Source organism: Dasypus novemcinctus, chromosome 28 (assembly GCF_030445035.2).
Source record: "Dasypus novemcinctus isolate mDasNov1 chromosome 28, mDasNov1.1.hap2, whole genome shotgun sequence".
Lineage (NCBI taxonomy): Eukaryota > Metazoa > Chordata > Mammalia > Cingulata > Dasypodidae > Dasypus > Dasypus novemcinctus.
This window is the reverse complement of record NC_080700.1, coordinates 19,148,364-19,292,542: the sequence shown is the minus strand read 5'-3', so window position 1 is coordinate 19,292,542 and position 144,179 is coordinate 19,148,364. Positions and strand designations below refer to the sequence as shown.

The 144,179-nt window shown below is 38.5% G+C and overlaps 1 protein-coding gene across 14 annotated transcripts; it reads left to right on the top strand.

Annotated features, from left to right (window-relative positions):
• The first annotated feature begins 47,518 nt into the window (after positions 1-47,518).
• LOC111766688 (zinc finger protein 596-like) lies at positions 47,519-127,470 on the top strand. Of its 14 annotated transcripts, XR_011647706.1 has the most exons (12): positions 47,519-47,646; positions 48,427-48,603; positions 50,034-50,094; positions 60,331-60,362; positions 61,072-61,235; positions 81,085-81,170; positions 88,617-88,743; positions 89,380-89,427; positions 90,018-90,109; positions 90,561-92,172; positions 95,758-96,012; positions 99,777-103,541. XR_011647706.1 is itself a non-coding variant. In XM_071212520.1 (11 exons), the coding sequence occupies exons 6-11, from the start codon at positions 81,138-81,140 to the stop codon at positions 126,275-126,277; spliced, it is 1,923 nt and encodes a 640-aa protein (XP_071068621.1). In that variant the 5' UTR covers positions 47,519-47,646; positions 48,427-48,603; positions 50,034-50,094; positions 60,331-60,362; positions 61,072-61,235; positions 81,085-81,137; the 3' UTR covers positions 126,278-127,470. The 14 variants fall into 14 exon arrangements, 13 of the variants coding, with proteins under 13 accessions (XP_071068621.1, XP_058145578.1, XP_058145582.1 ...); XM_071212520.1 differs by lacking the exons at positions 95,758-96,012; positions 99,777-103,541 and adding an exon at positions 126,267-127,470; XM_071212521.1 differs by lacking the exon at positions 95,758-96,012 and having other exon boundaries at positions 47,520-47,646.
• Positions 127,471-144,179: the final 16,709 nt, after the last annotated feature.

The following is a 144,179-nucleotide window of genomic DNA, read 5'->3' as shown; positions in this document are numbered from 1 at the left end:
AGGAATAAATTTAACTAAAGATGTAAAAAACTTATACACAGAGAACTACACAAGACTGTTCAAGGAAATCAAAGAAGACCTAAATAAATGGAAGTTTATTCCCTGTTCATGGATAGGAAGACTAAATATTATTAAGATGTCTATTCTACCAAAACTGATCTACACATTCAATGCAATCCCAATAAAAATCAACACAACCTTCTTAAAGGAACTAGAAAAACTAGCTTTGAAATTTATTTGGAAAGGAAAGAGGCCCCAAATAGCCAAAGACATATTGAAAAAGAAAAATGAAATTGGAGGAATCACACTACTTGACTTCAAAACATACTACAAAGCTATACTAGTGAAAACAGCATGGTATTGGCACAAGGAGAGACACACAGACGAATGGAACTGAATTGAGAGTTCTGATATAGATCCTCATATATATAGTCATATAAAATTTGATAAAGCCACCAAACCCTCTCAACTGGGAGAGAATGGCCTATTCAACAAATGGTGACTGGAGAACTGGATATCCATACGTAAAGGAATGAAAGAGGATTACCAGCTCACACCTTATACAAAAATCAACTCAAGATGGATCAAAGACCTAAATATAAGAGCCAAGACCATAAAGACTTTGGAAAGCAGTGTAGGGAAGCATCTACAGGACCTTGTAACAGGAAATGGCTTCATGACCTTCACACCCAAAGCACGAGCAGCAAAAGAACAAATAGATAAATGGGACTTCCTCAAAATTAAAGCCTTCTGCACCTCAAAGGCATTTGTCAAGAAAGTGAAAAGAGAGCCTACACAATGGCAGAAAGTATTTGGTAACCATATATCAGATAGAAGACTTATAATCTGTATATATAAAGAACTCCTATATCTTGAAAATAAAAAGGTAAACAACCCATTTAAAAAATGGGGAAAAGATTAAAAAAAAAAAAACACTTCTCCAAATAAGAAATACAAATGGCTAAAAAGCACATGAAAAAATGCTCCAAATCTCTAGCTATCAGGGAAATGCAAATCAAAACTACAATGAGAGTCCATCTTACTCCCATAAGATTGGCAGCTATGAAAAAAACAGAAGACTACAAATGCTGGAGAGGATGTGGAGAAATGGGAATGCTCATCCACTGCTGGTGGGAATGCAGAAGGATCCAACCATTCTGAAGGACAGTTTGGCGGTTTCTCAAAAAACTAACCATAGATTTGCCATATGGCTCAGCAATTTCACTGCTTGGTATATACCCAATAGAACTAAAAACAAGGACACAAACAGATACATGCACACCAATGTTCACAGCAGCATTGTTCACTATTGCCAAAGGTTGGAATCAACCCAAATGCCCATCAACAGATGAATGGATAAATAAAATGTGGTATATACATACAATGGAATACTACTCGGCTTTAAGAAGAAATACACTACAAACACATGTGATAACATGGATGAATCTTGAGAACCTTAGGTTGAGTGAAGCAACCCAGGCATTGAAGGACAAATACTACAAGACCTCAATGATATGAAATAAGTAAACCAAGCTGCCTCAGAGAGCTAGAGAAAGAATGATAGGCTTACAGGAAATTTGGGGGTAGAGTAAGTATGTAAGCTGACACCTACATGGGTGAAATCTATGATAAGCTGGAGGTAAGTATTTGTACAAGGAAGGGATAAAATGGGGGCATAAGGTTACCTTTGGGTGGGGCTTTGTGGGCTTCAGGGGGGCTAAGAATGGGAGGATGGGTAATATTGCCCAAGTAATTGGGGGGAGGGTGGGGAAACATACAAACACAGGAGATTGTCAGGTATTTGGTTGAGGGTATAATGCTGAGAAAAACTTTTCAAAAATATAATAAGGAGAGTTACCTATTTAAGATGCTTAAAGGGGATAATCTGATGCAGGACACGCTCCTAGAGAATATGTGAATGCCCCTTTTGCCATAATGGGTTATATCATTGGATAGAGACCCATATAATGAGAGTGAAAGTATAGTCACATCCTGGGGAGGACTGATGCCCTCAAATAGAGGGAAGTGTGTCTATCGAGAGAAATGGTGGCTCCCAGTACATTAGGGCAGTTGAGCATGTCAAGCCCTCAACACTGTTGCCAGTATCTCTGAACATGTTCCTTCAAACAATGAAGATTGATGGTCACTGTGGGCCCTAAGGGGAGGGGAAAGAGGTATTGAATAGATGGAACCAATGTAATTGTGTGGGCAATAGAGTTTTCCAGAAGAGTATGCAAGAATGGATATAAGACACGTAAAATTACACCAAAAATATATAGGTGCCGATGACTAAAATGTAAATCATATAGTAAAATATAAGATAACTAAAAATTTAGAAAATTGTATCATCTAAAATATAAACCACAATGTAAACACAAATGTTACCTTGTTTGAAAGCTATTTTCTCAATATCTGTACATCAGTTTCAGTAAATATAGTATAAATATGTAAAAAGATTATTGCTGTGGAAGGGAAAAGGTTTTATGGTGGGTATGTGGGAGTCCTGTATATTGTATATACGAAGTACTGTGATCTAAAACTCTTGTGAAGATAAGCTTAAAAATTAGAAAAAAAGAAAAGAAAAAGATAGTGAGTAGACACTGAGGAAAAGATGGAAGTAGTTGCCTTGCCAATTTGCATACAGGACAACACTTATTGTAGTGATGGAAGGCAAAACATCAAAAACAAAGCTTTTGCATTTTTAAATTTTTGATACCCCAAATTATTTTTACTGTAATTCTTCCAAATTAATATGTATTCTATATCTAACCTTTAAACTCATTGCTATATTCCATTTTACTCTTAAGGGAAACTGGCAATGTATTGGGCTTCACTTTTCAGGAAGTTTTGGATCACAGAGAGGTTCAACAATGGCAGCGGAGGAACACTGGTGTGGGATGTTATTGACAGGGGACACATGGTTGGCAGGAAGCTCTCCAGGGCATATATCCAGGGCACATAAAAAAGTTTGGATATTTTCATAGTGGAAACAATTAAAAACAACAACTGAGGGAGTGCTGAGTCCCTAGCCAGGGGAGCTCTATCTCCATCCCTAAAGGAACAGTAAAAATCCCCCAAGTGCAACGGCAAAGACCAAAAAAGAAGGAAGGTCCAACAATGAGCCCTTGGTACTAATGACTATGCTCGTGAGCCTGTGCACCTGAAATAAGAACAAGGCCCAGAGCTGCAGTATGCCTAAGAGTTAAATCCTGAGAGCCTCCGTGTTGCTCAAATATGGCCAGTCTCAAAGTCAAAATCAGCATGTAAATGTGTTGCCTTCCCCCCAGCATGGGACATGTCTCCTAGGGATGAGCCTCCCTGGTGCCGAGGGATTACTACCAAGTACCATCCAATGATGTAACTAGAAAATGACCTTGAATAAATGGGTCAACTCGGACCAGCAGAATATCTCAGTCTACATATAATATCACTTGTTAAAAATGCTTTTTGACCTGAATCAAAGGGGAAATGGAAAGGACAAATGAGTTTATATGGCTATGAATCTCCAAACAGAGCTGGGAGGTTATCAGAGGGGTTGCCCTTATGCACACCTCAGCAGAGTCCCAGAGACAGATAAAGTAGCTACAACCCTGGGTATTGGTTCTTCTGAGTGCTACAGAGACCCACAGGTTCTATGGTCATGGCAGATGGAATTCAGTGCCATGTCATTTGGCCCTTCTTTGGAGTTTGTGTTTCTGTGTGATGGAGCTGGACTCAGATGTGATCTTTTTTCACAAGCCTCTCCTGTTACTTTTACCAAAACTGTAGTTGGTGCTGGGGTTTAATATATACCCAGGGGATCTGAATCTCTGGACTGACTGTATGATAGCCAGGCCCTGAGTCTCAACAGACTGCAGCTCCTATACTCTGGTTTATTGGACTTACCCCACTCAGCTAACATGGAGTTGAAGAAGGTCAACCACCACACCATGGAGCCAAGAGTGCCTACAACTGAAAGCAGGAGGATTGCATCCAGCATCCATGTGGAACCTAAGCCCCCTCTGGATATAGATGTGGAGTGGACACAACCATTCCAAGGTCCACAGGATGGAGGAATATAATACGGATTAGAGTGGACTTATTGATATTCTATACATGAACTGTTATGATTAGTTATCGAAGAAAATGTGGCATTGGTGTTGAGAAAGTGGTCATGGTGGCTGCTGGGTGTGGGGAATGGGAGGAAGAGATGAGATGTGGAAGCGTTTTCGGGACTTGGAGTTGTCCTGGGTGATGCTGCAGGGACAGTTACCAGACATTGTATATCCTCCCATGGCCCACTGGGTAGAACGTGGGAGAGTGTGGGCTATGATGTAGACCACTGACCATGAGGTGCAGCGGTGCTCAGAGATATATTCATAAATGCAGTGAATGTCTCATGATGATTAACGAGTTTGTTGCTATGGGGGGAGGAGTGGGGTGAGGGGGTGGGGTGTATATGGGGACTTCATAGTTTTTTAATGTAATATTAAAAAAATAAATACAGAAAAAAAAGACTGAAAAGAAAAAAAAAAAAACAAAGAAAACTTGTATCATCACAGTGCAGAAATCTGTTTGACACCACCTTAGCCAAGCAAACAAGATAGCATCACCACTGATAAGTCTTACTGACAGTAGGTGCCACATGATATGATGAGAAGGGCATATCACTTCTGTTGTACTCTTCCTCAGAATCCATAAACTCAGCCTAATAATGAGAAACAATTGGACAAACCCAAATATAGAAAAAAATAAATGGTCATGTTTAGTACTCTTCAATACTATCTAGGGCATGAAAGACAAAGCCTAAGAAACTGTCACAGTGTGATAATTGAAGAGATATGATTAATTGCAACATCACCTCCCAAATCACTTTGAAATCTCTTAGTCATAAAAACTCATTTATATTTATTACTTCCCCATAGGCCAGGTCTTTTTCCAAATGCATTGCTAGTTGGTGCTTGATAATAATCCCTTGGTGCCAGGGATGCTTATTCCTAGGAGTCATGCCCCATGCTGGGGGGAAAATAGTGCATTTATGTGCTGATTTTGTCTTAGAGAGAGACCTGTTTGAGCAACAAGGAGGCTTTCAGTAGGTAACTCTCAGGCAATATATAAAACTAGGCTAAGTTTCAATTTCACAAGAAAAGTTTCATAAGTACAACCCTCTATATGAAGGACCTGGTTTAATGGTCTGTCCTCCTGTGCTAGACTCTGCCCATGTACTTGTGGGATTCTTATTCTCTATTACAGAATGTAGCTGGAGTTCCCAAGATGGGAATTCAACATTCTTTCAGTTACTGTGTGGGTTTCCACCCACTAAGACAATGCCCCATGGCCCCTTGAACATATTCATATGTCATAGAGGTATGTTTTGGCTGCACCCCTCCCTGCACATCCCCATCACTGATACCCGGAACCAGTGATCCTCCCCTGCCACAGCTGTGACCCTACCGCAATTCAAAATTGTCCCCCAAACAAAGCCAAAAATATACAAATAAAAAAATAATACTCAAAATAAAATACAAAATTAAAAAATAAAAATATTTTTTCATAGTGTCTTCCATCATTGTAAGATCAATTATCTTTTATAAAAGTGAAAATTTCTTCCATATCCTCCCAGTGTCTTTTTTTTTTTCACTTTATCTTCAAAGAAGCCAGAGATTACAGAAAAGTCATATAAAATATATAGGGGATTCCCATATACCCAACACTCTCCCTGTCTCACTCTCCTATTAATAACATTTTACATGTGTATGGTACATTTGTTTCAATGGGTGCATAAATATTGAAGTATTGCTACTAATCATGGTCAGTAGTTTACATTACAGTTTACAAAATTAAAATGGCTTGTCCATTCCAAGATCATGCAGAACAATTCCAATGCTCTAAAAATGCCCTATGTTCCTTCTATTCTATTCTAGTCTAGTCTAGTCTATTTTATTCTATTCATCCCTCCCCTCACCTCAGAAAATATGGTAACCACTAACTTTCAGTGTTTGAAGAATAAGGTTCTTTCCAGAGGTTAAACTTATGCACATCTCAGAAGATCTCATTATAGCCACTATAAACAGTGCCTCAAACAGTGGGCCTTCTGAGGGCTCTAGAAACATCTAGATTCTATAGGTAAGTTGACAATCTCAGGAATTCAGCACCCTGTCAATGGGTCTAAATTTGAAATAAGTGCCCCTAAATGTCACAGAGTTAGACTCATTTATAAATTCTCTGCACATGACTCTTCTGCCATTTGTATTTGCCCATGTAATTATATGTCCCAGAGACTTAAACTTCCAGTCTGTTCATATGCTGCCTCAGCCCTTAATCTCAGCAAAGTTGCAACAGCTACGCTCCAGTTCATTGGGCACATCCAGGTCAAATAACAAAATGATGATGATGAATAATGCCCATCCCCCAAAACAGAGAATAGCTACAGTGGAAAGCAAGACAGTTCCATCCATCTGCCCCATGGGATTTCAGCACCCTCTCAGTCAGAAACAGAGTGAACATTAACATCCTGAAATCCTCAAGATTGAGGAATGAACAAATATAAGGACTATGGACTAAAGTAGACTTACTATTCTAGCAATGGAAGTACTAGTATTATTGATATGAAAGCAGTGACCACCAGAAATTTCTGAGGGGAGGAAGGGGGAAGAATAGGTGAAACATGGAGCATTTTGGGGACATTGGAATTGTCCTGCATTATATTGCAATGACAGATACAGGCCATTTTACATTATGTCAAAAGCTATAAAATTGTGCAGGGAAAGTTGAAAGTATAATGTAAACTATAGTCCAAGGACAGTAACAATGATTCAATATATGTTCGTCAATTTTAACAAATGTACCAGATGAATGAAAAATGTTGCTGATGTGGGAATATGTGGGGGGGGGGAGGAGGGGGAAGATTATATGGGAGTCCTTTATATTTCTGACGAAAACTTTATGTAATCTAAATCATCTTTAAAATAAAAATAAAAAAATAAATGCATCATCACATTCTCGATTGGATCATTAAACCACAAAAAGGGCATTATTGGAAAGTATTGATGAAAACTGAATAATTCTGTAGTTTATTACATAGTATTGTAATGAGGTAACAATGCTGATTATTCACTTTTGACAAATATATCATGGTTGTATGAAATGTTAATATTAGAGGATGTTTGTTGAAGAGAATGTGGGACGGCTGTATAATCTTCACAATGTGTACTATTTCTTCTGTAATCTCATAGCGTTTCAAAGTAGAAAGTTTTTCTTTAAGAAATGAGACAAACACATTCCAAGATTTTAAATACCCTAGGTAACCATTTTGCACAAGACTTCTCCTGCAAGAAATACAAGAGAAACTCTTAAAGGTGAAAAGAAATGGTACCAAATAGTAACATAAAGCACTGGACAGAGTTAATGAGCGGGTAAGTATAAAGATTGTTGCATTCATTCCCTTTACTTTTCTTAATTTTTAAAAATGCAGAAGGTACCACTATTCATAATAGAGTAATAATGGACTTGAACTTTGTATAAGAATAGGTCAATGTAAATTATTTCTTTAACAATTTTATGAATTTGCAATTTGCCACCACAGCAAATGGAGGAGTACGTATGTTCATCTAATCTTAGCTGTTTGTACAATTATTGGAACTGTTCTATTGATGTGGAAAATAGTTAGATTCTCTTCCTAACTCAAATAACTTAGTAAAATAATTCATCTATGTGATAAATAGAAAATAAAATTGCTTCTCTTAATATGAACATTTATTTTTCACTTATGTTAAAAAATTGGCAGATCTCTCCCTTCTTCACATTGACCTGTGAACTAATGCTCAAAAATTAGATGATACTCACACCATCTTTTCTTTGTCCATCTCTAAATGTGTGCTGTTACGAATTGGAATTTCTTTATAAGTACCCCTAACAGCAATTGCTATAGATCCTAAAATCCTGGGAGCTAGGACTTGTTTAGAATCATTCCCGACTCAAGTGGTGCAAAGTCAACGTATTTCCTAATGGCAGATGTGCCTGGGAATGTGCATAAGAGCTAACCAAAAGGGTGTGGTATTGTCTGTCAAGTCACGTGCATGAAACATGATTACAATCACCAGTTGCCACGAGGAGATGGGCATCAGATTCAGGTGAGACATCTGGAAAAGGTTTGAATTTCCTGATATTTTCCATTTCTGGGTCAGACATGTGCTGAATAAAGGTTTGGAAGCAGGGCAATAGCAAATCCAGCAGTTTCAGTTTGTCAACACATAAGAGACTAGTTCAGCTAGTGTATGTGTAGATTGGACATATGTGTAAATATCCAAGGGGCTGGGGTGATGGAATTGGATTTAATTTGAAATGAATCTTTTGACGGGAAAGAGGGGCAGGTATTGTTAGGTAAGGAGAGACTGAGGAAAGAATATGGAAAATGAATAATGACAATGGGGGGAAAGAGTGGAGGGGCATGATTGGTGGCAAAATAGGAAGTCAGGAGAATCCCCCTGTTTTACCAAGAAGAGCGCATGGCATGGATACTTTCTAAGGCCTCCCTTCAGGCAAGAGAGTTAATATTAGTAGGAATCTTAATTTTGGAGGCAAACTTTGTTTATTAGAATGAGTCCCACAGGTACCTAACATGGTAAAATTAGTGTTACAATCAGGGGGAGGCATACTTAAATTACAAATTTTACGGGTATCACCAAGCAAGTTTGGGTCACAGGGCAAGAGAACAGCACTGTCTGGAAAATCACTCAGTCTGCAGGTCTCAGTTTTTATTACAGGACTTGACAGTGTGATTATTCACTGAAAAATTTGGGTGTATGGGGTCTTTCATGGATGATGAGCCTGTCTCAGCTCAGGTGTAGTTGGGAATCCTGACCATTATTTAGGTTGCAGGGGTGAGTGATCTCCAACAGTGAACTCCTGTCCTGGGGAACTGCTTAGAGTGAGGTGATGTCATCTATAGCAGTGAGCTCCTGGGCTGGGATGATGTCATCTGGGATGTGGGGCAGGGTATCCTTCCCAGATGGAGACCCACTCGCATTGACGAGAGTCAGGTTTTTAGGTCTATGGCGTTAAAATGAGACGGAGCTGCTTGTAGAATATTTTCCTGTGGACGTATTATTCAGCACTCAGAATCTCCTTCACATTCATCATTCTTGAACAGCAAGACCATTCACTTTCCTGCTCATCCTACTTTTTTTGTCTTTATTTATTTTTTTAATATTACATTAAAAATATATGAGGTCCCCATATACCCCCCACCCCCCTCACCCCACTCCTTCCCTCATAACAACAACCTCCTCCATCATCATGAGACATTCATTGCACTTGGTGAATATTACTCTGAGCCCCGCTGTACCTCATGGTCAATGGTCCACACCATAGTCCACACTCTTCCACAGCCTACCCAGATTGTTCTGAAGAATGTATTGAATAGTTTTCACTCTCTGTTAGTACAGAATAATATCCTTTCCTTTAAAAAAAGTTAGACGTTTTTGGTTTTAAATTTGATTTTAATCAGAGAATAACAGTACGATATTGTACATATTTAAGTTCAAACTACAAAGGCCAAATCTGTCACATATCTGGTGGCTTCACTCACAGGCCATGGAACGTGGAGTGCTGAGCTCCCTTTGGCACAGTGCACACAGCCGCTCATGACTTCTTCACCACAATGCCCTTTCTGCTAGCAGACTTGCCAAGCAGCTCTACAATGGGCAGGACTTAAGGCTGCTCAAGTGGTTTTTCATATTATGTATGATAAATTGTGGCACAATAAACATAACATAACCACTGATCAGCAAAATTTAAAACAAACCAATGTATTTTACATCATTTGATTACCGTACAAAATAGGCACATCTATTTTTAACATAGTATTAATAGTACCTAATTTTTTAAAAACTGTAAATTAATGAAATGACTAATGACATTGAAATTACTTTGTGAGAGGAGAAAAATATAAACAAATGCTCAAACCAAAAAACAATAATGAATTAAAAACAATTCATAATAAAATAGCAGTTTAATGAAAAAGGGAGAAATGTTATACTTTCAGTGGCAGGATAAGCTGTTGTTCTTTAAGGGGATTGGGCTACTTTATAATCAAGGACTACAAAATGTTTAGTGACAATAATGTTATTTTAATTAATGGAAAATGGTGCTTACTTTATAGGCAACAAGTTGGTAGAAACATTGGGTTTATCAAGGTGAATTTCCTAAGACATTTTATAAAAACTCCTGTGTCTTTTAATACAGAGATATTATCCTATAATTTTTTAAAAAGATTTCATTTATTTATTTATTTATTTATTTATTTATTTATTTATTTATTTATTTATTTCTCTCCCCTTCCCTCCACCCCCCCACCCTGGTTTTCTGTTCTCTGTGTCTATTTGCTGCATCTTTTTTTGTCCACTTCTGTTGTTGTCAGCAGCACAGGAATCTGCGTTTCTTTTTGTTGCGTCATCTTGTTGTGCCAGCGCTCTGTGTGGGTGGCACCATTCCTGGGCAGGCTGCACTTTCTTTCATTCTGGGCGGCTCTCCTTATGGGGCACACTCCTTGTGCGTAGGGCTCCTCTACATGGGGACACCCCTGCGTGGGGCGGCACTCCTTGTGCACATCAGCACTGTGCATGGGCCAGCTGCACACAGGTCAAGGAGGCCCAGGGTTTGAACCGCAGACCTCCCATGTGGTAGACTGATGCCCTATCTGCTGGGCCAAGTCCATTTCCCCATATAATTTTTAAAAGGCAAATAATTGAAATAGCAACATCTCTTCTTTATATAAAAGGTAAAACATGGTGTTTTGCATAAAAACTTGTTTTAGAAAATGAAATAAGCTAACTGAACCCTTTACTATAAAAGTGTTTAAACTCTTAATAAAGATGGCAATATCAGAAACTCTACATTATAAAACCAAATTTGAAAACATCTATTACTTAAGCAGGGAGTGGGGTGGGGAAAGAATGGTGCCAAATGTCATTGCTGTAATAAGCTTAGGCCTTGCCCCCCCAACTCTGGCTAGAATCCCAGCGCACTTTGAAAACAAGGGGGTTACAGACTAAGATGACACCTTTGTCTACTTCTCAGTCTCCTCTTAATATTGCTGCAAAAGTCAGGAACAGGGTGGGGGGGAGATTCTCTAATTTTTTATTAAAATATGGGAGTATTCTGAGAGTGCATTTTTATTTCTCCTGTCCTCTAGCCTGATTCCTTAGTGGTAATAATCTTGTCTGAGAGAAGAGGAAATTCTTTGCAGGTGATCTGTCTTCTGGCATTCATTATTTCCAAGGAAAAGTGCCAAGGGTAGTTTACCAGAATGTAAATACTGACATATTTTCAGGCCAGCCCAAATGCCTGCCAACAAGTCCTGTATGTTCTGTATGTGGTCCCAGAGTAGCCAGCCATTTCAGCCAGAGGGGGAAATCCAAGGAGTCTCTAAGAATTACACCCATAGGCCCTTTGTCTTTGGTGACTTTCAGAAGAAGAGAAATATGGCTTTGGGGATCCCAAGATACTGGTATGAAGAGCCTCCTGTGCAAAGCCTGATTCCAATATGCAGTGGGGTTTTAACACCCTATTTTTAAAAACTGAAATATCACTCATTCTTACCATAATATTAACATCAAAAACACTTCTAAGTTTAATTATCTAGAGCAAATGCTTTAAAGGTAATAGTGCATATCATTTTAAAAGTAGGCCTATGAAGTAAAAGCAAACTCATGATTTGAAACAATGATCTAAAGTTCCAAACAAAGTGATCTTAAATAATGATGTAGACTTGGAACACTGAAACTGCATCAGTTGAAACCCATTATAGAGAACAGAATGTAACCAGAAAAAAACACACACATAAGAAAATCTATGCCTTTGGATGGGTTAGCAGTTATTTCTGGCCCACTGGATGGAACGTGGGAGAGTGTGGGCTATGATGTGGACCATTGACCATGAGGTGCAATGATGCTCAGAGATGTATTCACCAAATGCAATGAATGTCTCATGATGATGGAGGAGAATGTTGCTATGGTGGGAGGAGTGGGTTAAGGAGGGTGGGGGGTAATTGGGGACCTCATATTTTTTGAATGTAATATTTAAAAAATCAATAAAGACAAAAATAAACATTGGTATACAAGTTAAAAAAATAAAGATATCTATCCTACACAAACTGATCTACAGATTTAATGCAATCCCAATTAAAAAACAACACAGCATTTTAAAAATGAACTGGAAAAACTAACTCTGAAATATATTTGGAAGGGAAAAAAGCCTTGAATAGCCAAAGACATATTGAAAAAGAAAAATGAAATCAGAGGAATCACACTACCTGACCTTAAAACATACTACTAAGATACAGTGGTCAAAACAGCATGGTATTGGCATAAGGATAGACATACTGACCAATGGAAGCAAACTGACAGTTCTGATATAAATCTTCATGTATACACTCATCTAATATTTGACAAGGCCACCAAGCACACTCAGCTGGGAGAGAATGGACTCTTCAAGAAATGGTACTTGGAGAACTAGATAACCATATGGAAAAGAATGAGAGATAATTACCATCTCACACCTTGTAGAAAAATCAACTCAAAATGGATCAAAGATCTAAATATAAGAGCCAAGACCATAAAGACCTCCTTGGAAGACAACGTAGGGAAGCATCTACAGGACCTTGTAATAGGAAATGGCTTCATGAATTTCATACCTAAGGCACACACAAAGAAAGAAAAAATAGATAAATGGAACTCCTCAAATTTAAAGCCTTTTGCACCTCAAAGGAGTTTAGCAAGAAAGCAAAAAGACAGCTTACCCAACGGGAAAAAGTATTTGGTAACCCTATATCTGATAGGAGCCTTATATCCAACATATATAAAGAATTCCTGTATCTCAAAAATAAAAAGACAAACAACCCATTCAAAAAACGGCAAGAGATTTGAATAGACATTTCACCAAAGAAGAAATACAAATGGCTAGAAACACATGAAAAGACGCTCAACATCATTAGCTATTAGAGAAATGCAAATGAAAACTACAATGAGATACCATCTTACACCCATTAGACTGGTGGCTCTTAAAAACAGAGGACTACAAGTGTTGGAGAGGATGCAGAGGAATAGGAACACTCATCCACTACTGGTGGGAATGTAGAAGGATCCAGCCATTCTAGAGGACATTTTGGCAGTTCTACAAAAAACTGCCTATAGATTTGCCATATGCCATATTTGCCATGAAATTAGCTATAGATTTGTATATACCCCGAAGAACTTAAAACAAGGACATGAGCCAATATATGCACACCATTGTTCATAGCAGCATTATTCACTATTGCCAAAAGTTGGAATTCACCCAAATGTCCATCAACAGATGAAGGGATAAACAAAATATGGTATATACATACAATGGAATACTACTCAGCTGTAAGAAGGAATACAGTACTAACACATGGGATAACATGGATGAATCTTGAGGACCTTATGTTGAGTGAACAAGCAAGGCATTGAAGGACAAATACTGCATGATCTCTCCGATATGAATTAAACAAATCAAGTTGTGTCAGTGAGCTAGAGACTGGAAGATAGGCTTACAGGAAATAGGAGAGAGAAGAAGGTTGTGAGCTGATGCCTGCATGGGCAAAATCTATGATAAAAGGTGGTAAATAGTTCTGCAGTGAAGGGATAAGACAGGGGCATAGGGATACTATTGGGTGGGGCTTTGAAGGCTTGAGGGGTCTAGGGTTGGGAGGATGGTTCAGATCGTCCATGGAATTGGTGAGAGGGTTTGGGGGAGTATATGAACACAGGAGATTGTCAGGTATGTGGTTGAAACTATAATGTTGAGAAAAGTCTTTAGAAAATGTAATAAGGAAGGGTTACTGGTTTAAGGTGTTTGATGGGGGGTATCTGGCACATGATGCACCTGGGGCATGCTTCTAGGGAGTGTTTGAGTGCTCGTCTTATCATAGTGTGTTATGCCAGTGGATGGAGAGTCATATAATGAGTGGAAAAGTGTTGCAACACCATCCTGAGGAGGCCTAATGTTCTCAAACAGATGGGTGGGTGTCTCTCAGGAGCATGGGTGGCTCCCAATGGAGGAGGACAGACTAGTGTGTCAAACACTCAGCATTGTTGCAAGAATCTGTAAATCTTGTCCTTCAATCTGTGGAGCTTGGTTGTCACTGTGGGCCATGAGGGTAGGGGGAGAGAGGAATAGAATAAATGGAAGAGGTGGTAACTGGGGGGCAATTGAAGTGTTCCACAAGATTGTGCAAGGATGGATACAGGCCATGTTAAATTTCACCAAAAATTTATAAAAGTGTAGAGTATAAAATATAAACCATAATGCAAACCATAATGGAACCATGGTTAGTAGCTATGTTTCAATACCTGTACCTCAGCCACAGCAAATATAACATCCACATGTAAAAAGATCATTGCTGGGGAAGAGGGAAAATGGTTTGATATTGGATAAATACAAGTCATCTATATTGTATATATGACTTTACTGTGATCTAAAACTTTTTTTGAAGACATATTTAAAAAACAAAAAAAATATAGATGCTGAGAAAGGAATGGAAGAGGTTGCTTTGACACTGTACATACAAGACAACACCTATTACAGTGATGAAAGGCAAAGTGTCAAAAACAAAGTTTTATGGTATTTTTCATTTTTTAACACCCCAATTTATTTTTTACTTTATTTTAGCTTTTCTAAATTATTATGTGTTCTATTTCTAATCTTTAAACCTATCATTACAATTTCATTTTCTTACTAATTGAATTTGGCAATATATTGGCATCATTTTTGAAGACGTTTTGGGTCATAGAAGGGTTGAACTATGGCAGGGGAGGAGAACTGGTGTGGGGTGTCACTGATGGGGGAAGCATGGGTGGGAGGGAGTTCTCCATGGCATGCATATAGTGTATATAAATATGTTCAAATATCCATTGGATATTGTAGCAGTTTGATAAGGTTATGTGTTCCAAAAATAGATATTGGATCATGTTTGTAACTGATCTCTACCTGGGCATGTTTTAGTTATGATTAGGGCTTTGAGTTCCCACACCTTTGTGGGTGGGGACTCACAGATAAAAGGCATGGCAAAGAACAGAGTTGAAGAGTCCTTAATGTTGGAGTTTTGATGTTGGAGTTTGTTGCCTCAGTCTTAAGTTGGAGCCCCAGGGAGAGAGAGCAGTTCACCTGATAGTCTACAGCTGACCTTGTGGGGAGAGGCAAAGCCTAGAGAGCCTCATAGTCTACATCTGTCCTTGTGGAGAAAGCAGGAGCTGAGCCCAGAGGAATCCAGGAAGCCTGAACCCTCAAAGACGTCAGCAGCCATCTTGATCCAACCCATAAAAATAGAATTTGGTGAGGGAAGTAACTTATGCTTTATGGCCTAGTATCTATAAGCTCCTACCCCAAATAAATACCCTTAATAAAAACCAAGCAATTTCTGGTATTTTGCATCAGCACCCCTTTGGCTGACTAATACAGGTATTGTCATAGTAGGTAGAATTACACATGACAACTGAGCGAGTGCTGAGTTCCCATCTGGGGGAACTAGGTCACCTTCCCCAATGAAACAGCAACAATTCCCCAAGTGCAAGGGTAAAGACAAATAAAGAACTTTGGTCCAATGATGGGCCCTTGATACTGATGACTATACTTATGACCCTGTGTGCCTGAAATTTCAACTAGGTTTTTAGAGCTGCAGGGTGCCTGAGTTACCTCCAAAGAACCTCCATGTTGCTTAAATATGGCCACTCTTTAAGCCAAACTCAGCATACAAATGCGTTACCTTCTCCCCAGCTTGGGACATGACTCCCAGTGATGAGCCTCCCTGGCAATGAAGGATTATTACCAATCACCAGCTAGTAATGCAAGTAGCAAAAGCCCTTGAATAAAAGGGGGAAATGGTAAAGACAAATGAGTTTATAGGATTAAGACACTTCAAAATGGGTCAGGATGTCATCAGAGGAGTCAAGGTTATGCATATTTCAGCAGGAACTCAGAAACAGCCAAAGTAGATACAACCCAAGGAAGTGGTGCTCATGAAGGCTATGGAGACACCCAAGTCCTATGCTCATGGCAGATGGCTCTGGAGTTCAGTGCCTTACCAATGGGCTCTAGTTTGGAATTTGTGCTCCTGAGGGTGATGGAGTTGGATTCAGATGTGACCTCTCTACACAGGCCTCTTCTGTACCATTTATTGAATCTGTAGTTGGTGCTGGGGTTAGTGTATGTCAGGAGACTTGAATCTCTTGACTGTCCATTTGCCAGCTGGGCCCTGAGCCTCAGCAAAGTTACAACTCCTACCCTCTGGTTCATTGGATTTATGCAGGTCAGTTAACAGGAAGGTGAAGGTGGTCAACCACCACACCAGGGAACAGACAGTGCCTGCAACTGTAAGCAGGAGAATTGCATCAATCAGCCATGTGGGATCTAACTCCTTCTCAATTTAGAGATGGAATGGCCATAACCATCCCAGAGTCAGCAGGATGGAGGAATAAAATATAAATTAGGGTGGACCTACTGGTATTCTACTATAGAACTATTGTGACTCTAGCAGTGGAATAAATTTTATCAATGATGTGAAGACAGCAGCCACAGGAGTTGCTGAGGGCAGGAAGAGGGAAGAAGAGGTGGGATATGGGGCCATTTTCAGGCTTGGAGTTGTCCTAAATGATATTGTAAGGACAGATGCTGGACATTATATATTCTGCCATAACCTACAGAATGGGCTGGGGAAGAGTATAATGTATATTTTAAATTATAATCCATATGGTGTAACAGTGCTTCAAAATGTATTCTTCATATGCAATGAAAGTGCCATACTGATGAAATAGGTTGTTGGTGTGGGAGAAATGGGGGTTGGGTGGGGAGTGGGGTATATGGGAACCTCTCATGTTTTTAATGTAACATTTTGTGTGATCTATATATCTTTAATAAAAGTCCAATAAAAATTTTCATTTAAAAAACCTGTTCATTTTACTGCTGTCTGGGTTGCTGATCTGAGCAAGGATTAGGTAACTGTTAGTACATGGTAGGAAAAATGGATGCAAACAGAATAAATTCAGCAACAATATCTGATGATCCCCACTACAGTTATAAGAGGATACTGCCTATAAATCACCTAAAAATGAATTTACATTTACAATGGCAGATATACATAAAACCAAAATTTACACCTTTTTCCTTCACTTTTAAAAATATTTGAAGGAAGTAAGGCTCAAGAAGTTTTTTAATAGTGCAAACTTCAGGATTATTCTTACATATAGAATTACTAGATCTTCATATGCCTGAGTTAGCAGTTTGAATTCAGGTGGAAAAATTTTACAACTACTCTCCAAATCAGAATATATTACATTCTATAGGATAATAACAGTAATTTTACTCTAGTTCTAGTTCCAGTTCTGGTTCTAGTACAGGTTCTATTTCTATTTCATTCCTGAGGATTCTGCCTCTAATTGTGAGGAGGTTTAGATCCCATGGAGTAGATGGATGAGAGTATCTTGCTTGCAGTTGTAAGTTCTGTTCCTTGGGATTGTTGTTGTTCACAATCATTTCCTTTTTAGTTGTCTTTAGCTGTCTCAAAGAACTTGAGAGTAGTTTTTGCAACTCTCTTGACATTCAGGTTCCAGCTGGCACATAGAAAGACCAAAGAGTTAAGTCTCTTGGACCTAAACCTATCAACTCTAGTGCTAACTACAGGTTCAAATAGAAGGGGCAGAAAAGCCATGTGTAGGGAAATCACAACTGAGTCCAAGTCTGTCACACTGGGGAGCTTAAGTTCTAAAGTAGGGTCCAAATGGCAGAGCAGAAAACTGCTGAGCTGTCAGTCCTGCGTATAGTACCTAGATGTCTCCAGAGCCTTCAGGAGCCCTACTGTTTCAACAATTTTTATGGTGGCAGTCAATGAGATCCTGCTGAGAAATCCATATGCATAATCTCTGGAATGGCCTCCAGACTCACTTTGAAGTCTCTTAACCATATAAAATCATTGGTCTTTACTCTTTCCCCCTTTTGATCAAAGTCTTTTTCCACTTGCATTGATAGTTGGTGCTTGGTAGTAATTCCTTGGTGCCAGGCATGCTCACTCCTGGAGTCATGTCCCATTCTGGGGGGAAGGTAATGCGTTTATATGCTGAGTTTGGCTTAGAGAGAGGCCATATCTGAGAAAAAAGTAGGCCCTGAGGAGGCAATTCTTAGGTAACATATAACATTAGATTAATTTTCAATTTCAGAATAAAAGTTCCATAAATATAGTCATCAGTATCAAGGGCCTCTTAGAGGTCTATCCTCCTTCATTAGTCACTGCCCTGTACTCAGAGGATTCTTGCTGTTTCATTACAGAATGTGTCAGAACTTCCCAGGGTGGGAAGTTGATATTTTTTGCTATTGTATGGAACTCCATCCACCATGACAATATCCCATGAACACTTGAACTCATTCATGTAACTTACATGTATCTCCCATTTGAACCTCTTCCCATGCATACCCATTACTGACATCCCACACCAAAGATACTCCTCTGCCACAGATGTAACTGTTATGTGATCCAAAACTTCTTCAAAATGAAGTCAACAAAATAAAAAAATAAGAAAATGAAATAATAATTTAAAAAATGACAAGAGTAAGAAAGCTAAAAAGAATTTGATATAATAAATATAATTAAAAATAAAATTAAACAATTTGGTATGTCGTTCATCACTGTAAGACCTGTTATCTTGTGTGTACAGTGACATTTTCTTCTGTTTATTACTCCAATTTCTTATTTTTTTCATCTTGTCTTCCAGTAACCCTCCCCTGCCATAATTGCAAAAAAAAAAAAAAACCACACACACACAAAAAACACCAACCATTCTCATCATTGTAGTTTCAATCACAAACCTGCAAATATCCAGAATTCATCTTCTCCCTCCCCTGACCCTCCCCTCAGTTCCATGGACAGTGTAACAACCCCACTCTACCCTCTTCAAAGGCCAGTACTGTCCAAACCAATAGCTTCACTGCACCACTGTCATGCCCATCCACTGAACATCTTCACCCTTCCATTTTATCACAGATTTTGCCCATATGGGCATTGGCTCACAACCCTCTACTCCCTTTCTGTCTTCTGTAAACCTATCTTCCAGACTCTAGCTCTGTGAATCTGCTCAATTTGCTTAATTCATATCAGTGTGGTCATGTAATATTTGTCCTTCAGCACCTGGCTTGTCTCATTCAACATAAGGTCTTCAAGTTTCACCCATGTTATCCCATGTGTTAGTACTGCATTCCTTCTTATAGCTAAGTAATATTCCATTGTATGTATACACTAGAGTTTGCCCATCCTTTCTTCAGTTGATGGACATTACAGTTGTTTTCACCTTTTGGCAGTAGTGAATAATGTCACTATGAACATTGGTGTGCATATATCTGTTCATGTCCCTGCTTTCAATTCTTCTGGGAATATACCTGGTAGTGAGATTGCTGGATTACATGGCAGTTCTATAGTCAACTTTCTGAGGAACCACCAGAATGTCCTCCACAATAGTTGCACCATTCTGCATTCCCACCAGCAGTGGAGGCATTCTCATTCCTCTACATCCTCTCCAATACTTGCAGTCCTCTGTTTTATTAAATAGATACCAGTCTAATGGGTGTAAGTTATCTCATTGTAGTTTGATTTGCATTTCCTTAATAGCTAGTGATGTTGAGCATCTTCTCAGGTGCTTTTTCACCATCTGTATTTCCTTTTTTGGAGAAGTGTCTATTTAAGTTACTTGTCCTTCTTTTAAATGGTTGTCTTCTTATTTTGAGGAGCAGTATTTCTTTATATATGCTGGATATTATATCAGATATATGATTACCAATATTTTCTCCCATTAAATAGGCTGCCTTTTCACAGACTTGATAAACAGCTTTGGTGTGCAAAAGTTTTTAATTTTGAGGAGGTCCCATTTATCTACCTTTTATTTTATTGGTTGTGGTTTTGGTGTAAAGTTCATGAAACCATTTCCTAATACAAAACCTTGTATTAGGTACTTCCCTACATTATCTTCCAAGATCCTTAGGGTTCTTATATTTATATCTTTGATCTAGCTAGAGATAATTTTTGTATAAGGTGTGAGATGGTGTTCCCCTCTTAATATTTTGGATATAGATATCCAGTTCTCCAAGCAGCATTTGATGAAGAGGCCATTCTCTCCCTCTTCGATATACAGTTGACTGTATATTTGAGGATCTATATCAGAACTCTCAGTTCAGTTCCAGTGGCCAGTGTTTCTATCCTTGTGCCAATGCCAAGCAGTTTTAGCCACTGTAGTATTGTAGTTTGTTTTAATGTCAGGTAGTGTGTGTCTCTGATTTTTTTTTCAATATGTCTTTGGCTATTCATGGCTTCTTGCCATTCCAAATAATTTTCATAGTAAGCTTTTGCAATTAAGTGAAAAAATTCTGTGGTAGTTTTTATTGGAATTTCATTCAAACTGTAAATCATTTTGAGCAGGATAGACATCTTAAAGATGTTTATTATTCCTATCTATGAGCAGGGAATATTCTTCCATGTATTTAGGTCTTCTCTGATTTCCTCTAAGAGTGTTGAGTAGTTTTCTGCATATAAATCATTTATATCTTTAAATTTATTCCTTGGCATTTGATTAATTTTGTTGCTGTTTTAAGAGGGAATGTTTTCTTTACTGCTTCCTCAGATTGCTCATGGTTGGTGTAAAGAAAAGCTACTGATTTTTGCACATTGATCTCATAACCTGTCACTCTACTAAACTCATTTATAAGCCCTAGAAGCTTTGCTGTAGGTTTCTCAGAGCTTTCAAGGTATACAGTCATGTCATCTGCAAATAGTGAAATCTTTACTTCTACCTTTCTAATTTGGATGCCTTTTATATCTTTTTCTTGCCTAAATGCCCAAGCAAGCACTTTTATCACAATTTTAAAGAAGATCAGTGACAGTTGGCATCCTTGTCTTGTTCCAGATCTCAGAAAGAATGCTTTTATGATTTCACTATTGAATATGTTGTTAGCTGTGTGTATTCCAAATGTACCATTTATCATGTTGAGGAAGTTTCCTTTGATTCCTTTATTTTGAAGTGTTTTTAATCAGGAAAGTGTACTGTATTTGTCAAATGCTGTTTCTGAATCTATAGAGATAAACATGTAATTTCTTTCCTTCAAACTTTTTATGTGGTGTATTATTTTGGTTGATTTTCTTATGTTGAACCATCCTTGAATACCAGGGAAGAAACCCCCTGGGCATGGTGCTTAATTTGTTCGATGTGTTGTTGAATATAATTAACAAGTATTTTGTTGAGGACTTTAGCATCTAGGTTCATTAGAGAGATTGATCTATAGTTTTTCTTTCTTGTATCATCTTTGTTTGGCTTTAGAATTAGGGTAATGTTGGCATCATAGAATAAGTTATGCAATGTTGCCTCCACTTCAATATTTTGGAAGTGTTTTTGCAGGGTTGGTGTTAGTTCTTTAGGAGTATCTCATAGAATTCACTTGTGAAGTCATCTGGTCCTGGACTCTTATTTGGGAGGTTTTTGATGACTAATTCTATTTCATTACTTGTGATTGGTCTGTTTAGTTCATAAGTTTCTTCTTTCACCAAAGAAATCTGTTTGTGTGTTTCTAGGAATTTGTCTATTTCCTCTAAATTATCTATCTTGTTGGCATCACTTTTACAAAGTATCCTCTTATGATACTCTATTTCAGTGATCTCAGTGGGTGATAACCCCCTCCTCATTTATTATTTTAGGTATTTGCAAGTTCTCTTTTTTTCTTTGTTAGTCTAGCTAAGGGTTTGTCAGTTTTAGTAATCTTCTCAAGGAACCAGCTTTTGGTTTTGTTAAATTTTTCTCATGCTTTCTTAATTTCAATTTCACTTAGCTCTGCTCTAATCTTTCTTATTTCCATCTTTCTACTTCTGTTAGGTTTAGTTTGTTGTTCTTCTTCTAATTCCTCCAGGTGTACAGTTAGGTCTCTAATTTTATTTCTTTCTTCTTTTGTAATATAGACATTTATGACTGTGAATATCCCTCTCAGTACATCTATTGCTGCATCCCATGGATTTTGGTATGTTGTGTTGCCATTTTCATTCATTTCAAGTATTTCTTTTCCATTTCCTCCTTCATCCACTGATTGTCTTAGAGTATGTTGCTTAACTTTCATATATTTGTGCCTAATCTGCTTCTCTGCTCCTTATTGATTTCCTACTTCATTCCGTTGTGGAAAAGAAATTATTTTGTGTAATTTCAATCACTCTAAATCCATTGATAGTTGTTTAGCAGCCTGTTATGTGGTCTATCCTGGAGAATGACCCACGTGCACTTGAGAAGAATGTATATCCTCCCGTATTTGTGTGTAATGTTTTGTACATGTCTATTATGTCCAGGTCCTCTAATATGTTATTCAATGTCTCTGTTTCTATAGTTGGTTTTCTAAGTGTTCTGCCTAATCATTATAATTCTGTATTAAAGACCCTCACTATCGTTGTAGAGAAATCTACTTCTCTACTTAATTTTTCCAGTGGTTGCCTCATGTATTTTGAGGTGTCATGTTTAGGTGCCTTAATGTTGATGATTGTTCTTTCTTCTTGATAGATTGCCCCTTTTATTAATATATAGTGGCATTCTTTGTTTCTTAATATAGCTTTGCATTTAAAGTCTGTTTTGTCTGATATTTGTATATCTAATCCCATCCTTTGTTGGTTATTGTTTGCATGTAAAATTGTTTTACAACCATTTACTTTCAGCCTCCTTGTGTCTTCAGGTCTAAGGTGGGTTTATTACAGATAGCTTACAGATGGGTCATATTTCTGTATCCATTCTGCCAATCTCTGTCTCTCAGTTGGAGGGTTTAATCCATTAACATTCAATATTATTACTTTAAAGGAATTACATTAGCCATATTTTCTTTAGGTTTATGCATGCTATATGTTGTTTTTATTTCTCTTTTTATATTTTAGGTATTCTTACACCCTTACCCAGTTCTCTCTCTCTCCTGTGTTTTCCTTTCAACCTGTAGAACTTCCTTTAATATTTCTTGAAGTGTAGGTTTCTTTTTGACAAACTCTCTTAATTTCTGCTTTTATGTGAATACTTTGAACTCATACTCATTTTTGAATGCCAGCTTGACTGGTTAGAGAATTCTTGGATGGAAGTTTTTTCTTTTAGCATCTTAACTAAACCATGGTACCACCTTCTTGCCTCTACGGTTTTAGATGAGAAATCAGCACTTAATCTTATCAAGCTTCCCTTGTATATGATGGACATCTTTTCTCCAGCTGTTTTCAGTATTCTTTGTCTTGAGCATTGGACAACTTGACAAGTATATGTTGAGGTCATGCATTAAGCAAATAAGATTGAATTCCTTATAAGAAAAATGAAAACTAGAGGAGAAGCCAGAGAAGAAGAGGGAGATTTCCACGTGATGAATGCAGAGATGCCCCTATAAGTTTAAGAACTCCAAGGATTACTGGCCAGCTAATACCAGAACACTACAGGTTCTGATAGAAAGCATACCATATGGATACTATGATGCTGGGATTCTAGCCTTCCAAGCTGTATGACAATAAATTCCTGTTGTTTAAGCCCTCCACTATGTGTTATTTGTCATAGAAGCCCTGGTACACTAAGACTCTCAGTGAATGAAACAAGAACTAATTTTGGAAGTATATCTTTACAATTCCGAGGGTTAGATGGCCCAAGATGTTGCAGTGTAAAATCAAAAGTTCAGTGTTCTTATTGAGTTTATTATGTTTACAAGGAGATTATGTAAGGAGGGAGATTGGGAAGCATCTGTCACTTTCCTCCTTGTTAAGTAAAGAAAATTTCATCCTTTTACCCTAACACAACTGAGAAAAGGAATTTGAATGATATTTGTTAATAATTTGAGTACCCAAGATAGCTGTGTATGTGTTTATAAGTGTGTTTCATATTTTTAACAAATCCAGTTTATTGATACTTATTACTAAAGTATAAATTCACACAGTGTGCAATCATGGTATTTGATATAATCACACAGTTGTGCATTCATCAATTCAGTTTTATAGCATTTTCATTATTCCAGGAATAATAACAATACTAAAAATACCCAATGAAACAAACAAAACTCATCACCACTCAATCTCTCTATGCTTCCCCTGTTTTACACAACTGCTATTCTGTTTCCATTTGTCTAGTTTATTTATAATTATATTTTGTAAAAACAGTCGTATATATGCAATGTTACATTTCATAGGTTTCTTCCAGTAAAATAAATATCCTTAGGATTTCCCCTTTAGCCATTGTCAAACCCAGAAAATAGCTCTGCTACTCATAAACAGCATTATGTGCTCTCACAATTTCCATTCATTTTCAAAGCTTTACAAGCAAACTTTTTATCAATTCTGCACAGATATACTCTCTACCATCATTCTATCTTCTGGTGACTATATTCTAATTATTAATTCCATGAGTTTGCATAACATAATTTAGTTCATAATAGCACAATCATACAGCATTTGTCTTTTTTGTGTCTGGCTTGCTTCACTTAACATAATATCCTCAAAGTTCATCCATGTTGTCAATATGCTTCCATGATTTCATTTCTTCTTACCACAGCATAATATTCCATCATATATATATATATATATACACCACAATTTATTTATCCATTCATCAGTTTATGGACACGTGTGTTGTTTCCAACTTTTGGCAATGCGAATAGTGCAGTGTGAAGATATCTGTTCATGTCACTGTTCTCAGTCCTTCTGGATATACACCTAGCAGTGATCACATGAAAAAGTCAATATTTAAGTTCCTTATAACTTCCAAACCATCCTCGACAGTGAGTGTACAATTCTACATTTCCACCGAAGTGAATAAAGCATTCCTATCTCTCCACATCCTCTCCAACCTTTACAGTTTTCTAACTTTTTAATAGTGGCCAATCTAATAGGTGTGAAATGATTTGAATTCTCTAATTGCCAGTAATGTTACATATTTTTTCATGTTTTTCTTCACAATTTCTATTCTTTGGATGATTTTTTAAAAAAATTTTGGGTTCTATGATCACTTTTTTTTTTAATGTAACATTAAAAATAATATGAGGTTCCCATATACTCCCCACCCCCACTCACCACTCCTCCCACATCAACTTCTTTCATCATTGTGGCACATTCATTGCATTTGGTGAAAATATTTTGCAGCACTCCTGTACCACATGGATAATAGTTTGCATTGTCCTCCAGTACAGTCAGTGGGTTATGGCAGGATATATAATGTCCAGCACTTGTCCCTGCAATATCATTTAGGATAACTTCAAGTCCAAAAAAAGCCCCCATATCACACCTCTTCTTCCCTCTCCCTGCCCTCAGCAACTAGTGTGGCCACTTTCTCCACATCAATGATACAACTTCTTCCATTACTTGTCACAATAGTTCCATAGTAGAATATCAGTAAATCCACTCTAATCCATATTTTATTCCTCCAGCCTGTGGACTCTGGGGTGGTGATGTCCACTCCACCTCTATATTGAGAGGGGGCTTAGATTCCACATGGATGATGGATGTAATTCTCCTGCTTGCAGTCGTAGGCGCTCTCAGTTCCCTGGTGTGGTGGTTGACCATCTTCACCTCCCTGTTAGCTGACTGGGTAAGTCCAATGAACCAGAGGATAGGAGTTGCAATTCTTTTGAGGCTCAGTGCCCAAAAGGCACATGAACAGTCCAGAGATTTAAGTCTACTGAGTATACACCAAACCTCAGGCTTAGTAAAAGTGACAGAAGAGACATTTGCAGAACAGTCTCATCTGAGTCCAACTCCATCACACTCAGGAACACAAATTCCACAGAAGGGCCAATTGACATGGCACTGAATTCCAGAGACATCTGCCATGACCATAGAACCTGTGGGTCTCTGTAGCCCTCAAGACAACTAGTACCTGGGATTGTATCTACTTTCATTGTCTCTGGGGTCCTGCTGAGGCATGCATAAATGTGACCCCTCTGATGAGCTCCCAACTCTTTTTGAAGACTCAGCCATATAAAATCATTTGTCTTTGCCACTTTCCCCTTTTATTCAAGGTCAAAAAGCAGTTTTTAACACATGATCCTACATGTTGGCTAAGATTTTCTGCTGGTCTGAGTGGACCCTTTTATTCAAGGTATTTTTCTAGTTACATCACCAGCTGGTGCTTGGTAGTAATCCCTCAGTGCCATGGAGGCTCATCCCCAGGAGTCATGTCCCATCTTGTAGGGAAGGTAATGAATTTACATGCTGAGTTTGGGTTAGAGAGTGGCCACATTTGAGCAACATTGAGACTCTCAGGAGGTAACTCTTAGGCACCCTAGTTCATGTTTCAGGCACACAGGCTCCTAAGCCTAGTCATCAGTATCAAGGGCTCATTGTTGGACCATCCTTCTTTATTGGTCTTTGCCATTGCACTTGGGGGATTGTTGTTCCATTGGGGAATGTGATAGCTAGGAACTCAGTACTCCCTGGCTAGGAACTCAGTACCCCCTCAGTTGTCACTTTTAACTGTAACTACTATGAAAATATCCAAACATTTTTAGGTAACCTTTATACATGACAGGGAGAACTCCCTCCCAACCATGTGCCCCCTATCAATCCTATCAATAACACCCCTTACCAGTGTTCCTCCCCTGCCATAGTTGAACTTCTCTGTGATCCAAAACTTCTTCGGAAATAAAGCCTAAAATTTTGCTAAATTCAGTTAATAGGAAAATGAAATAGAGTGATGGGTTTAAAGATTAGAAATAGAATACATAATATTTTAGAACAGCTAAAATAAAGTAAAAATTAATTGGGGTATTAAAAAATGAAAAATATTATAAAGCTTTGTTTTAGATGTTTTTCTTTTCATCACTGCTACAGATGTTGCCCTGTATGTACAGTAGCAAGGCAATTTCCTTCATTTCTTCCTCAGTGTCTACATCCTTTCTTTCTTTTTCTTTGTAATTTTTAATTTTGCCTTCACAAAAGGTTTAGATCACACTAATTCACATATACAGTGTAGGGAACTTCCATATATTCAACATAAAACTCTTATCCCCCTTCTCCAGCAATGATATTTTTACATGTTCATGTTATATTTGCTGCAGCTGATGTACAGATATTGAAACATAGCTTTCAAACATGGTCTCATTTTGGTTTACAGTGTGGTTTATATTTAGACTGTACAATTTTCTAAATTTTTAGTTACCTTATGTTTTATATTATGGTTTACATTTTAGCCTATAGACTTTTATACATTTTTGGTGTATTTTAAAATGTCCTATATCCATCATTGCACAATCTTATGGAATACTTCCACTGTCCCCCAGGTACCGTCTATTCTATACCTCTCTCCCCTTCCCCTCAGGACACACAGAGACAATCAATCTTCATTACTTGAAGGACCGGATTCACAGATATTTCCAACAATGCTGAGGGCTTGACATACTACACTGCCCTAACCCATTGGGAGCCAACAATTCTCTTGAGAAACACAAATCCCTCTTGAGAACATCAGGCTTCCCCAGGGTGTGGGTACACCCTCCCACTCATTGTATTGGACTCCACCCAATGATAGAATACACTATGACAAAATAAGCACTCACACACTCTTTAAAAGCCACCCTTGTGCCTGATGACCCTCTTAAGCACATTAAACAGGTAATCCTTACATTTTTTAAAGAGTTTTCTTAACATTATAGTTTCAACCACATACCTGATAATCTACCATGTTCAAATATTCCCCCAGCCCTCCTCCCAATTCATTGGGTCATCTGACCCATCCTCCCAACCCTAGCAACCCTCAAGCCCGCAAAGAACCACCCAACGATTTCCCTATGCACCCATCTTATCCCTTCCCTGTACAAATATTTATCTCTTCTTTATCATAGACTTTACCCATGTAGGCATCAGCTTGCAAAGGTCCTCTCCCCGCCCCCCTACTTCCTTTAACCCTATCATCCAGTCTCTAGATCTCTGAGACAACTTGATTTACTTATTTCATATTTGTCCTTGTCCTTCAATGCCTGGCTTACCTCACTCAACATAATGTCTTCAAGATTCATCCATATTTTCCCACGTGTTTGTACTGTATTCCTTCTTATAACTGAGTAGTATTCGATTGTACATATATACCACATTTTGTTTATACATTCATCTGTTGATGGGCATTTGGATTGATTCCAACTTTTGGCAATAGTTAAAAATGTTATGAATATTGACGCGCATATATCGAGTTGTGTCCTTGTTTTCACTTGTTCTGGGTATATGTCCAGCAGTGGAATTGCTTGGTCATATGGCAAATCTATAGCTTGTTTTTTGAGAACTGCCATACTGTCCTCCAGAACGGATGGATCCTTCTGCATTCCCACCACAGTGGATGAGAGTTCCCATTCCTCCACATTCTCTCCAACACCTATCGTCTTCTGTTTTTTTGGTAGCTGCCAGTCTCAGTGGTGTAAGATTGTATCTCAATGTAGTATTGACTTGCATCTCCCTAATAGCTAGTGATTTTGAATATTTTTTTCATGTCCTTTACAGCCATTTGCATTTCTTCTTTGGAGAAAGTCTGTTCAAATCTCTTACACATTTTTTAAATGGGTTGTTTGTGTTTTTTATTTTCAAGATATAGGAGTTCTTTATATTTGCAGGATCTAAGTCTCCTATGAGATATATGGTTACCAAATACTTTCTTCCATTGGGTAGGCTGTCTCTTCACTTTCTTGACACACTCCTTTGAGGGGCAAAAAGCTTTACTTTTGAGGGAGTCTCATTTATCTATTTGTTCTTTTGCTGCTTGTGCTTTGAGTGTGAACTTCATGAAGCCATTTCCTATTCCATCGTCCTGTAGATGCTTCCCTACATTGTTTTCCAAGGTCTTTATGATGCTGGCTCTTATATTTAGGTATTTGATTCATGTTGAGTTGATTTTTGTATAAGGTGTGAGATGATAATCCTCTTTCATTCTTTGCATAAGGATATCCAGTTCTCCAAGCACCATTTGTTGAAGAGGCCATTCTTTCCCAGTTGAGTGGGTTTGGTAACCTTGTCAAATATCATATGACTGTATATATGAGGATGTATATCAGAATTCTCAATTGAGTTCCATTGGTCAGCGTGTTTATCCATGTGGCAATACCATGCCAATTTCACTACTGTAACTTTGCAGTATGTTTTGAATTCAGGTAGTGTGATTCCTCCAATTTCATTACTCATTTTCAGTACATCTTTGGGTATTTGGGGCCTCTTCCTTTCCAAATAAATTTCATAGTTAGTTTCTCTAGTTCATTAAAAAATGCTGTGTTGATTTTTATTGGGTTTTGCATTGAACATGTAGATCAGTTTTGGTAGGATAGACAGCTTAATAATGTTTAGTCTTCCTTTCCATGATCAGGGAATATTCTTCCATTTATTTAGGTCTTCTTTGATATCCTTAAACAGTGTTGCATAGTTTTCTGTGTATAAGTCTTTTACAACTTTACTTAAATTTATTCCTAGTTATTTGATATTTTTATTTACTACTGTAAATGGTATTTGTTTCTTGATTTCCCCCTCAGATTGCTTATTATTGGTGTACAGAATTGCTACTGATTTTTGTATATTAATCTTATAATCTGCGAGTTTACTGAACTCATTTGTAAGACCTAGAAGCTTTTTTGTAGACTTCTCAGGGCTTTCTATGTAAACGACCATGTCATTGCAAATAGTGAAATTTTGACTTCTTTCCTTCCAATCTAAATGCCTTTTATGTCTGATTCTTGCCTCAGTACTCAAGCAAGTACTTCTACCACAATGTTAAATAGAAGGGATGATAGTGGGCATCCTTTCCTTCTTCCTGATCTTAGAGGAAATATTTTAGTATTTCATCATTTTAAATGATGTTAGCTGTGGGTTTTTCATAAATACACTTAATCATCTTCACAACATTTCCGTCTATTCTGATCTTTTGCAGTTTTTTTAAATGAATAAAGGGTGCTGTATTTTGTCAAATGCTTTTTCTGCATCTCTAGATAGGATCATGTGATTTTTTTCCTTCAATCTGTTTATGTGGTGTATTACATTAATTGATTTCCTTATGTTAGACCATTCTTGAATACCAATAATGAATCCCACTTGGTCTTGATGTATAATTCATTTAATGTATTGTTGAATACCATTAGCATTTTGTTGAGGATTTTCACATCTAGGTTCATTAGAGAGCTTGGTCTATCATTTTCCTTTCTTATGGTGTCTTTGTTTGGCTTTGGTACTAGGGTGATATTGGCATCATAGAATGAGTTAGGCAATGTTCCTTCTTTTTCAAATTTTGGAAGAATTTAAGCAACATTGGCGTTAGTTCTTTCTGGAATGTTTGACAGAATTCCCCTGTGACACCATCTGACCAGGGTTCTTCTTAGTTTGGAGTTTTTTAATGACTGATTCTATTTCTTTACTTGTGACTGGTTTGTTGAGATTGTCAATTTCTTCTTTCATCAAAGTAGGCTGCTTATGTGTTTCTAGGAATTTGTCCATTTCCTCTAAATTGTCCTTCTTGTTGGAATATAGTTTTTCAAAGTATCATCTTATGATAGTCTTTAATTCTTTGGGGTCAGTGGTGATATCCCCTTTTTCATTCCTTATTTTATTTGCATCTTCTCTCTCTTTATTTTTGTTAGTCTAGCTAAAGGTTTTTTCATTTCTATAGATCTTCTCAAAGAACCAGTTCTTGGTTTTGTCTATTTTTCTAGTGCTTTCTTATTTTCTATTTCATTTAATTCTGCTCTGATCTTTCTCATTTCTTTCTTTCTTCTTCCTTTGGGTTTAGTTTTCTGTTTGTGTGTGTGTGTGTGTGTGTGTGTGTGTTTTGTGTTGTTTTTTTTACCAATTCCTCCAAGTGTGCAGTTAGTTCTTCAATTTTAACTCTTTTTTCTATTTTTATGTATGAATTTATGGCTATAAATTTCCCTCTTAGTATAGCTTTTGCTGCATGCCATAAGTTTTGATATGTTGTGTTAACATTTTCATTAGTTTCAAGGTAGTTATTAAGTTCTTTTGAGATTTCCTCTTTGACCCACTGTTTTTCTAACAGTGTGTTGTTTAACTTCCATATCTTGGTGCCAAATCTGGGTCTCTGGCCCTTGCAGATTTCCAGCTTCATTCCACTGTGGTCAGAGAAATTATTTTGTATGATTTTGATCTTTCTGAATTCATTGAGAATTTCCTTGTGGCCTAGCATGTGGTCTATCTTGGAGAACGATATATGTGCAATTGAGAACAATGTATATCCTGCTGTATTTGGGTGTAATGTTCTGTTTATGTCGATTAGGTACAGCTCCTCTAATATATTATTCAAAGTCTTTGCTTCTTTATTGGTTCTCTTTTGAGATATTCTGTCCAATGGTGATAGTGGTGTATTAAAGTTCCCCACTATAATTGTAGAGACATCTATTCCTTCACTTAGTTTTTCCATTGTTTGCCTCACATATTTGGATGTGCCCTTCTTAGGAGTATAAATGTTTATGATTGTTCTTTCTTCTTGAAAGATTATCCCTTTCACTAATTTCCATCTTTGTCTCTCAAAATTTTTTGCATTTAAAATCTATTTTTACCAATATTAATGTAGCTACTCCTGCCCTTTGTTGGTTATTTTTTGCCTGTAAGATTGTTTTACAGCCATTCACTTTCAATCTCCTTGAATCCCTTGGTCTAACATGTGTTTTTTTGTAGACAGCATATAGACCGGACATATTTCCTTGTCCAAGCTTCCACTCTATGTCTCTTACCTGGTGAGTATAACCATTGACATTCCATGTAATTACTTTCAAGGTATTACTTATATTAGCCATATTTTCTTTGGCTTTGTGTTTGTCATATTTCATTTGTTTTTTTCTCTGTCTTTTATTTGTTCTCCAAGTCTGTCTCTCCCGTTTTTTTTCTTTCCTCCTGCAGCACTTCCTTTAGTATTTCTCCAAGGGCAGGTTTCTAGTTGACATACTCTCTTAGTTTCTGTTTATTTGTGCATATTTTGAACTCTCCATCATTTTTCAATGCTACCTTTCCTGGATAGAGTATTCTCGGTTGGAAATTATTTTTCTTTTAGTACTTTGACCATGTTAAACCCCATCTTCTTGCCTCCATGGTTTCAGATGAGAAATCAGCTCTTAATCTTATGGATCCTCTTGTGTATGTGATGGTTCTCTTTTCTCATGCAGCTCTTAGTATTTTCTCTTTGTTTTTAGCATTGAATCATTTGACAAATATATGTCTTGGGGTAGGCCTGTTGGGATTTGTACTATTTGGGGTGCATTGTGCTTCTTGGACATACACATCTATCTCCCTCTATAGATTTGGGAAGTTTTCAGCCATTATTTCCTCCAACACATTTTCTATCCCCTTTCCCTTCTCTTCTCCTTCTTGGATGCTTATAATGCATATGTTTGTGCATCTTGCGTTGTCATTCAAGTCCCTATGTCCCTGCTGGATTTTTTCTATCTTTTTATTGACCAATTCTACCATCTGTTTGATTTCAGGTGTACTGTCTTCCACATCACTAATTCTTTCCTCTGCCTCTCCAAATCTGCTGTTATTTGCTGAGAGTTTATTTTTGATTTCTTGAATTGTGCTGTTCATCACCATCATATCCATTATCTTTTTGCATATGATTGCAATTTTTTCTGTATGCATTCCAAGTGTTTTCTTAATGTTCTTAATCTCTTCTTTTACTTGATTAAATTGGCCCATGATATATGTTTTGAGAACTTTGAATATTTGTTCAATGTTCTGCTCCTTTTCCTAGTTTTTAGTTTGTTCATTGGATTGGGCCATGTTTTCCTGATTATTGGTTTGATTTGAAGTTTTTGTTGCTGTCTGGTCATCATTTTATCTTGATGGGTTTATTCAGTTGATTAGTTTCTTCATCTACTCTTGGGGTTATTTAGTTGTTATTTTTGCATGCATGCTAAGTCTTCTCTTTGTCACTCTTTTCTTCTTATTCTATTTCCTTTTTGTTGGCTAAGTTCCCTTAATGGAAAATATTAGCTCCAGAGAAAGCAAAAGTGGTAAGCAAAGAAAAGTATAGCAGTAGTATTGAAAGTACATGTTACAGAAGAACCATGTGAGGTCTAGGAGAATGGATATTAAAATTATGTAAGCTGTATAGAATTGTAACAGTAAGAAAAGTGGAGTACCTATAATGAGATAGTAAACTGAATTTGGGGCGGAATATATTATGAATTAAAAGGCCAGTGTTGTCAAGAGAAAGGGAAAGAGAAAAGAAAGGACAATAATATAAAGAAGCAATAATAGATAGAAAACAGAATAGAGGTATTAGAAATAAAAAGTCAGAAAAATTGGGGGCTAAACAAAGAGAGGTGGAATGTAAGAGAAACTATAAACAATGGAGGATAGAAAATGTAAAGGAAAGGGGGTAGCATTGCTAGCCAAAATCAGTACACACAGAAAAGAGGGAATCGAGGATGAGGAAACAAGAAACACTACATGCAGCACCTTGATCCAGCCCTACTTTTGTCTCAGTCACTCCAGATCAACATCCAGACACCTCCTGCTTTGTAGGTTCTGAAACAGCCTACTCTGGCAAGATTCTGACCCCACTGAGCCAGTCCTTTTAAAGAGAGATTAAGAGGTTTTACTCATCTGGACACCATCTTGCCCCACCTCATGGATAATTGCTTTTTCAAGTCCTTTGCCCACTTATAACTGGATTGTTTTTCTTTTTATTGTTGAATTGTATGATTTCTTTATATAGCATGGGTATTAAACCCTTATCAGATATGTGATTGCCAAATATTTTCTCCCATTGAGTCAGTTGCCTTTTCACCCAGTTGACAAAGATCTTTGAAGTGCAAAAGTATTTAATTTTGAGGATGTCCCACTTATTTATTTTTTCTTTTGTTGCCCATGCTTTGGGTGTAAGTTTTTAGAAACTACCATCTACTACAATATTGTGACAATGTTTTCTTACAATTTCATCTAGGAGTTTTAAGGTTGTCACCTGCTCTATTTAGGTTCTTGATGTATTTTGAGTTAATTTTTCTCTAATTTGTGAGATCAGCAAAGACTTTATTTGGGATATGGATATCCCATTCTGCCAGGACCATTTGTTGAATACACTGTTCTGGCCAATTTTGTAGGTCTAACAATCTTCTCAAAAATCACTTGATTACAGATGTGAGGGTCTATTTTTGAGTGCTTGATTCAGTTGTATTTGTCAGTAGGTCTGCTTTATGCCAGTACCATGCTGTTTTTTCCACTAGTGGTAAGTAAAATTCTTTTTTTTAAAATTTAATAGAATTTTTTTTGACCCATGTTTCACTCCCAATTTCTCCTTATTGTAATGAAAATGGTTATCCTTTGTCCACTTGTGTATTGGAAACAGATAAATTGTTTTGTAAGCTTCAGAGTCTTTAGCAGACAGAACTTTGCCCCAAGACAAACTGAATTTCTTTAAATTCGTTGTGATATGATTTAGTACTTGCATTGTTACTGATTTAAGTTTATTTTTAAAGTATTGTAATGTCTTTTTGGAATTCAGAGGGTGGAGTATAGCAGTTTGATATGGTTATGAATTCCAAAAATAGTTATTTCATTATGTTTGTAATCTGCTCTGTACCTGGGCATGATTGAGTTATGATTAGGGCTTTGATTGGGCCCATTGGTGGGAAGGGACTCACAGATAAAAGGCATGGCAAAGGATAGAGTTGGGGTGTTTTAATGGGGAAGTAATTTATGCTTTATGGCCTGGTATCTGTAAGCTACTACCCTAAATAAATACTCTTTAAAATGGCCATCAAATTTCTGGTATTTTGCATCAGCACCCTTTTGGTTGACTAATAGTCATACTTTCCTTAAACTCTTTGAATTGACTTAGGAGATTTGTGTGTTATCATGCCTTGTCTGAAATCCCATATCTCTTTTGAATATTTGTCTTTTTCATTTGCCAGGGTCATCTCTTCCTTTTTCCAGATGTGGTCTGTAATTCTGTGCTAATGTCTAGGCATGAATATGTTGGTGAATTTATTCTGATGATCAGTTTCTTTCTCTGACCTATTGTTTCTTTTTTCACATAGCTTCTTTTATATTAGGTTCAACTTATTCTGTGGTTTTAAAAATGCCCAGCTTAAGTTATCAAAATTGGGCCTGGACTCATTAATAGTGTGTAGATTTTCTCCTAGGAGTTTGGATACAGAGATATCTCAAAGCGGGTTTTTCATGCAATTTCCATACATGCCTGTAGATGGCACTTGCAGTGCATCTTTCCACTGAGGTGTTTATTTCAGTATCTGTTTTCCTGTGTTTTGGTTTGGCCAAAGCTCAGATAGAAATCAGGCTCTGCTGGCTGAATTCATTGAAGAAAGTTCCCCCAATCCCTTTTCTTTTCCCTGTAACAGCTCACAGTTAGGAATATGTTCCCCTCTCAGTCAGCTGCGGTAAGGGTTTTACCCCAGTTTGATATCTTAGGGTTCAGGAATGGAGCCCTTCCAGAATGCCGCAAGGGTTTGGTAACTTACACTTGTTGTTTTACATTCATCTCTCTGTCCCTTACTCTCCTATGAATTGTGAAGCATTGTCCTGGTTTGCTGGCCCCAAAAGCAGGCCCCTTGGACAACTTTTGGCTCTCTCATTGTTTCTGTGAAAGAGTTGAGCACTCTCTGCCTCATATGATACCATCTTTCCATAATTCTGGTTTCAGTTGTAATATTAGGGAGTTTCTCCTTTGATGAAGTAATTGGTCACTGATGGATCCATTCTTGAAGGAAAACAGCAGTCCTATTATTGTGGAGCTGTAATTTATCTTTGCCCATTTAAAAGATTTCATAGAGCAATTCTGTGAATAAAACATGCTCTTCCCAATGTATAAGGGGTTACAGAAAATGGGGTGATGCTTTGCTGTACATTGAAAAGACCAGTCCCAGACCAATGTGAATTTTAAGCCCTTTTAATCACCTAATTGACTGTTTTCACAGACAACAAATTCTGTGGTTTGCTTCACCCACTGATGAGGACAGATGAATAGCACCATACCTAACAGGGAGATGTGGGTGCTATTGCACAGGACCAGTAAGAAAGCTTCAAAGAACTTGAACATGGCTGGATATTGTTCTAACAGTTGCCATGTGGCATCCAAGAATAGCAAAGATAAGGGAGATTCTTTTTTTGATCACTTTAAATGGTTGCATCTCTCCAGGAACTGATAGCCAGCCATAGAAATTATGAAGTAACTCAAATCTACTATTCTGCCTATTGTAGGATTACAGTGGCATGTTTGCTTTCCAGTATATACATAAGTTCTACTAAATTTTCAGGAATGCCATTACATATTATAACCACCTAGTACATTCCAATGAAGATAGACATTTCTGTTAAGTTTCTTCAAAAGGCACATTAACACATAGTTGGTTAAGTTTCACAAATACCTTTTGTATTTCTTGGATATTAGACAAGGTCTTATTCAAATCTAATTTGTAAACATCACTTCTCGATCGATGAGATATAGTTATTGCATTACTCTGATCAATTTTTCTCTGCTGCAGCACATCTTTTGTGGGGGCCTTTCACACCAAGAACTGCCATACAGGTGGCTCCAGCACAGGAGTGGCACCCTTCTTTCAACAAACAATGGGAAAACTACTTTGAGTCTTGATCTGCTAAATAGAACTTGGCAGTAAAAAGGATTCTGGAAGGCAAGTGGATATCATGTAACCCTAATGGAACAAACTCCCCACACAGAAACACCCATCCTATTGATTTCTCTGTCCCATTCTGAGTAACTTTCCAACCACCAGCTCTAATACCTCCTCCTCATCCATGTGAGGGTATCCATTTATTTTGTTGACTGAATTGTGGTATTTTTCTCAGCATATTCAAGTTTAAAAACAAGCTGCAAGTCTGTAGGCTGGGAATAGTGAGACATTGCAAGATTTACCTTTTGGCAGTTTTGGGACATGATTTATCACAGCAAAATCTGACATTTCTGGAATCTTTACAAAAAATAACTAACTCCGTTGGATTAAATTTCAGTGTTTGTTTGGGGCCTAGGACTATCTGCTTCTTTTTGTGGTCATTTACTGTGACAATTTGCTCAGTGCATTACAAAGGAACATCGTGTTCACCAAGAAGGTTTTATAATGAACTTTCTGTACTGACATGGATCATCTGGAATAAAAGAAGTTTTTTAAATTTTTTAAAAGTTGAAGTTTATCATTCATAAATGAAAATCCATAAACAGTAAATGTATAGAAAAGTTGTGAACTTACAAAACAAACATGCATATCAACATTCAGGGCTCCCATGTTTACCCCACCGCCATTACCTTGCATTATTGTCAAAAAATTGTCACTATGAAAGAGCATCATGAAAACATTGCTATTAACCTATAGCCAGTATCTTGCATTAGGTGTATTTTCCCCACAACCACTGGTTAGACACCCTGTATTAGTATTTTAAGTCTATTATTGTTCACAGGGGAATGTTGTCATATTTGTTCATTTAACCACAATCCATCTTCCACCAAATGATTCATTGTGTTATACAGTCCTGTGATTTGTAAAATCCATTCAAATTTTGCAGTAAGTGGCTCTCATATTCATTGTGGACTTGTACTGTCATCACCTCGATTTTCAATCATTTTACTTACTCAAAAAAGAAAAATCCCATAACCCCTTCTACCCCCCAGGAAATAGAATCTGGGTTGAGAAAGAGAGCTGATGCTTCATGTATGTAGACTTTTTAGTAATGTTTCCTGTAAATGTGTGGAAATGAGTAGATTTGATGATAATACATTAGAGTGAGTATAAGTAACACTGCTGATTTATAAATATGATTGTGACTGAAAGGGGTAGTCTGTAGATGTAATATTTTAATTGAAAGGAAGGTAGAGAGTAATGAGGGGCTGTATAATATAGTGATCTTGGTGATGTATGAAGATCGTGGTTAATAGTATAAGAATATTCTTTAATGTAGTGTTAATAAGGGAAACTTTAAAATTACTGGATATCAGCTTTCCCCACAAATCATATTGACTTGTGTCTGTTGGAATGCATTTTTGTACAAAATTTACTTCATTTATAATTCTCCTGGCAAAAGAACTAGCTTCAGTTTTTTAATATTTGGTTGCAGATTAAATCTATCATCAGTCCAGGTCAGCATTAGGGCATAGGATCTGAATGTGAGTCTAGGCAGCTTGAAGGAGAACATTTTGCCTCCATCTCTTCTCCCAGGATCTGCCACTACCAGTGGCAGCACTGAGGCCTCCCAACACCTCCAGACACCTCTGGGCATAGAGCTCCAGTTGCAGAGTTCTTGCCTGCCTGGAGCATGGCTGGGCAGACTGACAGTCCAGGACATGAAGGAGCAACTGCCCAAGTGGAGCAGGGACAGGAGAAGGTCTATGCTGGTGAAAGGGCCCATCATCCGAGGGGGCCTACCACCCCACTGAGACTACACACAAGGCTTGTGACCTGCATCTCAGGACCACTAACTGCTTGTATTTGAAGACAACATTGGGCCAAGTTTTTGACTTGCAAATATCTACTAAATCAAGGGGTTTTGTGAGTGCAGAGCTAGCAAAGTTGATGCTGTTGTAATTTGACCAAAGAGCCAGAAACCAATTAGTAGGATTAAAGCCCCCAATTAATGGGAGTTAAATATAAAAGCTCCCAGCAGTCCTAGGTTTTGCTCAGATAGGTGATGAGAAGGACTCTGTTGCAAAATGGTTTTAAATCATATGACCAAATTTGGGCACATGTCGTTAATAATGTGTCAGTTTGTTTGGTAATTAAAATATTTGTGAATGATACTTGAGCTCCTGCATTAGCCTGTAGTCAGCTCCTCCAATCTATCCAATTCCCCTGGGTGATTTGCACCAATTGTTTCCTCAAGTGGGGATAGTCAAGTCAGCAAGGTGTTTGTTCAGCAGAGCTTGTATTAGCCAAATTTGAAGGTATATTCATCTCAGCATTTGACATTTTTTTTTGTAAGAATGGCTAATTTGGAAGATTTGAGCCAGAGCCCCCGGATTACAAATCAATGAAAGCACCCAGAACAAGGAAAAAAAAAAAAAAACAACCAATGGAATGGTGTAGCTCTGCATTTCATAGGCTTTTTCTTGGTTTATTCTGTTTCCCTTCCTAGCATGAATAATTATCAATAATAAAATTACAATAAAAATATTGCTAATATTGCCTGGTTGTATCATGGTGGGAGACGGTTTTTGCCCCACATTATTTTCTAATGTGATTATAATTTATCAGGTGGAGTAGCTAATTTCCCTGGTGGCACATACCTTAATGTAAAAATCCTAGAGAACTAATTTAAATTTACTGAAGGATATTCATAGAGAAAGAGTAGTCTTCCATCTCATATATGCTGAAAAATGTGGAACATTTGTAGGTGGTGCAAATTTAGATTTAAATGTGTCTTATAACAAATAGTGCCTTAATACATCCTGGGACTATATGACAATCTGTTACTAATGGGCCCACGTGAGTATCTATCTCTATCTGTCCTCCAATCCTGATGGGTTGGAGGCAAAACAGAAAACCCATATTCATGAAGAAAGATAATATGGAACGGTCTCATGTATACAGAATCCTCATAAACATGAAGATAAGACATGACACTTTTAAATATAGAAAACAGCAATAGAAATGTTTATAAAAATTAGTAAGTGATATAAGTCTTACAAAAGGTATAGAATTAAATTAAATTTTGGGCAAAAGTGAAACCCAGGCAACAAAAATCAATGGTGAGAGTTCCAGGAAGATGGTACCAGTGTAGTTCAGACAGGACGCAGCTCTCATTAAAAAAAAATGAGAAAGCATAGATATCATCCCAGAGAGCTAGTTTGGGGACCTGCAGGAAAGAAGACTGCAACATTCATCACTGAAGAGAAATGGGGATGGAGATACTGTGGGCCCAAAAGGAAAACTTTGAGTTGCTGATCCCACACTTGGGAATGGCACCCATCCCCGACCGTCAAGGAGAACAAACTCCATAAAACCTGCAGTTCAGCAGCCAACAGAGGAAGAAAAGGACATATTCCTCCCAGGGAAAAGAGAGGGTGTGGCAGAGGCCTGACTGTGGTTTCTGTTAAGGGAGGTTAACCAATAAAGTTGGTTTTGCATCTATGACTCAGAAGTCAATGAAAATTGAAGGATTCATCACAGTGGAAAGATTTGACAGAGCACCATCTGATGGCCAGTCAGGAAAGTGAAGAAAGACAGGCTTTTTTGCCCTTGATTCTTTCCCAGTCACCTTTGATCTATTCTGTGCCCCATTAGTGGATCCCTGACCCTGCTTGGATAACTTAAACAGGGAAAACTTAAAGTTTTAGAAAAAACTGAACCAGAAATCAAAGAAGAGCTATGAAAAAAACCACTAGGCAAGAGAAACAAATTGATGAACAGCATAAGATCACCAAGATGACCTAGATTAAAACAAAAACAAAAACAAAACATGTAAAGAAAGGAATATATGGTGAAGCAAGAAAACAAACCAAGAATCCAGATGAGACAAAGGAGTAAATATAACTAATCAGTGATGCTCACACAAATCTCCTTAACCAACTCAAGAATTTGAAGGAAGATATGACTAATGAGATGAAGATATTAAGATGACATTGTATGAGCATAAAGAATAATTTGAAAGCCTGTAAAGAAAAGTACAGAACTTATAAAATGAAAGACACAATAGAATAGATTAAAAATACATTAAAGGCATATAATAGCAGATTTGATTTGATTGAGGAAAGATTAGTGAATTAGATGATAGAGCATCTGAACTTGAAAGGACAGATGAAAAGAATGGAAAATGTGAACAGGGTTTCTAGGATTTGTATGATAGCATGAAACACACAAACCAATGCATTATAGGATTCCAGGAAGTAGGAGAGAATGGAAAAGGGGCAGAAAGAATTTTTAAGGAAAGAATGACTGAAAATTTTCCAAATCTTATGAAAGACATGAATATTAATATTCTAGAATTACAACTATCCTAATCAGAATAAGTCTAAGTGCTGATGTCTCATCAGAAGCAATGGAGGTAAGGAAACAGTGGCATAATATATTTAAGGTAATGAAAGAAAAATCTTCCAGCCAAGAATTCTGTCTCCAGAAAAACTATCCTTAGGCAATGTTTGAAGTCTTCACAGACAAAGAAAAACTGAGAGTATGTCACCAAGAGACTGTTTCTACAAAAGATACTATATGGTACAGCCTGAAAGGAAACAACAAGGGTGAGAGTCTTGAAGAAGAGTTTAGTGATGAAGATAATAAATAAGGGTTACTGGAATAGTTAAAGGAGAGAAAATAGTAAGATATGACAAGAGAAAGCCAAGGGATAAAATGGACAAGATAAGTAATGTCTTTAGAGTAATAACATTGAATGTTAATGTATTGAATGCCTCAATCAAAAGACAGAATTGCAGAATGGATAAAAAAAATACATGAGACATCTGTTTGTTGACTGCAAGAGACTCACTTTATTTTTTAATTTTAGTTTTTTTTAGTTTATTTATTTTTAGTTATTTTTAGTTAATTTTTTTTTAGTCCTGGGGATTGAACCCAGAACCTCATTCATGGGAAGCAGGCACTCAACAACTGAGCTACACCCTCTCCCCAAAAGACTCACTTAGGTGCCAGAACACAATCAGGCTGGAAGTGAAAGTTTGGAAAGAGCTCTTCCATGCAAATAGTAATCAAAAAGGATCTGGATTGAGCCTGGGACCTCATACATGGGATGCAGTCACTCAATCACTTGAGCTATCTTTTCCCAAGAAGTATTCATCAAATGCAACGAATGAGCCACACCAATGAAACAGGTTGTTTAATAGGAGGAGTGGGGGTCTATGGGAACCTCATATTTTTTATGTAACTTTTTGTGTGATCTATGTATCTTTAAAAAAAGTTTTTAAAATCTGGAGTAATAATACTAATATCAGATTCTAAATGCAAAACTGTTATAATGGATGAAGTAGGTAACTATATATTAATAAATGGGAAAAGTAAATGAGAAGAAATAACAATAACAAATATTATGCACCTAACTTAGTGCCCCAATGAACATGAGGCAAACACTGGCAAAACTGTAAGGAGAAATTGGTGTGTCTACTTTCAGAATTGAATTGAACACCTGGACAGAGGATAAATAAGGAAAATGAAAGCTTGAATAATATGATAAATGAATAGATCTACACTTATAGAACATTATACCCCAAAACAACATGATACACATTCTTATTAAACTTTCTCCATGATAGAATTTTTGTTGGGATATGAGTCAGATCTCAATAGGTTTAAAAAGATTGTAAATAAAGGACTGTCTCTGATCATAATGGAATTAAGTTGCAAATTAATAACAAGTTGAAAAAATGGAAAATTCACAAATATATTTAGATTAAACAACACACTCTTAAATAATCAGTGATTAAAAGAAGAAATTGCAAGCAAAGTCAGTAAATATCTCAATATGAGTGAAACAAAGGCACAACATATAAAAACATGATTGGGAAGCAGATATGGCTCAGGAAACTGGGCTCCTGCCTACCACATGGTAATTTACTGTTTCAGATTCCCATGCCTCCTAAAGAAGACAGTGACCTGGCACACTGGGTAGGCATGGTAAGCTGACACAACAAGAAACACAGTATGGGCCATGATGTGGACCATTGACCATGAGGTGCAGAGGTGCCCAGAGATGTACTTACCAAATGCAATGGATGTGTCATGATGATGGGAATGAGTGTTGCTGGGGGGGGGGGGGGGTAGGGGCGGGGCAGGTGGGGTTGAATGGGTCCTCATATATTTTTTTAATGTAATATTTTTACAGAATCAATAATAAAAAAAATTAATTAAAAAAAAAAAAAAAGAAACACAAGAAGAAAAAGTATGGTGAGAGACACACAATAGCAGTGAGCATAGGTTCCTGGTGCCTCCTAAAGAAAAATCAAGGTTGATGAACATGCACAGAAGTGAAAAACAACAAGAGGGTGGAGAGAAATAAATAAATAAAATAAATCTCTACAAAAAACTTAAAACAGGAGGGCAGATGTAGACCAAGTGGTTAAGCATCTGCTTCCTATGTGTGAGGCCCTGGGTTCAATCTCCTGTACTTCCTAGAAAAATTATGGCAGTGCTCAGAATGGAATTTATAGCCTTCAATACTTACCTTATAAAAGAAGAAAGAGCTAAAATTAAAGTCATAACTGTACATGTGGAGGAACTAGAAATAGAGGTGCAAACCAACATAAAAGCAAACAGAAGAAAAGAAACAAAGATCAGGGCAAGAATAAATAAAATGGCTAATAAAAATAGACAAAAGAGAGAATTAGCAGAAATAAAAGATGGTTCTTGCTGAAGATTTAAAAAAATATAAAAATCCTTAGCTGATTTAAACAAAGGAAAAATAGAGACAATGCAAATAAAATAAAAAATGAGATGGGGGACTTTAATACTAAGTGAGCAGAATTTAAAATATCAAAAGAGGATACTATTAACAACTATATGCCAACAAAATTGTCAATGTTCATGAAATGCATGAATTCCTAGAAATCCATAAACAAACCTCCCTGGACCTAGAGGAAATCAAAGACCTCAGTAAGCCAATCACAAGTAAAAAAAAAAAAAATAATAGTCATCAGAAACCTCCCCCAAATCAAAGGCCCAAGACTAAATGATTTCACAGTGAATTCTACCAATCATTCAAAGATGACCTAATAATGATCTTTTTCAGCCTATTCCTAAATTTGAGCAGAAGGAACATTACCAATCTCTGTCTCTGAAGCCATCACCTTAATACTAAAGCCAAATAGAGATAATATGAAAAAAGAAAATTATACACAAATATCTCTAATCAATATAGATGGAAAACTCTTCAACAAAATACTTCTTAACCAAATTAAAAAGCACATTAAAATTATACATCATGATCATATGGGCTTTTTTTTTAACTTACCGGTTCCAGGGATTGGATGTAGGAACTTGTATGTGGAAAGCCAGGACTTATCCACTGAGGCACATTGGCCCTCCTGAGTTAATTTCTTTTTTCATTTGTTTGCTTGTTTGTTTTTGTTTTTAGGAAGCACTGGGAACTGAACATGTAGGAAGCAAGTGCTCAGCCATTTGACCAACATCCACTCCCAGATCATATGGGTTTTAGAACAGGTATGCAAGGATGAGTCAACCTAAGAAAATCCACACTAATAAATTGAAGATAAAACAATCACTTCATTATTGCAATTGATCCAGAAAAGGTTTTTCACAAAATACAACATGAGTTCTTGATAAAAACACCTGAAACATAGCAATAGAAGGAATCTTTCTCAATAGCATAAGGGGCATTTGTGAAATATCCAAGACAAACATGGTAGTGAAAGGTGAATGATCATTTTTCCCAATGAGACTGGGAAAAAAACAAGGATGTTCACTATTTCTACTGTTATTCAATATTGTGCTAGATGTTCTAACTAGAGCAATTATGCAAGTAAAACATGTAAAAGGCACCAAAATAGGAAAGGGAGAAGTAAAACATTCACCATTCCCCCTGATGTTATGAATATCCTGAAAAATCCAGAACAAAATTACTAGAACTAATAGACATTTTCAGAAAGTGGCAGAATAAAAAATTAATATGCAAAAAATCAATACAGTTTCTATAAACTACTTAAGAGTAAACTAAGGAGGAAGGTAGGAAAAAAATTCCATTTACAAGAGTGACTAAAAGAATGAAACATTTTAGAATAAGCAACCAAGGACATATAGGGTCTGTACTCAAAGAACTACAAAACATTTTAAAAAGAAACCAAGGAAGAGTTCAATAAATTGAAGAACTTTCCATGTTCAGGTGTTGGAAGACTAAATATCACTAAGATGTCAATTTTACCCAAAGAGAACAATAGATTTAGTAAATGCTGATATAAGTTCAAACTGCCTTTTTTAAAAATTGGAAATGTGAATTATCAAATTTATCTGGAAGAACATGGGCCCCTGAATAGCCAAAACAATCTTAAACTAGAAGAGTGAGGTTGAAGGACCCTCATTCCTGACTCTAAAGCATATTATTTACCTAAGGTGACAAAAAAAAACAACATGTACCGGGTATAAAGATAGATAGATTGATGGGATCAAATCAAGAGTTCCAAACCAGACTCTCCTATCTACGGTCAAGTGATTTTTGACAAGGCTGTGAAACAAACACAGTTGAATAAGAACAGCCTATTCAACAAACGGTGCTGGGAAAATTGGATATCCATATCTCAAAGAAAGAAAAGGATCCCTGTCTTACACCTTATACAAAAATTAACTCAAAGTATGTCAAGGACCTAAATGTAAAAATTACAACCATAAAACTCCTAGAAGAAAATGTAGGGAAATAACTTTTAGATATTGTGGTAAGTGGTGGTTTCTTGGCCCTTACACCCAAACACAAGCAATGAAAGTAAAAATAGATTAATAAGTCTTAAGAATTCCTCAAAAAATGTGGCATTGGTGTGGGAAGGGTGGCCATCTAGGCTGCTGGGTGCGGGGAATGGGAGATAGAGATGAGATGTGGAGGCACTTTCGGGACTTGGAGTTGTCCTGGGTGGTGCTTCACGGACAATTACGGGACATTGTAGATCCCCCCAGGGCCCACTAGCTGGAACGTGGGAGAGTGTGGGCTATGATGTGGACCATTGACTATGGGGTGCAGTGATGTTCAGAGATGTACTTACTGGGTGCAATGGATGTCTCACGATGATGGGAGAGAGTGTTGCTGTGGGGGGAGTGGGGGGTGGGGGCGGTGGGGTTGAATGGGACTTCATATTTTTTGAATGTAATATTTTTTAAAAAATGAATAAAAAAAGAATTCCTCAAAATTAAACTTTTTTTGTGCTTCAAACAATTTTTTAAGAGGGAGAAAAGGCATCATATTCAATGGGAGAAAAACCAACATGGGTTTTATATCCATATTTTATAAAGAGATCACATAACTCAATGACAAAAAGACAACCTAATTTAAAAATGAGCAAAAGAATTGAATAGACATTTTTCCAAAGAGGAAATACAAATGGCCAAAATAGCACATGAAACGTTGTTCAGGATCTGTAGCCACTGGAGAAAATGCTGATCAAAACTACAATGTGATAATATTTCATGCCATACGGAATGGCAATTATTTTTTTAAAAAAACAGAAAACTGTGGTTGTTTGAGAGGATGTGGAGGAAAAAACACTCTTTCACTGTTGGTGGGAATGTAAATGGTGTTGACTCTGTGGAAGATGATTTGGTGGTACCTCAGGAAGCTAAATATAGAACTGCTCTATGATCCAGCAATCCTACTATTAGGAATATATACAGAAGGAATGAAAGAAAAGGTGCTAGCAAATATTTGCAAATCAATGTTCATAGAGGCATTACTCAAAATTGCTAAAAGATGGAAACAACTTAAATGCCCATCAAACAATAATGGATAAACAAAATGTGGTATAAACTTACAAGGTAATACTATTCATATGTAAGAAGAAATGAAATGAGGATGCATGTCACAACAAAGATTAACCTTGAGGATATTATGTTGAGTGAAATAAGACAGAAAGAAAAGGATGAATATTGTATGTTCTCACTGATCTATACTAAATACTATTATTAAGCTTATGAAATTACACTTTAGACTATAGGTTAGTAGGAGATAGAATGCTGGCTAAGAAGGGGGACATGATATGGAATGTATATAAAATGTTTAATAAGGTAATTGTAAATATGTTGCAATGGATAGAGGTGAGAGTAGTACATTATAATGACTATTATACACACTGCTTACTTATAGCTTGGGATTGTAGTCGAAAGATGTACTCTAGGGAGCTTAATTTTAATTGAAAGACAGATATAGGACAGTCTATGGGCTGAATAACAGTGATTTTGGTGGTGGATGAGATTGTGCTTAATAATATAAATACAAGAATGTTCTTCAACTATAAGATGTTAAGAATTTGGTGATGAATAAGAAAAAGACAACTAATATAGACTATAGTTACCAATAATACCGTAATATTTTTGTAAGAAAGGCAAAGAAGGTACTATATCAATGCTAAAGGTAAAAAAACAGGTTTAGCTTTATGAGACATGAGTAAGGTTAAAATTTTTTTCTTTATTTTCTTCATTATGAAGGTAACGTGGGTCATATCATTTAACCAATCTCTGCTCATTTATTTATCTTTCTGAACACTGGAGAAATAATTGAGTTTGTTTTTAGGGTTAAATATGGTAAATGTGAATGGACAGAAATTTTTAGATTAATGCTTTCATAATTTGTTAAGCTGCCTTTTGTATATTATTTTATTTTTTGAAGTTGAGATAGAAAAATCAATGAGGGAGTGGCTGTAGCTCAAGTAGAGTAGTTGATTTCCTGCTTCCCATGTATGAGGTCCTGTGTTCAATCCCTGGGACCTTCTAAAAACAAATAAAAAAATGAAATGAACCAACTCTCATTGAAGAGTGGATCTACCTCAGTGGTTGAATGCTTCCTTCCCATGTAAGAGGTCTGAATTCAGTCTCCCGTACCTCTTTAAAAAAAAAAAAAATCCTTGGCTGGGGGTGACGTCACAGCCCAGCAACGGAAGTCAAACCCTGAAAAAACCTCCGCAGATACCCTGGAGGATGGTAGAGACTGGAGAAGGGCTCCACAAATGCTGAGTTGAAGAGAGAGAGAAATATCAGGTAGGAAACTTCCATCCGGGAGATACTGGTCCTCTTCGCCTCCCTCTCGGTGTGTCCTGTGCAAAAGCAGTGCTGAAAACAAAAGCCCCCATTTTGGGGGATTGGGGAGTAAAATCGCTGCAAAATGGCTGTGGCGAGTGGTGCACTTGCTACTTCTAATTTCTGTTGGTTGAATTCCCTAAATGCCGAATAGAATTTTCTGCAGTGACCCTCTCTGACTCTCTGAGGCAGGATAACCTAGCAGGGAAGAAACTTTAGGGAGAAAAGCCTCACAGAGAAAAATGAAGAGGGAGGGTTAAACTGAACTGCTGCTGGACTGGAGAGTTCCAGAAATGAAAAGTGTAAGGAAAAGGGGGCCCTGGGTGAGGAAGAGACTAAACAAATCATAGAAGCTGGGGACAAAATTCTACACAGAAACAAAGAGAACAGATCAAGATTCCTGGAGAAGGAAGCGAGGAAAGAAACTGGCAGGTTATGGCAGGTTGTTATGTTTCAGGTTCTGGGGAAAGGAGCACTTACAAGAGCTAGGAACTAAGTTGAGCTTCGGTTTGCTGATGTTGGACTTAGCATAAAGGTCTTCATCAAAGGTCTACTTAATTTATTTAGCAATTTATCCCAGTTTGATCTGGATCTCAGCCATTTAGAGTTGTGATAAAAAATTTAAGGTGTTGAACTCATTTTCATGTACTGCCTGAAGTCTGGATTAGTATTTCTGGTTGTTTTCATGTTGTGCTCATAGATGGCCGTGATGTCAGTTTTTCCATGATCATAATTTTTTAGGTCATCCCAGACATAAAGAAATCATTTGCTGGGTCACAAGTGGTTGCGGACACACATTCAAAACTCTTGAAAAAAAACCCAAAACACTCCACCAGAGAGATTATTGTAAGGAAATTCTCTGGGCCAGAGCCGGAAACAGGCTTTATTGGAGGAAAACCTGCCGGGTGGTACTCTCAGGTAAGGAGAGGAGCGCGCGCTTTCCAGGGATTCTTTATAAGGGCAGGTAGGCTTAGCTGGGTGGCTTGATAAGGTTCATATAAGCGGGCACATACAGAAGCAGAAGTTTTGGATCGGTGACTAGCTAGGCGGCTTCCTTTTATCTGGCTTGTGGGGGCTGGTGGTTGTGGGGGAGGAGGGAAGGGGGTAGGGTGAGAGTTATACAATTATAATGAGTACTGTGAGTGATAAAAGGTCCAAATGCCACCTCATTGGATATGCCTAAGCCCAGTTCCCATGATTTGACCCAAATGAAATCAAAGTGATCAAATCAGAATCTTGAAGAGGGCCTTAGCTGATTTAATCATGTAGTGCATGTAATTATTTCATGCAATTGTGCCTTAACTTCCACCAAAGTGTGTACTCAAATACAACAAGTGATGTTGGCAATGACAAAAATGCCTCCTTGTTCAGCTAATAAGTGGCACGTTTGGCTTAGAAATCTAGTGACTTGCTGTGCAGCTATTGCTCTACAATAAATTCAGTAATTTCTCCTACTGTGATTGATAGATATCTAATTCTGCTTTCATTTGTGTTAACCCCAAGCTAAGGTAGCAGCAATCTGCCCAAAGAACCAAACCCAGAATATTATTAACTCCCTGGGTAAATCCTCTTTCTCCTGAGACTGTACACTGAAGGGAGTAGTCCTGTGAGAAGTCTCAGATTTATCATAACTTCCTAAGGGACTGTGAGGTGACCAAATGCACCTTGCCCAGACATTTTGCCAACTATTAAGGTACTTTACAACCCAATCAAATATCTGAACACATTTCCAAAATAAAGATCCTGCCTGGGGAAATGGATGTGGCTCAAGTGATTGGGCTCCCATCTACCATATAGGAGGTCCAGGGCTTGATTCCAGGGCTGTCTGTTGAAAGGCAAGCTGACCATCATGGTGAGCTGGTGTGAGTGGAGTGCTGGTCCACACAGGGTGGTGGTCCATGCAGAGTGCTGCTCTGTGCAGGAGAGCTGGGCCTATGCAGAGAGCTGGCACAGCAAAATGATGCAACAGAAAGAGAGAGAGGAGAGACAATTAGAGAGGCAGCAGACTAGGGAGCTGAGGTTGCACAAGAGATTGAGCACCTCTCTTCCACTCTAGAAGGTCCCAGAATCAGCCTGGTACCACCTAAAGAGAAAACAAGCAGACATAGAAGAACACAGAGAGCAGACAGGAAGTGCAAAACAGTGGGGTTTAGGGAGAAATAAATAAAATAAATCTTAGAAAATTAAAAAAAATATATTGCCAGGCAGAACAATGTACATACAGTCAAAGTGATGTTCATGTATTTATAAGTAGACATACTACCATTTGTCCGTAGTATCCAAGGGTCTGTCTTATTGAGACTACAGATGAAAAGCTGTTGAAAATTTGTGTTGTGAATATTTTGCAGATCCAGTACTCTAAACCTGAAAGTGGACATGCATTGTTAAGGTAACTTGTAGTTGGTCCAGGTATGTGGCTTAATATAGTAACTTTTCCAATTGTTCTATGATATCTTTTAAATTCTCTCAATTAGTTGTGTTTGTTGTGTGGTGGACCTTGAGCAAAAACAGGTTCTTTCCTTCTAATACACTTTATTTTTCTGAAGATATTTTTATTGTCTTTTTTTAAAAGATGTATTATTTATATTTATTTCTTCTCCCCCCGCCACCTTGCAGCTTCTTTTGCTGTCTGCTCTCTGTGTCCATTCACTGTGTATTCTTCTGTGTCCACTTGTCTCCTTTTTTGTTGTGTCATCTTGCTGCACTGTGGGGCATGGGTTGTCAGTACTCCAGGCGGGGCACTGGTCAGTTTGCCTTCACAAGGAGACCCCGGGACATGAACTCAGGGCCTCCCATATGGTAGATGGGAGCCCAATTGATTGAGCCACAGCCACTTCAGTTGTCTTTTTTTAAAGATACACAGATCACACAAATGTTATATTAAAAAATAATGAGATCCTCATAACCCTACTCCCCACCACACCTAATCCTCCCACATCAATAACCCCTTTCATCAGTGTGGCATATTCACTGCATTTGATGAATACATTTTGGAGTAATGCTATAATGCATGGACTGTAGTTTACACTGTAGGTTATACTCACCTCCAGTCCATTTGGTGGGTTATGGCAGAATATATGCTGTCCTGCATCTGTCCCTGCAATATCATTCAGGACAACTCCAAGTCCTGAAAATGCTGTCACATCCCACCTCTTCTTCCCTCTCACTGCCCTCAGCAACTCTGATGGCCACTGACTCCACATCAATGATAAAATCACTTACATTGCTAGAGTCACAATAATTCTGTAGTAGAATATCAGTAAACCCACTCTAATCCATAGTTTATTCCTCCATCCTGAGGACCCTGGGATGGTGATGTTCATTCCATCTCTAAATCAAGAGGGAGCTTAGATCCCACATGGTTGATGGATAGGATTCTCCTGCTTGCAGTTCTAGACTCTCTTGGTTCCCTAGTATGGTGGTTAACCATTCTCACCTCCCTATAACCTGACCTGGGTAAGTCCAATGAATCAGAGAGTGTGTGTTGCAACCCTGCTGAGTCTCAGAGCACAGCTGTCACATGGACAGTCCAGAGATTCAAGTCTCCTGAGCATACACCAACCCAGGTTTGGTAAAAATGACAGAAAGGTATGTGTAGAGAGGTTACATCTGTAATGGAGTCCAACTCCATTACACTCAGGAGCACAAATTCCAAAGAAGGGCCACTGGTGAGGTACTGAACTCCAGAGCCATCTTCCATGACCACAGGACCTGTGTGTCTTTGTAGCCCTCAGGAGCACCACTACCTGGGGTTGTATCTACTTTGGCTATCTCTAGGATCCTGCTGAGATGTATATAATTCCCACTGCTCTGATGACCTGAATCATTTTGAAGCCACTTAACCACATAAACACATTTGTCTTTACCATTTCCCCCTTTTAATCAAGGTCTTTTTCTAGTTGCATCACCAGCTGGTGCTTGGTGGTAATAATCCCTTGGGGCCAGGGAGGCTCATCAATGAGTCATGTCCTATGCTTGGGGGAAGGTAATGCATTTTCACGCTGAGTTTTCCTTAGAGACTGGCCACATTTGAGCAATGTGGAGGCACTCAGGATGTAACTTTTAGGCACCCTGCAGCTCTAGGCCAAGTTGAAATTTCAAGCACACAGGCTCATGAACATAGTCATCAGCGTCAAGGACACATCATTGGACTAACCTTCTTCACTGGCCTTTGCTCTTGCACTTGGGGAATTGTTTCTGTTCCATTGGGGAATGTAACAGAGCTCACCAGGATGGGAACTCAGCACTCCCTCAGTTGTCACGTATAACTCTATCCACTGTCAATACCCAATGAACATATGGACATATCTGTATGCCCTATATGCATGCCCTGGAGCACTCCCACCCATGCATCCCCCATCAATGACACCCCACACCAGTGCTCCTCCCCTGCCACTTTAGAACCATTCTGTGATCCAAAACTTTCTCAAAAGTGAAGTGGAATATAGTGCCAAATTAAAATAGTAGGAAAATGAAATCATAACAATAGGCTTAAAGATTCATAATAGAATATGTAATAATTTAGAAAATTTAATTAAAGTAAAAAATAAATTGGAGTGCTAAAAATGAAAAGTACCATAAAACTTTTTTTGTGATGTTTTGCCTTTTATCACTTCAATAGGTTTTGCCCTGTTTGTACAGTGGCAAGGCAGTCTCTTCCGTTTCTTTCTCAGTGTCGACAGCCTTTTATTAAATTTTTTTATTATGTCTTCAGAAAAGTTTTAGGTCACAGTCAAGTCACATATAGAATATAGTGGCCTCCTATATACCCAGCATCAAACTGTTTTCCCCTTTCCTTAACAGTAATCTTTTACATGTGGATGTTATATTTGCTACAGGTGATGTACAGATACTGATACATAGCTACTAAACCTTTCTGGTTTACATTACGGTTTATATTGTAGACTGCACACTTTTATAAATTTTTGGTTACATTATGGTTTACATTATGATTCACATTTTAGACTATAGACTTTTATAAATTTTTGGTGAAATTTAAAATGGCCTGTATCCATCATTGCACAATCTTGTGGAACACTTCCATTGCCCCCCCAGTTAATCCCTCTTCCATCTATTCTATTCCTCTCTCCTCTTCCCTCGGGGCCCACGGTGACATCCAAGTTGAAAGACAAGATTCATAGATACTTTTAACAATGCTGAGGGATTGGCACACTAGTCTGTCCTCCCCCATTGGGAGCCACCCTTGTTCTTGAGAGACATATTCCCCTCTGTTTGAGAACACCAGGCCTCCCCAGGGTGGGGGTACAACACATTCCACTCATTGTAAGGGTCTCTACCCACTGATATAACACACAATGATAAGACGAGCACTCACACACTCCCTAGAAGCCTGCCCCAAATGTACCCTGTGCCAGATACCCCCACCAAACCAGTAACCTTAACCAGTTACCTTAAACCAGTAACCCTTATTATAAAAGAGTTTTCTCAACATTATAGTTTCAACCACATACCTGACAATATCCTGTGTTCACCTGCTCCCCCAACCTTCCCCCCAATTTATGGACCATCTGACCCTTCCTCCCAACCCTAGGCCCCCTCAAGCCTGCACAACACCATTCAGTATTATCCCTATGCCCCAGTCTTATCCTTTCACTGCACAACTACTTACCTCCACTTTATCATAGATTTAACCCATAGTTGTTGGCTCACAACCTTCTTCTTCCCCTATTTCCTCTAAGCCTATCTTCCACTCTCTAGGTCTATGAGACAGTGTGATTTGATTAATTCATATCAGAGAAGTCATGTAGTATTTGTCCTTCAATGCCTAACCTGCTTCACTCAACATAAGGTCCTCACATTTCATCCATGTTATCCTGTGTGTTAGTACTGTATTCCTTCTTTCAGCTGGGTAGTATTCCATTGTATGTATATACCACAAGTTGTTGATCCATTCATCTGTTGATGGGCATTTGGGTTGATTCCAACTTTTGGCAAGAGACAATAATGCCGCTATGAACATTTGTGTGCAAATATCAGTTCATGACCTTGTTTTCAGTTCTTCTGGGTATATACCCAGCAGTGGAATTGCTGGGTCATATGGCATATCTGTAACTAGATTTTGAGGAACTGTCAAAATGTCCTCCACAATGGCTGGATCCTTCTACATTCCCACTGGCAGTGAAAAAGGGTTCCCATTGCTCCACATCTTCTCTAACTCTTGTAGTCCTCTGTTTTTTAAATAGTGGCCAGTCTAATGGGTATAAGATCATATTTCATTATAGTTTTGATTTGCATTTCCCTAATATCTAATGATGGTGAGCATATCTTCATGTGCTTTTTAGCCATTTGTGTTTCTTCTTTGGAGAAGCATCTGCTCAAATCTCTTGCCCATTTTTTACATGGGTTGTTTGTCTCTTTATTTTGAAATATAGGATTTCTTCTTATATGCTAGATATTAGGCTCCTATTAGATATATGATTACAAAAGATTTTCTTCCATTATGTTGGTTATCTTTTCACTTTCTTGATAAACTCCTTCAAGGTGAAAACGGCTTTAATTTTGAGGAAGTCCCATTTGTCTATTTTTTCTTTCATACCTCATTTTTTGGGTGTAAAGTTCATGAAGCCTTTTCCTATTACAAGTTCCTGTAGATGCTTCCCTGTTTTTTTCCCAAGGTCTTTATGGTGTTGGCTCATATATTTAGATCTTTAATACATCTTGAGTTGATTTTTGTATAAGGTGTGAGATGGTATTCTTCTTTCATTTAGCATGTGATATCCTGTTCTCCAAGCACTGTTTGTTGAAGAGGCCATTCTTTTCCAAGAGAGTGGGCTTGGTAGCCTTGTTGAGTATCAGATGAAAGTATATGCAAGGATCAATATCAGAACTCAAAATTCAGTGAAGTGGTCAATATGTCTACCCTTATGCCAATACCATGCCGTTTTGACCACTATAGCTTTGTAGTATGTTTTAAAGTCAGGTAGTGTGATTCCTCCAATTTCATTTTACTTTTTAAATATATCTTAGGGTATTTGGGGCCTCTTTCCCTTCCAAATAAATTTGATAGTTTTTCCAGTTCAGTAAAAAATGTTGCATTGATTTTTATTGGGATTGCATTAAATCTGTAGATCAGTTTGGGTAAGATAGACATATTTAGTCTTCCTATCCATGAACTGCGATATTCTTCTATTTATTTAAATCTTCGTTGATTCCTTTAACAATTTTGTGCAGTTTTCAGTGTATGTCTTTTATATCTTTAGTTAAATTTATTCCTAGGTATTGGATTGTTTTATTTACTATTGTAAATGGTATTTCTTCTTGATTTGCCCCTCAGATTGCTCATTATTAGTGTATGGTAATGCTACTGATTTTGCGCATTGATCTTATAACCTGTTATTTACTGAACTCATTTATAAGTTCTAAAATATTTGTTATAGATTACTCAGGGCTTTCTATTGATAACATCATGTCATCCGCAAATAGCCAATTTGGATGTCTTTTAAAAATTTTTTATTGTATGTTTTTGAAGATACATAGATCACAAAAAAATGTTACATTAAAAAATAGAAGAGGTTCCCATATACCCCACCCCTAACCCCCATCCCCCACTCTTTCCAAATCAAAAACTTCTTTCATTATTGCGGCACATTTATTGCATTTGGTGAATACATTTTGGAGCACTGCTACACAGCATGGTTCCAGTTTACATTGTAGTTTACGCTCTCTTCCAGGCCATTCAGTGGGTTATGGCAGGATATGTAATGTCCAGCATCTGTCCCTGCAATATCATCTAGGACAATTCCACAAATCCAAAAAATACCCCCACATCACATCTCTTCTTCCCTCTCCCTGCCCTCAGCAACTACTGTGGCCACTTTCTCCACATCAGTGCTACAGTTTCTTCCATTACTAGTCACAATAGTTCTATAGTAGAATACCATTAAGTCCACTCTAATCCATAGTTTGTTCCGCTGTCCTATGGACCCTAGGATGGTGATATCCACTTTACCTCTCTATTGAGAGTGGGGTTAGATCCCACATGGTTGATGGATGCAATTTTCCTGCTTGGAATTATAAGCACTCTCGGTTTCCTGGTGTGGTGGTTGACCACTTTCACCTCCCTGTTAGCTGACCTGGGTAAGTTCAATGAATCAGAGAGCAGGAGTTGCAACTCTGCTGAGGGTCAGGGCCCAGCTTACACATGGCCAGTCCAGAGATTCAAGTCTCTTGAGTATACACCAACCCCAATGCCAACCACAGGTTCAATAAAAGTGACAGAAGAGGCATGGTTTGAAAGGTCACATCTGCGTGCAACTCCATCACACTCAGGAACACAAATTCCAAAGTAGAGCCCACTGACAAGGCACTGAACTCCAGAGCCATCTGCTGTGACCATAGAACCTGTGTGTCTCCATAGCCCTCAGAAGTACCAGTACCAGGGGTTTTATCTACTTCAGCTGTCTCTGGGATCCTGCTCAGGCATGCATAAGTGCAATCCCTCTGATGAGCTCCAGCTCTTTTTTGAAGACTCTAGCCATTTAAACTCATTTGTCTTTATGATTTCCCCCTTTTATTCAAGGCCTTTTTCTAGTTGTATCACCAGTTAGTGATTGTTAGTTATCCCTTGGCACCAGAGAGGCTCATCTCTGGGAGTCATGGCCCATGCTGGGGGAAAGGTAATGCATTTTCATGCTGAGTTTGGCTTAGAGAGCAGCCCCATTTGAGCAATATGGAGGCTCTCAGGCGGGAACTCTTAGGCACATTGCAGCTCTAGGCGTAGTACAAATTTTAGGCACAGAGGTTCATAAGCGTAGTCATCAGTATCAAGGGCTCATCATTGGACCATCCTTCTTCACTGGTCTTTGCCCTTGCACTTGGGGACTTGTTGCTGTTCCATTGGGGAATGTGACAGAACTCCCCTGGCGAGGAACTGAGCACTCCCTCAGTTTTTGTTTATATCTGTTTGTTTGCCTCAGTGCTCAAGCAAGTACTTCTAACAGTGTTAAATAGGAGGGGTGATTGGGCATCCTAGACTTTTTCCTGATCTTAACAAGGAAATGCTTTTTGCTTTCACCATTGTAAATGATGTTAGCTGTGGGTTTTTTTATATATCATGTTCAGAAAGTTTCTTATTATTGCTATATTTTGCAGTGCTTTTATCAGGAAAGGGAGCTGTATTTTGTCAAATGCTTTCTGCACCTATAGATATGATCATGTGATTTTTTTTCCCCTTTGATCTGTTTGTAGTTTGTATTACCTTAATTGATTTTCTTTTGTTGAGCCATCCTTGCATACCAGGGATGAAACCCACTTGGTCATGGTGTGTAATTCATTCGTTGTGTTGCTGAACAAGATTAGCAAGTATTTTGTTGAGGAATTTAGCATCTAGGCTCATTAAAGAGATTGGTCTGTAATTTTCCTTTCTTGTGTGTCTTTGTTTGACTTTTGTATTAGGGTACTGTTGGCATCATAGAATGAGTCAGGCAATGTTCCTTCTATTTTGATTTTTTGGAAGAGTTTAAGCAAGATTGGTGTTAGTCCTTTCTGGAGAGTTTGGTAGAATTTACCTATGAAGCTACCTGTCCCAAGGCTCTTCTAGTTGGGAGGTTTTTAATGACTGATTCTATCTCTTTACTTGTGATTGCTTTGTTGAGATCATCAGTTTATTATTTTTTCAATGTAGACTGCTTACGTGTTTCTAGGAATTTATCCATTTCCTCTGAATGTCCTCCTTTTTGGCATATAGGCTTTGAAAGTATCCTTTTATGATACTCTTTATTTTTGTGGGTTCAGTGGTGATATCCCCTTTTGCATTTCTTATTTTGTGTATTTGCATCTTTTTTTATTTATTTGTCTGGCTCAGGGCTTGTCAGTTTTATTGATCTTCTCAAAGATCCAGCTCTTTGTTTCATTTTTCCTAGTGATTTCTTATTTTCTATTTCATTTAGTTCTGCTCTGATCTTTGTTATTTCTGTCTTCCTTCTTTCTTTGGGGTAGTTTGTTGTGTTTTTTACTAATTCCTCCAAGTGTGCAGTTATGCCTTCAATTTTAGCTATTCCTTTTTTTTTTTTTTTTGATAAATGAATTGGTGACTATACATTTCTCAGTACTGATTTTGCTGCATCCCATAAGTTTTGATATGTCTTGTTGTCATTTTCATTGGTTTCAAAGTAGTTACTGATTTCTTTTGAGATTTCCTCCTTCATGACTCACTGTTGGTCTAAATGTGTTGTTTAACTTCACATCTTTGTGCCTATCTGGTTCTCTGGCCATTGCAGATTTCCAGCTTCATTCCATAGTGGTCAGAGAAATAGTTTTGTATGATTTTAATCTTTCTGAATCTATTAAGAGTTTCTTTGTGGCCCAGCATGTGGTCTATCTTAGAGAATGTTCCATGTACACTTGTGAAAAATGTATATCCTGCTGTATTTGGGTGTAGTGTACAGTATAATTTGTTTCTCTGATTTTCTGTTGAGATGTACTGTCTAATGGTGATAATGGTGTATTTAAGTTCCCCACTATAATTGTAGAGGCATGTATTCCTCCACTTATTTTTTCCACTGTTTGCTTCATGTATTTTGAGGTGCCCTGGTTAGATGCATAAATGTTTATGATTGTTCTTTCTTCTTGAAAGATTATCCCTTTTACTAATATGTAATGTTCATCCTTGTCTCTCACAACAGTTTTGCATTTAAAGTCTGTTTTGACCTATATTAGTATAGCTACCCCTGCCCTTTTTTGGTTATTGTTTGCTTGTAGGATTTTTTTTCCAGCCTTTCCCATTCAACCTCCCTTATCCCTTGGTCAGAGGTGGGTTGCTTGTAGACAGCATAAAGATGGGTCATGTTTCCTTATCCTTTCTGCCAGTCTATGTCTGTTGACTGGTGAGCTTGATCCCTTACCATTCAGTGTTATTACTCTCAAGGAGTTAGTTACAGTAGCCATATTTTCTTTGCATTTGTGTATGTCATATTTTGTTGTTACTTCTCTTTTATCTTTTTCAGTTGTTCTTACACTCTCCTCCAACTCTTTCTATCCTGTTTTTTTCTTTAACATGCAGAACTCTCTTTAGCATTTCTTGAAGGGCAGGTTTCTTATTGGCATACTCTCTTAGTTTCTGTTTATTTATAACTATTTTGAAATCTCCCATCATTTTTGAATACCAGCTTTGCTGGTAGAGTATTCTTGGATGGAAATTTTTTTCTTTTAGTATGTTGACTGTGTTGTAACCCTGCCTTCTTTTGTCCATCGTTTCAATTGAGAAATCAGCACTTAATCTTTTTAAAATTTTTTTACTTGTCTTTTTAAAAAAGATACATAAATCACACAAAAAATAAGAGAGTATCATATACTGCACAGCCTACTCCCCAACTCCTTCCACTTTAACAACTTCTTCCATCATTGTGCTAGGTACACTTTGGAGCACTGCTGCCCCACATGGATTATAGTTTACATTGTAGTATACACTCTCCCTAGTCCATTCAGTGGGTTATGGCAGGATATATAATGTCCAGCATCTTTCCTTGCAATATCATTTAGGACAAATCCAAGCCCCCAAAATTCCCCCACATCTCATCTCTTCTTCCCTCTTCCTGCCCTCAGCCACTACTGTGGCTAGTATCTCCACATCAATGATACAATTTCTTCCATTGATACAGTCACAATAGTTCTATAGTAGAATACCAGTAAGCCCACTCCAATCCATATTTTATTCCTTCACCTGTGGACCCTGGGATGGTGATGTCCACTCCACCTCTAAATCAACAGGGTACTTAAATCCCACATGGCTGATGCATATGATTCTCCTGCTTGCAGTTGTAGCACTTAATCTTATTGTGCTTCCCTTGTATGTGATTGTTCTCTTTATTTTGCTGCCTTTAGTATTTTTTCTTTGTATTGAGCATTGAATAATTTGACAAGTATATGTCTTGGAATAGACCAGTTGGGATTTCTACTGTTTGGGGTATGCTGCACTTCCTGGACTTGTACATCCATCTCCCTCAATAGGTTTGGGAAGTTTTCTGCCATTATTTCCTCCAACAATCCTTCTGTCCCCTTACATTTTTCTTCTCCTTCTGGGATGCCCATAATGCATATGATTGTGAATTTTGAATTGTCATTCAGATCCCTACATCTATGCTGGATTTTTTCTACCTTTTGATCTATCAAATCTATCTGTTTGATTTCAGATGTACTGTCTTCCACATCAATAATTCTTTCTTCAGCCTGTTCAAATCTGCTGTGATTTGCTGAGAGTGTATTTTTGATTTCTTGGATTGTGCCATTCATCACCATCCTATTCATTATCTTTTTACGTATATTTACAATTTTTTCAGTATGCTCTGCAAGTGTTTTCTTAATGTTTTTAATATCTTCCTTCATTTCATTAATTTGGTCCATAATATTTGTTTGGAGAGTTTTGATTAGTTGCTCAGTGGTCTGCTTCTCTTCCTGGTTTTTGGTTGTTCGTTGGACTGGGCCATGTCTTAGTGATTACTGGTATGGTTTGTAATTTTTTGTTGCTGTCTGGTCATCATTTTATCTTGATGGTTTGTTCAATTGATTAGCTTCTCCATCTAGTCTCAAGTTTTATTTAGGTGCTGTTTGGGTGTGTGTGTTAAGTTTTCTCTCTGACATTTGTTCTTCTTTTTCTATTTCCTTGTTGTTTTCTATGTTCCCTTGAAGGAAAAAGATTAACGCCATGGAAAGCAAAAGAGGTAAGAAAAGAAAAAGTATAATAGTGGTATTGATAATAAATTTTAGCAGAAGACCTATGTAAGACCAAGGAGAATGAATATTAAACTCACGATGCTGTGTGGAGTTATAGCAATAGAAGAGTGGAGTACTTACAATGAAATGGAAAACTGAATATAGAGAAGAATATAGAATGAATTAAAAGGCCAGTGTAATGAGGAAAGTGGGAAAGAGAAAAGAAGGGATGATAACAGAAAGAGTTAATAAAAGATAGAAAACAGAATAGAAGTGTTAGAAATAAAAAACCAGTAAAAGTGGGAGCCAAAAAAAGAAAGCTGGAATGTAAGAGCAACTATTGAAAGATGTATTGGAAGATAGAAAGATGTAGAAGGAAAAAAAATAGTGTTGGTAGCCAACATCAGTGCACATAGAAAAAAGTTAAATACACAACAAATGGGAAACAAGCTGGCATCCCCTCATTTTAAAAAAGTGGGGGTAAATAGCAAAGAAAGATAAGAAAACAAAAAACAGACAAATCCACAGACAAGGAGTCAACCAAACAAAGAAAAACCAGACTTCCTTCTTAAGCCCTGATGGAGCTTTTCAGGCTGCTGGTGTTTGTCAATTAATTACCCTGCAGCTTTTTTGTTGCAGCTTTTGAAGTGCGTTTTAGTAAGCAAACTAAGTTAAATTATGTAACAAAAGTAACCTTTTTTTTTTTTTTTCTTTTAGGAAAAATAAGAAACCCAAGGGAAGCTAATACAAGGATAATGTCTAGGTTTCCTTGTCCTAAAGTATCAGCTAGATGCTTACTATCCCTGTGGGTCACAACTCTCAGAGGAGATAGAGTTGCACTGGAGACCATGCACATTCTAGGCTGAAACTCCTCCACTTAGGTAAACTTTTTTTCTGGGTTGATTTGCTCTTCAAAAAGAGTCCCTTTCCCCTTGGCACAGTTGATTCCTTGCAATTGGACAAACTGCTAATTAGGAATCTATCCTCCCCCTGCCCCCATTTTTTAGTTGCTTTCTCTCTCTGGTGGCAGGAAGCAATATCTTGTGTGAGAGTTCTCACTGAAATTGAAATGAGACCCTGGTGAATTAACTCACCACAGAAAATAATGAGTCTCAGTCTCTTTGAAAGAGAGTACCCACACTTTGTAGGGAACACTGAATATGCTCTTGGAAGCTTATTAAGCACTTCCTGTTGTCCCCCTCCCTTAAGTGAGTTGCACAGGACTAGTTAATTGCCTGGCTTCACCTTCTCCCATACAAAATTTTCCTTTCCCAGGGAGGGTATTTAGGTAAATCAGGCTGCCTCAGCAGATTCACCTCCCCCCTTCCTGGTTTCCCCTCAAGCCAGCTGGTATGCTCCTCAAAGCTCAAAAAAGAGGGTCCAAACAATTGAACCCACACTCACGGTTTCCTTCTTCACCCTTCATCAGAACCCTCCCACTCTTGGAGTTTGTCTCCTCTGGCTGTGTGGCCATCAAGGTTCAGGGAATGCCCTGGTTCCTGACCTGAGGGAGGGGCTTAGCCATGCCACAGTTCCAGCCTCAAGAACCAGAAACTCATGGTTTTAACTTGGGCAATCACTATTTTTGTTGTACTCTCTCCAGATGGAGATCCCAAAGCTTCCTGCTTTGTGGTTCCCAAAACAGCTCACTCAGGCAAGATTTTGTCCCCACTCAGCTGTTTTTTTTTTTCAGGAGAGATGATGTGGGTGCACTTTCTCTGACACCATCTTGCCCCTCCTCTACCCAATACACTTTAAAGTCCAATTTCTGAGACACTGGGGTTCCAAGTGAGAAAGTTTAGTTGCTAGGCAAGCAAAGAGATCATTAGTCTAACAATGGCCCAAAAATCTGCCTCCTTGATTTTGAGGAGTTTTGGGTTTTTATGGTTTCAAACATGGGAGGGTAGAGTGGTTACAATCACAATAGTAAATATTCGCAAGCCTAGTTTTGAAATAACCATAAACAAAGGTAAGGTCAGACTGGAATAACAATCACAATAGTATGTAAACACAAAGGTGTGCCTCCTTTGAAATAATCATAAAGGGTGAGGTTGACCTAGCCAGTTTCTGTAATACCAGGTATTATCTTTGGGCTATTCTATAATGTAGTGGAAAAATTAGGGAAAAATCATCTGTATGAATCAGTAAATATAAACTTTTGCTAATTCTTAATTCTTGGTTATAGGGTTACAGGCCCAAGAAAGCTTAAAGTAGAGTAAATAAAACATTGGTTCTTGTGTTCATATTTGATATGAAATAAATGGTACAGTTGATCTGAAGAGACTGAAGCATTTGGGATTAAAAAGAAATTAGTTATGGGTAGAACTATGGGTTCCCTTGCAATGTGCATATATCAGGATTTATGTTGACAATTCAAATGGTCTATAAGGTTACATTTCCTTTGAAAAGTCCTTGGAGAAACAGACAATGATATTGTCTTTCCAGGCCAGTGCAAGGGCAAAGCATAAGGAAATATAAAGATTTTATGTGTTATGAGTATTATTAAGGTAGAGTCTGTGTGAGGACTTCTTTATGTTAGGATTTGATCTGTCACCTTGGGAATAAGTAGTCTACTTTGTGACATTGTCTTCTTCCCTTCCTGGCTAGTTGGATTTTTAACTCTCCATAATTAGTCCAGGAGTCAGATAGAACCTTTTTTAGTTGAGTAATGTGGACCCATGACTCAAGATGAAGTTAGGAGAACTTGGCAGAATTCCTTTTAATGAGGATCTAGGGCTATATTTTGTCTGCATCATTTCCGGTATACCCATTACCCTCGTGTCAGATTGTGATTAATGGAGTGTTTGTCATGTTGGACAGGAAAAGTGTCCTTGTTGAAGGTAATCTTTGGCATAATGAATTAAGGATTTACAGATTGGGTCATGTCATGGTATGACAATATTCTCAATTTATTCCCAGAGATAGGTCTGCTAGGAAAAATTTCATTTGAGGAGAATTTGAGTTTCCTAAAATAAATGCTATGAATAAACAGAGGGCCAAAGGTTAAATTTTGGACCTGGAAAGGCTAGGTTCTTCAGTTAATTTAGATAATATTCATATAAGTTTATCATTATACCTATTTTAGTAGTGGCTGTTTTTGAATGCAAGTATGCAAGTGCATTTTAAAAATACTCAGGCTCAGTCATTTTTGTGTAAGCCTTTATGTTAATGATAGCAACAGTAGATGGGAGTAAAATGGTAGGAAGGAGATAAGTTACTTGTCCACAATTTTCAGTTGACATACCAGATGAAGTGAGGAACTCTCTTTGCTTCCAGAGCTTGCTGAAATCACTATAGATCAGGGGTTCTAAACCAAGACTCTGTGGAGATTTCAGGGGAAAGATTTCAGGGGGTCAGTTAGCTTGAAAATTTTAATTTAAAGACATGCCAATGTTGAGTGTAGTGAAATTATCTGCTGCTGCATTCCATTCTGAGTAGGGGTCCATGGTGTTCACCTGACTGGAAAAGAGGTCTTTGGAACAAAAATGGTTAAGAATCTCTGTTATAACTGTTAACAGAATTTCCTTCTGATAGAAGCAGGGTTGGGTAAGAGTAGAGAGTTCATCCTTTTTGGTAGAAGAAAATTTTGGAGTGCTATCTTATTCAATCAGTATGTGGTTGATAGTAAAGGATATACACTCTAGAACAATGAAATTTTTCCTTGATTTTTTCAGCACAAATATTTCTACTTATATAGTCACATGGGTAGATTTCCATTTCTCTTAGATATACAGATTAGTAAGAATCTTTTTGCTCTAGGTGCTTTAGAGTACTTGCCCAGGACAACCAAAATCCATAAAAGTGTGACATATCTTTGAAACAGTAGGAAGGTTGGTTTTGAGAGTTTTAGAAGGAAGGAATGACACAAGGTGTGCCTTGAGTTGATTTCTCTTGACTAACATCTGTGTTAATCAAGGTGTGTATTTTGAGTTATAGAACTGATGATGTTATAACTACATTAAAAGAGTTTGCCATCAAAATGGTGGTTTTCCTAGAGAGAAAGAAGCTCTGAACTAAACTTGTGATGAAAGCAGCTTTATTAAGACTTGGATTCCTTGCATTCTCAGTTCATTTGGATTCTCATGAATAAGGGAGTGAATTTTAACAAGGTGGGGGAGTCCTCATTTATTTTTTAAATAATTTGCTTTTTCATCAGTATGATTTTTGACTGAAGGAATTGGATCAAGGCCATCTGAGGTCAGATTAACTTATTGTGGATATATAATTATTACTCATTTTATAATTATTTGCTCATTTTTAAAGGGAAACTCATTTAATATATTACCACTGAAGGAAGGGTTTTATGCAGTTAGACTGGGGGAGAGACCAAAATATGAACAAAAACCCAAAAAATTATGCTATGAAAAATTATATGAGTTACCTGAAGGAATAGTAGAATTTTAATATATGCTATACAAAGGGCAAAGGATACTTTTGGTTGGAGTTTAGTGAAGATTCTGAGGAAATGACAAACAAAGACTAAAAGAACATGAGTATGATATGGGAAGTTTTTTGAGGGGATTTCCACAGAAATGAAGGGTGGTTACAGTGTTCAGTGCTGCAATAGTAGCTAATATGAATGTATTTGTGTGTTTCTGAGTATTGAATTCTTATTCAATCCTTGGATGCCTGGAAGAGTCTTAACTTAAAATTACTTAATTTGAAGGGAAGTATTTTGTTAAAGTGGCATATCTTGATTATATTCCTCTTGATTTACATCTAGCTTAATCAAAGAGTTGGCTCTAGAAAAAGAGAATTTTTATTTCAAATTTCTGGGCTCATGGTGGTAGTAATGTCTCAAGTTATATTGGATTTTTTGCCTTTACCTATGAAAATAGAGATGTACAGTGTCATTTTTGTGTCAACAGTGGTGTAAAATGAAGCAGTTGAACATATGTGTGATTGTCATGATAGTGTAGAGAAGTGGGAGAGAAAGGGGCTACAATTCAGCCTCGAGATGTTCTAATAATACTGTTCGAGTACTGCCATGCAGAATACAAGAAGAAGGAATACACTTAGGGAACTGAGATATCAGAGATGTCTGGGAAAAAGAAATTTCCCAAAAGATCCAAATCTTTACTTCCAAGCTATAGACTGAAGCACACACACTGAATTTATTCATGGGGAGCTTATTGGAGAGGCTGGCATGACTTACTTAGGAGGAAGCCTGCCGTGTTAGTAAATCATCATTTAAGGTTGTGTGAGTAAATAGTGAAAGTGCTCATGTAGATTGTGAAAGAAGGAAAAGTAATATAGCCTGTGGATGGATTCAAAATTATCTAATTCTGTATCCAAGTGTGCCTAGTTTCTAAAATGCCAATTAAGTAATATAGGCCTAGGCTTTAAATATTCAGAAAGGCTGTAGACTGAATGTGTATTCACAGTTACATCCAGACAGAATGGGGGTGATATGTTAGTTTAAGCTTACCTGGAATGTGGGTGATACGTTAATTCAAGCTTGTCTGGAATATGGGCAATATGCTAATTCAAGCTTAGCTGGTTTTCCAACAAATGGCTAAACCTCCCCTGGGCCCCACCATGTATGTTTCTTGTATTAAAATAACCTAAAGCTCATACATGGGGCTTAGCTTTTTGGGGATGAGAGATATAGAATAGATGGAATCAGGGTAACTGGGGGACAATGGAAGTGTTCCACAAGATCTCATGCAATGATGGATATAGGACATGTTAAATTACACCAAAACATGTATAAAAGTCTACAGGCTAAAATGTAAACCATAATGTAAAACATAAGATATCTAAAAATAGAAAATTGTATAATCTAAAATATAAACCATAATGTAAAACCCAATGGAACCATGTTTGAAAGCTATTGTTTCAATATCTGTACATCAGCTGCAGCAAATATAATATGAACATGTAAAAAGATCATTGCTGGGGAAGGGACAAAGTGTTTGATATTGGATATGTGGGAATACCGTATATTATATGTGAATTACTGTGATCTAAAATTTTTATGAAGAAAACTTAATAATTAGAAAAAAGAAAGTATGTAGACCCTGAGGAAGAAATGGAAGAAATTGCCTTGCCACTGTACACTTATTGCACTGATGAAAGGCAAAACATCAAAAACAAAGCTTTTTCATTTTTTCATTTTTTGATACCCCAATTTATTTTTACATTAAGTTTTCTAAATTAGTCTGTATTCTATATCCAACCTTTAAACTCATCACTATGTTACATTTTACTATTAATGGAATGCGGCAATATATTAGGCTTCATTTTTGAAGAAGTTTTGGACCACAGAGAGGTTCAACTATGGCAGGGGAGGAACATGTGTGTGGGGTGTTATTGATAGGGGGCACATGATTGGGAGGGAGTTCTCCAGGGCATGTATACAGGGTACATAAGATGTTTGGATATTTTCGTAGTAGTTGCAGTTAAAAATGACAACTGAGGGAGTGCTGAGTTCCTAACGATGGGAGCTCTATTGCCTTCACCCATGAAACAGCAAAAATCCCCAAGTGCAATGGCAAAGACCAATAAAGAAGAATCGTCCAAAAATGAGCCCTTGATACTAATGACTATGCTTATGAGCCTGTGCACCTGAAATATGAACTAGGCCTAGAGCTGCAGGGAGCCTAAGAGTTATCTCCTGAGAGCCTCCATTTGGTCAAATGTGGCCACTCTTTAAGCCAAACTCAGCATGTAAATGCATTACCTGCCCCCAGTGTGGGGCATGACTCCCAGGGATGAAAGTCCCTGGCACCAGGGGATTACTACCAAGCAGCAGCTCATGATGCAACTAGAAAAAGACCTTGAATTAAAGGGTCAACTCAAAACTAGCAGAATATCTCAGCCTACATATATTATTAGGTGTTAAAAATTGCTTTTTGACTTTGAATAAAAGGGGATATGGAAAGGACAAATGAATTTATTTGCCTATGCATCTCCAAAAAAGAATCAGGAGGTCATAAGAGGGTCACACTTATGTATGCCTCACCAGGGTCCCAGATGCAGCCAAAGTAGGTACAAGCCCAGTCATTGGTTCTTCTGAGTGCTGCAGAGACCCACACGTTCTATGGTCATGGCAGATAAGTCTGGAGTTCCGTGCCATGTCAGTTGGCCCTACTTTGGAGTTTGTGCTCCTGAGTGTGATGGAGATGGACTCAGATGTGACCTTTCTACACATGGCCTCTTTTAGTTTTACTGGACCTGTGGTTGGTGCTGGGGTTGGTGTATACTCAGGAGACCTGAATCTCTGGACTGTCCTTATCATAGCCAGGCCCTGAGCCTCAGCAGACTTGCAACTCCTACCATTTGGTCTATTGGACTTAACCCCAGCCAACTAACAGGGAAGTGAAGAAGATCAACTACCACACCAGGGAGCCAAGTGTGCCTACAGCTGCAAGCAGAATTACATCCGTCATCCATGTGGAATCTAAGCCCCCTCTTGATATAGAGGTGGAGTGGACATAACCATCCCAGGGTCCACTGGATGGAAGAATAGAGTATGGATTAGAATGGATTTACTGATATTCTACTATGGAATTACTGTGATTAGTAATGGAAGAAATTGTAGTATTGATGTGGAGTAAGTGGCCTCAGTAGCTGCTGAGGGTAGGGAGAGGGAAGAAGAGATATGATGTGGGGGCATTTTCAGGATTTGGAGTTGTCCTGCATGGTACTGCAGGGACAGATGCTGGGCATTGTATATCCTGCCATGGCCTACTGGGTGGACTGGGGGAGAGTGTAAACTACACTGTAAACCACAATCCATGTGGTGCAGCAGTGCTCCAAAATGTATTCACCAAATGCAATTATGTCCCACAATGATGAAAGAGGTTGTTGATGTGGGAGGAGTTAGTGAGAGTGGTGGGGTTATGTGGGGACCTCATATTTTTTAATGTAACACTTAAAAAGAGAAAATAAATTATTAAAAAAATAAAAACCTTGCCATTTTTCATCTTCTTTAGCTTAACTGAAAAGAAAAATGCCTCTTTTCATTCCTCTCTATCATAAAAACTTATATTAATATTTTATATCTAATCCTGTAGTCTACTGCAATTTCTCTCTCAAGTTAAGCAACAACATAAAATAACTTAAAAAAAAATACTGATTCTCACCAACTTTAGGAAAATGCCACATTTGCAGGCACCTGACCTTTTCTACTTCTGTGGTCCAGTGTCCTCTTAGTGGGACCATATATTCTCAAAATTCTAATTATTTATTTCTTTCAGAATCAACATCTTGTTAGTCCTATAAAAACTTCATCCAGCTTCATACAGCATGCCAGATCCATCTTCTTCCAATCAAAATAGAATAACAGGCTTTTTACACCTTGTCAGGTAGGGCCTTCAGCCCCAAACCAGCAGGAAGTAGCTACAGAAGAAAGATCATCTCCCTTCAGCACCCCTTAAGATTAAAGATGTAAACTTTCTGAGGGGGTAATAAAGCAGGCTAGTAAGATAGGAAATTAATAGATGGATCTGGAACCTTCCAGAGAGTCCACGTGGACATCAGTAACCCCCCAGATGGCTGGTGGAAGACCCCCACCCCCAGGATTCTGTTATCCAGAACAAAGACTTCTAATAGCAAGGAAAAATCCCAGATATTCCCCAAGGACTTTATCATTGGGCCCTCACTGGGGGATTGATAAGTGGGATAATCAAATCAGCAAACAGGTGCAACTCCTCCCATGCTCTTGTTACTGGATTTTTTTTTTTTTGGGGGGTTCTTTGATTATGAAATGGAGAAATGAATTTCAAGGGCACATTGATCCTGGAAGAAAAGCTTGATTAGAATTTTGAGAATATATGGTCTCAGTAAGAGGACACAGGACCACAGGAGTAGAAAAGGTCAGGTGTCTTCAAAGGCTGCATTTTCCCAAAGTCTTCAGTAGAATAGGAAGAGGCATTGCCCTTTTTAGTTAAGCTAAAGGAGATGAAAAGAGTTAAGTTAAAGGGATGTCTGGTTTGCTCTCCCCCTAGCAATAGGCATTTGGGCTAGACTTAGAGGGAACAGCTGAATTTAACACAGACATTACTTAGCTTTTTCTCTTGAAAAGGTATTTCAGGCCTCCAATGACTGGCATTCATACACCCCATTAGGTGCCTCAGGTGAGCTGGCACTTTTTTGGGCAGCTGGCTTCACTCAGGTTTAGTGTACCAAGCTGGAAATTTCTTTAATTTTAATAAGGACTAGGCGGGAGATCTGGGCTAAGCACATTCATTTCTTACTTAGAAAATGAAATTTACCAGGACTTTTAACATTTTTAATGTTTTTCTGCACATGATCTAGAATAGAAAAGATAACACTATAATCATCGGGCTTATATCTAGAACAGGATAAATGTACAGTACTTAATCACTAATTAATGTACTAAATGCATAAGTTTTTCTTTGAATTGTAATTAATAGATTTAAGTTTCAGGTTTGCATTACCTTACATGTTATCCCTCCATGGGAGCAGGCCATAATACCAGTTTGTATTTAAGTTCTACCTACAGTACACTGGTAATATGGCTCCAATTGGTATGTCCTTCACACAATGAGCAAACCGCAACACCATTGATCCTAGAGAGAAGCTGAGAAGGTAGTTTTCAGTATTCCACCAGCCTGGTGCATAGCGCTCTTTGGCCCTATGAAACAGTACCAGTCAGGAGGCGATATCTATTGTACATTTGGCTATATTGAGCTACTGTTGGCTGTTTCAGGAGTTTGATACTGCAACATAGTTTCTATTGACTTAAGGAGCACAACCAGAAATGTAGTAGATAACTTTATTGTTTTAGTGGTCAGTGACCAACCTAGCCAATAACTCATGGAGAGGCAAACTGCAATGTATTCAAGGCCTGGTTTGAATGCATGAGAGTTTGACAATACTGAAGTCTATTTCTTGGTTTTTATATACCTTTTAAACATTTCCAATGCGTGTGTTATGTATCAAGTAAACTTAACTCTTTAGTACTTTGCTTACTTCTACACTTTTACCATGAAGACATTGGCAGGTATTTTACTTAAGCAGTAGAGGAAAAACTATTTTTCCATTTTTAAAATGAAAACTGAAGATTCCCAATGAAATCAAGGTAACTTTTCATGTTGAGTGAAGCAACCCGGGCATTGAAGGACAAATACTACATGACCTCAATGATATGAAATAAGCAACCTGCCTCAGAGAGCTAGAGACTGGAAAATAGGCTTACAGGAAATAGGGGGGTGGAGGAAGAATGTGAGCCGACGTCTGCAGGGGTGGAATCTATGATGAACTGGCCGAAAGTATGAGCACAAACGAGATAAAATGGGGGCAAGGGGTTGCCTTTGGGTGGGGCTTTGTGGGTTTGAGGGGGGCTGGGGATGGGCGGATGGGTAATTGCCCACAAATTTGGGGGGAGGGAGGCGCAACATACGAACATAGGAGAGTGTCAGGTGCTGGTTGAGAGTAAAATGCTGAGAAAATCGTATCAAAATATAATTAGGAGGTTACCTGTTTAGGATGCTCAGAGGGGATGATCTGATGCGGAATGGACTCCTGGGGAATGTCTGAAGGCTCATTTTGCCAGAGTGGGTTGTACCATTGGGTAGAGACCCAAGAAGTGAGAGTTGGGGTGGACCCACATCCTGGGGAGGACTAATGCCATCAAATAGAGAGAACTGTATCTCTCGAGAGAAAGGGTGGCTCCCAGGGCATTAGGGCAGTTGAGCAAGTCAGGCCCTGAACACTGTTGCAAGTATCTCTGGACATGGCTCCTCGGGAAATGGAGATTGGCTGTCACTGTGGGGCCCAAGGGGAGGGGAAAACGGATGTTGAATGGATGGAACCAAGGTAAATGTGGGGGCAAGAGAGGAGTTTCACGAGAGTACACGAGGATGAATATAAAATATGTAATATTACACCAAAACATATAGGGGACGACAGACTAATAATGTAGACCATAATGTAAAACATAGGATAACTAAAAAATTTAGAAAACTGTATATCCTAATGTATGGACCACATTGTAAGCACAGATGTCACCTTGTTTGAAAGCTATTGTTTCGGAGTCTGTACATCAGTCTCAGTAAATATAATATGAATAAGTTAAAAGATTATTACTGTGGAAGGGAAAAGGTTTTATGGTGGATGTATGGGAGTACTATATATTGTGTATATGAATTACTGTGATCTAAGGCTCTTGTGAAGAGAAGCTCAATAATTAGAAAAAAATAAAAGAAAAAGATAGGATGTAGACATTTTTCCAAATCAATATGTACTCTAGATCTAACCTTTAAACTCATCACTATATTCCGTTGTACTAGTAAGGGAACCTGACATTATATTGGGATTCACTTTTCGGGAAGTTTTGAATCACAGAGTGGTTCAACAATGGCGGCGGAGGAATACTGGTATGGGATGTTATTGACAGGCTATATATGGTTGACAGGGAGTTATACAGGGCATATGTCCAGGGTGCATGGTAATGTTTAGATATACTCATAGTGGAAACAAATAAAAACAACAGCTGGGGGTGTACTGGGTTCCTGGCTGGGGGGGGGTGCTCTGTTGTGGTCCCTAGGGGAGCAGTGGCAGTCCCCCAGGTGCAACGGTAAGAACCAGGAAGGAATGAGGGTCCAATAGTGGGCTCCTGATACTAATGACTATGCTTGTGAGCCTATACGCCTGCAATAAGTACAAGGCCTAGAGCAGCATTGTGCCTGAGAGTTTCCTCCTGACAGCCTTCATGTTACTCAAATGTGGCCAGTCTCGAAGCCAAACTCAGCATGTAGATGCAGTGCATTCCCCCCAGGGTGGGACATGACACCCAGGGATGAGCCTCCCTGGCACCGAGGGATCACTACCAAATACCAGCTGAAGATGCAACTAGAAAATGACCTTGAATTGAAGGTTCAATGCGGATCAGCAGAATATCCCTGTCTACATATAATAACATGACTTTAAAATGCTGTTTGACCTAATGTAAGGGGGAAATGGAAAGGAGAAACGAGTTTATATGGCTACGAGTCTCTAAAAAAGAGTCTGGAGGTTGTCAGAAGGATTGCCCTTATGCACAACTTAGCAGAGTCTCAGAGACAGATAAAGTAGATACAACCCCAGGTATTGGTTCTTTTGAGGGCTAAAGAGACCCACAGGTTCTATGGTCATGGCAGATGGGGTTCACTGCCATGTCAGATGGCCCTTCTTTGGAGCTGGTGTTTCTGCGTAATGGAGCTGGACTCAGATGGGATCTCTTTTCACAAGACATTCATGCTACTTTACTGGAATTGTAGTTGGTGTTGGGGTTTAAGATATATTTAGGGGATTTGAATCTCTGGACTGACAATATGATAGCCACGTGCTGGGCCTCAACAGACTTTAGCTCCTACACTCTGATTTATTAGACTTACCCCACTCGGCTAACATGGAGTTGAAGAAGGTCAACCACCACACCATGGAGCCTAGAGTGCCTACAACTGAAAGCAGGAGGATTGCATCCAGTATCCATGTGGAATCTAAGCCCCCACTTGACATAGATGTGCAATGGACACAACCAATCCAATGTCCACAGAGAAAATGTGGCATTGGTTTGGGAAGGGTGGCCATGGTGGCTGCTGGATGCGGGGAATGGGAGGAAGAGATGAGATGGGGAGGCTTTTACAGGACTTGGAGTTGTCCTGGGTGGTGCTTCATGGACAACTACGGGACATTTTAGATCCCTCTAGGGCCCACTGGATGTAACGTGGGAGAGTGTGGGCTATGATGTGGACCATTGACTATGGGGTGCAGCAATGTCCAGAGATGTACTTACCAGGTGCAATGGATGTGTCATGATGATGGGAGAGAGTGTTGCTGTGGGGGGAGTGGGGGGTTGTGGCAGTGGGGTTGAATGGGACCTCATATTTTTGAATGTAATATTTTTTTAAAAAAATAAATTAAATAAAAAATAAATAAAATTCAAAAAAAAAAAGTAACTTTTTATTACCACCACTTGAATATGCACATTGAGGTGAATTTCAGACATGTTATATTGGTATAAAGTTACTTTTGCCCAATTATTATCAGTCTAGGTTTCTAGTTAATAATGGCTTCTTAGAAATGGAGCCATTTAAATGCTTCAGTTTGGAAGATGCTTTTAGAAACTTCTTGTAATTGACCACAACCATAGACTGGCTGATTTACCTCAGATTACAGTCGACAACTAATGGAATTTACTTTATGCATTTAAGAGAGGGCAGCTCCACATTGCTTTAACTTAGTTTTATAAAATATGAACTTGAGTTGTCATTTGTTAATTTGATATTATCATCTTGATGTATGAAGTTATGCACTGAGCAAATAGGGAGACAAGAATAGTTTGACATGGAAACACAACTTAGTTACTTAAAATTTTCATTCTTTTACAAAATAAGTTTAACTGTAAAATAACATTTGAAAGATCTTCTGGAAGGCTGTTTCTTTAATTTGCACTATGACCATGCAGTTTTGTACAAGAATTTTGTTTCTTAACTAATGGCATATAACCAAAATGTCCCCAATGCTTTAATATGATTTTCCTTTGTTTCAGAACTTTATATTTCACTTTGACTTTAGCAGACTTTGGATGAGCAAGACTAATTCTATGTATATTCACCGAGGCTATTGAAGCCTCAGGGAAACTGGTGTCTCTCATGATTTGCCATCTTAGGAACCCTGACAGTCAAGGCAGAGGCCTCCTTCACTTCCCAGGTCTCAGGGATAAAACGTCTCCAGCAGCTGCTGGACTGGGAGAATGGACGTTCAATCCTGAGGGTCAAGAATTCCACCAGGCAGCAGTTTAGTCCACAGTTGGAGTCATGAGAGAAAGCAGGGTCACTAATACCAGTAGGACAGGAGACAGGATGTCTCACATTTGCTTTACCCTGAGCCATAAGGGCAGAAGCTGTTATGAAATAACCATAAGCAAAGGCAAGGGGTGGGGTATAGGCTTGAAGTGACCATAAATGAAGGTAAAGTTAGTTTAGAATTTACACTTACAATAATAGGTTCAGTCTAAATTCACCCAGTTATAATTTTAGTTATTATTCTTCTGCTATTTTATAATATAAATGCATCTACAAATGATCTTTTAGTTTACAATTTCTAGTAAGATTTTACCTTAAGGTGAACTGAGTACCTTTATTAACTAACTCTAGGATTTTATTATTAAAAACTTTGTGAAGTTTTTCTGCTTTTCTAGTAACTGAATTACTTTTACTCGTGATTTATGCATTAAATCCACTAGCAAGATGTTATTAACCTTTAAAGACTCATTTTCATGTTACCTTTCACCATTTTTCAGTTTGTAGCAGGTGAACCCCAAATCTCATTTCCTAGGTGCAAGCAAATTGACAAAGTTAAACAGATTTTAAAGTCCAACACAAGGTTATGCACACATTAAAAGAGAAGAGAGAACTTTATACCTTTAGCATTTCAAGGAACTCTTTGACCCTAATTGATGGATTGTGAAAAGTTTTAAAATTTTGATCACTACTCACACCTTTTATAGGCACAATTGAGTTTAAACTGAGAAGTTTGAAGTTTATTTCCTCATTTCTTTAAGAAGACATGACATGAGGTTTCTGGGCCTCAGATTTATCTGTTCTCTTTTCTTAGACTGGTTTAGCTTGAATTTAGGTTCTGTGCAGAGGCTGCTCTTGCCTATAGTGTGGCCACGTGGACCAGCAGTAGGTAGAATTTCCTGATTCCTAAGTGACTCCTAAGGGGAGTTTGCTGGTTGGCTAGAGACTTACACCCATTATTCTAGGAAGAATGAGAAATCACCCTTTTAGTTGATGGTTTTAGTTGAAGGTTCTGGTCTGACTGGTTCCTAGTCTGACTAAAAACATTTACAGCCTGGGGGATATCTGATGCTTCCTCTGGTAATCAGATCAGTGCACCCAAGCTGAATTGGTGGGAGGCTTGCACAGTGGCCCCAAATCAAAGCACCTGAGAAGTCTGTCTCAGGACATATTTGACTGCTCTCTGAATGGATGCGCCCAAGGAATGGGAGCCATTCAGTTTCCTGCTCTTGTTCTCAGCATCCCTACTTTTCAGGGTCCAAGACTGCCTGACCCAAACAGACGTTCCTGAGTTCAATCTCTGGAAATGTTTGGCTGCTCTCTCATTCCCACCACCCCACAGAATCATAGAGCCCCTGATGTTGGGCATTCCTGGGGCAGTCCTGGACTTGGGAGTCAGGCTGAATAGATTTCAACCTGAAGCTGCCAAGCTGAATTGTGCTTCTTCCTCCTATCCTTCCAGAAGTTTTAGATACAATCTTAGTTCTATGATTTTACTGTCTGATAGTTTCCCAGTTAAACCAGCCATCAAAAGGCCATTAAGTGATTAGAGGTGAATTGCTCAAGCTAATAGGCTTTGGGGTCCTGAGGCAATAGCTTCCTTGCTAGACAAAGGCACTTTTCATTTTCACAGTTTTTAAAAAAGACCAAAGCATTCTAACACAAAGCTGTAAAGAGAAATTCAGTAGGAAGAAGTAGGGAAGGTAAAACATGGGTAAACATTAGAAATTCCAAGGGTGTCCTGGCCTGTGACATCCCTGGGGAAGGGAACTCCCATGGCATCCATCTTGGCTCTGCCCACCACTTTCCTCCTTCATCCCCCCAGGTAGCTGGGTGTGATTAGATAGGAAAGCTGCTTGCAAAAGCATGGGCCTGGTGGGAGGGGTAAGCCCCCAGGGCTTTCTGCTATTGCCATGCTGCCTCTGAGGGGAGAGGGCTGGAGAAGGCATTGGCAGTAAGGACTGAGGACAAAGCCCCCAGCTGCTAAAATGGCTTGAAGAAGCTTTGCAGGGCCCTGGGCTCTCCCAGGGGACCTCTCTCCTGGCAGGGCCGTGATTTAAGCCACTGCCCTATGACGCAGCCATCCTGGCTGGGGTCCGAGTTCATAAGTGGGTGTGTGGTGCAGAAATGGAGAATTCCCGAGCTCCAGTCCCCTTCCCTCCATGGATTATGACCTTTGGGCACTCCTAGGTCAGCCTGTTTAAAATAGAGAACCAAAGAAAATCATTAAGCAGTAGGCCATAGTTTTACTCACCAATAAACTCCTCGACTGCCTAGCCAAATATGTTACTGGATTTCATTTAGGTTCTTTGACTATGCTGGAGAAATGAATTTGAAGAGCACGTTGGGTGAGTTAGGCCAGTAATTTATTCAGGTAGGGAGGTTAGAGAACTGGGAGAAAATAACAGAGCAGGGGTCACAGGTAGAGAGGATGGGGCTAAAAAGTGATAAACAGGGCTGATTTATAGGCTACAATTCTCCATTATAGGTTATAAATGCCCAGGTTTTACTTGCATGGTTATCCAAGCAGGGGAGAAGCAGCTGGAGCCCGGGTCCAGAGGTAAGAGTGCACGAGAGACAGAACTTGGGCCAGTGCCATTCTTTAAACTCCTAATTATTCCACCCCTTTGCTAATGGCATGGGAGAAGTTCCAACTGTTCACCACTTTGATTGCTTATTTCCCCAATCAATCTCCAAAGAGGGTCCAGTGATAAAGTCCTTGGGGAAATATCTGGGGCTTCTCCTGGTTCCAGAGGAAGCCTTCTTCTGAGTGGCAGAATCTTGGGGGAGGGTCTTCCAGCAGGCGTCTTGGGGTTACTAATGTCCACATGGACTCTCTGCCAGGTTCTAGATCTGTCTATTCCCTATCTTACTAGCCTACTTCACTCTTATCATACTTCCCTGCTTTCTCCCCTTAATCATAACTAGAGTACATGCTTTAATAAATAATACAGTAAAAACACAAACAGTGGCTCGCCTCATAACTCTGGAAATAATGGTGCCAAAGCTTAATAAACTTAAGCAAGGCCTCAAAGGGAGGGATATAATATAGCCTGCACATGAATTCAGAATTATCTAATTCTGTATCCAAGTGGGCCTAGTTTCTAGAGCCAATTAAGTAATACAGGCCCTATAGGCTTTAAGTATTCAGAAAGGATGTAGATTGAATATGTATTCAGGTTTACATCCAGATGGATTGTGGGCAATATGTTAATTCAAGCTTACCTGTAGGGTGGGCAATATGTTAATTCAGGCTTAATTGGAATGTGGGTGATATGTTAATTCAAGCTTACCTGGAATGTGGGCAATGTGGTAATTCAAGCTTAGCTGGTATTCAAGCAAATGGCTAAACCTCTCCTGGCCCCCAGCACATATATCTCTTATGTAAAAATAATCTAAAGCTCATACTCAGGGCTTGGCTTTTTGGAAAGGAGTCTACTGGGCCCGACCATTTAAAATAAATCTTCCTTCTCAGAATATTCCTGAGTCCTAACCTTCTATACATGGTCATTGAATCCTATCTGCTACAACAAAAGGAGATCAGGCACAGGAGATGAAATAGGCACAGGGGGCATTTAGGTTCATAATAGAAGAGAAGCAGTAAGGTTAAATGATGAGGTGATTGTGATAAGAGAGAGCAGTTGCTGGTACTCATTTCCAAAAGAAACAGGAAAGCCAGGACTTCAGTTGGAGACATTCAAATCTAACAAGTGACAAATCCCTTCAATGAGAGAGGAGTAACTAATCAGTATGAATGCAGGGATATCTGTAGACATTGTTGTGCTAAGTTTAGGTAAATTTAAAAAATTACATCATTAACCTGGTTATTTCAATATTAATCTCATCTGGTGAAAGTAATGTAAAATGTGAGAACAGGTGGTATTCAAACCATAGGACTTGAAGTGATTATGGAAGATGGAAGAATGCCTTAATTATCAAAATATAGTCTTTTTCCCAGATGTATTTGAAAGCACTATGAGTTGTGATTGTGTGCTTAGTCATAAAATAAGAGCTTAGTAATGTGCTGTGTGACATGCAGTAATAAACATGACACAAAATTAGAGTCTCCTATATGGACAGATATGGAAAATAGATATCTATTGACACATAGGGTAAATACAGTGGCATCAGAAATGTTGCTCTTGGAAAAAGACCTTTACAAAAAGGGGGAAAAGGTAAAGACAAATGAGTTTATATGGCCAAGAGACTTCAAAGCATGTTGGCACATGCTTCCAGAGATAATGATTATGCCCATCTCAGCAGGATCTCATAGACTGCCAAAAGTGGATACTATCCCAAGAAGCAGGGCTCCTGAGATGTTGAAGACATCCAGACACTATAGTTAGGTCAGATAGCTCAGGAGTTTGGTGCCTTGCCTGTATGCTCCACTTTGGGATTTATGTTCCCCAGGAAGATAGAGTTGGTCTAAGTTTTGGTTTCCCTACACATGGCTCTTCTGTCCTTCTATTTAAACCTATAATTAGTATTAGAGTTGGTAGGTGTACATCACAGAGACCTAAATCTTTGGGCTCTCCATGTGACAGCTGGGCTCTGAATCTCAAAGGAATTGCAACACGTAACTATTTCATTGGTCACACCCAGGACAACTGACAAGGAGATGACAATGGACAATTTCCATACCAAGGGACTGAGAAAGTCTGCAACTGCAAGCAAGAGTGTTCCATCCATTAGCCCTAATGGATCAGAGCCCCCTCATAATTAGAAGTGGAGCAGACATCACCATCCTAGAATCCTCAGGATTGGGGAATGAACTATGGACTAAAATAGACATACTGGTATTCTACTATAGACTTACTGTGATTCTAGCAATGAAAGAAATTTTATCATTGCTGTGGATGCAGTGGCCACCAGAGGTTCTGAGGGATGGGAGATGGAAAGACAGGTATTTTTGAGAATTGTCCTGAATGACACTGCCATGACAGATACAGTCCTTTGTATATCTTGCCATAACCTACAGAATTGCATAGGACAGAGTGTAAATAAACTGTAAAGTAAACTTTAATCCAAAGTTATTGTCAGTGCTCCAAAATGTGTTCATCAATTGCAACAAATGTGTCATGCTAATGAAGGATGTTGTTAATGTGGGAAAATATGGGAGCTGTTGTGAGTGGGACATATGGGAATCTCCTACATTTTATGTAACATTTATATAATCTAAGTATCTATTAAAAATAAAAACTAAGTAAAATTTTCAAAAAACGTTCTCATGAGACATATGCTGAAATATGCATACTTGCTTGGAATACATCTAGCAGTAATATTATATGAGGTGGAAGGTAATGTTTGGGAAATAGGTTTGAAGCAGGCTACTTAGGGAATCAATAAATCTGGAACCTGGCTGAAAAACCACTACCATTAAACATGTAGGTATTGATACCACCAAGATGGCTGCTGGAAAAAGCTGCAAGAATCGATTCAGAATGAGATTTCCTCTGGAAGCCAGGAGAAGCCCTGAATCTTCTTCAGGGGCCTCATCATTGATCCCTCCTGGGGGATTGATAGGTGGGGTAATCAGAACTGCAAACAGCTGGGACTCCTGTCATTAGCAAAGAGGTGTAATAATTAATGGTTCAAAAGCAAGTGCAAAGTCCAAACTGGCTCTCTCTTGTCTTTTGACCCCTGTTCTGACCTTCTTCACCCCTCACCTAGATTAATACACAAGTAAACCTGGGGATTTATAATCTATAATGGAAATTGTCAGTCAACCCTCTTTATCACTCTTCAACCCTTTGTTCTTTACTTGGGCCCCATGATCTGTTATTTTCTCCCATTTCTCTTCTCATCATTCTTTAATAAGTTCCTGGCCTAACTAATCCAGCTTGCTCTTGAAATTCATTTCTTGTAGCTTAGAGAAGAACATAGAGAAAATCTGGTAACAAGTTCAATGCAAAGGTTTCTTGAACAGGTTTGCTGTTCATGGTTGTGAGTATAACACACTGTATTAAGAGGAAGTTTTGACAACAGAGTGAGGACCTGAATACTGAAATGAGAGGGGACATTCCATGTAATACCTAGGGGCAGTATGTAACCCTTAAGATATTTGAAGTTGGGAAACAGAATGAAAAAATTCATACTCTAGCTGTATCTTTCAGCGGCCCTATAAATTTGTCATTTTACTTCAGCTCTCAGAACCTCCATTTAGGACATTTGTTAACTGAGTAAATTAACCTATATCAGTTGGGTAACTGAGAAGATTAAATTTTTAAAAATATGTAATTCTCCAAACATATTGAATACAATCATTTTCTTCCTGGACTTGAGGTACAAATGGCTTTGTTAATCTTGAGTCTGATACACCTCATAATAACATATATTCCTTTTTTCTTTTTCCTTTTATTTTAATAATGTATATTAAGTTTCTTAGTTGATTTCCAAATATATTTGGGTGGAATATAAAACTCAGTGTTGAGTAGTCTGCCTTGTACATATGGAAGAATAAAGATGTTTTAGGACAAGTGTATCCAGAAGGTCAGATTCATGGTAGAGCAGGAAGGGAGTGAGAATCCAGAAATCAGAAATGTATCAGTAATGAGAGAATGAATGCTATTGCAAAAACCAGTAATAATTATAACTGAGATATTCTAGTCTGCTTCCTTTTGTAGTGAGAACCCAATTCCAGCTTTGATTTTGGTCAGGGATTCCTATGTTTTGGAATCAGCAATGAATTAAAAGTCTCCAAACATCATGGGCTAATTAATAAATACAATTCATGGATTTTCATGTTCTTATCTATAATATGAAGATAATCCTATCTTTATTAGCCAGAGAAAAAACGACCTCCAACATCTTGACCCTGGGAGAGGAGAGTCCTCTCTTACTTCTCTCATGCATACCTCATGTTCCTTTTGTTGTTTGGGCAGGGAATACTCCTAGGTGAAAAGTTGGGCATTCATGACAGGGGGATCTGAAAATTGTGGTCAAGACTTGAATCTTAAAACTTCTTTCTCATTCTCAGCTTTGCTCTCCTTCTGCTTGCCTGATTGAGAGTGAAAATCCAGAGGAAGATAGATGCCGGCTAAGGTCTTGGCAATGCAAACACCTGTGAGTATGTAATTATTTTTCAACTGAAATTGCACCTCAGTTGCTGGCAGATGGGAAGATTTCTCTTCTTGGTATAAATATTTCAAGTGTACTCAAGAGTTATTCAAGGATCTTAGCTTAAGTTTATATAGGACTCTTTAATAATTATGTAAGTTAGGTCCTCATCAATGAGTAATCTTCCAAGGTAATTGCAAGAGTTAGCTAAAACTACCATAAAGACTGTATTCTCTGAGGAGATGGCAGAAGTTTTCTTTTTCTCACCCATCCCATGAGCTCTTTGTATAAATAATGAATCCATGAATCATGTTAGTGCCTGAGATTGGCCTGGGCATATGATGAATAGTGATGACAGAGATGAGTAAGAAGAGATGTTTATAGTCAGAAGGGAGGCTGAGTCTTCAGCTATGTATTCAGTCAATCCAACATTATGGGTAATGGAGTATAGGGAATAGGTATATTTATCAGAAGCACATGAGAGGTTTTGTAAATTAAAGGAAATGAGGAATGATATATTTATTTTCCCCAATTTTAGTTTTCTTCAAGTTTTGATGGAATATATTTGTACATTTTGAAATACTTTTTGAAAAGATTTTAAAAGTGTATGTATTAACTCCCCCTCATTGTTTGCACTCACCGTGTACTCCCTGTGTCTTTTCATTGTGTACTCATCTTCTGTTTAAGAGGAACCAAGGAACCAGGAACTGAACCCAGGACCACCCATTTGGGACGGAGATACCCAATGGCTTGAACCATCTCTTCTCCTGCTTCTTGTCTCACATTATATTTCCTCTTTGTATCTCTTCATTGCATCATCTTTTTGCATCGGCTTGCCATGCCTGGCCATTGCATCATTTTCTCTTCATTGCATCATCCTGTTGTTTCAGGTTGCTATTCCAACTCATCATTACAGCTTGCTGTCTTGCTCATCTCCTTTAGGGGGCACCAGGAAACAAACCCAGGGCTTTCCATGTTGTAAGCAGGAACTCAACTCCTTGTTCCATATATATTCCCCTTGAAGTAATGTTTTGAAAACTTCAGTTCCCCTTAACATCTTGTTCAAATTTCCCAACTTCAATTCTCTAAATCAAATTTATTTAAAATTTATAAATGGATGTCATGTGTAGGAATGATTTTTTTCCCTTCATTGTGGCTGTGGTTTCAGAAGCTAATAGTTGGAATAAAATTTATGTCTCTGTGAAAATTTTTTAAGATTTGTGGAGGCCAGAAGTATTGAACAGGATTATTCTAATCTTTCACAGACAGATGAAATGAAGATAAAAGTGAGGCAATGAAAAAAATTAGGATTGGGAGACCTCCTACCATGGGAATGGTCAATCTAAGGCCATCTATCAGTACAGCTGTCTCAGGAGTCCCTGGCTTGTGACCTGGAACCATCTGTATACATTACAAGGAATACCTGAGTTTTGTAGCACTGAGGAAAGCAGGATTATTGATTTGAAAATTATTCAGTGTTGTAAAATTCTGGACATGTCTTCAAGATTCCCTGTCATTATTTTAAAAGTAATATACATTTGAATTGAATTTAGATAGAAAGCAATTCACACCTTAATTGACATTTGTCAAAATGCATTCCATATTCTTAAATGATTTTATTTTATTTTTTAACTTTTTTATTATCATTTTTAAAGATACATAGATCACACAAATTGTTATATTACAAAATAAAAGAGGTTCCCATATACGCCACTCCTCATACCACCTACTCCTCCAAAATTGGCAAATTCTTTCATTACCATGGTACATTCATTGCACTTGATGAGGACATTTGGGAACATTGCTACAAAGCATGGATCATAGTTTATGTTAAAGTTACACTCTCTCCAAGTCAGTGGGTTATGGCAGGATATATCATGTCCTGCATCTGTCCCTGCAGTATCATTGAGGACAATCCCCAGTCCCAAAAATGTCCCAATATCACCTCTTTTTCCCCCTCCCTGCCTTCAGCAACTCCTGTGGCTAATGTTCCCACATCAGTGATATACTTTCTTCCTTTGCTAGAGTCACAATAATTCTATAGTAGAATACCCATAAACCCACTCTAATCCATATTTTATACCTTCATCCTCTAAATTGAGAGGGGGCCTTAGATGCCATGTGGTTGATGGATGGAGTTCTCTTGCTTGCAGCTGTAGACTGTCTTGGTTCCCTTGTGTGGTAACAGGTGTGTCATCTCCCTGTTAGCTGACCTGGGTAAGTCCAATGAACCAGAGAGTAGGTGTTGCAACACTGCTGAGGCTCAGGGCCCAGCTGGCACATGGACAGTCCAGAGATTCAAGTCTCCTGAGCATATACCAAACCCAGTGTGAAGCAGAGGTTCAAAAAAGTGACAGAAGAAGCATGTGTAGAGAGATCACATATGATTCCAACCCCATCACACTCAGGAGTGAAAATTCCAAAGTAGGGCCCCCTGGATAAGCATTGAACTCCAGATTCATCTGTCATTACCATAGGACATAGGTGCCTCTATAGCCCTCCGAAGAACTGTTACCTGGGGTTATGCTTACTTTGACTGTCTCTGAGATCCTGCTGAGATTTGCATAAGGAAGACCCCTTGGATGACCTCCTGACTCATTTTGAAGTCTCTGAGCCATACAAACTCATTTGTCTACCATTTCCCCCTTTTATTCAAGGTATTTTTCTAGTTACATCATCAACTGATGTTTGGTGGTAATCCCTCAGTATCAGTGAGCCTCATTCCCCAGTGTCATGGACCATGCTGGGGGAAGGTAATGTATTTACATGGTGAGTTTGGCTTAGAGTGTGACCACATTTGATCAACATGGAGGTTCTCAAGAGGTAACCCTTAGGCATCAGGCAGCTGTAGACCTAGTTCAAATTTCAGTCACACAGGCTTATAAGCATAGTAATTTGTATCAAGGGCACGTCATTGGACCATCCTTCTTCACTGGTTTTTGCCCTTGTATTTGGGGAATTGTTGCTGTTCCATTGGGGAGTGTAACAGTTTCCCAGAATGGGAACCCAGCACTTCCTCGGTTGTCATATGAAACCCTACCCCCTATGTCAATACCAACAAACACACAACCATATCTATATACCCTATATGCATGCCCTGGAGAACTCCCTCCCACCCATGCATTCCCCATCAATGATACACCACATCAGTGCTCCTCCCCTGCCATAGTTGAACCCCTCTGTGATCCAAAACTTCTTCAAAAATGAAGTCTAATATAGTGTCAAATATAATTAATAGGAAAATGATATATTGGTAGGTTTAAAGATTAGAAATAGAATACATAATAATTTAGAAAAACTAAATTAAGTAAAAAATTAATTAGGGTATTAAAAAATGAAAATATAATAAATTTTTGTGATGTTTTGCCTCTCATTGCAGTAATAGGTGTTGCCCTGTATCTGCAATGGCAAGGTAATCTCTTCCATTTCTTCCTCAGTATCTACTTTCTTTTTTTAATATGTCTTCAAAAATGTTTTATGTCACAATAAAGCCACATATAGAATATAGGGGACACCCATATACCCAACATGAAACACTTTTCCCCCTTCCCAATGATGATCTTTTTACATGTGAAGGTTACATTTCCTGTCACTCATGTACAGATATTGAAACAAAGCTACAAACCATGGTTCCATTAGGGTTTACATTTTAGACTTTACACTTTTATATATTTTTGGTTACAGTATGGTTTACATTATGGTTTACATTTTAGACTATACACCTTTAGAAATTTTTGGTGATATTTTAACTTGTCCTGTATTCATCATTGCAAGATGATGCCATTGCCCCCCAGCTACCCCCTCTTACAACTATTCTATTCCTCTCTCCCCTACCCTTGGGGCCCCCAATGACAACCAAGCTTCACTGCTTGAAGGACAAGATTCATAGATACTTGCAACAATACTGAGGGCTGACACACTAGGCTGTCCTCCCCCATAGGGAGCCACCCATGCTCTTGAGAGACACCCTCCACTCTGAGAACATCAGGCCTCCCCATTATGGGGGCATAACACCTCCCCACTCATTGTATGGGCCTCCACATGCTTATGTAACACATTATGACATGATGAGCACCCACACCCTCCCTAAAAGTCTGCCCCAAGTGCACCCTGTGCCAGATGTCCCCCATCAAACACCTTAAACCAGTAACTCTTCCTTCTTACTGTTTCTAAAGAGTTTTCTCAGCATTATAGTTGACCCAGAAGAAGGGTATGGCTCAGTCAAGGAGTTTCAGCCTTGAAAGTGCAAAGTCTTGGTTCAGTTCCTGGCTCTTCTTAGAGTAGTGACCCACTGGGATATTAAATATCTGGCAGACACTTTGAGACAGGGAAAACATAGACATTATCCTTGTATTAGCTTCCCTTCAGTCTCTTATTTTTCCTAAAAGAAAAGAGAGATTACATTTGTTACAAAATTTGACTTGGGTTTACTCACTACAACACACTTCAAGGTCTGCAGTGAGAAAGCTGCAGGGTGATTGATTGGTGAACACTAGCCACCAGACAGGCTCTCCAGGAGTGTGGGAGGGAAGCTGATTTTTCTTAATGTTTGTTTGACTCCTTGCTTGTGGGCTTGTCTGAGTTTTGCTTTTTGTTTGTTTTCTTGTCTTTCCTTCCTCTTTATCCCCCCACACTTTCTTTCTTTCTTTTTTTTTTTAAGTTAGGTGCTCCTTGTTTTTTGCTGTGCTTCCTCATCCTTGATTTCCTCTTTTCTGTATATACTGATTTTGGCTACCAATGCTATCTCTCTCTTTTCCTTCTTGCATCTTTCTATATTCTACCTTCTGCCATTGCTCTTATATTCCACTTCTTGTTTAGCCATCAATTTTTTTCTGGCTTTTTATTTCTAACACTTCTATTTTGTTTTCTATCTTTTATTAACTCTTTCTATTATTGTCCTTTCTTTTCTCTTTCCCTCTCTCCCCATCATACTGGCCTTTTAATTCATACTATATTCTTCTCAATATTCAGTTTCCCATTTCATTGTAGGCACTCCACTTTTTTATTCCTTTAACTACACTGCTAATGTGAGTTTAATATTCATTCTTCTAGGTCTTACATGGTTCTTCTGCTGATATTTAGTATCAATAATTGTGTTATACTTTTTCTTTTCTTACCTCTTTTGCTTTCCCTGACCTTTAATCTTTTTCCTTCATGGGAACTTATAGAACATCAAGGAAATAGATTAAGAAGAACAAAGTGTCAAGGAGAAGACTTAACACACACACAGAAACAGCACTTAAATAAACCCTGAAACTAGACAGAGAAGATAATTAACTGAAGAAACCCATCCAGATAAAATGATGACCAGAAAGCAACAAAAAATTATAAAACTTACTAATAATCAGGAAGACATGGCCCAATCCAATGAACAAACTAAAAGCCAGGAAGAGGAGCACAACATCAAACAACTAAACAAAGCTCTCCAAACAAATATCATGGACCAACTTAATGAAGTGAAGGAAGTTATTAAGGATATTAAGAAAACACTTGGAGAGCATACTGAAGAAATAGTAAATATACACAAAAAGATAATGGGTATGATGATGATGAATGGCACAATCCAAGAAATCAAAAATACACTCAGCAAATAACAGCAGACTTGAACAGGCAGAGCAAAGAATTATTGTTGTGGAAGACAGTACATCTGAAATCACACAGTAGAGTTGATAGGTTAAAAGGTAGAAAAAATCAAGCAGGTGTTTAAGGATTTGAATGACAATGCAAAATTCACAAACTTATGCATTATAGGCATCCCAGTAGGGGAAGAGAAAGGAAACTGGGCAGAAGATGCGTTGGAACAAATAATGGCTGAAAACTTCCCAAACTTATTGAAGAAGATGGGTGTATATGTCCAGGAAGGGCAATAACCCCCAAACACTATAAATTCCAACAGGCCTAGCCCAATATATATACTTGTCAAATTATCCAGTGCTCACGGCAGAGAGAAAATAGTGAAGGCAGCAAGAGAAAAGAGAACCATCACATAAAAGGGAAGCTCACTAAGATTAAGTGCTGATTTATCATCTGAAACCATGGAGGCAAGAAAGCAGTGGTATGACATAGTCAAAATACTAAAAGAAAAAATTTCCAGCAAAGAATATTCTATCCAGCAAAGCTGGCATTCAAAAATGATGGAGTGTTCAAAATATTCATGAATAAACAAATTAAGAGAGTATGCCAATAAGAAATCCACCATTCAAGAAGTACTAAAGGGAGTTGTACAGGAAGAAAGGAAAAAAAACCAGGAGAGACAGGAATTGAGAAGAGTGTAAGAACAACTAAAAAGATGAAAAGAAATAAAAGCAACATATGACATACAGAAATGCAAAGAAAATATGGCTACTGTAAGTAATTCCTTGGGAGTAATAACACTGACTGTCAATGGATTATACTCACCTGTCAAGAGACACAGATTGGCAGAATTGATAAGGAAATATTACCCATGTATATGCTGTAAAGTAAATAACCATAAAAGGGCAGGAGTAGCTATGCTAATATCAGAAAAAAATGTACTTTAAATGAAAAACTATTATGAGACACAAAGATGGACACCACACATTAGAAAAAGGGGCCATCTTTCAAGAAGAAAGAACAATCATAAACATTTCTGCACCTAACCAGGGCACCTCAAAATACATGAGTAAAACACCCGAAAATGTAAGTGGAAAAATAGATGCCTCTACAATTATAGTGGGGGACTTTAATACACTATTATCACAGTTAGACAACATCTCCACATAGAATCAATAAAGAAACAAAGACTTTGAACAATATATTGGAGTATCTGGACCTAATAGACATACACAGAACAATAAACCCAAATACAGCAGGATATACATTCTTCTGAAGCACATATGGATCATTATCCAAGAGAAACCAAATGCTATACCACAGAGAAAGTCCCAATGAATTCAGAAAGTTTGAAATCATACAAAATAATTTCTCTGAACACAGTGGAATGAAGCTGGAAATCGGCAAGGGCCAAATGATTTTATAAATAAGAAAAGTGAGCTCATCTATATAGGAGAGTAATCTAACCATACTCATTTTTTAAAATGATATATATCAAGGATATTGTTTGCCTTATAGTAAGTCTGCACATTTACTTAAAATTGTTGAGCAAGATTGATTTAGTTAAGAATGCTCAAATGAAAGCTTTATAATGAGCAGCAAGAAGGCATAATTACAAGTTTATTGGGATATTTCCAGGTTATATCACACCCTATGTCATGTGATTTTCTTTTACAGTGAGTTCAGAGTGTGTGTTTGTGAGTGCATCTGACAGACAGGTGGCAGTTCAGCATTGATAATGATATTACTGTTACCACATACACGTTTTAAGTTTTATATACACATTTTATGCCTCTTTAGTGCTATTATTTTGTACATCCCACTCAAGACATTGGTAAGGATAACCCTGTGTGAACAGAAATTTCTGTGATGTTCTAGGAGTTAGTGACCTTCAAGGATGTGGTTGTAGACATCACCCAGGAAGAATGGGACCTGCTAGACACATCCCAGAGAAAGCTGTTCAGAGAAGTGATGCTGGAGAATATCAATAACCTGGTCTCAGTAGGTGAGACTCTCAAAATGTATCTACATCTATCTTTTATCTATCATCTGTCTAATTTATCTACCTATATATTTATCATAATCTTCCATTTTTAATTGAGATATCCAAATAAGATTTTCCAAATTTTATCATCTTTCTCTTAACATTATATTTTTATATAATTTTAATGAATTTATATTGTGCTAAAAAAAATCCCAAAATGAATTTGTTTCCTCATTTTTTATTTACATCTAGTTCACCCAATAGAATTTAACCTTCATGATCTCAATTTAATGTGTTTCTTGATCTCAATTTCCAGCACTCAGGGCTGTGCAGAAATTATGTATTCTCCTTAAGATAATATTCATTCACTTTGGAAACATATTTCTCTCTATTTAGAAATAGACAATTATGTAGTCTCTTTTTACAGTGCCTGAGTAACAACAACCAGTGGTCCTTATTGAAATAAACGAAAGGTCAAGAGATAGTTTTTGTTGAAATATTGTCTATAATCTAAGTTCATTTTTATTGCATTGTGACCTTCAGTGCTTATTTTATTTTGTTTTTGTTTTTTTTTTTGATAACTTGTGATATGCATCATGATCATGCCATGTTACTTTCATAACTCAAAACCCAGGTAACTTTTTTTCATACAAACAGGATATCAAGTCTGCAAAACAGATGTGCTTTCTGAGTTGGAACAGGAAGGTATGTGGAGAGAAAGAATAGCTTTTCCTCAATACCAGTATCCACATGAGCTCTAAAGACCTGTGCATTAGAAGAGGGGTCTCATGAATGCTTGAGTATTTTTTAACTTCAGGATTCCTTAAATGAGTAATGATTTCTTCAGTGTTCCTGATATGAGTTTTTATTTCTAAAATGTAGATGAGGATATTGGGGAAATTTTAGTCATATATGTTTGTTCCATACACTTCTCAAGCTTTATTGAATGTCATTGGCATTAGGAAAGGGATATTCATTTGTTATTGCAATTACTCTTTCACATAATAATCCTTTTTCTGGTCCTATTCTTGGAAGATTTTTCCCTCTTTTTTTACCCCCCAGACATCCCAATTTTTTTCTTATATTCCATGCCTCAAAATCTTTTCTAACTGTAATGTCCTACAATTATCTTACTTATGAATACTTATCCCTAAAATATTCATTTCTTTGATGTTATTTCCCAGCTGATTGTGAATGTGGGAAACATACTGAAAGGGATACTTGGAACTTTCTAAACTTCTCTTCCCCTAGTACTATTCTAGCAACTTATTCTGCTTTTTTCCCAATTACTACAGGGAGGAAATGTGCCTTTAAAACATGGGAAATCATAGAAATGTTACTCAATCAACCTACCTGTAGGAAAGACACTTCTAAGATTATGTCATTGGTAAGCTCAATTTTGTGAAACTCAGTATTCCAAATAGATACCTAGGGATAGAATAAATTAGGAATTCAGTAAAATAATGAATTTATAATTAATGTTTAGATTAAGTTCTAATCCAGCAAAAAGCTGTGATAGTTTGAATTTTAGGTAAAAATTAACTTAAATACAAACTCTAACCTTAGGTCACATGAAAAACAAATTGTACAAACAGATTTCATGAATGTAATCTTGAAACATCATGAAGCTCAAAAGCGATCTGGTACCCCTGCAATTAGATTGTTATATTAGAGAAAACCTGTGTATGGAGTAGAATAATTTTTATATGAAACCCACATGGCAAATATTTTAATTGGAGACTACCACTAGTGGATTAGTCTTAAGTTTCATATGTAGGGAAGAAGGAATTCATGTAAATGGATAAAAGTTTTACAGTCTCTCATCTAATTCCCCACAGCACTGCTCTCACACCCAAAAGAATTCCTTCAAGTGTAATTCTTTCCAAGAAGATTCCTCTCACACTTCCACAGTGAGCCAATATGCCATGATTCACAAAACAAAGAAATCCAATTTCAGGAAACCATCTGCAAGAGTCCTCAGTGGCTATTCATATTTTAAAGAACATAAGCATCGTCACCAAACAAGTAAATCATATGAATGCTACCAAAGTGCTAAACATTTTATCCAACACTCTGACCTTAGAGAAGACAATGTGACTTCCATTGGAAAGAAAACCCATGAATGCCATGTGTGTGAGAAAACCTTCACCACAACCTCTTCCCTTAAACAACATGAGAGATGTCACACTGGAGAAAACATGCAAGAATGTCATTTTTCTGGGAAAACTTTCATTCAGTCATCTTCCCTAAAACAATGTGAAAGTACTCACACTGGAGAGAAACCCCATGAAAATCTTCTATGCCAGAAAGTTTTCAGTCCACATTCTCATCTTCAACAACATCAGAGAACTCACACTGGAGTGAAACCACATGAATGCCATCTCTGTGGGAAAGCCTTCACTAAATTCTCTTCCCTTAAACAACATGAGAGATGTCACACTCGAGAAAAACCACATGAATGCCATCTCTGTGGGAAAGCCTTCACTACATCCTCTTACCTTAAACTACATGAGAGTTGGCACACTGGAGAAAAACGACATGTATGCCATCTCTGTGGAAAAGCCTTCACTACATCCTCTTACCTTAAACTACATGAGAGATGTCACACTGGAGAAAAACCACATGAATGCCATCTGTGTGGGAAAGCCTTTAGTTATTATACTTCCCTTAAATATCATGAGAGTACTCACACTGGAGAGAAACCCTATGAATGTCATCTTTGTGGGAAAGCCTTCATTCAGCTATATAAACTAAAACAACATGAGAAAATGCACACTGGAGAGAAACCCCATCAATGTAATCTCTGTGGGAAAGCCTTCACTACATTCCCTTCCCTTAAACAACATGAGAAGTGTCACACTGGAGAAAAACCACATGTATGCCATTTGTGTGGGAAAGCCTTCACTAGATCCTCTTCCCTTAAACAACATGAGAGATGTCACACTGGAGAAAAATGGCAGGAATGTCGTTTTTGTGGGAAAGCCTTCATTCGATCATTTTCCCTAAAACGACATGAAAGTACTCACACTGGAGTGAAACCACATGAATGCCATCTCTGTGGGAAAACTTTCACTGAATTATCTTCCCTTAAACATCATGAGAGAAATCACGCTGGAGTGAAACCACATGTATGCCATCTCTGTGGGAAAGCCTTCACTACATCCTCTTCCCTTAAAAAACATGAGAGAGGTCACAGTGGAGAAAAACCACATGTATGCCATCTCTGTGGAAAAGCCTTCACTACATCCTCTTACCTTAAACAACATGAGAGATGGCACACTGGAGAAAAACCACATGAATGCCATCTCTGTGGGAAAGTCTTCACTATATCCACTAACCTTAAACAACATGAGAGATGGCACACTGGAGAAAAACCACATGAATGCCATCTCTGTGGGAAAGCCTTCACTACATCCTCTTACCTTAAACTACATGAGAGAACTCACACTGGTGAGAAATCCTATGAATGTTGTGTATGTGGGAAAGCTTTCACTTTTAGTTCTGGCCTCAGGAATCATGAGAGAATTCATGCTGGACAGGAACGATAATATATGTATGGGAGAACATTTATTTTTCTAGCCTTAAACAACAGGAGATTACTCAACTAGAGAGAATCCCTGTGAATGCCAAAAATTGGACAAATCCATTAGTCAATATTCTTACTTTAAATGTAAAAACTAACAGTATAATAGTTTTAGATATGAAAGAGACTTCAGCCATAGATTTAACCTTTAAACATAGAAAAGCACTCACACAGTAAATAAACAATTTTTAATCTGTTTAGTAGCTCCTGTAGTCATCCCTATTACTTCAGATAATCTAATAACTTTCCTACTGGTGGGGAATCCATATACATGTCATCTAAATAGTAAAGCCCTACGTAGATAAATGATATACTATGTGAGAGAATGCATAATATAAATATAATGGAGTTGGAGAAGACTTTTCTACCACTCTGATAAGCTCACCAGAGAAATCACGTCAGGAAGTCTACACCTGTACTCAATGTGGGATTGCCTTAATTCCTAATTTATCCTCTAAATTAATTGAGTGAACTCCACAATAGTGAAACAATGTCTGTAATCACTGCAGTACCATTCAGTCGAAGCTAGGTCTTAATGTGCTAAAGGAAACACAGTTTAAGAATAACCACAAATCATTAAATAAGAGTGAAAAGTCTCTATTAGGAGGATGACATCCCTTCAGAGATTTCCAAAAAATTCATGATGGAGAATGCAGTCATAAAAAATCATGGGAAATCATTTATTCAGAGATTGGGGAGGATGTGTGCATCAGTAATTGTGTTACTCTGAGGGATATTGTTTGAGGTGCCTGCTGATTTTATGAATATCAACTGTGGAAAATGTTACAGGTTTGGGTATAGAAGAATGTGTGAAGTCTGTGATTTTGAAGTCTTTCCCACATAGATGACTATATTTAGTTGCCTTTTCTGGGTCAGTGAATAAATAACTGAAGGGGAGGAGCACATTTTGCCTCTTTGTTCCCAATCTTAAAGGAAACAATACTTCAACTCAGTGACTAGGATCTTTACCAGTGGGCATGAGAACCATGTACTCAGTCATTCTCTGTAACGGGCAGAGACCCAGATCATTCATACTTCCCATGGCTAGTTTCCCTGTAGGAAGTATCCAGGTAAAATGCACTGCAATAATCATCTTATTAATATTAAAATACCTGATAGAATCCAGAACCTTCAATACCCATAGTCAATGCAATTCTGATGGTCGATATTTGGAAATTCTGTCCTTGGTATCCAGAGTGTGCAAACATGGAAATCTTACAGTTAAGTTTTAGAACAAATCAATTTTTTTAATACATATTAGAGAAGAATACATTCCATCCAAAGTGTACTGTCAATGGTTTTCGACATAATCACATAATTGTATATTCATCATTTCAGTCATTATTAGAGCATTTTTATTATTTCAATAATGATAAAAAGACAAAAAATGGAAATTTATCACATCTCAATCTCTCTGTGCTTCCCCTGCTGTATATAGCTGCTCTTTCTGGGTATTCGTCCATATTTATTTTAAAGCAGATTTATTGAGATATATTTACATACCATACAATCTACCCTAAGTATATACTCAATGGGTTTTAGTATAATCAGAATGTTATGCCTTCATCAAAAAAGTTTTAGAACAATTTCATTACTCAAAAAAGGAAAACTCCACACCCCTTTGAAGTGACTTCACAATCCCTCTATCCTTCCACAGCCCTACATAATTTCTAATCTAACTTCATCTTTATAAGTTGGTTTATATTTACATATTAAATGGAATCATACAATTTTGAGTTTATTTTTGTATATGGTGTGAAATAAAGGTCTATTTTTCACTCACGGTGGTTCAGTTTTCCCAGCACCATTTGTTTAAGAGGCAATTCTTTACAGATTGAGAGTCTTTTCCACCTTGCCAATAATTGGTTGGCCAGAAATGTGAGGATTGAATTCTGAGATCTCAATTTGATGTCATTATTCTATATATCTGTCATTGTGACATTACCATCGGCTTTTGATTATCATGCCTTTGTTATAACTTTTAAGATTGGGAAATGTGAGTCCTTCAACTTTAGTTTTCTTTTTAAAGATGGCTTTAGCTACTCAGGGCCCATTATCCATCCTTTTAATTTTGTGATTTTCTTTTCCATTTCTGAAAATAAACTTGTTTGTATTTTAATTGGAAATGCTTTGAATCTGCAAATTACCTTGGGCAGTATTGACAACAGGTTGATATCCAATCCATGAACATGGGAATAGACATCCATTTATTTAGATCTTTTAAAATTTCCTTTAGCAATATTTTATTGTATTCTGTTTAGATGTCCTTTTTATACTTGGTTTATATAATCTTTTACATTTGATTTTTTAATCTGTTACTTTGAATGGGTTTTTTTCTTCCAATTGTTCATTGTATGTAGAAGCACTAGTGATTTTTGCCTCTTGATCTACCCTGACATTCTGCTGAATTCATTTATTAGTTCTAGGAATTTTGTTGTAGATTTTTCAGGATTAACTGGATGTACAATGATATCAAGTGCAAATAGGAAATGATTTACTTTGTTTTTTTTTTTCAATTTGTAAGTCCTTGTTTCTTTTTCTTGCCTCATTGCTCTGGCAAAACTTTAGTGCAGTATTGAACAACAGTGGATAAACTGCACATCCTTGTCTTGTTCCTGATCTTAGATGGAGAGCATTCAGTTTTTCACCACTAAATAGCATGCTAGCTGTGGGCTTTTCATATGTGCCCTTTTCATGTGGAGGAAGTTTCCTCCTATTCCTAGTGTTCTAAGTGTTTTTATGTACAAAGGGTGCTGTATTTTTCAAATGCTTTTTCTGCTTTGATTGAGATGATCATGTGGGCATTTTCTTTATTTCTGGTAGTGTGCTGGATAAAATTAATTGACTTTCTCATGTTGAGCCAAACTTGCATATCAGGGATGATTACCACTTCATCATTCATCATGTATAATTTTTAAAATATGCTGCTGGATTCAGTTTGGTGATATTTGGTTGGGAATTTTTACTTTTAAGTTAATGAGATTTTTTTCTGTGGTTTTTCTTTTATGTATTATCTTTATCTGGATTAACTGTTAAGGTAATGCTGGCCTCATAGAATGAGTTAGGTAGTTTTCCCTCTTCAGGTTTTTGGAAGAGTTTGAGCAGATTTAAAGATGTCTTTAAATATTTTTCAAAATTTTCCTGTGAACCCATGTGGTCCTGGACTATTCTTTTTTGGGGACATTTTGATTATGGATACAATCTCTTTGTCATTGATTTGTTAGATCTTCTATTCCTTCTTCAGACAATGTAGGTAGTTTATGTTTCTAAGAATTTGTCTTTTTCATCTACATTATTTATTGTATTGTCTTACATCTTGTGACAGTTTGAAGTTCCTTTATGCACCCCAGAAAGGAAAAGATTAAGTTTGTGAACTATTCCCTTCCTGTGTCAAGCCCTTTTGATTGGAGTACATCACTGAAATGTGACACAGTTTGGAATTCTGTCCTTAGGCAAAGCCTTATGTAAATATGACAGAGAAAAAGACAACTGTCATTTTTGTTCCTGCCATGTGAGAGATAGGTTGAGGATCACTAGCATTCACAATTTAAATCCAACACTCCCAAGAGGATGGGCCCACAGAACAGCTCATAGTCAAAGAGATCAGACATATGCATTATAACAGATGAAGTTTGGAAGAAAGCAAAGCAGCCAAGACTGAAGAGGAGGACTTGAAAGAGAGAATCCCTGTGACTGCTTGTCCACAGGTGAGCTCCATGTGATGGTAGGTTCTGTAAGTGAATGTAGGGAGCTGGAGAGAGAATGGTGACCATTTTGCTTCGCTGTGTGGGAAAACCTCAATGTCACCAGTAGCTAATATTGGTGAAAAATGCATCTCTGTGGATAACTTGATCTGGACATTTCATAGCCTCAGAACTGTAAATTTTTGCCTTAAATAAAATTCTTATTATAAAACCCAACCATTTGTGATATTTTGCATCAGCAGCCTGTGGCAAACTGAGACACATCTGTCCATAGAAGCCACTTATGGCCCTTTTATGTTTCACTAAGGATGGTAGTAATATCTCCCTTTTCATTTCTGATTTTATTGTATCCTCTCTCTTTTCTTCTTTGTCAGTCTAACTAAATATTTGTTGATTTTATTCATCTTTACAAAGAATGAACTTACAGTTCTTTAATGCTCTATTGTTTTCTATTTCATTTGTCTCTGTCCTTTATTATTTCCCTCCTGCTTGCTGTTGGTTTAGTTTGTTCTTCTTCACAACCTACCAGTTTTGTGGTTATGTGTCTGATTTGAAGTCTTTTTTCCATTTTAATGTAAGCATCTGGAGCTATAAATTCCCCTCTCAGTACTGACTTTGCTGCATCCCAAAAGTTTTGGTACATAGTATTTTCATTTTCATTCACCTTAAGATATTTCCTAATTATGCTTCTGATTTTCTCTATCTCATTGGGTATTTTAGATTATATTGTTTAATTTCCACATATTTCTGTATTTCCCCTTTCTCTCTGTTATTTATTTCTAGCTTCATTCTGTTGTGATCAGAGAACATGCATTGTATGATTTCAAAATTTTTAACTCATTGAGACTTGTGCCCCAATATATAGTCTAGCCTGCAAAATGAGCCATGAGCACTTGAGAAGAATATGTACTTGTTTTTGCCAGATGCAGAGTTCTACATATGTCTGTTAATTCAAGTTGGTTTCATGTATCTTATTCAAATCCTGTAATACCTTAATGTTCTTATTAGATGGTCTATCCCTTATTGAGAATGGTGTGTCAAATTCTTCTATTAATGTGGAACTTTTAATTTTTCTCTTCAAATCTGTCAGTACTTGCTCCATATATTTTTGGTTTCTGCTGTTAGGTGCATGTATATTCACAATTGTTATACCTTCATGTTGAATTGTTCCCTTTATCAGTATGTAATGACCATCTTTGACCCTTATATATGTTTTTGATTTAAAGACTATTTTGTCCTATATTATTATAGCCACCTCAGTCTTTTTTGGGGGCAAATTATATGATATTTTTTCCATCTTTTCACCCTCAACATATTTGTATTTTGAATGTAACATAAGTGTCTTGCAGACAGCATATAGTTGGTTCATGCTTTTTAATGCATTTTAGCAATCTCTTCCTTTTGAGAGGAGAGTATATTTCATTTACATTTAAGGAAACTATTGGTTATTTTTCTATTTTTCTATTTACCTTTGTAAGTCTTACACTATTTTTGTCTCTCATTGTAGCATATATGGGTTTAAATTTTTCCCACAACCGTTTCATTTCTTTCCCCTTTCTAGTCACAGAAACATTTCATTTCTTAATAGTTACACAGCAATTATTGAGAAATAACGAGCTCATGACTGATAAAGAAAATGTGTGCTTTGACTTCTCTCCCAGAACCCCTATGAATAATGTGATCTGTGAATTGCTTGACCACCTTTGTATCAATAGATTCCTTAGGAATTATTTTAGAGTTGTAACTTCAGCCCTGCTGACCAACATGGTAAATGCTTATTTTACACAGTTCCTGTGAATGTGTAAATTCTGCCCTGCTGGAAAATACTATGAATCACTGGGCATTGATTATCTCTCTTGAGCACTGCACTTTTAATCATACTCCCTCCTCATATGCCCTCTCCATCTGCACATAGACATGTGGTATCAAAGATTCCTCTTGCTTTGTGGCAAGTGTGTCGCAAGCTTCAGAAATGCCATGCTCTCTCTTCCTACTGCCACAGATCAGGATTTAGGCCATGACCAGTTTCAGATTCTGTAAGAGAGAGGATCTCCCCTCTGGACCATCAAGTTTGAGCCCCCACATAAGTCCCCTATAAAATGTTCTTTGTCCACTAAGCTTGACTTGTCTGAGCCTTTCTTTGGTCTGATGTATCCCTCTCAGTTTGGTGGGAAGCTGTCACTTTACATGGTGCCCTGCTTGGAACACTCAGTTCTATTTAACAATAATTTGCTTTCTTGTGTTGTACCATATTGAGTGCCTCCCCAATTATATCTGGATATGTTTTTCATTTGTTTTTAACGCATGAGTTTAAAATTTAACCTCCTAAATATCTAACAATTATCTTCAGCTTGATAATTACTTAACTTCAATAGCTTGCATGTATATTATAGGCCTCTGAACCCCCACAATTTTTTACTTGTTACCACTTATATGTTTGTGCATTATAGTACAAAAGGCCTTATTAATGCCTTTTTACATTTTCATTTAGGCACTTGTAGGAAACAAGATGTGGAGATACATACCAAACAATGCAATACAATAATGCCGGCATTTACAATTACCCAAATGGTTACCTGTATTGCAGAACATTGTTTCTTTAGGTCGTTTTGAAGTACTTTCTACTGTACTTTCATTTCAGTCTAAAAACTCCCATTAGCTTTGCTTGCGACACAGGTCTAGTGGTGATGAATTCCCTCAGCTTTTGTTTAACAGAGAACATCTTAATTTCTTCCTCTTTTTTCCTCCCTGCCACCTGCTCTTTCTGCCGTGTCCATTCACTGCATGATTTTCCATGTCTATTTCTCTCTTTTCTTGTCTTCTCTTGTTTTCTCCTCCAGGATTCACCAGGATTTTATCCTGGGGACCTCCAACATGAAAAGAGTTTCCCTGTCATTTATGCCACCTCAGTTCCTGATTTCTGTTGTGTCTCACCTTGACTCTCTTTTTTTTGTTGTGTCATCATCTTGTCTGGCTCACTATGTGGACACTGCCTCACAGCATGGGCACTGGATCACTGCACAGGCACTTTTTCACTGTGAGAGTTGCTGTAAAGTCATTGGTTCACCATGCATGCATTGGCTTGCCATAGAGGTCATCATGCAGGCACTGGCTTACTACTTGGGCACTGGCTTATGACATGGGTTGCCATGTGGGCACTGGCTCCCTACATGGGTGCTGGCTTACTGTGCAGGCCTGGCTTACTGCATTGGCCTGGTTTGCTGTGTGGGCATGCCTTTATCAGGAGGCCCTGGGGATTGAACCTGGGTTCTCCCTTTTGGTAAATGGAAGCCCAATCTCTTGAGCCACATCTGCTTCCCTCTCCTTCATTTTTGAAAGAATTCACTGTATATAAATTTTTGACTGGCAGTTGTTTTCCTTCAGCACTTTAAGTATTTCAACCCTCTGCCCTCTTGTCTCCATTGAGTTCTGATGAGAAATTAATCACTCAATCTAATTGGGACTTCCTTGTATGTAAAATGTTACCTTTCTCTTGCAGCTCTCAAAACTCTCTCCTCTTCCTTCGAATTAGATAGTGTAATGTATGGTGGGGAATATTTTTACATGGTCATCCCATTTGGTGATCACTGAGCTTCTTGGATTTGCATATTCACACCTTCTTAAAAGTTGTGAATTTCTCTATTTTTTGAATACCCCCTCTGGCCCTTTTATCTTCTCCATCTGGCAGACCCTTATATATTGGTATGCAGTAGATGTTTTAGGCTATTTTCACTTTTAACACTTTTTTTTCTCTTTGTCTTCCTCAGCCTGACTCATTTCAAACATCTTTATTCAAGATCACTGTCAGCTCCAGTCTACACTTGAAACCCTCCTGATAAATTTTCATACCAGTAATTGTGGTCTTCAACTCAAGGACTATTGTTTTGTTACTTTTACATTTCTCTCTTTAAACTTTTATATTGCTCATTTATTGTTTTTCTGATTTACTTCAGTTCTTTATCTGGACTTTCATTCACCCTCTAGAATTTTTAAGACCTCTTTTTAAAATACTTTGTTAATTGTGTCCACATTCTCATCTCCTTCATTGGAGTTTTCTGTATTTTTATCTGCTTCCTTTGGATGGACCACCATTTCCTGTTCCTCTGTTTGTATTTTGTTTTTTCCTTGCACAATCTATGTGTTAATATGTAAAATGTTAATTTTTGGATTTGTGCATGGAATGTATCTTTTCATTTTGTAAACAGCTGATGAGAAAAACATTTTTTGGGCTTCAGCCCTCCTATCAGGAAGGTTTGTCCAGAGAAATGGAGTGTACAGGGTTTTCCTTGTCTTTCTGGGCCTCTATCTTGTTCTGTGGCTTTGCTTGTTGTTTTGCATTTTCACTGTTGACAGGAGATTGGTTTTCTGCTCTTTTCATAGTATATAGACTATCCTCTCCTGAGTATTAGAAGCTGCAGGCTTTTACTCACACAGTCCACTTCCATAGTTTTTTACACTCCTTTCATTGTCTTATACTACTTTTGTGTACAGGAAAATTCTGGTAGGATGGTCACCCCAGGGAAGAATTTCCCAAGTTGGTTTTTCCCAGCCGTAACAAAGCCAGAGACTATTGAAAGGTACAGACTTTCTCTAATGTGTCCTATGGAGAAGGACAGGAAGGGCAACAGAAGTTTTTTGAATGGCTTCCTAAAGCTGAGCTTTTCTAGCCTGGCAAGCAAATGCAGTACTTCAGCTTACTGTCCCCCAGAGCCCTAGGCAACTACTGCTTCTTTAAATCACCACTGTTTCTGCCTATGTCCAGGAAAGACTGAAATATTGGCTCCAGCCACCTTAGTGCAGAACAGGTTGTATCAATAACTTCTGTCAGAGCCATTACCCAGTGATCTGAACACTCCCAATGGGTTAGGGCAGTTGAATATGTCAAGCCTTTGACATTGTTGCAAGTATCTCTCAATATGGCCCTTCAAGTAATGAAAATTGATTGTCACTGTGGGCCCTGAGGGGAGGTGGAAAGAGGTATTGAAGAGAAGGAATTAGTGTAACTGTGGAGCAATGGGAGTGTTCCACAAGATCATGCAATGATGGATAAAGAACATGTAAAATTACACCAAAAATGTATAACAGTCTATAGGCTAAAATGTAAACCATAATGTAAAACATAAAGTATTTAAAAATTTAGAAAATTGTATAGGCTAAAATATAAACCATAATGTAAACCCAAATGGAACCATGTTTGAAAGCTATTGTTTTAATATCTGTACATCAACTGCAGCAAATATAATATGAACATGTGAAAAGATCATTTTTGGGGAAAGGACAAATTGTTTGATGTTGGCTGTGTAGGAGTACTGTGTATTGTATATGTGAATTACTGTGATCTTAAATTTTTGTGAAGACAATAAGTAGGAAAAAAATGGATGTAGACACTGAGGAAGAAATGGAAGAAATTGCCTCGCCACTGTACACTTATTGCACTGATGAAAGGCAAAACATCAAAAACAAAGCTTTTTCATTTTTTGATACCCCAATTTATTTTTACTTTATTTAATTTTTCTAAATTAGTCTGTATTCTATATCCCACCTTTAAACTCACCACTATGTTCCATTTTACTATTTACTATTAATGGAACCTGGCAATATATCACACTTCATTTTTGAGCAAGTTTTGGACCACTGAGAGGTTCAACTATGGCAGGGGAGGAACACAGTTGTGGGGTGTTATTGATAGGGGGCACATGGTTGGGAGGGAGTTCTCCAGGGCATGTATACAGGGTACATAAAAATGTTTGGATATGTTCATAGTAGTTGCAGTTACAAATGACAACTGAGGGAGTGCTGAGTTCCTAGTGATGGGAGCTCTATTACCTTCACCAATGGAACAGCAAAAATCCAAGTGCAATGGCAAAGACCAATAAAGAAGAATGATCCAAAAATGAGCCCTTGATACTGATGACTATGCTTATGAGCCTATGCACCTGAAATATGAACTAGGCCTAGAGCTGCAGGGAGCCTAAGAGTTGCCTCCCGAGAGCCTCCATGTTGCTCAAAGGTGGCCACTCTTTAAGCCAAACTCAGCATGTAAATGCATTACCTTCCCCACCCCTCAACCCCCAGCTTGGGGTATGTCTCCCATGAATGAGACTCCCTGGTGCCAAGGGATTGCTATCAAGCACCTGCTGATGATGTAACTAGAAAAAGACCTTGAATAAAAGGGTCAACTAAGACCAACAGAATATCTTAGTCTACATGTAATATCAGGTGTTAAAAACTGCTTTATGACTTGGATAAAAGGGAGAAATGGAAAGGACAAATGAGTTTATATGACTATGAGTCTCCAAAAAAGAGTCAGGAGGTCATCAGAGGGGTAATGCTTACACATGCCTCAGCAGGGTCCTAGAGACAGCCAAAGTAGATAGAAGCCCAGGTACCCTGAGGGCTACAGAGACCCACAGGTTCTATGGTCATGACAGATGGCTGTGGAGTTCAGTGCCATGTTAGTTGGTTCTACTTTGGAGTTTGTGTACCTGAGTGTGATGGAGATGTACTCAGATGTGACCTTTCTACACATGCCTCTTCTGTTACTTTTATTGGACCTGTGGTTGGTGCTGAGGTTGGTGTATACTCAGGAGACCTGAATCTCTGGACTGTCCATGTGACAGCCAGGCCCTGAGTTTCAGCAGATTTACAACTCCTATCATCTGGTTTATTGGACTTACCCTGGCCAGCTAACAGGAAGGTGAAGAAGGTCAACCACCACACCAGTGAGCCAAGAGTGCCTACAAATGCTAGCAAGAGAATTGCATCCATCATCCATGTGGACTATAAGCCCCCTCTCAATTTAGAGGTGGAGTGGACATAACCATCCCAGGGCCCACAAGATGGAGGAATAAAGTATCAATTAGAATGGACCTACTCATATTCTACTATGGAACTATTGTGATTAGTAATGGAAGAAATTATAGCATTGATGTAGAGAAAGTGGCCTCAGTAGCTGCTGAGGGTAGGGAGAGGGAAGAAGAGATATGATGGGGCATTTTCAAGACTTGGAGTTGTGCTAGGTGGCACTGCAGGGACAGATGCTGGACATTGTATGTCCTGCCATGGCCCACTGGGTGGACTAGGGAGAGTGTAAACTACACTGTAAACCACTATGCATGTCGTAGAGCAGTGCTCCAAAATGTATTCACCAAATGCAGTAACGTGCTATGATGATGAAAGAGGCTGTTGATGTGGGATGAGGGGCGTGGGGGGTATATGGGGAGCTAATATTTTTTGAATGTAACATTTGAAAAATAAGGGGAAAAAAAGCTGTGATCAGTGATCAACTGTGCCTCCCATGTTCTTGGGGAATAGGATTTTTAAATACCTTTCTGACAATAGCAACTATCCAGGGACTGTACTCCATGGGGCTGGTCTGTTGTGATATTGTATGATGGACACAAGTCGCTGCCACTCAGAGATGGTAATTAGAGTTTGTTACTATAGTTTCTTTTCCTCCTCCTGCTCTTCCATGGATGTTGTTCAGTGTTCTCCTGTACTGTGGACATTTCAAATAGATGTTTCAGATGTTCCCTGCCTGTTTTATAATTGTTGTAGTAGATGGATTGAGTACTGGAACTCCCTACTCTGTCATCTTCCTAATGTCTCATAATTTTGATTTCACCTCCAGGTCACCATATGCAGTTCTCATAATCTGAACAATCACTGGCCTCACACTCACCACAATATTATTCTTACAGGCATGATTTTAATCCTGGTTCTAGAATGAATAGAGATAAAGAAAACCATGGGCCAGGCACTGGTACCCTCAACCTCATTGATCTCAGGATTAAACCAGCTAGACAATTCCCTGGTATTCATGGGGGATTCTTAAAAGCCATTTATTTATACCCTTCCTCAAGAGGATGTAGACATCATGCCATAGGTACCCCAACTGTGGGGCTTTACTCTGGATTGTAGACAAGTTTGAAACATTGGCTGTAACCACCTATGTACAGTCCAGGTACAATAACTTTCCCCAGAGCCATTACCCAGTGATCTGAATTCAATAATCAAAAGCTGTGATCGTTGGTCAGCTACAGTTTACTCCACAAATATACCATTCCTGCTTTGCTTGCGACACCACTGAACAAAAGGTATGAAAGAAAGATGAAAATGATTGCCAAAATTCATCCCATTCCGTAATTTTCAAGATACTCAGCTTGCAGCCCACAAAATCAGTGGAACAAGTTGTTCTTTAGTGCATCTTGGGAACACAGGTTCAGACACAAAACCTCTTCTAGTAAATGAACAGTTTATTACTTAGCACAAATGGCTGAAAGAGGATGGGAAAAGATTCAATCATGGCCATTTTCCCAGTCTGGCCAACTACCCAGGCCAGAGTTAGTAGATGGCTGCTTTTTATGCTTCACTAGGAGAGAATTGACTGTATTGTTTCAGTATTGAGTATTTATACACTAAGGGGCAAGAGGACAATAAATCTTGACATATTTGATCTTATTCATTTCACAATTTGGAATGCTTTGCACTTACATGCACTGAAAATCTGGCATTATGGTAAATCACTGTCACCTTGATGGTGCTTTATTGCCAGCAATCCTAATTAAATGCCAGAAAAGATGTGTGGAGGTGTTTTCAGGACTTGGAGTTGTCCTGGGTGATGCTGTAGGGACAGTTACTGGACATTGTATGTCCTCCCATGGCCCACTGGGTGGAACGTGATAGAGTGTGGGCTATGATGCAGACCATTGACCATGAGGTGCAGGGGTGCTCAGAGATGTATTCACCAAATGCCATGAATGTCTCATGATGATGGAGGAGATTGTTGTTATGGGGGGAGGAGAGGGGTGAGGGGAATGGGGGTATATGGGGATGTCATTTTTTAAAATGTAATATTAAAAAAATAAAGACAAAAAAATAGCAATGCTTCAACATTGGTTCATCGATTTTAACAAATGGACCACACTAATCTATTATGTCAATAATAGTAACCATATATGGGTGCCAGGATGTTGTATGGGAATTCACTATATTTTATTGTAATTTTTCTGTAAACATGAATCTAAACATCTCTAAATATAAAGTTAAAACATAATCACACCAAAGAATAAAAGAATAAATAAAGACTACTATGATCACTAAGAAAGTATAGGTGACTACAGAGATATCCTTTCATGTGAGGAGATGAAGTGGCCTTCAGGCTTAGTTATGAAGAATTTGAAGGAGGCAGCCACTCAAAGTGCTAAGAAAAGAGCTTTCCTGCTAGCAGTTATAGGAAGGGCAAATGTTTTAAATGGGGAAAGAAGTTCCCCAGTTCAAGGAACAGAAAAGAAAGTGGGGAAAATTGGTTGGGAATGCAGTTGGAGAGCTGAGAAGACGGCAGATCACATGGGACTTTGGAATCTATGGAGAGTGGTGGGAGCAGTGTATAAGTGACTGGAGGAACATGGCATGTTTCTTGGTAAGTTAACCCTTCTTTGTTCTAACCTACTATGGTAAGGAAGAGTCAAATGGGTAAAAAGATGTTTCTGCCTAATTTACTTAATCTATCCTAAGTATTGGGTTTTAGAAAAATATGCCAATTGGTGAACAAGATACTTGAATAAGAAAATATTAATAGGCCTAGTTCAGTTGGCCTTGACTATGTTACTTCTCATCTTGGCACAACTACCTTGCTCAGTCCCTTCAGATGTCTCCCCTCTCTCTCTCTGGCTTTCCCTTGACACATCAACATGCTTTTCCTCTTTTTGTCTCATCCAGAACTGAGATAACAGCTTCACTGAAGGCCTCCACCACTGTAAGTGCTGCTCCCTCAATCTCCTCTCAGAGCTAAGGTTCTTAGATATCTGAGTCTGGGGTCATGACCTGGCACCATTTATACTCATTTCAAGTTCAACTAGCTGTGATCTTGTCGCACTTCAGCCAGCTACTCCACTGAAACTGCTCTCTTAAGGCTACATTCAAGTTTTCTACTGTAATGGACACATTCCTTTCTTTATCTTCTTGATGTTTACTTCCTGATTTCTCATTATTTTTATAGGTTTGATTATATCTTTCCCTACCCCCACCTTGGCTTACCCATATCATCCTTTCCAACGTCCTTCCTACTTCTCTGTTTCTTCCTTCTCAGTGTAGTCTTTCATTATGTATTCCTTTCCTGTTGATGCCCAAAGTTTCAATCTCCTGCCCATATACACCTCACTCTAATACATTTTTGGAGTGGTCACTTCCAAACTTTGGATTCATCTGAATCAAAATACAAGTGAACCGAACTCTTCATATCTAATGAGAACTGTCTCCTCAGCCCCACATCTGAATTGCAGTTGGACTCTCATGGATACCTCAAACTCAAGCTCTTCATACAATGTGCTTCCCCCCTTTCCTGTCAGGGTGCATATCACCACCGATACTCTAAGCCAGAAGATGGAAGATCTCCTTGACATGTCCTACTCTTTCATTCATTAGTGCATTTAGTGATAATGTGTCTACTCCCTAAAAATATTTTCTTAATTTCCTTCCTCTTCTCTGTTTTTCCTGCCATAGACTTAGCCCAAGTCTTCATTACTTGTAGCCAGACTATCACAAAATTCCTACTAGTTCCTCTGCCTCTTGCCAGGGCTTTCTCCAATTCATCCTCTGTACTGATGCTACTTAAAAATACAAAAACCTTGTCAAAAACCTTTCCTTTGTTTCTGTAGTCTGCACAATAAAGTCCAAATTCTTCAGCATTTCATACCAAAAATCGCATGGTCTGTCCACAGTTCATGTCTCCAGGCTCACTCTTACCATCTCTTCACAGTTATGTTTCACTAGAGGTCAGGATATTCTAAAAAGGATTCTGGGGAGAAACTCTCAAGTTATTAATACAATTCTGAACAAATAATTTCATTTGTGAAAGTGGGGAAATTGGTTTAAACACAGTAGTGGGCATAAAGAATATCCATGAAAAGAACAGAATGCAAATTTTGAATACTGAACTCCTGTTTTTCATTGAAAACCCATTAACATCACTAGGAATTCAGTTTAGAAAAGTGCTACTGAAGGCATTTGAAACAACTTATAACAGTTTCTAGAATATGCTATGCTCCCTTGCTTCTCCATCTCTGTGTGGGCTACCGTCCATTCATTCATTTACTCCTCTTTTTTTTATGCAAAAGTATTCATTGTATATCAGCTGTACATACTAATACTAGTATAGGTTGGACATTCAGAGGGAGAACATGATCTACATGAGCTAAATTAGTAAACATATGCTTGAAACAATCAGTCTAAATGCTATGAAGTTGGCAGCATCAAGTAGGAGGAACTGATTTGGGGAAAATCATGTGACAGTAACCTTGTCTCCTCCTTCACAGGGCTATTAAGGTAGGTGTCAGGGGTTTATTTTAGGTATTTTGAGGCTTAGATATTAAATATGCATTTATTTAAAATTATAGTTTATTCCTGTATTGATTCTTTTCTTATGAAATATCCATCATTTTCTCTAGTAATATTTCTTGGAAAGTCTATTTTGTCTGATACTAATGTAATTACTCCAATTTTCTAATGGTTTCTGTTTGAATGATACATCTTTACTCATCATTTTATTTTTACTCATTTGTGTTTTTAATCTGAGGTGGGTCACTTGTAAAAAATACATACTTAGAGCCTGTAAATTCATCCAGTCTGATGATCTCTAACTTTGAGTAAGCTGTTCAGGCAATTCACATTCAATGGGTTTGTTGGCATTTCTGGATTTATATATCCCATATTAGCTATTTTCTATATGTCCTCTCTTGTTCTTCTGTATTGTGTAAGTTATTATTTAGTGTACCATTTATATTGATTTGTTTACTTTTAATATGTCCTTTAGTTATTCCTTTGAGACTCTAATTGAAAAATTAAAATACAGCTTATTTTATGACAGTCTACTTCAGATCAACCCAGAAATATAGAAACTTTGCTCCATTGTACCTCCATTTCTTTCCCCCCCTTTTTTTATGTTGTTATGATATATATTTTTATATGTTACAAATGCTTCATGTAATATTATAATTTCTGATTTATACAATTTTACATCTCTTAAGTTAAAACAAGAAATAAAAGTTATACCTATAGAAGCTTTTATATTAACCCACATGTTTATCATTTCTTATGCTCTTCATTGCTTTCCAGTGGAGTAATATCTTTTCAGTCTGACAAACTTCCTTCAATTTTCTTGTAAGGGATGCATGGAAGTTGAAATTATTTGTCCCCAGAAATGCCAAATTCTTAATCACTATTAATTTGCATATGAACATATTGGTAAATAGAACCTGATACTGGATCCTTTTTAAAATTTAATTTAATTTTTATTGTCTTTTTAAAAAGTTACATAGACCACAAAAATGTTACATTAAAAATTTTAAGAGGTTCCCATATACCCCACAGCCCACATCCTCATTCCTCCCACATCAACCTCTTTCGTCATTGTGGCACATTCATTGCATTTGGTGAATACACTTTGGAACACTGCTACACTGCATGGATTACAGTTTACATTGCACTGGATCATTTATAAGCAGAATTATTTTGGCAAGCATCAAAAGGACAAAGTCAGAAGCATAGATATAAGACATCATCATGTGATAAAGCACTGCTATCACCAGAATGACTGACTGGAAAAGAAAGTATAGCCTTGCTGACATCTTCATTTAAGATGGCTAGTTTCTGAGATTGTGAGTGAATAATTCTTATTTAAGCCAACCACCTAAATATTTGGTATTCATCTATCTTGGATTGTCTTTATTTTACTTTCATTTTGCTGGATACAGAATTCATGTTGACAATGTTTTTCCAGCAGTACTTTGACCATGTCATTCCACAGCTTTGTGGCCACCATCCATTAATTTTTTTTTAAAGATTTATTCATTTATTTATTTTTCTCCCCTTCCCCCCCCCCCACCCTCGTTGTCTGTTCTCTGTATCTGTTTGCTGCATCATCTTTGTCCCCTTCTGATGTCAGCAGCTCGGGAATCTGTGTTTCTTTTTGTTGCATCATCTTGTTGTGTCAGCTGTCCGTGTGTGTGGCACCATTTCTGGGCAGGCTGCACTTTCTTTCATGCTGGGTGGATCTCCTTATGGGGTGCACTCCTTGCACATGGGGCTCCCCTACACGGGGACACCCATGCATGGCAGGGCACTCCTTGCGCGTATCAGCACTGTGCATGGGCCAGCTGCACATGGGTCAAGCTGGCCTGGAGTTTGATCCGTGGTCCTCCCATGTGGCAGATGGATGCCCTAACAAGTGGGCCAAGTTCACCGCCCACCATCCATGAATTTTATTTCTACTTCACTTTACTTAATGCATCATTTTTCTCTGGTTGCTTTGAAAATTTTCTCATTGTATTTGATTTTAATATTCTTTTTCTGTCTGAATTAAACTTTGAGTAAGTGTGTCACATATTAAAGGAATGCATAAGACAGAATAATTCTACCAAGTAACCAATCTTTAAATGATCTACCTACTAAAGTAATTACCATTCTGCAGGAATGATTAGACATACTGGATTATTAAAAAATATAACATATGGGAACAGTAGCAGAGGAGTCTTCTGATGCGGCAGAATCAGCTTTGAGATTGATTTTCTGCTGGGCCCTCACATGGCAGTGGTATGTAGAAAACTGGCCTAGCTTCTCTGACTATCGCATGAACCCACAATTTGGTTTTTTGACTGAAGGACTTTTCACATGTGATACACTTGAAGGGCTTCTCCAGTTTGTGAATCTTCTGGTGCACATTGAGGTCTGATATCTGGAAGAAACCTTTCTGACACATGGTAAAAAAAAAAAAATGGCCTCACATTCCTGTGTCTTCTCTGGTGTGTGTCTCACTGAGCTGGTACCTAATGATCCTGGGACAGTTCTCACACTTGTATGATGTTGGGGATCTGTGGACAATTTCTTGGTTTCTTTTTTACATCTGGATATTTCACCATTGCTTTGGTTGGTAGAAATAGGCTTAGGGCTACTTGATCTATCCTGGGAAGAAACTGGTTCCACCTACATAGGGACGTCTTGAGAAGAGGGTCCTCCTAGGGATCCTTCCTGGGATATGGAGGAGCCAAGATTTGCTCTTCTGGAGTTAGGCAGGTTCTCCCAAGATCCATACCCCTCTTCCAGCTTAGGGCTATAATCTTCCTGAATAATAACCAGGGAAGGTACTTGATAGCCTCGATTAGTAATATATTCATTTACTTGATTGGAATATCACAGAATGTTGATATTCATCTGCTTGTCCTGTTTGAAGGGGAATATTTTGGGAACCATGGAGGGGTGTCCTCATGCTCACTCCTCTTGAGGTTCCTGCTGGCATTTTTTTACATGAGATGAATGACTTCCCTTAAGATCATATTCTCTGAGAAGTGGGCTTCCTCTGCCTACTTGTGGACATGGACAAAATCAGGTGACTTCATGCAATCATTGGTCAGATCTTCCATGAGTTTCCCTAGGATTCTTCCACTTGAATCCCAGTTCCTTCTCAAACTGGATCTGTTTCGACAGTATCTTTTCATCATAAACAGTTCCAGAACCAACTAAGAAATAATTTCTTGTTGTTTTTCTGGCTGAAGCCACACAATTCCCCCTTTCTGAATAAGCAATTGTTGATTTGATATAAGCCGAACTGAGGTCCCTGAAACTTAGAGTTCCCATCTTTCTTCTAGACATTGTTTCCTTTTATGGGTATTTGTATTTGGTTTTCATAGTTTGTCTGTGATGTGCAGATCTCTTTATATACATCTTAGCATTTTTTTTAACTTCCTGGACATGAATATTGTTTATCATTAAATCTAGGTAATTTTTGGTCTGTATTTCTTGAAATATTTTTCTTCCCCTTTCTCTTCACTCCTTTTAGGAGTTCTGTTACATGGAAGTTGGTATATTTGATGTTTCTCACAGGTAACTGAGGTTCTATTAATTGTTATATTTGTTAGTTGGATTATATTTGTTATGGATTATATTTGTTAGTTAAAGATTCATTCTTTTGCCATCTTAAATCATCTGTTGCATTCCTCTATAGAATTTTTCATGAATTTTTGTTTCACCAACACTAAAATGTCCTTTTGTCAAAAATAATTTTTATCTTCCTCTATAGAAATTCCTTTTGTTGCTTCATTGTAGTCCTAATTTTTTCTCATTCATTAAACATGAACTTTCGTTCTTGGACATATTTATAATAGCTGTTTGATGTCTTCATTTGAAAGACTTCTGAAGATAGTTATGGAACATTCCTATTCACTACATTTCCCCCTGTGCATGAATCACCTTCATTTTCTGAAAAAATGATCATTCTGGATGACTTAATATATTTTAGCATATTTGGAGTCTTAGCTTTAATTGTTATGGTGCTTACTGTTGCTGCTGTTAATTTTTCTCATTCATATTTTTATTTTGGTCTTGGCTTGGCCTAAATCTATGACTTCTCTCTCCCCTATACTATACAACAATATATGTCTGTTCTTGATATATGTGTGTGCATGTATATGCATAAACACAAATATGTAACATGTTTTATATAGATATATTACACAGTTTTTTCTGGCTTCCTATAGGCTGTACCCATTTCTGTGTAGATTAACTGTCAACTAATAAAATGGGCAGAAGTGGTTTTCAACCGACTTTGACCATAAGGGTTCAATCCTTTGCTCATCAGTCTATGTGGGTAAGGCATTATTGAAAGTTCCCTGACATTTTTGTATCTGCTCTGATGTTTTCTTTCTGCTGTGCCCTTTCATTTCTCCTATGTGCATGTGTATAGCCTCAGGATCAGCTAGGAGTATATGGATAATGGGGCCTCTATTAGCCAGCCAAAGGGATCCTGATGCAAAATATCAGAAGTCTGTTGACTTTTATAAAGGGTATTTATTTGGGGTAGGAATTACAAATACCAGACCATAAAGCATAAGTTACTTTTATTGTCCCTCACCAAAGTCTATGTTGGAGAAAGATGGCTGCAGATGTCTGCCAAGGTTCAGGCTTCCTGGGTTCCTCTCTTCCCAGGGCTTGCTTCTCTTTCCTCTGTGTGCTTATTTCTCAGGGCTACAGCTTAAGATTTCAGCATCAAACTCCAACATTTAAACTCCAATATCAAAACTCCTAACTGTCCTTTGCCATGTCTTTTATCACTTGGTGGGTGGGGACTCACAACCCTACCAACATGGCCCAATCAAAGCCCTAATTATACTTTAATTATACCCAGGTACAGACCAATCCAATATCTACTTTTGGAATTCATAACTATATCAAACTGCTACAGGACCCTATCTTCCCTCTACTATTCCTGCATGAAGCCCCATTTAGACCTGTGCTTCCCACCAACACATCCGTAGGTCATCCCCTATTTTCTGTCCCTGCGATCATCATATCAACTGATTATGCTGCTAGGAATGGGTGTGCCCACTTCTCCATATTTGATGAGACCCTTTTTATAGGAATTACCAGGGATTGAAACTGGGACCTCAAACATGGGAGGGAGTCACTCAGTCACTGAGCTTCATCTGTACCCATTGAGCCCTTTTTGACTGAGTGGTGCTCCTGGTATCATTGCATATCCTGCCTTCATAGCACCTCTACAATGAGCAAGCTGGAGTGGGAGAGTGAATGGGAGCAGACTCAGATCAGATGCCACAGACTTCCAGGCTTCTTAGAAGCATAAATAGTACTAAGATTATTGTATGCCTTTGATCTCTTCTCAGAGAGCTCAAATGGTTGTTTGGTTAAGCTTTACAGCTCATGGTCATATTTTGGAGATAGAAGTTCTGGAGGCAGGCCTTTTAGTTAAAAATGAGTAGGCCTTTGAGGGAGGGTAGATGAGTTGGCACAAGAAATAAGGAGTGAAAGACTAAACGGTAGCACAAGGTGAGAAGTTGAGTGGTTGGAGAAAAGTTAACTCAGCCATCCTGACTCATCAGCCACTTTTGGCTATTTGTGTCATGGAATTTAAAGTAGATTCCCAAATCATTAGAAGGCATGATCTGTACAAGACTGAATATCATTGAAGCCCTTACTGAAATCAGAAGAACCAGAATGACAGGAAGGGAATGCTGAGAGTAAGACTCTATCAAGAACCTTCCATTTAAATGGCTGGGATTTATACAGAAGGGCAAAGAATGACTTTATCATAAGGATAAGTTGCAACCAAATATATGAGATTGAGTGTAGGAAAATTAATTTTGTATTTCAAAATCTGTATCTCAGGAAAATACTGATATATATCCTTTTTGAGGGCATGGTTTGTATAATTTATGGTATATAACCTTCTGAGAGAGTCACCTGTGCCCTGGTGCATAAGCCTCATACTTAAATCAATACCCCCACATATTCTTGCTAAAGTGGAAATTACTGTACTTACTGATACCTTGTGAGACAGGTGGAATGTTTTTTAATTAGTCTCATATTTAACACAGTGGGTGGAAAGAAACAAACCTTAGTTCTTCACTTCTATTTGATGCATAGCCACTCTTCTCTGAAAATGCAAGAATATTGCTCTGACAGATGACAAATATCTTTAGGGTTGTAGAGCTAGCATCCCAAACTACTTACCTAATGGCTACCAGTTACCAGGGTACACACAATGTGGAATAAATTCCTGTGCCTTATTCTGACATATATCTTTGTATGATAAATATGGTAAGTATTTAAGATACTTGGAGTTCCTGAATAATTAAATGTTTGGAAAAACTGGAAAACTAGTACAAAAAAATACAAATAAGTTAAAAGCAGTAATAAAAATGTTAAAACCCAATGAGACCTTTTCTTTTTTAACATGAACTTATGAAAACTTCTAATATTGTTCAAATAAATTGTATACTGAAGTACAAAAGTAACTAAGATTGAGCATATTTATAAAATTATAATATTACAGTGACACACCCCTTAGAAAGCTATCATCAAAACTGAAGGAATGGCGGCAGACTTGGCCCAGTGGTTAGAGTGTCCGTCTACCACGTGGGAGGCCCACGGTTCAAACCCCAGGCCTCCTTGACCCATGTGGAGCTGGCCCATGTGCAGTGCTATGCATGCAAGGAGTGCCATGCCACACAGGGGTGTCCCCTGCATGGGGGAGCCCCACGTGCAAGGAGTGTGCCCTGTAAAGAGAACCACCCAGCACAAAAGAAAGGGCAGCCTGTCCAGGAATGGCGCCGCACAAACGGATAGCTGACACAACAAGATGATGCAACAAAAAGAAACACAGATTCCCATGCTGCTTACAACAACAGAAGTGGACAAAGAAGAAGATGCAGCAAATAGACACACAGAACAGACAACTGGGGTGGGAAGGGGAGAGAAATAAAGAAAGAAATCTTTTTAAAAAACCCTGAAGGATGTTGTAAAAAATTACAAACTCTAGGTTGGATAAAGAAGAAAGCTGAGAGAAACAATGTGGCTCGAGCAATTGGGCTCCCACCTACAACATGGGAGTTCCCTGGTTCAGTTCCTGGTGCCTAGTAAATAAGACACTGAGCTGACATGACAGTTAGGTGTGGCAAGCTGACACAAGAAAAGGATGCAATAAGAGATGCAAGAAGAGAAACATAATGAGAGACACAACAAATCAGGGAATGGAGGTGGCTCAAGTAATTAGCAACTACCTCCCACATCAGAATTCCAGGGTTTGATTCCCAGTGCTTCCTAAAGAAACAAGGATGAGAAAGAGACAAAGCAAATGGAAACAATGATGGGGAGTGTGATGGTTAGGCTATTGTGTGAGCTTGGCCAGGTAATTGTGCCCAGTTGTTTGTTCAAGAAAGCCCTGGGCTAACTGTAATGCAAGGGCATTTATAGACCTTAGTTACCACTGACTTCTGAAATGAGAAATTACAGATCGCTGGTTATAATTCAATCGGTCAGGGAGATTACCATCAGCAGTGAGTGATGCTTAACCCAACCAGTTAAATGCCTTAAAAGGTGAAGTGATTCTAGTATTGAGAGAATTTCCCAGCTCATCTTGGACAGCGAACATCTCCCAGAACTTGTCAAGTATCTTCATTGGACTTTCATTGGAGCACCTGGTAGCAGCCTGCCAGTGGAACCTGGACTTGTGCATCCCCACACTTCATGAAAGACTCTGATATATCTTTTACTATCAATGGATATCCCTTGTTTATTCTGTTTCCCTAGAGAACCCTGACTAATACAGGGAGAAATACATAAATAAAACATATCCTTTTAAAAAAGAAGAAAGCTGAGACACCCACCTGTCAAACTGGGAAAATGATGATTTCTATTCACCATATTCATGCTTTTTCTTAACCCACAGTTATGTGCTCAGCAGCCATCTTGAGCCTCCATGAATACTATAAGCACTCTGTCCTGGACTCTGACTTTTACTCACACCTCTTCCACCTTTCCTATCTATGGGCTGGCTTTCAAAAAGCCTTGCAAAACAGAGCTATGGCTCTGGTGTTTGCAGTAGGGTTTGGACTGATGCTGCCCCAACACCACACACCAATTAAGCTTATGCCAACCCCATTTCTACCCCCACCTGGAACCATTCTGATTTAGGTGGGTGCAGAGATCCTGAAGTTCTGCCTTAAGGGAGAAAGGAAAATGGTGTGTGCTATTTCCAAGATTTTGGGAAAGCATAGATTGAGGTGCTTACAGGCACTTATGTGATCTTTCTCTCACTGGGCTATTACTTGGGCATAGGAGCAGTTCTTCATTCTCCCCTGCAAATGAGCCCAATTTCTGTAAACCTCCCCTACCCTAGAGTGACTCCCTACTCCATTTCCCATTGGTCTTCACCCACTCAACTCTAAGTTCCATGAAAGCAAGCTACTCAGCCGGCTCTCCTCTCATCCTTGAGAATGGATCTCAGCACAGGGCAGATCTGGAGCCAGCCTGGACCCTCTGATCTGGAGGGAAGAAATCTCAGATCTGCAGCCAGATGTGGTGGAGATCAGAGGCCCTGGACCTGGGCTCTCTGTTCCAGTGGGTGACTGGTGGACAATGAAGAGTGCCCAGGATGGAGAGGGAATGCTGAGCCAGAAGTTCATGCTTGGGCTGAACCAAGAGAGGAAGACACTGGCCTGTGGCTGGGAATCAGAGAGATCGATTCCCCAGGATGTGCCACTGCTGCCACTGGCAGTCTCTAATGGCATCTTCCCTTCTGAATCTTCCCAGTGTGTGTGGGAGGACCAATGGGTCCTGGTATGTCTTCCTGTGTGCTTATTTCTCTATTTCCAAGAGTGTTTTTTCTCATTCATCTATGTAGGGACCCCCTGGAATTACTGAAAATGCCATGCATGTTTGCTAGAGATCAGAGGCCTTGAACATGTCTAAGGGGGCCTGAGGCATAGGTGATGTGTCTTGCATTGTGGAGACTGAAGTACAATGGGAGTGTGTAGAAAGGGGTCAAGTTGCAAAGGGAAGGGATAGTTCCTTCACTTCATCAATATTGTGCCAGTGAAGGCAGCAAAGGACAAGGGTGGCTTCTTTGGGACCCATTTGCATGCAGGTGCCAAGGGGATTTAGGGCCCCAATGACCAAGTAGAGGTCTAGCATGTGAGGGTTCTTTGTTTCTAAAGTTGCAGTCTCCTCTGCCCTTATCAGGCCTGGGCTTATGCTGATTGGGATGATCATATTAATGGTTGGCACAGAACTGCTTACCTATGTCCCAATGGCATAGGTAGAGGTGATGGTAACAGTGCAGGGTTATTGCAGAGGGGCAGGAGGCATTGGTGAGGGAGTCATGCTCTGGGCAGGTGCTGCCAAAAGAAGAGGGAGGAGAGAGAGTAAGAAAGAACATACATGCATTATAGAAATGCTGCTGTTAAATTCTACACCTAATATTCCCAAGCAGTCTCCCATGCAAATACTAAGCAGATCCTACCCAGAATAGCTTTAAAAATCAGACATCAGTCTGTATCAGACATGTTCAGGGTGGTATAGCCATAGATGCTGGTTGTCACAGCCTGGAGCCTCAAGAGTATGTGCTGTGCATTGCTGCTAAAACTTGTCACTCTGCAAGCTCTAGGGGCCACAGGACCTGCTAATGTCCACTAGTCATCTGGGTGTCCTTGCCACCATGTTACACCTCACTCTTTGGTTTTGCTCATACCCTGACAGCCAGGGTGGCAGCCAGAAGGCAGGCCAGACATTGAGATGCCCTGACAGTGCCCAGCTACCCATATAACAAACCAGAGGCCAAGGGCTCCCTGGGGTACCAGTCTCTTTGTTAAGCAGTTTCCAAAGAAGCTTGCCTCCCCTTGTATTCTGACATCCCACCAAGTCAGAGATACTCAGATTGTGTGAACTTGGGCCCTTGTGTGCCCCACCCTTCCCAACCTGGCTCAGTCCCCATCTCCACACAACCACACACACACCCAGCCCACAAGTGTCCCACACACATCCCTGATGTGTATAGCTGGAACCACTACTCTACCCTGATGGCCTGCCCAGTCTGCAGGCCCTTCCTAGAATGTCCTTGGGTAGCCCACCTGGTCAAGGCCCCACCAGCCCAGCAGACTTGATTGAATGCACCAGGCTAGTGTCAGGAGGATGCCAAGGCCTCATTTTCCACACAACACTCAGGAACATCACTCCTATAGGGAACTTAGGCCAAGCAGTCCCCATGCCTATCTTCCCGTAGGGTGCAGCCATCCCAGAAGACGTCTTCCCACCCAAGTGGCCACAGCACTCTTACTACTGACCTCCATAAAATAAGTACACATTTTCCAGCCCAGGCTCTGTCCTCAGCCATCTGAGCCCAACCAGAATTACTCAAGGTGGAAAACTCACATCTACTCTGAGGGCTGGTGCTGGGGGAGCCACTGGCACCAAGATCCCACCTAGTCCACCCATGCAAATTCAAACAACACACACACACACTGCAATGGAGCATCTGTTTAACTCAGCAGTGGGAGCCAAATCATGGCTCTGATGCAGTCCACTAGAGTGGGAAACACTAGCCATGGGCTGTGATGGACCCTGGTGGACTTAGGCTTGGAAGCAGGTCATCTGAAGGCATGAGTGACTGGGAGAAAATGCCCCTGGAGCTGGGAACTTAGATGACCTTGGATAGGCATATCTCAAGGTATTTGCAAGGAGAGGTGGGGCTCTAGAGTCTCCCCGTGATTCCCTGTCAGCAGCCTCCACAGTCCCATGCAGTGGGTGGAACCTCCACTGTCATCTCCTGTGCCTTTGCCATCTGAGAGCAGTCTTCCTTGGAAAGGCCCTTGAAGCTTATAACTGTGGTCCTGGTGGTGCAATTGATTAGGTAAGGTGCTGCCCTAACACTTCACCCCCCTAAAAGCCCTCATCCACACTGTCTACACCCCCCATGGGCACCATCCCACTAGACTTCCCTGCAACAGTGGATTCTGCCCTGGGCCCCTGACCATCCTTCTGAGGGTGACTGGAACACATTCGATGCTGTTTTCAAGACCTTGGGATTTCATCAGGTACTTCCTGCCTCCTTGGGGTTCCTTTTCCTAATGGGCTATCTCTTGGAGGACACTTCAGAATTCTCCCTAGCAAGGGAACCCTCCATCTCTACACACCCCAGATGGCTAGATTGACTCACTGCTGTTTCTCAATGGTCTCCACCCACTTGACTCTAAGCCCTGTTAGCTCAGGCCATTCAGCCCTCTTTTCCCTCATCCTGGGGAAAAAAATCCTAGCACAAGGTCGACCTGCAGCCAGTTTGCCACCTCCAACCCAAGGGAAGGAGGTGCAGAGGTGTGGTCTCTCAGTCAGGAATAGCCAAGTTTGGGGGATTTGCCTCTGCTGTTAGCAGTGTCTCTTGACATCTTCATGCTAGAATCCTGCTGTCATGTGTAGGTTGGGGCCCTTGGATATGTCTGTCTCCTTCTCTGCCTGCCTGTCTGCCTAACCTACATGACTGTTTCCTGGGTAATTTGTTCTTTGTCCAAATGATACAGTATTTTACTGGAGCCATCATCCTAAGCAAATATTTCAACTCTAACAGCATTTAACCATCAGTCCATATCATTCCAGTCAAAATGTCAATATTGTGGACCACTCTGGTGAGCTGGTGGTTTTCCCTAGTGTTTCAAGGACACCACTCTATAAGTAAGAAGGATGAAGTCCACTGGCCATGGGGGACATCTTTTGAAGCCCAGGGACTTCATATACAATATCTCAACTTTGGGGAAGAAATCTTCTTTTGTATTGAAAGCATAAATGTCACCAGGCCACCCCTGGAAGAAGTTCCACATGACTACTGTTACAAAACAGTGGGATTTGATTCTGAGGATTGTTTCTTTTGCACTCACCTGAATTTAATGTTACAGTGGACAGCAACACTATTTCAGGAATGACATAATAGCCCAATATACAATAACGGGTGCTTACAGGGAGCACATTGGAGAATCTAATACACTGGGGAAGTCAGAGATACACGTAGAGACCATCTCTCAGGCCTTATCTACTCCCATTTCTATTGTGTATGCATGCCTTATGTTTCCATTCCACAGCCTGGTGTTTATGTTAGGTCTAATGGAGAAGTCTGAACATCCCTTAAATGTAGAAACTGGAAATACTTAGCCCCACCTGCTTATTGGGGAGAGAATGCTCATTGCCAGATCATCACATGATGTGGTATATAAATACTGAACATTCAAAGAGTATAAGTCTCTCCTCTCCAAGGAGAAGCATACAGAGCTGTCACTTCCAACAGTGGCACAAGCAGTTAGCCTTCCTGGGAGACTGGCCATGATGGTATCTTTTGCCCTGCACTTTTGGACAATTTGGGCACTTTGTTCTGTGCAAGGAATAAAGTGTTCATTTACTAAAAGTTGTTATTGTGCCTGAGCCTGTGTTCCCATTATGCACCATAAAGCAAATTGCTCCACAGGTTTTATTCTGGCAAGCACAGTGCATGGGGAAGTACAGAATGGAGGTTTTGTTTTGTTTTTGTTTTTGTTTTATGACCATTTTCATTGCTCTTGCATTCTTTTTGTACAAGAGCATTTTGGACAAAACAGGATGGGCTAAACTGAAGGTTCACCCCTTCCCTACCAGAATGGGTAGAGGTAATGGCCCACAGGTGGAAGAACTAACTAAGCATGTTGTTTCCATCCAATGGAACCTACCCAGGAATTCCAGGGAGTTAGCTGGATAGTTACACACTGAGTTTGATAAGATTGGGGCTTCAACTACCTGGAACACATAGATGAGATCTGCTCTCCAGTGGAGAACTTTGAGGAAAATATAACCTAGAATAAGGGCCACAGGCTCAGTAGGCACAATCTAACTCTTCCAGATCCACTCCCCTCAATTGCCAAATATAGACAGTGGAGGAAGTGATGTGGGCTATGGGTGGAAGGCTCTTCGTCTCTTCAAAGATAACCCAAGCTGTTTGACTTGTGGGTGTGGAATGGTAAGAGGCTGCAGTCATGCCCTTAGGGACAATGGCAACTGCTCCAGTCCCAGGAAACGGTTTAACAATGCAAGGGCTATAAACTTTAAGTATTTAAGGGAAATGCAAAAACCAAATATGCTAAAGGCTTATCTAGAATATCTGGAGTCCATGCTAAAAGCCTACCTAAAATGTAAAAGATATACATGCTAATTGAAGCCTATTGAACTGAAACAAAGCGACCATTTAGCCTTTCCTCCCGGTATAAAAGACATTTGAAAATCTTGTTCAGGGCTCGGGATTCAAACTGAAAGCTCCCGAGTCCGGCCAGCCATCAATAAACCATTTTTCCTTCTCAAAATCATTCCTGAGTCCTGGCCTCTCTCTATACTCAAATAATTAAACTTCTCTTAAATTCCACAACATTTTTGGCGACTCTGGTGGGACTACAAATGAAGGCCAGAGACGGTAGCATTTTGCTGCCCCTTCCAAATCCCCAAGGAAGCCGGGAGGACTTGGGTGAACCCCAAATCTGGGTGCCCCTGGATTAAATTTAATCCAGAAAAGATGTGGGCTCCACCAGAATCTTCCCGACAAAAATCGAGGGCAATGGAAGGTCTGAAGAGAAAGATTCTGGGAACGAAAAAGAACTCCGAACATGGAAGAAGGTAAGACTCCCCGGGTGAGCACAGTCTGGAAGGCCCTAGCTTTAATTGCTAGGAAGGGGAAGCTGATCACCTCCCGAGAGAACCCTAGTAGCCCCAGAAGGCTGGGGGGAAGCCGTTCTCTCTAGGCTTGGGAAAAGGAGGAAAACCGGGGAAAAGCCCTGGTGTTTTGGGTTTGTCTAACTGCATGTTAGAATCTGGTACTGGTCTTATATCCACTAAAGGAGTGGAGTCTCGATTTTAATAGGAAGGGCTATTTATAGGTTCAAGTCCTAATGTCCTGGAAATTGGTCTAGATTAAGGGAAACAAAACTTGGTTACAGGAAGATGGATCGGCTTTTCTGGTGGAGCTTGGTCTGGGTGTAAAGTTTAAACAGTGGAAAAAGTCTAGCTGAAATCTTTTGTTATGGTGCTAAATTGTGAATAAATTCGCTTTATACCAAATGTTAAGTGTTCTGAAGTTTGCGATAGCTGTGGGGGCAGCCATGGTGAAAATATATATAAACTTGTGGATCAGATTAGTGACCTTTGTGCTTCTGTCTGTGTCAGCTCATTGCTAGTGTTGGAGTTGTGTCCTTATGTAAAGTAGAATTACAGCTGAGCTGGAGCCCACTCTTGCCATTGGCAAAGGGGTGAAATGATTCTGGGGCAAAAGCTGAGGAGTCTGGATGTTTGCAGAGTCTAGATGTTTGTGCATGCTCTGCTGTCTTGTCTCTGGTCTGGCCCTTTGCCGGGGCTTGGAGGCCATCTGTGTCCGCACCACGCACCCAAGTTTGTTGGGGATGTCCCAGTCAGGGTGGCTGGGTCCCTGGGAGAGTTGCCAAATTTGAGTAGGTTCTGTCTGCCCATTTTGGTTGAAAGCTGGAAAGGGGGGAGCGGCTTGCCCCTTTCCAGTGAGTCCACCCTTCTATTCATAAGCCGCATTCCTGTTTGTTGTGCGCCTGACTGCCTGGAAGGGGGGGGGAAGTGAAGAGGGTGAAAAGCAGAATCAGAATAAATGCGGTAAAGTTCCCTCCTTAGGGTGTCAAAGCCAAAATACGTTTGCATTCTGCTTAGGTTCTTAGAAAGTATTGTAGTAACCTTAAGTAAGAGAATGTGTTCTGTAAAGGTAAAATTTGTCTTAAGGGTATAAATAATTATAAAAGTTTTACAAAGCATTGTTTAAATTAAGGTATTTAAATGGCTAATTGCAGAAGGTCATTATTTAACAAAAACTGAATTGATAATAATAATAATAAAAGGCAATTTTATAACAAACTTATTCGGCAGCCAGTCTCCCCTGCCAACTTGCTTCCAAAAAAACCGTTTCTGGTATTACATGCTACTAAGTATTTAAAGTGAAGAAAAGTTCATTATTTTAACAAACTTGTTTAGTATTAATAGCAATTATATGTTGTAAGAAGTTTGCCTGGTAACTTAGTATGTGGGATATATGGAGTGTGTTCTTATTGTTAAGGAAACAGAAGATGATTTTGTCCTAAGATAAAATGATTGATTATTAAAAAGAGTAGAGTGTGGGACAGAACCTGAATAAATACTGAAAGTGTAAAAGGTTTGTGGAAGGAAAATTTTTATGATTAAATTGAGTAAGATCAATATACAAAGAAAATCTTTTATCAATAGCTTCTTGTGCTTTAACCTCATCATATCCTCAATGTTTGAAGAAGAGTCTTACCTCTTTTAAAAAAACATTTTATGTTCTAGAAATCAAATCCTGAAAAGTAGCCTTTTATTTCAAACTAACTGCAAGAGATTTATTCTTTTACTTTAAAGGAAAAATTAAAGTAATGGTTAAGTTCATTTAATATGTTATAAGTTGAATGAAAGGTATTTAAAGGTGTTATAAAATTAATAGGTTTTTAAAAAATTAATAAAAACTGTAACTAAGAGTTAAAATCATTTATAAATGCATTTATATTATAAAACCGTGGAAAGACAATAACTGAGATTATAGCTGGGTGAATTTAGCCTGAAACTATTATTTAAGTGTAAATTCTACACTAACCTTTCCTTTGTTTATGGTTACTTCAAGCCTAACCTCACCCTTTGCCTTTGCCTATGGTTATTTCATAATTGAGAAGAGCTGGGACATCACTGTCTCCTCTCCTGGTATTAGTAACCCTTTCTCTCATGAATTCAAGTGTAAACTAAATAAATTGCTGCCTGATAGAATAAAGTTAAATGGCACTGGAGTTTTATTATCTCCAAAATCAAAAGGGGGGTGGAGGGGGAGAAGTCTCCTGCCTTGACAGTCAGTGTTCCTAAGAGTGGCAATTCATGAGAGAAAGCAGTCTGTCTCCCTGAGGCTTCAAATAGCCTCAGTAAATATATATAAAATTAATCTTGTTGCTTATCCAAAATTCTGCTAATTTCAAAGTAAAATATAAAGTTCTAAAACAAAATGGTGCTAAGGCATTGAGAACATTTTAGTTATTACAATCCACTAAGTAAAAAAGAAAATTCTTGTGGTAAACTGCATGGTCATAGTGCAAATTAAGAGTTTCAAAAGTCTTTGAAAAGTTTAAAGTAACTAAAGTCATGTTGTTGTGTCAAACTATTCATGTCTGCCTATTTGCTCAAATTGTTGAGGTTAAATATGCAGTATTATAAGTAATATGTATTTCTAGACCCCTAATTAATTAAGCTAAACAGTATATAAAATAATGCAAATTATAAGTAATATCAATGAGTTGTGTTTGTGTCTAACTCTTTGTGTCTTCCCATTTAAAAAAAAAAAGCTCAATGTATGTCTTCATACATCAGGATAATAATATCAAATTAACAAATGAAAATTCTTAAAAGAGCTCTATTCAAATTGTTAATTAAATATGCAGTTATATATGTAAATAAATATTCTTAAAGCCCAAATTAAACTAAGCAAGATGAAAAAGTCATAAAAATCTGATTATGGAAACAATTAGAAAAGGGCCTCCTCTTTGCAAGAGCTTTTAAGGCAAGACTAGGTGTGGCAGATTAAACCTATCTACTAAGCTAGAGAATTAAGAATCAGTTTGCCTGGTAATTTCCCAGTTTAAACCTTTGTCAGCCATAAATTGCAAAAAAAAACAAAAAACAAAGATTAAGTTAATTTTCACATAAAAAAAATGTTGATGTAACCCGGCGGCCTGCTGCCTCAGTCTCCCACTCCCGGGTTGGACAGTAGTGGAAGAGACCAGTTTAGGCCAGTCCTATGGGCAGTAGAAAGATGCCCAAGAAGGAGCTAACTAACTCGGTGCCATTTCAGCACTAAATTCTATTCCTTATTTAACAAAGGGGGGAGCAGGTAAAAACTAAAATGGTTGGAATGTGATAGAAGAAGCAGTTAAATCAAACTTTTGCGTGGGAAAGTTAAATCTCAGATAAGCTGTAACTTCTGAAGTATCCAATCTATAGAAAAACAGGAAAAGCTTGCATGCTAAGCTTAGGAGTATAAATTGTGTCATTTTTCTTTGTTCGTGGCACCAGCCATATCTGGCTCTGCACCCCTTCTTGTAAGATTGAAAATAAATTATTTTCTTCTCCACAATCTGGTGAGCCTTAATTTCTTCCAGAAGATTTCTTTCCAATGAAATAAAAGTAATTAGTGGCTCTATTAACAAATTTCAGTAAGTAAAAGAAAGTCCATAAAAACTATGGAGAGATCTTTCCTGGGTTATGATTTAAAAATACTAAGTAATTGTGTAATGTGTTTTAAAACCTAGTAGTCAGTATGCATGTGTTTTAAAACCTGGTAGTCAGTATGCTTTTAAATTAATAATTTTCATAACTTAAAAAAAAGAAGTTTTTAGCTTCCTGTAAGAAAAAAAGAGAACATTCCTTGCATAAACTATTATGGTTTCAATTTTATTTAACTTGAGTGTAATCTCCCATAGTTAATTTATAAACTATATTAACATTGTATGTACAAAATCTTTACAGTAATGAAAATTGTAAAGTTTACATTAGTGAAATTAAGCTAAAAGAAAAAGATTGTAAATATGCTCTCTTAAATAAAGAGTAAATTTCTTTCATTGGTAATTGTAATTTAGTAAGTTTATTTAAACATAAGGTAGCTAGTCAATGTAGTTATAGTCAATTATAAAGAGTTTGTAAAACATCTTCCAAACTGAAAATGTTTAAATAGTTCTAGTTGTAAAAGTCATTGTTAACTAAAAAACTTAGATTGGTATTGGTAGCAGAAATAACTTCATGATAATAAACCTGTCTGAAGGCCACTGCAAAGTACACATTTAAGTAAATAGTAATAAAAAGTTGTCTTAATTCTATTAGAAATATTCTGTTTTCATTCTAACAATGAAAAATATTTTTCCTCTATTACTAAAGTAAAGTACCTACTGTTATCTTCATAATAAAATTGTGTAAGTAAACAGTCATTTAATATATGATGTGTTGCATTAAATTCTTAAAAATATATATATATACATATAAACAAGGAATAAACGTTAACATTATCAAACTCTTGTGCATTTGAACCAAGCCTTGTATACATTACAGGTGGCCTCTCCATGTGAGTTATTAGCTAAGCTGGTCACTGACCCCTCAATTAAAAATATTTGCTATATCAGCCTCTGGTTCTGCTCTTGAAGTCAATGGAAACTACGTTGCAGTTTCAAGCTCCTGCAGCAGCCAATGATGACTCGGTACAGCCAAGTGTACAATTATTGCCTCCAGACTGGCACTGTTCCATAGTGCCAGAGAGCACTATGCACCAGGCTAGTAGAATACTAGAAAATCTCTCTAAGATCAAAGATGCTGCGACTTGCTCACTGTGTTGAAGAACATGCTAAGTAGAGCCATGATACCAGGATACTGTAAGTGAAACCTAAACACAATTGGCATTATGGCCTGCTGTCATGGAGAGATAACATGTAAAGTATTACAAACCTGAAACTCAAACCTAATAATTGCAACTCCGAATCCTTATGCATTAAGTAATACATTACTTAATATTAAGTTAATATTAAGTGCTGTACTTTTATCCTGTACTAAATATATGCCTAATAATTATAACGTTATCTTTTCTATTTTGGATCAAGTGCAAAAGTATATTAGACATGTTAAATTCCTGGTAAAATCATTTTCTAAACAGTTAATAAACATGTCTATAGAATAAAGTAGCAGTCTCAGCCAGTCTCAGTCAACTTCTATATTCTGCTGTACTCTGCTGTGTAGCAAAAGTGAGGCTTACTTGCTGATAGTGAGTCACCTATTGAACAAGTCAAAATTGCTAGAAATTGTACAATGAAAACCAAGGTGTAAAAATCTTTATTCTGTAATTCTGATCACTCCCACAGGTAAAAACTAAGAATATTTCCAAATTAGTGTTCTAATCCTGAGTGAAGCCAGTTGCCCAAAGAGTGCCAGTTCACCAGGAGCATCTGACAGAGCGAATGAGTGTCAATCATTGAACAGCTTAGAATGTGTCTTCAGACAAAGCTAAGTGTCTGTTGCAATTTCTCTCTAAAGATAGATAACTTAAAAATATATATATATGCTGTTCCCACCAGCTTTTAAAGAGTGCCATCTTTATAGGCACCTAACCTTGTCTACCTCTGTAATCCAATGTGTCCTCTTTTAAAAACAGGTATTCCAAATTTTTAATTAAGTTTGTTTCTTTCAGAGTGAACATCTTATTAACCATATGAAAACTTCATCCAACTTCATACAGAATGCCAGATCCATCTTCCTCCAGTTAGAATAAATTAAGAGTTTTACACCTTATTAAGCAATGACTACAGCCCATGGCCAGCAAGAAGCAGTTACAGAAAAGAGATCGTCTCCCTTCAGCACCCCTTTTAAATTAAAGGTGTAAACTCTTTAAGAGTAAAATAAAAGTAATAGATGGATCTGGAACCTGACTAGAAATCCACGTGAGTGCCAGTGGCAGCAGAATAACTGCAAGAGGCCCCTGCCCAAGATTCTGCTGTCCAGAATGAAAAGTTCTAAACTTCTAAAAACAGTCCTGGATGCTGTACTAAAGACTGATAATCAATCAAAACAACAAACAGCCATCCACCTCATAGCTCCAACAATAATTATGCCAAAGCTTAGCAAGTTAAACTTTGGCAAAAGGGGGGAATGATGTGGGCTATGGGTGGAAGGCTCTTCTTCTCTTCAAAGATAACCCAAGCTGTTTGACTTGTGAGTGTAGAATGGTAAGAAGCTGCAGTCATGCCCTTAAGGACAATGGCAACTGCTCCAGTCCCAGGAAACAGTTTAACAATGCAAGAGCTATAAACTTTAAGTATTTAAGGGAAATGCAAAAACCAAATATGCTAAAAGCTTATCTAGAATATCTGGAGTCCATGCTAAAAGCTTACCTAAAATGTAAAAAATATATATGCTAATTGAAGCCTATTAAACTGAAACAAAGCGACCATTTAGCCTTTCCTCGCGGTATAAAAAACATTTGAAAATCTTGTTCAGGGCTCGGGATTCAAACTGAAAGCTCCCGAGTCCGGCTGGCCGTCAATAAACCATTTTTCCTTCTCAAAATCATTCCTGAGTCCTGGCCTCTCTCTATACTCAAATAATTAAACTTCTCTTAAATTCCACAACAGAAGAACAAGTTGGAAAGCTCCTGCCTCCACCTTCAAATGTGAGTGAAAAGTCTGGCCCCTGGGAGCATTCTCTTAAACAAGACATGACTAAATTGAAAACAGCTGAGGATTGTGGCCAAGAACAATAATTCTCCAGGACTCTAGGCCATATGCCTCAGTGTATATACATTTTGGGGGCAGTGAACAAAGCTTTATATCATTGTTGGATACAGATACCCATGTCACTATCATTCTAGGAGATGAAGAGGGGAGACCTTGGGCATTCCACAAGGGTTTGGAGATTGTAGGTTACTGCTACCCTGTTCATTGTTCCATTGGCCTCTGGCCACCACTATGTTCATGCCTCCTGCCACAGAATACATTGTAGCAATTGATATCCTGTGCCACTGCACATCCCAAGCATGACAACAAGCATAAGCTCCCCAATGCCAACAAATTCTGGTTATCATAGTTGGGGAGAGCTGGACTCAGCATCTCTCAGTGCTCCCACTTTTTTTCATTGTCCAACAGTGGCAATACTCCTTCCTGGTGGAGAAAAGGAACTCATAAAAGACCTTCCTTCTGCAGCTGTCCTCTGTTCCACCCTCTCCATCTAGAATAGCCTATTGTGGCCATTGGTAAAAGTAAGTGGAGCATGCTTAACTATTTGCAGACTGTTGGTATTTGAAAGCAGAAGTATTGCCTCTGGCACATGGAGTCCCAGACATTGTGACACTCTTGTAAACCATCCTGGCTTCCCCTGATATGTGATATGCTATTTTGATCTTGTGAATATCTATTTTACCTTCCCACTTTGAGAGGAAGATCAGAATCAATTTTTTTTTCAATAAAATACCTACAGTGGATTTTCATTGAACAGTCACATGTGTATTTAAACTCAACCACTATCTGCCATCAATGGATGGGACAGGATTTGAGTAAGCTACACCCTCCCAAAGATCTCCAAGTGTTCCCTTATATTGTTGATCTCATGTTGTTTGGCCAGGGTGAAGAACAAAGTGCTCAGAGAGAGCATGCATTGTTAAGTAGGACTTGGCAATTTGGTTTGGTCATAAATTCTAACAAGATGCAAGTCCCAGCTCAACAGGTCAATTTCTTTGTTGGTGTATCAGCTCAAGCCAGCACTGGATCCCTGAAGCAGTGCAAGAAAAATTAGCATTTCCAAGCCATCCAAGTCCAAAAAGGAATCCCAATAATTTATTAGGCTATTTGCATATTGGTGCTGACCTATTCCACATCTTCACACCCTCCTGGCACTACTATATTGAGTCATATGGAAAGCAGAGTTACATGCTTTTAGGCCATAAAGTTCCCAGACAATACCCAGAACTAGTCCTTCAAAGGAAACTTCTGATGTGCTATTGGGCTTTGGTATAAATAGAAATGGTAAGGATTACCAAAAGCTCTCAGATCCTCCTAAGTCTTGAAATCCTCATCAGATAACATGTCCTGGGTAATCAGAACACTATCCAGGATGTGCCCAATGACAGAATATTATCAAATGGAAGTAGTAAATTAAAGACTGTTCTTGGCTGGGCCTCCAAACACTTACATGCCTGCATGGAGTGGTGACAGAAGCCTCCCTCAACAATGATCCTGTTGTAATATGAGATGAAGGCCCTCCCCTCCCTGCATTGGAATCCAGAGGGCCCCAATTCAAGGATGCCCATCAGACGCTGTTTCATTGATGGATAAGCCAAGCAGAAGCCATTGGCATCCCTTGAGCAGCAACTGCTGTGTACCTAACCTCAGAAAGACAAGCTAACTATGGCACTGGGGGAAAATACACAATGTGCTGAACTATAAGTGATCTGCCTAACCCTGGACCAAACTTGGGCAGGAATGTTTACTGCCTCATGGCGGGAATCATAAACATTATCATGTCTCCAATCATGGGCAGAACATGATTGGAGAATCAAGAGTTCCTAGGCACAGCAAAGGGGTTAATGGAAACAATGGGCATTGTAGAAAGGCACAATTTATGTTACTCATGATGTCAGGGACAAGGTCTATAAATGACAGACATCTATAGAATTGTAGAAGTTGAGAGAGGTTCAATTGTTTACATATAGAAAGGCCAGGACTCAGGTGGTGGTGCCAAAACTTAAGGGAACTTGGACTTGGCCTCGAATGGGAAATATAATGTAGCCTGTGCATAAACTCAAAGTCATCTAATTATCCAAGTGTGCCTAGTCTCTAGAAAATCCAGTTAAGTGATATGGGCTTTGAATGTTCAGAAAGGATGCAAGACTGAATGTGTATTCAAGGATGCATCCAGATGTAAAGTGGGCAAGATGCTAATTCAAACTCACCTGAAATGTGGGTGATATGCTAATTCAAAACTTATCTGGTACTCAGGCAAAAACTTAACTAACAAAGAAAGTAGTTTTCTTTGATAAAAGCACCATTTGACTCCCTACCTTGTATAAAAGGAACCTGAAAATCTTGTTGGAGGCTCAGGTTGGAAACAGAAAGCTCCTGAGTCCGGCAGGCCATCAATAAACGATTTTTCCCTTCTCAAAATCATTCCTGAGTCCTGCCCTTTCTATACGCAAGTAATTGAACCTCTCTCAAATTCTACAACATTTTTGCGGGCTCTCCGGGATTGCAAACAAAGGCCAGAGATGGTAGCATTTTGCTGCCCATTCCAAATCGCCGAGGAAGCTGGGAGGACTTGGGTGAACCACAAATCTGGCCGCCCCTGGATTAAATTTAATCCAGAAAAGGTGGGGGCTCCACCAGAGTCTTCACAACAAAAATTGAGGGCAATGGAAGGTCTGAAGAGAAAGGTTCTGGGAACAAAAAAGAACTCCGAACATGGAAGAAGGTAACACTCCCCGGGTGAGCACAGTCTCGAGAACCCTAGCTTTAATTGCTAGGAGGGGGAAGCTGATCACCTCCCGAGAGAACCCTAGTAGCCCCAGAAAATTGGAGGGAAGCCATTCTCTCTAGGTCTGGAAAAAGGAAAAAAAATGGGGAAAAAGCCTGGAGTTTTGGGTTTGTCTAACTGCATGTTAGAATCAGGTACTAGTCTTATATCCACTGAAGGAGTGGAGGCTTGATTATAATAGGAAGGGTTGTTTATAGGTCGGAGTCCTAAAGTCCAGGAAATTGGTCTGGATTTTTAAAAAAACTTGGTTACAGGAAAATGGATCAGCTTTTCTAGTGAAGCTTGGTTGGGTGTAAAGTTAAACAGTGAAAAAGGTCAGCTGGAATCTTTTGTTATGGTGCTGAATTGTAAATGAGTTGTCTTTATACCAGATATTAATGTTAAGTGTTCTCTCTAAGGTTTGTGATGGCTGTGGGGGCAGCCATGCTGGAAAAAATATATATAGAACTTGTGGGTCAGATTAGTGACCTTTGTGCTTCTCTCTGTTTCAGCTCAATGCTAGTGTTGGAGTTGTGTGGTTATGTAAAGTAGAATGTAGTTAAGCTGGAACCCTCCCTTGCCATTGGCAAGGGGGTGAATTGATTATGGGGCAAAACTGAGGAGTCTGGATGTTTGCGATGTCTAGATGTTTGTGCATGCTCTGCTGTCTTGTCTCTGGTCTGCCCCTTTGCCAGGGCTTGGAGGCCATCTGTGTCTGCGCCATGCACCCAAGTTTGTTGGGGCTGCCCCAGTCAGGGTGGCTGGGTCCCCAGGAGAGTTGCCGAATTTGAGTAGGTTCTGTCTGCCCATTTTGGCAGAAAGCTGGAAAGGGGGGAGCAGCTTGCCCCTTTCCAGTGAGTCCGCACCTTGTATTCATAAGCTGCATTCCTATTTGATTATTGTGCACCCGACTGCCTGGAAGTGGGGGAAGTGAAGGGGGTGAAAAGGAGAATCAAAATAAATGCAGTAAAGTTCCCTCCCTAGGGCCTCAAGGCCAAAAAATATCTCTCTGTAAAACTGTAGAAATACTTTGGAATATTTTAGAACTGTAAAATCATCTGAAGAAAGGAAGCTATGACTTGAAACAATAGACCTCTAATCACTTAATAGCCTTTTCAATGGTCTGGCTAAGAACTTCAGGGTTGTGAAACTGTAGAGGGAAAAGAAAAAAAATGAAATGCCACTTTGAAATCTATGTTTGGCTTTTGTCAGTTGCTGGCACCTAAGAATTCATGGTAAAAAGGTAAAAAAAGTAGTTTAAAATGAATCTTTAAATGCCAATACTCTCTTGCTAGTGAATTAAATGCATAACTTGCAGATGAGAATTTGTTCTACTACTAAGAAATGGCAGGACTTCAAAGAATTTTTATTAATAAAATTCTTGTAGCTTAATTAATAAAATTATCCAATTCACCTTAAGGTTAAAAAAATTAATAAAAACTGTAACTAAGAATTAAGATCATTTATAAATGCATTTATATTATAAAACAGTGGAAAGATAATAACTGAAATTATAACTGGGTGAATTTAGCCTGAAGCTATTATTTAAGTGTAAGTTCTAAACTCACCTTACATTTGTTTATGGTTGCTTTGAGCCTAGCCTCACCCCTTGCCTTTGCCTGTGGTTGTTTGATAACAGCTCCCGCCCTACTGCTATTAGTAACCCTGCTTTCTCTCAGGAATCTAAGTGTGGACTGGATTGCTGCCTGGTGGAATGCTTAGCCTTTGGGTTTAAAGGACCATTGGAGTTTTATTATCTCCAAGGACTGAGGGAGAATAAAGGGAGTCTCCTGCCTTGACTGTCAGTGTTCCTAGGAGTGGCAATTCATGAGAGAAACCCGTTTGTCTCCCTGAGGCTTCCAATAGCCTCAGTGAATATACATAGAATTAGTCTTGTTGCTTATCAAAATTCTGCTAAATTCAAGGTAAAATATAAAGTTCTGAAAAAAAAAATGGTGCGAAAGCATTGGGAACATTTTGGTTACAAGCCACTGAGGAAATGATGAGGTTAAAGCACAAGAAGCTATTGATAAAAGATTTTCTTTGTATATTGATCTTACTCAATTTCAATCATAAAAATTTTCCTTCCACAAACCTTCTACACTTTCAGTATTCATTCAGGTTCTGTCCCACACTCTACTCTTTCCAATAATCAATCATTTTATCTTAGGACAAAATCATCTTCTGTTTCCTTAACAATAAAAACACACTCCATATATCCCACATACTAAGTTACCAGGCAAACTTCTTACAACATATAATTGCCATTAATACTAAACAAGCTTGTTAAAATAATGAACTTTTCTTCACTTTAAATACTTAGTAGCATGTAATACCAGAAACAGTTTTTTTGGAAGCAAGTTGGCAGGGGAGATTGGCTGCCGAATAAGTTTGTTATAAAATTGCCTTTTATTATTATTATTATCAATTCAGTTTTGTTAAATAATGACTTTCTGCAATTAGCCATTTAAATACCTTAATTTAAACAATGCTTTGTAAAACTTTTATAATTATTTATACCCTTAAGACAAATTTTACCTCCACAGAACACATTCTCTTACTTAAAGTTACTACAATACCTTCTAAGAACCTGGGCAGAAAGCAAAGGTATTTTGGCTTTGACACCCTAAGGAGGGAACTTTACTGCATTTATTCTGATTCTGCTTTTCACCCCCTTCACTTCCCCCCCTTCCAGGCAGTCGGGTGCACAACAAACAGGAATGCTGCTTATGAATAGAAGGGTGGACTCACAGGAAAGGGGCAAGCCACTCCCCCCTTTCCAGCTTTCAGCCAAAATGGGCAGACAGAACCTACTCAAATTTGGCAACTCTCCCAGGAACCCAGCCACCCTGACTGGGGCATTCCCAACAAACTTGGGTGCTTGGCGCGGACACAGATGGCCTCCAAGCCCCGGCAAAGGGCCAGACCAGAGACAAGACAGCAGAGCATGCACAAACATCTAGACTTTGCAAACATCCAGACTCCTCAGCTTTTGCCCCAGAATCATTTCACCCCCTTGCCAATGGCAAGGGAGGGCGCCAGCTCAGCTGTAATTCTACTTTACATAAGAACACAACTCCAACACTAGCATTGAGCTGACACAGAGAGAAGCACAAAGGTCACTAATCTGACCCACAAGTTTATATATTTATTTTCACCATGGCTGCCCCCACAGCCATCACAAACCTCAGAACACTTAACATTTGGTATAAAGCGAATTCATTCACAAATTAGCACCATAACAAAAGATTTCAGCTAGACTTTTCCACTGTTTAAACTTTACACCCAGACCAAGCTCCACCAGAAAAGCCGACCCATTTTCTTGTAACCAAGTTTTATTTTCCTTAATCTAGACCAATTTCTAGGACATTAGGACTTGAACCTATAAATAGCCCTTCCTATTAAAATCGAGACTCCACTCCTTTAGTGGATATAAGACCAGTACCAGATTCGAACATGCAGTTAGACAAACCCAAAACACCAGGGCTTTTCCCCGGTTTTTCTCCTTTTCCCAACCCTAGAGAGAACGGCTTCCCCCCAACCTTCTGGGGCTACTAGGGTTCTCTAGGGAGGTGATCAGCCTCCCCTTCCTAGCAATTAAAGCTAGGGCCTTCCAGACTGTGCTCACCCGGGGAGCCTTACCTTCTTCCATGTTCGGAGTTCTTTTTCGTTCCCAGAATCTTTCTCTTCAGACCGTCCATTGCCCTCGATTTTTGTCGGGAAGATTCTGGTGGAGCCCACATCTTTTCTGGATTAAATTTAATCCAGGGGTGCCCAGATTTGGTGTTCACCCGAGTCCTCCCGGCTTCCTCGGGGATTTGGAAGGGGCAGCAAAATGCTACCATCTCTGGCCTTCGTTTGTTGTCCCACCAGAGTCACCAAAAATGTTGTAGAATTTGAGAGAAGTTCAATTATTTGAGTATAGAGAGGCCAGGACTCAGGAATGATTTTGAGAAGGAAAAATGGTTTATTGATGGCCAGCCGGACTTGGGAACTTCTCTTTGAATCCCAAGCCCAGAACAAAGATTTTCAAAGTCTTTTATACAGAGAGGAAAGGCCAAATGGTCCCTTTGTTTCAGTTCTCAATAGGCTTCAATTATCATATATATCTTCCACATCTTAGGTAAGCTTTTAGCATGGACTCCAGATATTCTAGATAAACTTTTAGCATATTTACTTTTTGCATTTCCCCTAAATACTGAAAGTTTATAGCCCTTGCATTGTTAAACTGTTTCCTGGGACTGGAGCCTGTTGTCATTGTCCCTAAGGGCCGGACTGCAGCCTCTTACCATTCCACACCCACAACCTTCAGCTTAGGTTATCTCTGAAGAGACAAAGAGCCTTCCACCCATAGCCCACATCAATATATGTGAATAAATATTCTTGGAGCCCAACTTAGACTAAGTAGGATGAAAAGGTCATATAGAAATCTGTAGGAACTATTGGAAAAAGGCCTCCTCTTTGCAAGAGCTTTGAAGGCAAAACTAGGTGTGGCAGATTAAACCTATCTACTAGGCTAGGGAATTAAGAATCAATTTGCCCTGTAATTTCCCAGTTTAAACCTTTTGCCAGCCATAAAATGTAAAAAAATAAACTGAGATTAGTTTAGTTTTCACATAAAGGAAGAAAATATTGATTAATGTAACCTGGCAGCCTATTGCCTCAGTTTCCCACTCCCGGGTTAAACAGCAACAAAGGAAACCAGCTTAAGCCAGTCCTATAGGCAATGAAAGATGCCCAAGAAAAAGCTAAGTCAATACCAATTCAGCACTAAATTCCATTCCTTATTTGACAAAGGGGAGCAGATAAAAAAAGCTAAAATGGTTGGAATGTGATGGAGGAAGCTGTTAAATCCCAAACTTTTGCACGGGAAATTTAGATCTTCTTGGATAGGCTGTAACTTCTGAAGTATCCAATCTATGGAGAAACAGAGGAAGAGCTTGCATGCTTGGCTTAGGGGTATAAATTGTGTCATTTTTCTTTGTTCAGGGCACCAGCCATATTTTCTGGTTCTGCGCCCCTTCTTGCAAGATTGAGAATAAATTCTTTTCTTCTTCACAACTGGATGAGCCTTATTTTCTTCCAGAAGAAAATTTCTTTCCAACAAAAATAAAGGTAATTAGTGGCTCTGTTGACAAATTTCAGTAAGTAAAGAAAAGTCCATAAAAACTATGGAGAGATCTTTCCTGGATTATGATTAAGTAAATGAAATAATTGTGTAATGTGTTTTGAAACCTGGTAGTCAGTAAACTTTTAAAAATTACTATTTTCATAACTTAAACAAACAAAAGGTTTTAGCTTCCTGTAAAGATAAAAAGAGAACATTCCTTGCATAAACTATAATGGTTTCCATTTTATTTAGCTTAAGTGTAATCTCCCATAGTTAACTTATAAACTAAATTAACATTATATGTACAAAATCTTTACAGTAATAAAAATTTAAGTTCACGTTAATAAAATTAAGCTAAAAAAAGGAAAGATTGTAGGTATGCTCTCTTAAAGAAATAAAGTAAATTTCTTTGGTTAGTAATTATAATTTAATAAGTTTACTGAAATCTAAGGTAACTAGTCAATGTGGTTGTAGTCAATTATGAAGAGTTTGTAAAACATCTTCCAAACTGAAAATGTTTAAATAGTTCTAGTTCTAGAAGTCATTGTTAACTAAAACTTGAATTAGTATTGGTGGCAAAAAAAAAACCAAAAAAACTTTGTGGTAATAAAACCTGTCGGAAGGCCCCTGCAAGGTGCATATTTAAGTAAATGGTAATAAAAAGTTATCTTGATTCTATTGGGAATCTTCTGTTTTCATTTTAACAATGGAAATAGTTTTTTTCCCTCTATTACTAAAGCAAAGTACCTACTGTTATCTTCATGGTAAAATTGTGTAAGTAAAGAGTCATTTGATAAATGATGTGTTGCATTAAATTGTTTAAAATATATATAAAAACAAGGAATAAACTTTAACATTGTCAAACACTTTTGTGCATTCAAACCAGGCCTTGAATACATTACAGGTGGCCTCTCCATGTGAGTTATTGGCTAGGCTGGTCGCTGACCCCTCAATTAAAAATATTTGCTATATTAGCCTCTGGTTCTGCTCCTGAAGTCGATGGAAACTATGTTGCAGTTTCAAGCTCCTGCAGCAGCCAATGATGACTCGGTACAGCCAAGTGTACAATGGACATCGCCTCCAGACTGGCACTGTTCCATAGTGCCAGAGAGCACTATGCACCAGCCTACTAGAATACTGGAAAATCTCTAGGATCAGTGATGCTGCAACTTGCTCACTGTGAAGAACATGCTAAGTGGAGCCATGATACCAGGATACTGTAAGTAAAACTTAAACACAATTGGCATTATGGCCTGCTCTCATGGAGAGATAACATGTAAAGTATTACAAACCTGAAACTTAAAACTAATAATTGTAACTCTGAATCCTTATGCATTAAGTAATACATTAGCTAATATTAAGTGCTGTACTTTTATCCTGTACTAAATATATGCCTAATAATTATAACGTTATCTTTTCTATTTTGAATCAAGTGCAAAAGTATATTAGACGTTAGATTCCTAGTAAATTCATTTTCTAAACAGTTAATAAACATGTCTATAGAATAAGGTGGCAGTGTCAGCCAGGCTCAGTCCACTTACTATTCTACTGTACTATACTGTGTAGCAAAAATGAGGCTTGCTTGCTAATAATGAGTCACCTATTGAACAAGTCAAAATTACCAGAAATTGTACAATTAAAACCAAAATGTAAAAAAAACATTTATTATGTAGTTCTGATCAATCCCACAGCTAAAAACTAAGAAAATTTCTAACTTGGTGTACTAATCCTGAATGGAACCAATTGCCCAAAGGGTGCCAGTTCATCAGGAGCATCTGACAAAGCACATGAGTACCAATCATTAAACAGCTTGAAATGTGTCTTTGAACAAAGCTAAGTATCTATTGCAATTTCTCTCTAAAAATAAATAACTTAGAAAAAGTATATATATATATACCGTTCTCACCAGCTTTTAAAAAGGAGTGCCATCTTTATAAGCACCTAACCTTGTCTACCTCTGTAATCCAATGTCCTCTTTTAAAAATGAGTATTCCAAAATTTTAATTAAGTTTGTTTCTTTCAGAGTTAACATGTTATTAACCATATGAAAACTTCATCCAACTTCATACAGAGGCCAGATCCATCTTCCTTCAGTTAAAATAAGAGTTTTACACCTTTTTTAGCTATGACTACAGCCTATGGCCAGCAGGAAGCAGTTACAGAAAAGAGATCATCTCCCTTCAGCACCCCTTTAAGATTAAAGGTGTAAACTCTTTAAGAGTTAAACAAAATTAATAGATGGATCTGGAGCCTGACTAGAAATCCACATGAGTGCTGGTGGCCCCAGGATGACTGCAGGGGTCCCCTGCCCCAGGATTCTGCTGTCCAGAACTTCTAAACTTCTAAAAACAAAGTCCTCGATGCTACACTAAAGATTGATAAGTAATCAATCAAAACAACAAACAGCCATCCACCTCATAGCTCTAACAATAATTATGCCCAAGCTTAGCAAGTTCAACTTTGGCATCAGGGGGGAATGATGTGGGCGTTGGGTGGGAAACTCTTTGTCTCTTAATAGATAACCTAAGCTGTCTGTGACTTATGGGTGTGGGACAGTAAGAGGCTTATCTGGAATGTGTGGAGTCCATACTGGGGGCTTGCCTAAGATGTAGAAGATATATACTAATTCAAGCCTATTGAGAACTGAGACAAAAGGACCATTTAGCCTTTCTTCTTGATATAAAAGGGACTCAGGAGTCTTGTTCAGGGCTCGGGATTGAAACAGAAAGCTCCCAAGTCCGGCCAGCCATCAATCAACCATTTTTCCTTCTCAAAATCATTCTTGAGTCCTGGCCTTTCTATACGCAAATAATTGAACCTCTCTCAAATTCTACAACAACATCTTTGTGGGGACCATTTTTGTCAGCTCAGTGCCTGCTATGTATGTGAAGCCAACCTCCAGCTCACACACGTTTCTGGATATCTCACTTCTGTGCTCTATTCTATAGTCCCTCCTTTCTTGAATCTGATCGTGTATTGTCAGAAATAAGCAGATAAAGGATGTTTTAAAGACAGTTATGAGGAGAAAGCTTACTCAGGAAAAACCATAATTGTTTGAAGTTGAAACTTTCAATCATGAAAAATAATTATCAGAATAGTGTTTTAGGGAATTCCTTTTTACCTGTGATTCATTAGTGCTCTCCCTTGATCACAAAGTTGGTCTTTCTCTCCCAGTCATTATGTCTTCTTGTTTATCTTTGACCTTTTTAAAAATTATTTTTATTATCTTTTTTAAAGATACATAAATCATACAAAATGTTACATTAAAAATATATGAGGTTCCCATATACCCCACTCCCCACATCCCTCACTCCTCCCACACTGACTTCTTTCATTTGTGTGGTACATTCATTGCATTTCATGAGCTTTGCAGCACAGCATGGATTATAGTTTACATTATAGTTGGCAATCTCCCCCAGTCCATTCAGTGGGTTATGGCAGGATATATGATGTCCCACATCTGTTCCTACAATATCACTGAGGACAACTTTTGAAGATAGGCTTATGTGAAATGTGGTGGGGGGAGAGGGGTGTTGTGAGCCAACACCCACATGGGTGAAATATTTGACCTTTTTAAAAACGCTTTCTGTAAATCAATCTGAACTCTAACCTATACCACTGTTGACAGAACATCACAGAGACTTAATAGATAGTCAGTAGCCAAGTGAACAAAACTGAGATGTCACTGAAGAATTGTGCAAGTTGTGTGATAACTAGGAGGAACAAAAGCCTGCGTAGTGAGTAATCTGGAGACACATATCCAGATGTTGCTTTGCATATGCATTTTCATATCTTGTCTGGGTTCTATGTGTATTGGGCTTCAGTGAAAGACTTTTAAAATGCACCATTAATCAGAAATATTTTCAATGAGATTGAGTCATGTGAGACTTGGCAAGTATGTGCAAATCAAGTCTGCTTGAATTTCAACTTCTTCTTTCAATGCAACTTTTATAAGAAATAGAGTAACAAATAGACAGTTCTCAACACGACCTTCTACTTAAGTTTCAAGAATAATTTGAATATTATTTTTGTGCCTGAATTTTTGTTCGCATATGAAAATATGTTTCTAAACTAAATAATTTGATAGCAATTGATAAAGTAGATTTTACATATTTGTAAATACCAGCAGTTAACTTTACCAAAATGATGGCAAATTTGTGCCCATGCCATTCTATTCACATACCTACTTACCTGTATGTGATATAGTCATTTACCAATTCTTATTAAAATTATGGGCAAAACATCTCACTGATGCAATTTGTAGCTCCATTATTCCTAATGAAGTAGAGAATTAGTTCACAACATATAGAACTGAAATATTTTTGACAATATCAGGAGGTAGGAACAAAGCTATATTAGAATAAAAAAAGACAATGAATGGGAACAAAAATATACAGGAACAAATGAATGTAATTAGAAATGTTAAATAAGGTTAATAAAAGAAACACCACAAATATATGTCTCTTTTTGAAGTAATGAAAACATTGTCTGAAAGGATGATAGCATAGTCTGATGAAACTGAGATCCACTGAGTGTATATTTTGATGGCTTGTACAAGGAAAGGAACTGTATAACACAGTGTACCCTGTGGTTGGTGATGAACTGTGGGTAATAGTACAAATAAAGAGCATTCTCTGCTGAACTATAACAAATTTACTATGCTAATACATAATGTTAAAGATAGGGAAGTTTATGGGAAAAATACACCTAATGTAACCTGTGTACCAGAGTTAGAAGTAATATTTTGATGATTTTCTTTTACAGTCTACAGCAAATTTTCCACAACAGTGCAAGGTGAAGGTGGAGTTGTGATGTATGGGAGTTCTGTACAATATGTGTGACTCTTTGTGAGCTCACAACTTCCTTAATAAAAAAATTTAAAAAATTCCTACAATGCCACACAATAGGACAAAGAACCAAATAAAAATGTGGGCAAAGGACTTTAAAAGACATCTCTCCAAAGAACATATATAAATGGTCCATAAGCACATGAAAATATTATCAGTATAATTAGGCGTATAAGAACTGCAAATTAAAATCACAGTGAGATACCCCTTAACAATGAGTCAGATGACTATTACTTTCAAAATGCAAAATGACATGTTTTGATGATACTGTTGAGAAATGGAAATACATTACATTGTTGGCTGTAAGGAAAAATGGTGCAATTATTGAGAAAACATTTCAGTAATTTCTCAACAAGCTAAACAAAGAATTACCATATGATCTGGCACATCCACTCCTAGATATATATCCAAGATGAATGGATAAACAAAATGGAATACTATTCAGTTGTAAGAAGGAATATAGGGAAGCAGACTTGGCCCAATGGGTAGGGTGTCCACCTACCACATGGGAGGTCCACGGTTCAAACCGTGGGCCTCCTTGACCCATGTGGAGCTGCCCAATGTGCAGTGCTGATGTGTGCAAGGAGTGCCCTGCCACCCAGGAGTGTCCCCCTCGTAGGGGAGCCCACGCGCAAGCAGTGCTCCCCATAAGGAGAGCCACCAGTGCAAAAGATAGTGCAGCCTGCCCAGGAATGGTGCCATACACATGGAGAGCTGACAAAACAATATGATGCAACAAAAAGAAACAGATTCCCGGTGCCACTAATAAGGATAGAAGCGGTCACAGAGCAGACAACGGGGGGGGGGGGGGGGGGCGGAGGAAGGGGAGAGAAATAAATAAAAAATAAATCTTTAGTGAGTCAGACTTGGCCCAGTGGTTAGGGCGTCCATCTACCACATGGGAGGTCCGTTGTTCAAACGCCAGACCTCCTTGACTGTGTGGAGCTGGCCCATGGGCAGTGCTGATGCACACAAGGAGTGCCATGTTACACAGGGGTGTTCCCCGCGTAGGGGAGCCCCACGCGCAAGGGGTGTACCCCATAAGGAGAGCCACCCAGTGTGAAAGAAAGTACAGCCTGCCTAAGAATGGTGCCACCCACATGGAAAGCTGACATCAACAAGAGGACACAACAAAAAGAAACACAGATTCCTGTGTCACAACAACAGAAGCAGATAAAGAAGACGATGCAGAAAATAGACACAGAGAACAGACAATCGGGGCAGGGGTGGGGGAGAAGGGGAGAAAAATAAATAAATCTTTAAAAAAATAAATCTTAAAAAAAAAAGAAGAAATATAGTACTAACATATGGGATAAAATGGACGAATCTTGAGGACATTATGTTGAGTGAAGCAAGCCAGCCATTGAAGGACAAATACTACATGGCCTTTCTGATATGAATTAAGAAGAAAAAATTGTCTCACAGAGCTAGAGATTGGAAGACAGGCTTACAGAAATGGGGAAGGAGAGGAAGGTTGGCAGCCAATGTCCACATGGGCAAAATCTATGATAAAGTGTAGGTATGTAGTTTTGCAGTGAAGGGATAAGATGGGGGCATAAGGATACTATTGTTTTGGGCTTTACAGGCTTGAGGGGGACTAGTGTTGAGAGGATAGGTCAGAGGTCCAAGGAATTGGGGGGAGTGTTGGGGAAGCAAGTGAACATGGGAGGTTGTTGGGTATGTGGTTGAAACTATAATATTGAGAAAACTCTTTAGAAAATATAATAAGAAAAGGTTACTGGTATAATGTTTGATGGTGGGCATCTGGCACAGGGTGCACCTGGAGCAGGCTTTTAGGTAGTGTGTGAGTGCTCATCATATCAGTGGGTGGAGAAGTGATGTGTTGTACCCCCATTCTGGGAATGCCTGATGTTCTCAAATAGAGGGGAATGTGTCTCTCCAGAGCATGGGTGGCTCATAATGAGAGAGGACAGATTAGTGTATCAAGCCCTCAGCATTGTTGCAAGTACCTATGAATCTTGTCCTTCAAGCAGTGAAACTTGGTTGTCACTGTGGGCCTTGAGGGGAGGGGCAGAGAGGACTACAACAGTTGGAAGAGTGGGTAACTGGGGAGCAATGGAAGTGTTCTGCATGATCCTGCAATGATGGATACAGGTCATGTTAAATATCACCAAAAATTAATAAAGTTGTATAATCTAAAATGGAAACCATAAAATTTATAAAACTGTACAGTCTACAATGTAAACTGCAATGTAAACCATAATGGAACCATGGTCCATAGCTATGTTTCAATGTATGTACATCAGTTGCAGCAAATGTATCATCCATATGTAAAAAAGCCGTTGCTGGGGAAGGGGAAAAAGGGTTTGATGTTGGGTATACAGGAGTACCTTATATTCTATATGTGACTATACTGTGACCTAAAACTTTTTGAAGACCTGATGAAAAAAAAAGGATGTAGACACTAAGGAAGAATTGGAAGCAATTGCCTTACCACTGTACATACAAGGAGACACCTATTGCAGTGATGAAAGGAAAAATGTCAAAAATATTTTATATTTTTTATTTTTTAATACCTCGATTTATTTTTTACTTTATTTTAGTTTTTCTAAATTGTTATGTATTCTATTTCTAATGTTTAAACCTATCATTACTATTTCATTTTCCTATCAATTGAATTTGGCAATATATTATACTTTATTTTTGAAATTTTGGATCACAGAGGGGTTCAGCTATGGCAGAGGAGGGGTACTGAGGTGGGGTATCATTGATGGGGTAAGCTTGGGTGGGAGGGAATTCAGCAGAGCATGCATATAGGGTATGTTGATACATTCAGATGTTCACTGGATATTGACATAGTGGGTAGAGTTTTACATGACAACTGAGGGAGTGCTGAGTTCCCATCCTGGGGAGCTCTGTCACATTCCGCAATAGAACAGCAACAGTTCTCCAAGTGCAAGGGCAAAGACCAGTGAAGAAGGAAAGCCCAATGATGGGCCCTTGATACTGATGACTATGCTTATGAGCCTGTGTACTTGAAAGTTCAACTTGGCCTAGAGCTGCAGGGTGCCTAAAAGTTACCTCCTGAGAGCCTGCATGTTGCTCAAATGTGGCCACTCTCTAAGCCAAGCCCAGTATGTAAATTTATTACCTTCCCCCACAGCATGGGACATGACTCCTGGGGATAACCCTCTCTGGTGCCAAGGGACTACTACCAAGACCTGGCTGGTGATACAAAGTAGAAAAAGACCATGAGTAAAAGATGGAAATGGTAAAGTCTAATGAGTCAGGAAGTCTTCAGAGGGGTCACACTTATGCACATCTCAGCAGTATATCAGAGACAGCCAAAATAGATACAAGCCAAGGTAGGGGATCTCCTGAGGGCAAATGAGAGACCCAGTTCCTATGGTCATGACAGATGGCTCTGGAGTTCATTCAGTGCCTTGTCAGTGGGCCCTAGTTTGGAATTTGTGCTCCTGGGTACAGACTCAGATGTGATGTCTCTATGCATGCCTCTTCTGTCACTTTTACTGAACCTGTGGTTGATGCTGGGGTTGGTGTATACTCTGGAGACTTGAATCTCTGGACTGTCTATGTGCCAGCTTGACCTTGAGCTTCAGCAGAGTTGCAGCATCTACACTCTGGTTCATTGAACTTACTCAGGTCAGCTACCAGGGAGGTGAGGATGGTGAATGACCACACCAGGGAACTGAGAGAGTCTACAGCTGCAGGCAGGAAAATTCCATCCATCAGCCATGTGGGATCTAAGACCCCTTGCAATTTAGAGGTTGACTAGACATCACCATCCCAGGGTCCTAAGGATGGGGGAATAAAATATGAATTAGAGTTGACTTACTGGT

Bases quoted from the DNA above. Each gene is read 5' to 3' on its own strand.
- LOC111766688 (XM_058289599.2), top strand. From the start codon at position 81,138: ATGCCGGCTAAGGTCTTGGCAATGCAAACACCT. The intron at 89,428-90,017 runs GTATGTGGAGAG...CAATTACTACAG, and splicing joins TTCTGAGTTGGAACAGGAAG to GGAGGAAATGTGCCTTTAAA. The intron at 90,110-90,560 runs GTAAGCTCAATT...AATTCCCCACAG, and splicing joins CTTCTAAGATTATGTCATTG to CACTGCTCTCACACCCAAAA.